Source organism: Sabethes cyaneus, chromosome 1 (assembly GCF_943734655.1).
Source record: "Sabethes cyaneus chromosome 1, idSabCyanKW18_F2, whole genome shotgun sequence".
NCBI lineage: Eukaryota > Metazoa > Arthropoda > Insecta > Diptera > Culicidae > Sabethes > Sabethes cyaneus.
The window spans coordinates 33,146,792-33,290,970 of NC_071353.1; the positions used below are offsets into that span (position 1 = coordinate 33,146,792).

The 144,179-nt window shown below is 40.5% G+C and overlaps 3 protein-coding genes across 7 annotated transcripts; all 3 read left to right on the plus strand.

The window, feature by feature from the left end:
* Nucleotides 1-9,977: 9,977 nt before the first annotated feature.
* Nucleotides 9,978-69,948, plus strand: LOC128745544 (mucin-19-like). Its single transcript, XM_053842619.1, has 6 exons — nt 9,978-10,050; nt 55,077-55,082; nt 62,833-66,480; nt 66,517-68,020; nt 68,180-69,590; nt 69,661-69,948. The coding sequence occupies exons 1-6, from the start codon at nt 9,978-9,980 to the stop codon at nt 69,946-69,948; spliced, it is 6,930 nt and encodes a 2,309-aa protein (XP_053698594.1).
* Nucleotides 69,949-95,510: 25,562 nt separating this feature from the next.
* LOC128733172 (delta-1-pyrroline-5-carboxylate dehydrogenase, mitochondrial) lies at nt 95,511-105,915 on the plus strand. 2 transcript variants are annotated; one of them, XM_053826827.1, is made up of 8 exons: nt 95,511-95,668; nt 96,385-96,707; nt 102,802-103,278; nt 103,334-103,505; nt 103,569-103,756; nt 103,837-104,427; nt 104,487-104,605; nt 104,677-105,915. In XM_053826827.1, the coding sequence occupies exons 2-8, from the start codon at nt 96,658-96,660 to the stop codon at nt 104,790-104,792; spliced, it is 1,713 nt and encodes a 570-aa protein (XP_053682802.1). In that variant the 5' UTR covers nt 95,511-95,668; nt 96,385-96,657; the 3' UTR covers nt 104,793-105,915. The 2 variants fall into 2 exon arrangements, with proteins under 2 accessions (XP_053682802.1, XP_053682801.1); XM_053826826.1 differs by lacking the exon at nt 95,511-95,668 and having other exon boundaries at nt 96,304-96,707.
* A 21,033-nt stretch (nt 105,916-126,948) lies between these two features.
* On the plus strand, nt 126,949-136,708 carry LOC128743983 (protein CREG1). Of its 4 annotated transcripts, none has more exons than XM_053840723.1 (4): nt 126,949-127,048; nt 127,467-127,758; nt 135,914-136,273; nt 136,342-136,708. In XM_053840723.1, exons 2-4 carry the CDS (start codon nt 127,548-127,550, stop codon nt 136,584-136,586), a joined length of 816 nt encoding a protein of 271 aa, XP_053696698.1. In that variant the 5' UTR covers nt 126,949-127,048; nt 127,467-127,547; the 3' UTR covers nt 136,587-136,708. The 4 variants fall into 4 exon arrangements, with proteins under 4 accessions (XP_053696698.1, XP_053696689.1, XP_053696680.1 ...); XM_053840714.1 differs by having other exon boundaries at nt 126,956-127,058; XM_053840705.1 differs by having other exon boundaries at nt 126,956-127,058; nt 127,471-127,758.
* Nucleotides 136,709-144,179: the final 7,471 nt, after the last annotated feature.

A 144,179-nucleotide genomic window follows, 5' to 3' on the forward strand; every position in this document is an offset into this window, starting at 1 on the left:
AAGCATTCTCGACACTTTGATGTGGTTATTCAAATGGGAAAAAGGGAACGGATGAACTCGAAGTTGCCCCTCCCGTTAGTACCGGCCAGCCAGTATGTTGTAGCCGTTTCGTGCTTCTTCTGCTGTCTTTCTGTAGTCAGCCAGCAGCAGCGGCAACATTAAATTCGACATTTGGTATTTTGTATACGTCATCCGAGTACGACACGCGACAGAAAAAAAAGCTGAAACACAACGCGTGGGAAAGCTAATTTGCATTGAATCGAGCTAACCCGGCCGAAAGGAAATGCTAGAAATGCTTGGTACTTCTCCAATGGGAGATTTGAAAAACGGCTAGCATATTTGAGCTTTTGTGCTAAACTTGTAACATAATTTATCTAATAGGTATGGTCTGACGGATCGGTCTGTCAATTTTGATTTTTTGATGATTTTGAGTTTCTTTTTATTGGTCTGAACACAGCCTTTTTAAATTTCCGGTTTTATTTTTACCCCTGGAAATCTTTACTATTACTATCATTCTGCAATTTGAAACTTTTTTTTCGCATTTTTTGTACTTTTAATGACAATAGCTAGTCCCGTTGCGTACACTAAACCTGGCTAAAAGTAAATTTGGACGCACCGAACAATCTATAACTCGGGAATGGAACGTCGCAAAAAAACCATAAATGACTGGATCGCAGTATTTTTATTCTGTTTTAAGTTTCACAGTGTTACATTATTGCATTTCTCTGGTTCTGATAAAATCTCCAACTTTTTTTTCTAATAGAACTAACAGTTGAAGATGCGACTGAATTCAGCACTACTTCGCCAAAGCCGTTGTTTGACAATTGCCCAAAATTTTTAAATGGGTCTAAACTGCAGACAATTTGGAGGGTTCATCTGTTTTGGCACGAAATCGTCATCATTAGCTGCATACCACTCTAGCACCACTTTACAGTAGTGACAGCTATCTAAAACACGCCAGAATATAACTTTACCCTTATGTTTACGAATGAATAGCAAATCCGTTTCTTCAAGCATTATTCTATGTATAAGCGTGAGGATTGTTGTTGTTAAAGAAGTGCTGGAAGGCTTAGTCTTCAGTCCACAATTACATATTCCTTGCCAGATCATAATCTTCTTTGCGAATTTATCAGCAAACACGAACTAATACATACCTGGCACATCGCCACGCCCAGTTGCGACGTATAGTTTTCCATTGGGAAGTTGCTCGAAATCTATTTTCACGTAGGTTTCGTAGTCCATCAAAATACATCCGTTGAATTTCGTCAAACGCTCGATCAAACGCTTAGCACGCTTCTTGGCTACCAAATTCTGCTTCGAGTGCCGATTCGAATGTTTACTGGCACTGTAAAATCTATAGCCTTCTCGAGCGAGGGTATTCCGCGTGGTTTGATAGTTGGCATCGTACCTTCAAGCCATATCCCAGTTGGAAATGCCGAGATTGGACTTAAGGTACCTCAATATCTTCCCTCTCCGCTAGTTTCGGGCCCTAGCTCCGGTTTTGTTAAAAGTTCTTTGCCGCTTTTCTACACCTAGATTCTTCTTATAACCTTGTAGAACATTACAAACTGTTGATTTTTGCATTTTTAGAATTTGCGCCAACTTTGATCCAGACCATTCTGGATTTCCCAAATGTTTGTGTAAGATTTTTTACGTCACTCGAGTTCCATGCTGTACTGCTCCACAATGTGGTGGAATATTTTAACGAATCTTACACCAGTTGTTTTTCATAAAGTTGTAAACAACGTTATGTCAATTGCCTGTACAGAATCCGTATGGATAGAATACAGATTATCGCCCATTACACAGATTAAACAGATTGTTGAGCTTTAACATGTGAGTGAAAGCGACGGAAATAGTAAGCAAAATGACTCTCCGTCTCTTTCACTCTCATTGTTTTGCATTGGACACCCTCTTGCACAGATATTTTTGCACGCTGCAGCGTATAGGGGGGCAGATTGACCCGGCGTTCGGACAAAACTTCATAACTTGTTTCATATGCTTCGTAGAGCTTTATTGTCTTCAGCAACTTTGTTTGTTATAAAATTTTGCATATTTTTGTAAATTTTAAATAGTTGTATTTTTATTCCTAAAATTGGTATTGAAGTCTAGCTTTTTAAATAATGACTTTAGAAATGTTGTGTCTTCAGAAAAGTTGTTTGTCCTGTAAAGTTACATAAAGTTACTGAACATACCAAAATTGTAAGACTTACGGAAATCAAGTTATATATATTTTAAATACTCAAACACATTTTTACCTTTGTTATAGTATATAACAAAGGTTTAGAAATTGGTCGAAAAACACGAAACTGATCCGAGGCCCGGAGGGCCGAATCACATATACCAATCGATAGAGCTCGACGAACTGAGCAATGTCTGTGTGTGTGTATGTGTGTGTGTGTATGTGTGTGTGCAGCTCATTTTCAATCGCCTGTTTCTCGGATATGGCTGAACCGATTTATGCGTTATTAGTCTCATTTGAAAGGTATTATTGCCTAGTATATCACTATTGAATTGCTTCGTGGTTCAATGTTTCGTTTAAAAGTTATAAGCAAAAATGTGAAAACTACGTGACACGGTTTTCTCCGGAACCACACAACCGATTTCAATGATCTTAGTACCAAATGAAAGCTCTTGCTAAATTATAAAAATTTTTAGTAAGTTTTATTGAAAACAAATAAGTAGTTTAAAAGTTATGCTTAAAAACGTGTTTTGACAAGGTAATAATTATCGCCTGTTTCTCAGAGATGGCCAAGCCGAGTTATGCGCTATTAGTCTCATTTGAAAGGTAATATAGCCGGATAGATCACTATTGAATGGTTTTTTGATTGGACTTTTAGTTTGATAGTTAAGAGTAATTGAAATTACACGTTAAAATTTACAATACTTTATAGCGCTTTTAACCAAGATAATTTATCTAGTTTCAATTGTTTTAGTATTAAACGAGAGGTCTTAACACTGCAAATGTATTTACCAAATTTCATAAGGATTGGTTCTACTGGTCAAAAGATATTTAAAAATGATGAAATTTATTCAAGAAAACCTTAATGACCAAACCTTTAATTGGACTAAACATTTAAAACAGAATAATATAGTAAAAATGTGTAATTTTTCAACGGATGTTTCTTTGCAGCAGTTAATTAATTAAATATAGCACATTTTCTTACACTTTTAGGGTGACCGTGAATCCACCTAATAGGGTGACACAAATTTTTGTTTTTTACATGCGTCCAAAAAAATAGCGTCTTCACAAAAATTCTAGAACACTAAAATAAGCAACTTTGCTGCATATAGTAACTATCTGTCTCTTACTGGTTGCGAAATTTAATGATTTGTTTGAAGAAACCACTTTTAAAGCAAGCAAAGCAAAGCCATGGTTGTAAACGTCCTTCAGAACTTGACCCTTCTTTATCGACAGACTTCGCAGCCGGTTATTAGAGTACAGGAAAATTACGGGGCTAGGGCAAAGATCCTATTAACTCTGTAGCGACACCGATCAGTCGAGATTCGAACATACAATGACTGGCTTGTTAGGCTAGCATTGTACCCCGAAGCTAACAGCCACTTTAAAATCAGATCTGCTCAAAAATTCGGTATACGATGTTTTCATTGCTTTCCTATATTCTATAAAGTAATTTATAGCTTAAAATACACTCTGAAAATTGATTATCGCTAGGATGCATATGGATGATAACTAGCACAGCGTTAACAAACAGTTGAATTAAATTCCGAAGACGTGTCGATTTCTTAATGATCATTTCCAGCTCAAAACGCTAAGCGCAAAAAGCCAGTTTTTACTCGACTATTTTTGATTGGAATTGGAATTTGAATGTGAAAATAGTTTCTTTCTAAACCTAATATTTGACGAGCAGCATTCCAAAAGGTCTCTTTGCGACTCGTCTCTTACGGTTATTACGGCGGCATAAATGCACTTGAATGCGTCTATTTTGCATGAAACGGTTACTGGTGTTATTGGAAAGCTTATCCTTTAGAATAATTGGGTTGAAATCTATTTATGCCGCCGTAATAAGCATAAGAGAAGAAACGCAAAGAGAATCTCTCATTTGCACATTGGACCTTTTGACATGTTGGTCGAGATTTCCAGGTTCATCTGTAAGTAAAACATAAAAAGGTTTGACAAAACGGGTCTTTTTTTAAAAAGGAGGTACTACCACTAATCGTACCACTTATGGAGGTATCAATCGGCACCAAATCTAAGATTTTTGCTTTCTGACCTAAAATGAACAATCTGACAAAATTTGGTTCAAATCCGTAAAAGTCGATTACACGGTTGACGGATACTTTGTATGTGTTGACTCTAGTAGATAATTTTGAGATTTCACAACTGAATAACTTGAGAACGGCTGGGCCTAAGAAACAGTTTATATAAGAATTTAGTTCAAAGTGATGCGTATATAATTTGACTCTGTCAGTTTTATGAAAATTACAAATTCAAATACAAATCAAAAATAATATTTTAACTGAAAATGCCTATGTCAAATGACATGTGAGATGGTATAACAAAGGTTCCTTTCACCACTAGGTGGATTAAATCGGGTTTTTCAGTGTGTAGTCGAAATTGGTAGTCGGACGACCTCCTATACAAATTATCACATTCTGTATATCAAGAGTAATTTAGTATTATTATTCTGGTATAGGGTAAATCAACCATTTGTGGACTCTGTTAGCATTTGTTTTGATTTTTAAAGGATAAATTGCGGACATGTTTGCATATTTTATGGTATGCCTCTCGATCATTTATAATACGAAGTTTCCGTAGTACGATCACCGTTATATTTGAATTTTTTTATTTCATTAGTTTGGCCAAATGCGGCAAAAGGATACGAGTGGCGAGATAGGCCGTCATCGGCCTCAGTCAAAGCCTGGCAGAAGGCACAAAAAATAACGACAGAGTAGCAATCTGTTTATCCTGCAAACACGTATCAACATGTTCGTCTCTAAAAAACAAAATGGAGGCCAGTTCAATCGAGCTGAACGTCCAACCGAACATATTCTACTGCCAATTTGACTTGAAGCAGAGCTAATTGGGAAAAAGCTGTTAAGTGATCGCGCTTACAATGTCCTAAGTTTCCCTTATCAACCCCAAAGTATCTCATAACGATCATAAAGTTGTGTCTTACATACACAAGCATGACTATTCAACGTACAGCAGGAATGAACTTCGCACTGGCGCGCGCATTTGCTAATTTGTAGCCTAAAATGCCGAAAACATGCATTCGGAAAACTCGAATATCTCCGAACATCGCAACTAGTAGTAGCTAATTTTTTGCTTATTACTAGTTAACACCTTGCATGTTGATTTTATGCTAGTGTCAGAGCGGAAATCTGTGGAAATCTTTTTCTACACACTATTGAAAATTGACAAAAATAACAAATTTTTTGTTCTAAAACACTTCGTCAGAACAAAGCCTACTAGTAAGAAATCTGTCTTAATATCACCCAAACTATTAATTTATAATCCCTTTAATGTGAATTGTCCTTTAAAAGTTAAGAATTTTAAGCAGCATGCTAGCTAGATACTAAAAGATTAAATGACAATTATTTTTTCATTTTCCAAATTTTTTTTGCACTCTGTTTCACCCAAGGTGAGTTAAAATAGGTGATCTAGTTTTCACAGTTTGTAGAACAGAAGTGCGCGGAGCGATTGGTTATCAACCATCGACGTTGTTTATCACATTCAACAGTTTCCGCTTTGAATATTTCGGTGATCGTCAAGGGTAACCCAGTGCACTATGGGCCAGAAATTGAAATTTCGGGACAAAAATATCTGCGGTTAAACGGCATGTCTCAGCTCAATGTAGTCTTCGGCAACTTTTTGAATGAAAAAATGATGCATCTTTTGAAGGGGTCGTCCAATATTTACGTGTTACTTTAACAACAATTTGAGTAATAACTTTTTGAGTAAATTTTTTTCACCTTTTTGGTTTCAGAATATTAAAGATAAACCAATTTTAAGTATTTTTTCTGAAGATATCAAACTTCTACCTTTTACCCATTTTCAGCAATAGACCTTTGTTTATAAACGACCCCTCCAATCGCATTTCTTCTTGTAACATGTTTATTTCAACAGACAGCTCAATGTGATGTTCTAGACATCATTTTGCACATTAAAGAGGAATATTTTTGCTGGAGGCTGTTTCGTTTTTTCTGCATTAATTAATAAGATATAACTATTTTTACGCCAAAAACCGTTTGATGAAAAATGTGTATTTTTTCAAGGGTGGTGTCTTCGGAGAAGTAAAATAATAAAATAAAGCGCATCTTCCTGCAGTATTAGGGTGACCTTGAATTCACCTATTAGGGTGATACAAACTTTTGTTTTCTTAAATAATTTAAAAAAAAAGTTTTTTTCTCCAAAAGTTGCAGAAAATACTAAAATAAGCAACTTTGCTGAATAAAGTAACTATCTATCTCTTACCGGTTACGAAATATAATGATGTGTTAAAAAAGAGCATTTGAAAATCGATTACACTCAATAACTTTCCACACGATTATTTTATTGCTTACGAATGTTCTACAAAGTTATTTAGTATGTACATATTTTTTGTGAAGATTGTTTGACACTAGGACGCATATTTATTAAGTTATAAAATGTATGAAAAAAAATCCGTACTATTCCCAGGTATTCCCAGCCATGGTATTCCCAGGTATTCTCTGAAATACATATTTGGGCAGATAGTTTTAATAATTCCCTTCAAATTGGTATGCAAACTAATTGCAGATACTTGCAGATGGCTAGGATATTCGAATTTTTCATCAGACGGTTTTTAACCTAAAATCAGTTATATCTTATTAATTAATGCATATAAAGGGCCAAACAGAATGCTGCGTCAACGCGTCCGTCAGCGTTATTCTGACAGTTTTCCCATGGGTTTACTGTCAAATTGACGCTGACGGATGCGTTGACGCAGCATTCTGTTTGGCCCTTAAGGCAAAACAGTCTTCGGCAAAAATATTGCTCTTTTATGTGCAAAATATTTTCTAGGACATCACATTGAGCTGTCTGTTGAAATAAACATGTTACAAGAAGAAATGTGATTTGAGGGGTCGTTTATAAACAAAGGTAGACCTTTGCTGAAAATGGGTAAAAGGTAGAAGTTTGACATCTTCACAAAAATTACTTGAAATTGGTTTATCTTTAATATTTTGAAACCAAAAAGGTAAAAAAAAGTTTACTCAAAAAGCTATTTCTTAAATTGTTGTTCAAGTAACGCTTAAATATTGGACGACCCTTTCAAAATATGCATCAATTTTTTATTCAAAAAGTTGCCGAAGACCACATTGAGCTGAGACATGCTGTTTAACCGCAAATATTTTTGTCCCGAAATTTTAATTTCTGGCCCATAGTGCAGTGGGGGTGATACACAAATTTGAACATCAGAAAACCTCTCTTGACTAACCATGGTTTCACCTACTTTAATGCCTATTGAAAAAACACTTATTGAAGCAATTTATGCATATTTCTTATAGATTATATGTCTACTATACGTTGAATATTAAGTTTGACAGAACATCTCAAATAAAAATTTAGAGGTTTTGTCCGAGCTTTTTCGGGATCTGCCCCATAGTGTGACGTGACGCAACTCCACGCACATATCGCTAAATGCTCAGTCCTATTTCGGGCGAAAAAGGGCTGAGCATATAAATGCACCAAAAAAGTTACGTCACATCCCCAGTCATTTGCACTCTGGCGAAACACTAAAGCTACAAACTACAGATAGATGTCAAATGGGTGAATCGCGTTCATTCGTGACGTCCGCGTGCAAAACCTTATTGAGGGATGGTGGTCTTAAAATTAAAATCGGTTGAGATCATGGCGAAAACGGCGATTTATTGATAAAATCCACTATGGCGGTCAAATCCAAGATGGCCGCCGATTTTTTTTTCACTTCGTTTATAAACCCTATCTCTCTTCTTTACAAAATCGTATCGTTTGTAATTTGTTTCATAGTAAATTTTGGAAATATCACAAAAATTATATGAAATTTGTGAACTTTCCTACAAATAACTGGTTGTTTTATTCAGTTAATGCCATTTCACACCTCATTTTATGAATGTTTCTTATAGCATATTTTCTCAGCTTTCCAATGGTGGTCTTAAAATGAAAATCAGTTGGGGCGCTCCGCTCATGGTGAAAACGGAGATTTTTTGATAAAATCCAATATGGCGACCAAACCTAAGACGGCCGTAATTTTTTTTTAATCCATTTGAAAGCCCTGTTCTTCTTCTTTACAGAACCGGGTCATATGTTAGTTGTTTCATGGCAAACTTATGAAATATCACATGATATGGATCTCAAGGTTTGCTCAAATTTCAACTTTTTTTGAACCTGTTAGGCCCCTTGGAGAATAGTGGAGGGGTCCACTATTTCAAGGTATTAAAAGTGCAATTCTTATTTTTTAACCATTTTCAACTAATTAAGTGCAAAAGTTCCAATTTTTGGAGACCTCGTGTCAGTAGTGGCCCCGTTTCAGCGAGAATTACTCCTCTCTTTTCTCTAAAAATCAAAAGTATAGGTTCCAAAGCTCAGGTTGATACAAAATATTACTGACCCAAAAACCGCCTTCGGCCCTGTAAACTACGAACTACTTCTGTGCAAGCTGAAGAGACTTGGCTGTACTGAGAGGATCTGTAACTGGTTAGAATCATATCTTGTTGATAGGACGCTCTACGTATGGATTGGAAATAGTCAGTCTGTTACATTTACGAATCAGTCAGGTGTACCGCAGGGTAGTAACCGGGGTCCCGTTTAAAAGTTACGACCGTCATCCGTAGAGGTTGTACTGACCCTGTCCGTCGAGATTTGACAGAGTGTCAGAAGGGTGGCCTGAGGCACACATTTTACACTGAAATTATTAGGAAATTTCTAATTGTCAATTTGATCAGTTTAATAGTTATTATAAGTACAGTTGGAAAGAATGACAGGGCCTATTATACTCCGATGGTCGCCACTTTGAAATAAAAATGTACAATTCTGAGAAAATCAACTTTTTAATCATTAGTTTTGCACTGCATATCTATGTTTCACGAAGTTTGACATAAAACTTTACACGAATGAACCCATAATTTGCCGCAAAAATTACTTATTTTGGTTAGTTCTTTCGGTAAATTATCGATTTCTAATGTCTTTATACTTTTGTATGGTGGAAAGAAGAAACACATATTCACATATTCATATTCGCGTATAAATTTGTCCTGCATTGTACAACAACCACAATTTAGAACACAAAACTGTTATGGCTATCGAACTATTCCGTTCACTCTAACAGTGTGTAAAATATTACAATACGTGGAATTTCCCTGCAGCATGCTTTGGCAAAATTCTTCAAATCCTAATAAACCATACCATATCGTACCGTAAGTCAACAAATAGAAATTAAACATAACGCACAAGTTGGCTACCAATCCGAAAACTGATGATCCATCGAAAGATCATCAGCATCATCATTATATCTACGACGGCAGTTACGTTATGGCAGATAAACTTTTCCAATCTTGCCGCAGAATCCAATTACCGACTGCTTTCAAGCGAGAACGAAAAACTTGAACTTTGCTCCAAGCTGTTGTGGGGCGTACTTTCCCGTGCGGAGTATCTATTTCACATTGGTTAATAATTTTCTCGGGCGGATTTCCTCATCTGCACAACCTCGGCCTAACTGTTAAAAATGGCGGTAAAACTAAGAATCATCTCATGCAACTATTTCATCGTTTGCATAATTGTTCCGAAGATCTAACGCAACTTTTCTGCAAGTGGTAAATCAAACTGACATAATTTTCCTCCATATTTCACTCGTTACAGGAAGCAGCACTCTTGTTTTTCGCACGTTGGACAAAGTGTTACCGAATTCGAGGAGCGCCAACCGTCCGTCCATCCATCATACCGCTGTTCTGCGGGATTTTCCCAGTAGCGCAGCAACGTCACGGAAGCCAAGGCAAAAGCAAGCAGCTGAAAAATTATGGCTAACCCACATCTAAAGTGGGCGTTAGTCCTTCTCTGCACATGGGCGTTGCTACCGGCCAATATCGAAGGTAATTAACATGGTGATTTTCCAGCCTCCCAGTCTACCATTACGAAGGGAAAACTTCGTGGCTAATCGAGTGAAGCTCGAGCGGAACCAAAGCGGACACTGAAAGGCTGCCAGTTTTCCGCAAATTGGGCTAAGTGATCTAAAGTTTAACACACTCTTCGAGAGGCCGACCGGGATAATTTAGGACGATGTAAAATTCACATGACAGTCCTAATTGGGATAGACGGAAAATTTTCCGTCGCACGATTGAGCTAGTGGCAGTTTATCACAGGATGGGCTTAAATCATAATTTTCCACTAATTCCATTTTCGACCTTTTTGATACTAATAGGCTAGTTTCATTTGCTGCAAAATATTCTTTCAGTTATTGATGTGTCGATTTGGAACCAAAATTGCGATTTTTGTGTCAACTGATTTTCACTGTGACCCAAACCAGTTACATGCAGTACGGAAAGGACAACAGTCCCTAAGTACCGTAAACTTTTGCCCAAATGCAATTATGAAACTGAGTGAAGATAAAGCGTTTTCATCACAGCAGCCCCGTGCCCAGAACGCAGTCCCTTCACAGCATCCAGGTTCAACCCGGATATCCGCAGTTCAGCGCAAAGATAGATCGTTAGAACTGCGGAGCCACTTAGACTAATGGAATCAGCATAGTTCAAGCCGGGGTGCCAACCGTGCCGAACACCAGTACCGACACCAGCAGGCTCGAAAAGTCCTCTCACTCGCACCGGAAGCTAATTGAAATGAAATTAATTAAATTGTCTTCTCCCAGCGCACGCTACCGGGCAGACTGCGTTTGCTGGGAAGCTGGGATCACAAATAAAAGTGAGAATATTTATATGCGGCTGAGGACAGAAATCACTGAAACGGAGAACCGGACCCGGCTGCAGGAAGATCCTGAACTTATGCCTGTCTGTTTTCCGTATCTGCCTGGAAGACAATTACTCTCAGTTCGTTTCGGGAAAGTTTTTCCCGTCGCTCCTGTTTCGTAAGTTTTACCGGCAGCTGCTATTTCCGGATTTGTAAAAGTGGCGCATAATTCACGCGTGTAAGTACCGAACGTCGTAAAACTTATGACTTCAGCAAGGACTATAAATTCTGCTGGGTTTCGGTGCGACTATCTTCTTGTCTGTTTCCTGTAATTTCCACTCTGGATGGAGATTAAGTGTTTGTAAATATTGTGGTCGGATATTGCTGATTCGCATTGCTTTCCATTATTTAATTGAAAATTTAATTAGCGAAAGCAACGTATCAATATTTTTTTTATTTGCAAAAATATTTGAATTAATCAATTTAGCTTGTTGTTCCGAAAGGGTGTTGTTGCATTTTTAAATCGATTCATATGCACATATTCAATCATGGAAAGCCAATTGAAATCGACCAAATCATAAAAAATTACTAAGCAATCATTAAAACCACTGAAAAGCAATGCCCCTCTGATAGACGACACAAATTATTCATTTATTTTCGAACAATATAAAACACAAATCAGATCGGATGCATTGTTTACACTCCCTGTGATAGCAACCGGTTCCTCCCTACGCAAGTAGTCAGCAAATCTCGGATCACCATCAACTGGCAGCGCGCGGAACAACAACCTAAACTCTAGCCCATGGAGGGTTTCCTTCGCAAGTCAAGTTTACTGTTATAGTTATTGTTATTGCTATTATATTAATCCTTGTTTTTCGCCCTGCGAGGCAAAGTGGGCGCAAAATATCCACCCGCTGCTGCCGCACAGAGAAACGCACGGACCGACGCAAAGCGTCGCCATCCTTTGGCTGCGATAATAACGGAACAAGCTAATTTTATTCGACACGCACTCGGTTACGGTTATCGCCCTTGTCGTACGGGCAGTACACAGCCGCTCGGGTCATCCCCGTCAGGATGGCGTAGCAGCTGGCGAGGCTGAGTGATGCTGGTGCGGCGGAAAACCGTTCTGCAGGCCTGGCGCGCTGCTTCACGGCTCCGGTGCGGGCAACCGACCCGACCATTGTTTCTTTAGCTGAATCCGATCGTATCGCAGTGACAGTGGATCTAACGCTGGATGAACCACCCCGCCAGCTGCGAAACCGTTGGATGCCGTGTATCCTGTAGAGGTTGTAATAAAACCGCTACGAACAGATTGTTACAAGTTCATCAAGCCAAGTGGTGGTTTTAAGTTTATTGTTTGCCGGCGCATAATGACCTTTGTCTGGGGATGGCACTTCAATGACGAACGGTGGAAACTGTCCTGCCGTAGCTGCATCATGCAGCCTAGCTAGTGTTATAGAATAATAAGAGATAATACTGACACTTTGTCAGACAGCCACTGCATACTTTTGGGGGTCAGTCCCGGCGTAGTGGTTAACATCCACGCCTCTCACACCGAGGACTCGGGTTCAAATCTCAACCCCGCAGAAGTCACGAATGACCCAAAGTTGGTTAAAGTAACTATACTACAAAATAACTATGTAACAAAAAAAACTGCATACTCTCGTACACGCATCACTTATTGAATTCTTTTTCTTTAATAACAAATTCAACTAGGCACAAGTTCTAACTTGAAAATTCCGCATACAGCAGTGAATCAAGTAGGTTTAGGTAGAGTTTCTTGGGTTCGAGTGCGGTATTACATAATTGATTCGTATCACACGTCACTTCTATCTGCGGGGTTTCCAACTTGGTAACACAATTGGTCTTTTATAGGGAGTGAGGAATGACAAACTGGATGAACTAGAAAATTGGGTCGTTTAATGGCAGGAGGGGCTCGCACCCACGCTCTTTCGATTAGTACCCGGATGTTTTACTAACTAAACTACTGCCGCACCCTTATATTAGGGTTTATTCTTCCAGTTCTATCACTCCACACACCACACACTCGCCTGGCCGACGAAAATTATTTTTTGTATGATTAACGTATGTATTAAAAAACTTTTTTCAGATTGAGTTTTATAAATTGCCCATAAAAGGTAATTATATTAGCTCAGCTGCAAAAAAAATTCTACGCCCTTGCGAGCGACCTTCCGGCAGTTAACCGAAACATTCGCCATGGCGGACGAAAACATACGTGTAGGAGTTCTTCCTTCGTTTTATTTATCAAAAAAAGCAAAGCCTTGGGCACAAACGTCTTTCTAAGACTTGACCCTTCTTTACCGACAGACTTCGCAGCCGGAGTACAGGACAATTACGGGGCTAGTGCAACAATCCTATTGACTCTACCTAGCAGCACCAGCAGCAGTTCGAAATTCGAACATACGACGACTGGCTTGTTAGATCAGCATCGTACCACGAAACCGACTAAGCGGTAAAAGCGGTTTTATTTATCAATTCCTTCTCAGTTTTCGCGACAAAATTGTTGGAATAGATCTTACGCTTCACGTTTGCCAAGAAATTCTCGATGGGACGCAGCCGGGGGACGTTCGCCGGCTTCGATATTTTACCGCTCCATCTCCTCCAACGCTCGCTTCGAATAGTGGGCCGACTCCAGATCCGGCCAGAACACCACGTCTTCGCCCTTATGGTATTTCTTGATGAACGACGCAGCTTCCGGCAGGCACTTCATACTATAAAATTCCCCGTTCACGGCCAGTCCGGAGCAAAAGAAGAGCGGCTTTAACATCCCTTTCGCGCTGATTGTCAGCAACAGTAGTACCTTCTTGGGGAACTTGGTGTGTGAAATGAACTTCACCTGGAAGCTCACTTCCTTCGTGGGAAAGTAAAATACGAAGTGCCCTGCCAGTCGTTGCCATCCAGGGTGAGAAAGGTCTCGTCGTCCATCACCAACGCCACGTCGCGATTCGCCGGGAAAATCGCCTTGACAATCTTATTCAACCGCTGCCGCCTTGTCATAACCTGCAGCTCCGAGACCGCTTCCTGACATGTATGTTCATGTTTGCCAGGTACTTTTTCACTCTTTGGCCAGTTGCACCGACCTCCCGGCCAAGCGCACGCAGCGATGTAGCCACTTTTCCCTCGGTTTTCCTCTTCAGTATCCTTGGGAGATTATTGTCGCTCAGAGTCGGCGGTCGTTAGAAATCGGGCTTTCTTTCAATGCTCTGATAGTTGTCCAATAGTCCGAGGTCCGTCTTCGATACGGCGGGTTACCGTTCTTTGAACGCGCATACTTCTGAACGGAGTAGCTTCACAGTTTTCGCCTTTCACGGTTCAGAGTTCGACTGATTGAGCTGTACAATTTTTTCTGCTGACTCATGGGTTACTATGATTGATGCTACATGGGTAGTTTCGTTAGTGCGTGTGAAGGTAAACCCATGAAAAATCGGCAATTTTTGTCAATTTCTTTTATGCAAACGTTACTCTTTGTTTCTATCGTCGAAAAGATCTGTTATCTACTCGGTCGGTGCGATAGAAGCAGGTAATCTATTGCCGGACGTTGATACGGCAAGCCTTATGTTATTTATCACACTTCTATCGGTATTGTTGATAAAACTACTCCCAACTTCTACCAACAAATCTTTAAAAAACCCGATTTAATCCACCTAGTGGTGAAAGGAACCTTTGTTATACCATCTTATATGTCATTTGACATAGGCATTTTCAGTTAAAATATTATTTTTGATTTGTATTTGAATTTGTAATTTTCATAAAACTGACAGAGTTAAATTATATACGCATCACTTTGAACTAAATTCTTATATAAACTGTTTCTTAGGCCCAGCCGTTCTCAAGTTATTCAGATGTGAAATCTCAAAATTATTTATTGGAGTCAACACATGCAAAGTATCCGATAACCGTGTAATCGACTTTCACGGATTTGAACCAAATTTTGTCAGATTGTTCATTTTAGGTCAGAAAGCAAAAATCTTAAATTTGGTACCGATTGATACCTCCATTAGTGATACGATTAGTGGAAGTACCTCCTTTTTAAAAAAGACCCGTTTTGTCAAACCTTTTTATTTTTTACTTACAGATAAACCTGGAAATCTCAACCAACATGTCAAAAGGTCCAATGTGCAAATGAGAGATTCTCTTTGCGTTTCTTCTCTTATGCTTATTACGGCGGCATAAATACATTTCAACCCAATTATTCTAAAGGATAAGCTTTCCAATAACACCAGTAACCGTTTCATGCAAAATAGATGCATTCAAGTGCATTTATGCCGCCGTAATAACCGTAAGAGACGAGTCGCAAAGAGAATCTCTCATTTGCACATTGGACCTTTTGGAATGCTGCTCGTCAAATATTAGATTTAGAAAGAAACTATTTTCACATGTTACTGTGAACTTCACAGTACTGTTTGTTAACGCTGTGCTAGTTATCATCCATATGCATCCTAGCGATAAACAATTTTCAGAGTGTATTTTAACCTACTAAATTACTTTACAGAATATAGGAAAACAATGAAAACATCGTGTACAGAATTTTTGAGCAGAACTGATTTTAAAGTGGCTGTTAGCTTCGGGGTACAATGCTAGCCTAACAAGCCAGTCATTGTATGTTCGAATCTCGACTGATCGGTGTCGCTACAGAGTTAATAGGATCTTTTCCCTAGCCCCGTAATTTTCCTGTACTCTAATAACCGGCTGCGAAGTCTGTCGATAAAGAAGGGTCAAGTTCTGAAGGACGTTTACACCCATGGCTTTGCTTTGCTTGATTTTAAAGTGGTTTCTTCAAACAAATCCTTAAATTTCGCAACCAGTAAGAGATAGATAGTTACTATATGCAGCAAAGTTGCTTATTTCAGTGTTCTAGAATTTTTGTGAAGACGCTATTTTTTTGGACACATGTAAAAAACAAAAATTTGTGTCACCCTATTAGGTGGATTAACAGTCACCCTAAAAGTGTAAGAAAATGTGCTATATTTTATTAATTAACTGCTGCAAAGAAACATTCGTTGAAAAATTACACATTTTTACTATATTATTCTGTTTTAAAGGTTTAGTCCAATTAAAGGTTTGGTCATTAAGGTTTTCTTGAATAAATTTCTTCAATCATTTTTAAATATCTTTTGACCAGTAGAACCAATCCTTATGAAATTTGGTAAATACATTTGCAGTATTAAGACCTCTCGTTTAATACTAAAACAATTGAAACTAGATAAATTATCTTGGTTAAAATCGCTATAAAGTAATGTAAATTTTAACGTGTAACTTCAATTGCTCATAACTTTCAAACTAAAAGTCCAATCAAAAAACCATTCAATAGTGATCTATCCGGCTATATTACCTTTCAAATGAGACTAATAGCGCATAAATCGTCTTGGCCATCTCTGAGAAACAGGCGATAATTATTACCTTGTCAAAACACGTTTTTAAGCATAACTTTTAAACTACTTATTTGTTTTCAATAAAACTTCCCGAAAATTTTTATAATTTAGCAAGAGCTTTCATTTGGTACTAAGATTATTGAAATCGGTTGTGTGGTTCCGGACAAAACCGTGTCACGTAGTTTTCACATTTTTGCTTATAACTTTTAAACGAAACATCGAACCACGAAGCAATTCAATAGTAATATACTAGGCATTAATACCTTTCAAATGAGACTAATAACGCATAAATCGGTTCAGCCATATCCGAGAAACAGGCGATAGAAAATGAGCTGCACACACACACATACACACACACACATACACACACACACATACACACACACAGACATTGCTCAGTTCGTCGAGCTCTATCGATTGGTATATGTGATTCGGCCCTCCGGGCCTCGGATCAGTTTCGTGTTTTTCGACCAATTTCTAAACCTTTGTTATATACTATAACAAAGGTAAAAAGTTTGTTCTAATACGATGATTAGTTTCCATAAAAAGACACATTAAGTTTGATAAAAAATGATCGCCAAAACAAAATTTTAATTTGAAATGTTTTGTCCGGCCAAATGTGAGATCGCAGGAAGGGCAGAAGGCACTTCTTGAGGCCCCCCGCTGTAATGTACGGCTGGCTCATCTTACCGCCTCCACAGATGGCCTGCCAATCCAAGAACCTTCTGGAGAATTTTCCCACTTTCTTTTTGCTCACCTTCTCAGCAAACCGGTACAGCTTGCTAACGCGGGTGTTGTTTGTCGTTCCGGTTCGGTACCTTTCAATCATTAAAGACGTGGAGGCCAGCACGCTTCATCACACTTTGGACAAACCAGTTAGGGAAACATTCGCCTTCTTCGCCGCACCTTTCTGGCCTTAAACATGTCGCCTACTTTCAGTTTTCTGCCACTGTCCGACCGCCACTGGGTTCTCTGGGTCTTCTTAAATCACCGCCTGGGACACCATCAAATGATAAGTTCCCAGGTGTTTCCCGATCTATGTATGGGACGCTGTCGAACTTTCAACAACAACCCACATGGTTTAATAGAGGATCTACGTTTAGGACTGAGAACCAACAAAAATTTATCGAAAATTGGCAGAGCTCTCGTCTATCACAATCTTTCCTTCCTTTCGTGATGATGGAATCTTGGAAAGCCGCAGGACTTGGAAAGACGCACCTTGCGGACGGAGCAACAAGTGACACGCCGTATTAAGTCAGCTCGTGAGCGTGTGGTTTGTGCTTTCGCTTCTAGCCGTGTCGCCTCGAAAATATACAGCATGCATATTTCTTTATCCATGCACACGAAACTGCAAGGCGGCCATGGCCACAAATTGCCTATATAGAGGCGTGTTGCTCCGTCGCTTGTCAAGGTGAGGCGACTAGAGTGACTATAACCAGAGCACAGTGGGGCGACTCCATACAAATGCTGGCCAAGCAAAAAAATATCTTTAAATCAAGGATAATATGTGGTTCTTAAGTAATTTGGGGGTGCTGAGCCCGAATTTCAGGTTTATTTTGCATTAGAACGTATATTTTTTGTGTTAGGGAGAATTTTCAACTATTTTTCAAGTATTTTTAAGTTTAATAACGTATAAGAAATGAGGGTCATTTGGAAAACATTATATAAAAGGATAAAACATTATATAAAACAATACAAAGCAAGTATGACCTTTAATAATCAACACAAAATCCATATAAGTTAATATTAATCAAAAATCAAAACTTTTCCCCTTATTAGTTTTCTTAATCTTCTTTATCTCCATCTTCTTTTTCTTCTTCTTATTTTTCTTCTTCTTCTTCTTCTTCTCCTTCTGCAGAATCACTCGTTTCACGTTTCGTCTTCAATAGTAATATAGCGTTCTCGGAAAGATTTTTCCAATTACATTTTTCCGTTTCGAAGAAGCTATAAGCTTTATCCGGAGAAATAAGAAGACGAATAATTCTATCACGATTTGTATTTCCACTCATTTTTGCATGTAAAATATTTTCTTGTATTTTTATCACTATTTTTAGCTTAAAGCAATAACCTTATTTTCGTGCGGGTCAATACCGGTGTAGTGGCTAGCATTCACGCCTCTCACATCAAGGACCGTGATTCAATTCGCAACCCAGCAGAAGTCACTAGTGACACGAGTTGTTAAAGTGACTATAATTAAACAAAAAAAACTTATTTTTGTGCTTCTTCTGTCATTCGTCCTATCAGCAATATAGTTGTCTAGATTCATTTATGACCGCGAATTCAAATTCTTTGCATTGCAGTGGACGTAGTCTACGAGGACTATACCCTGACATAAAGGTTTTTGGTATACAAACATTAAGTTTCGAATTTTTCTGAAATAATGTGTTCAAGAACTTGCTATAATGAAATTTCTCAACCTTTTAATTAATTTTATATCTATACCCGTGATTTCAGAACTAATACCAGGATTGGTATAAGATCTTCAAGCTGTATTTCCTTCATTACTATGGCTGTATCCTCCTGATTTCCTCCAACCTCTAAAATCTAGTAAATATGCAATATGGACCATACATTCGAAGCAGGTTATCCAACCATGTAAAGGAGATATCCCATAATTAAGATACCCTACGTTTACTTTGAGTGTTTGCATTTTGTCTATGTTGTTGAATTCTGATATAGTAGCCTTACAAGCGTAACATCTGTGCTCTGCGCTACTCTGCGCTAAATGAGACTATATCCATTTGAAAGCTCATATTTTACGCTAACTTTTACCGGTAGTGTCAATAGTGGCGAACCTTGGCTTCAAAACTTTTAAGTGTGTTTTACGCGAAAATATGGCACTTTTTTAATGAAAATTAAAATTGTGGCATACTATGATAAAATTACTGCACACTCAATTAATGGGCTTTATTGAGCACTATTTTTTGTACAACTTTTCCTTAGACACCGTTGAAATCCGAGCTACCATTAGACCTCTAGCATGTTTTGAAATATTGGGTTATTTTTCAAAAAAACGCTAAAACATGCTGAGATAGCATACTTTCAAGATTCATAGAAAATTCAAATTTTGTCATATTGATCTAAAATTTTGGATTTGAATACTTCAATAGTATAGAATCACAGGAAAAATACAACGGAGAGTCGAAATGAACTTTCATTTTTTGGCTGCTGGCCAGCGATTCCCCACTGTGCAGAGTGGCGGCCTATTTGCTTACTTTTTTGGTGACAATACACTTATCGAATCAGTACCGAATTTAGGAGTCATTTCCACGTTTTTCGACTCCCGGTAGGTCTCGAGGTACGACGCTGATGAGCTCTAATGAGCTAGTCGTTGCATGTTCAAATCTCAACTGAAAAAGGCTGTAAGAGTCAATAGGATCGTAGCACTAGCCCCACAATTGTCCTGTTCTCTACAGCTGGCTGCGACGTATGTCGAATTAAACCAGAAGGTCAAGTTCCGAAAGCGTCTGTCTTGGACTCCGGGCTCTACTTCAAGGTCATCGACCTCTGTCACTACTCTGTACTCTTCTGAATATTGTTTTCGCTGGTCTCTCATCCGGTACGTAGGCAGTTGAGCATAACCAACGTGATCTGTAAAAGGCGCTATTAGCAGCCGCAATCCGCCTTTTTGTTATTATTTGTTTGTTATTTGTTATTTATTTTGAATTTTATAAAGGTTTTATTGCGGTATTAATCATTTCCTCTGGATTTATTGTGGTATTGCGCAATACCAAGAGGATACGAGTCCAAACACACTTATAGCTAGCTAGAAAACCATAATAAAACTGTTCATCAAGCAAATTTATTGTGGTTGCTTATATTACCACGTTAAAACTTGTTGGCTGCACCACGTCTCCTATAAACTTACTATAAGTGTGGCGTAGCAATACAAAATGGCGCACCATTCAAAATTGATCTTATCGCGGCTACTTGTCAAACCGCAATAAATCTGTTAGTTTTATAGAGCTATTATACAGAAACACCCTGACCAGACAGTTTTTTGCAGCTATTATGAAGAATACCAAAGTTCAACACCAAAATCATTTTTTTATGCGAAGCCATATTGCCATATTCTAGTATTTTGTTTTAGCTCGCAAACAACAATTCATCAAAGCAAAGTGTTTTGCAAAAAGAAAGTTATTATTAATCGGTTTTCCTGTCAAAGGAAGCAACTAAAATGATTTTGCTAGAAATTGATATTGACTAAATTAATATTTTTATATTGTTAAAACAACCAGCTTTCGAAAATTGCAAAATTTCAGTGGCGCGCTGATTTTATCGACCTATTATATCAATATGCACGATGAAATTAAATGCGCACATGCTGTAAACCAACGAAATTGCTTAAAATTTAATAAATATTCTATGAGATATTTTATTCTACTCGCCATAAACCAAATCGTTCAGAAGGATCTGTCAGTAAAATTTAAACTTTTCTGCTCACGGATATATTTTCAAGTTGACAAACCTAGCGAACTTATTTAGCTTTTGCCAGAAAAGCGAAAAGCTTTTTTAAATTATGGCGATGGCTGTCAAGCAGCGAAAGCTATACCGGTTTTATTGCTGCTTTCAGCAGAGCATGATACGACTACTTGAGCTTATAACCTGATTCTTATAGCGGTTATGAAAACATTCTGAGGAGTGGGCCACTTGGTCAGAAAGCAGTTTTATAGCGGTCATCAGAAAGTTCTGGTGAAGCTCATAGCTTTATTAGCGGTTTTATGAGATTGGCCATGAAAACCACTATACGAACGTAATAAAACTTGCAATTGTTACTTGGGATGTCACAAACGTACCATGGTAAACAAATCCATCGATCACTTCAAAAGTATCTCCATCCACTGCAGTTCCAACGTCCGAAGGTTTACCACGCTCCCTACCAGCCATCATATTCTTTGTTTTGGTAGAGTTTATGTTATACCTTATCCTTTCAGTTTTTTCCTTAAGATGTGAGCACGCTGCATCCACAGCCTTACGGTAAACGCCGATGATATCGATGTCGTCAAGGAGAATGAGAGATTTCGTGATGACGGTACTACTTCTCTGCACGCCTGCCCTTCTAATAGCACCTACCAATGCAATGTTGAACAGCTAATTCGATAGTCCGTCACCTTGCTTCAAACCATCTAACGTCACAGACGAGTCCGAGGTCTCACCCGCTATGCTGACACGTGATTTTGAATTATCAAGGGTAGCACATATCAGCCTAATCAGTTTTGTTGGAAAACCTTGTTCAAGCATAATCTGCTACAGCTCATTTCGTTTAACTAAATCGTACGCCGCCTTGAAGTCTGTAAACAAGATTCTTTTGTAAATAGGACATATGAGACCTTCAACCAATTCGAAGGTATCCACCTCAGTCCACACCTTTAGCATAACCGGACGGATTGCACAATACAGCCGTTCACTCCCGAATTTCAAAAGTTCGGCGGGTCTCTATCTCGTTCATCCTCAACGGTACACCGAAAGGTTATCTTCAGCGCCTAGACACCTCCTATCTATTGGTAATTTGGTTCCCTTCCTTATCGTTGCACCTAACATGAGTTAGTACGGTCCGGTTTCTGATTCCGATGATCGTTTAAAACAAGCTTCTCGGTTCGTGTCTCTCGAAACAACTCTCTGCGCCCTCACAAGAATGCGTTCCCACTGCTGGCATTTCCTACGACGGCGAAACTCTTTTGAGCATCTCCTGCATCTCGGTTAGAGTTCTGAATTGAGAGACTGGCCATGTCACTCAATAACTCGCATCATTAAACCAACGAATCTTACTGATTACGTGAAACGTGTGTCGCTGGTTTAATAATGACAAGTTCTCGTGAGCTACTGAGTTGCCATGGCCAATCTCTCAATTTAGAACTCTAAATCGTATCTTCCTTGTTGAACTTGATTTGAATACATTGAACAACCGGGTACGACTCTTGCTTACTACTAGATAGGTGTTAGAGTTTACGTTTGGTTCTGGAAGAACCGAACGTCTGCGACATCCGGAAGGTGCCGGCCATCAAACAGAACGTAGTCGATCTGATAACAGGCCTCTCCATTAGGGTGTTTCCAGGTATTCTACCGAATGTTCCGTCTGGCGCAGCAGTCAGAGTTGATAAACCTCATACTGAGAAACCAGACAAAAAGGTAAAAATTAATATTTAATTGCATTTTATTGAAACTTGAACCTGGATTTATAGTTGTACTCGAGCAAGAATATATTAAATTCATATATGAAACTCAAAACCCTTTTGCTGAAGTACTACCTACGACTCTACAATGAATTGCACTCCGGATGGTGAATAAATAAAAATAAGAATAATGGTTATGAAAAATTAATTTTAAACTTATCAGTAGAAGGGAGCAAAAAACGTTGCAAATGTAATGCGATCGGCTCGACATGTTAAACATAATTTCATTGTCTTCACTATCGATTGCACTCTGGAAACATCGTGTATTCAAACACATTTGCCTGTACTCTGTAGCATGCTAACGGTTCACGAAGGTTTATTTACACAAACGCCATGGTGCCAACACCTGAAAACAGAAAAAATGTAATTAAATATTTGTGCCGCGAATTTGTTGGTTTCCACTGAGGTATTATTTTACCATCATTACCATTTTACCACATGTTGGCCTCAAGGTGCGACACACCAAACTAACAAATCAGTCGTCATAAATTCGAATCTCGACTGGAAGTAACTGTTAGAGTCCAATTGGAGTGAAGCACCAGCCCCGCAAATGTCCTGTACTCTAGCAACCGGATGCGAATCTGTCGAATTAAAATGAGTGGGTCAGGTTCCGAAAACGGAATGTAGTACCTAAGCTTTTGCCTAGCTTTGCTTTTCGTAATCGATGCTTAAGCGTTCTCCGAAATTCGATCAAGTTGACTGATTAATTACAGCTTCTGAGTAAATCAAAAATAGATTATTTGGTTTTACGGGACACACCAATTTCTCTTACTAGGAAGTAATTTTAATTAGAGCTAATTCATAGAACAGAAATTTCAGTATGATTTTTTCGAAATATTGTTTCAGGTAATTTTGCAAGAAATCGACTCAGACTTGCTTCCAACAAATTTTATTGGAAGTACAAATCAATCCAGTCCGTTTACGGCCGATAACTCATTTGCAGTGGTTGGAGAATTCGCGAAAAAGTGATCATTTGAATCGATGAACATCCCTCATGAACACACCCACTATTCGCCTGGCTCGCCGATAATTGTGAACATCAGAATTCGTTCAAAAATTGAACATTGAGCATTGAGTGTTTTCGATTTAGCGGATATAGGATTGTTGGGGACGTCGGAAAGTATTAAAAATAATATTACCATGAAAAGGGAATAGTTTAAAGTAGTGTTAATGGCTTTACAAGCAGCAAAAGGTGTTAATTCGCACTTTTGCGTTGCACACGATATTCGTATATTCAGCGAAGCTATGAACTGTGAATATATGTGACTCCTTCTTATAGGTGAATTGAACCACTGCACTCGCGTCGATGTTTTCTCATGGTAAAACCGTTTGACGATGCTCGGCGTATATATTCATTTTGCGAGTTTTCCAACCTCTGCTGATTTGTTTCCAATTCAAAAAGATGCAATAGATCATTTATTTTATTTTGTTTAACTTCAATATACTGAGTCTTCTTGATGTATATTCATGGGAAAAGCCGATTGAATTGACAACATTGATGTCATTTTCAAATCAGTATAAAAACCCAGTTTTTATTTTATTCAGTTTATAAACGTCAATTACACAGAGCGGTAAAAATTGTTCATTCATTCGACTAAAACATACTGCCCTCAAGTATCTCTCAAGCAATTTTTTAATTCCCAATGGAAAAAATATTTCCTCTTTTGAGGTGAACCAAGTTTCGAGCCAATATTTGAACTCTTAGAAAGAAGTAAATAATTGATCTGCTATCTGTGTGCTGCATCCGTCGGAACAACCAGAAAACACGGCCGGTGTGGTAAAATATCCCGCTTGAGCGTTCTCAAATACTTTTTAACGACATTGACGACATGTGCCCGAGCAGTGTCATGCAGCAAAATAACTTATGCCATATCTTTTCACGAATTTCGGTAGTTTTTCTTGTAATGTACTGTTCAAATGAATCAATCGTAGCCTGTATCGATCACCCGTCATAAAATCGCCAGGTTTTAGTAGCTCATATTACAATACCTGTATCTATGTAATATCTGTACTTATGGCAACGCTGGTAGGAACGTTGGAAACCTTCGAAACGTCGACTTTAAACAAAAAATAAATGTTTTCGTACGAAACCTGTGACCAAAAACCAGTACAATATCTTAAACAGAAACTGAACGTATCATGCAAAGGTTTTGTGCCGCGAGCCGAAAAATGCCGCAAGGGATTTTGTCGGATTAACGTGAGGTGATCGAAAAGCGAAAGTAGCACTACAATGAGCACTTGAATGGCGCAGAGATGAAATCCTAAGACTGCAGAAGAAATGACTACATCACACAGTATAGTCCAAAAGGGTGAAAAGTGGAGCTTTTTTTTAGATTCATTTTAGCAGTATAGTGACTTCGGAACTTTTGTTCGTAAAAATAATCCCCATAATCTGAAGATCTTACCATGATAAAAATAAAAAAATAACTTTTTTATGTTGGGAAACTCAAACATAATTTCTTCAGCAAGGTTGTAGAAAACATAAAGGCAAACAAATTTGCTGAAGATATGATATTTCTATCTCTTTCGGGTGTAAAGATACAGAGCATTTTCTTTAGAAGTTCTGTAAAAATTAGTTTTTCATTCATAGCTTTTGTTGGTTGCATTTCACAAGAATATATTGTTCTAGGCAATTATTGAAGCATTCAAACATTGCAATCTTGCATACGTGCCGCTTGTTCTCAAGCACCCTTAAGAGTGTACGGTAAGCATATGTTTTATGTGTTTTGCGTACGCCATAAGCTACATACACGCACACTGTTAAACCATTTTATAAAACACAAAAAAAAACGAGTAAATTTGTAGCTTCCATAACCTGCTAGAACCTTTTTGAACTTTGAAAACGATAAGAAAACAAAACGTTCATAGAATGCTTGCTAAAGATTGAAGCAATTAAAAAAATCTATTAAAACATATGGTTTCCGTACTCTAATAAGACTGGGTGGGGACAAGGATCACCTATACAAGTTCATTGTACTTGATCTAAGCTTAAAAGGGAAGCACTGATTTCATGTCCCCACTTGCCCCATTCTACCCTATTGGCACGTGAAATTTAGAAAAAATAAAACCTAAATAAGCGATAGCTTTGTAAGGAAAGATTATAGAGATGTGCGACCTTCTGCTAAAACGTGTACTTTAAGTATTTCGATAATTGCCTAGAATAATGTGTTCTTGTAAAATGCAACCAACAAAAGTTAAGTATAAAAAAGTAAGATAATGCTCAATAGCTCTGCACCCGGTAGAGGTAGAAATGTCACTGTTTCAGCAAAGTGTTTTGCCTTTACATTTTCTACAACTTTGCCGATGAAATGATGTCTCTATTTACTAACATAAAAAAGCGGACATGTATTGAGCGAGCCTACGGCGAGTGCAAAACATATGAAAAGTACGCAAGTGGCACCTATGTAAGTTTGAAGTACACTAGAATCTCTTTTTACGTTTATTCATTTTACGTGATTTCGTTTTACGTCCACTTTTTTACGTCCGACATTTGAATTAACGTCCTCTCGTTTTACGTCCAAAATTTGAATTAACGTCCTTTCGTTTTACGCCCAAAATTAACGTCCTCTTTTTTGACGACCGATTTTTTACGTCCTTCCAATAGTGGACGTAAAACGAGATTTGAATGTACTTGACCTAAGCTTCAAAGCAAAGTACTGACTTGCCCCATTTTATCCTATAGGCTTGTAAAGTTAAGAAAAAATAAAGCTTGAATATACGATAACTTAGCAAATAAATGTCCCAGAGATTTGCGGTGTTCTGCAAAAACGTGTGTTTTGAGCAGTTCGATAATTGTCTTGAACAATGTGCACCTGTAAAATGCCACCAACCAAAGTTAAGTTTGAAAAACTAATTTTTAAAAAACTTTCTAAGAAAATGCTCTAATCATCGAATAGAAAGAGAAATGTTATTTCTTCAACAAATTACTGTGCATCAGTACGGCGAATGATAGCAATGTACCGACTCCCACAATAACGGGTGGCAACTAAAACTTTGGAATTTTTTCGCGGCCCTTATGCTCAACAACAAACGAGCTCAGAGAGAAATGAGAGTATGTATGTGTTAGCTTTCTCTCTCTCTCTCTCTCTCTCTCTCTCTCTCTCTCTCTCTCTCTCTCCTCCTTTGTTAATATTTTTTATTTTGTTTATGCTTGGCCAGTTTCGTTAAAAATGGCGTCGAAACAAGAAGCATTTCGGGAGCGCGTTGTACACTTCTACGAACTGCAATAGAAATCTCGGCAAAAAGTATACAGTACAACATTTAGAAAGCAAATATGTTGCGTCTTCGACTGTTTACCATATCCTAAGATGCCCAACAACTATTCGCAAGCAAGGTAGTGGAAGACCAGCCAAAATTATGGACGCAGAAGGACACCGTTCTCTTTCTCGATTCTTCAACAACAAGCCCTCCGTTTTGGCCAGCAATTAAGATGCACCAGACGAATGTAAATATTGATACCGCTTCTACAAAAAACATCATGCAGATGGACAATACGTACAGGGTGCTCCATCTTTTATGTCGGTATGAAAACATTGAATAACTTTAAGAAAAAACAACCGATTTCTATTAGTAATGCATTTTTATTTAGTTTGGTTCCTTAAAATTTTCTTGGTTTAGTTTTCGAAAACAATATCTATTAAGTGACCACCTTTATTAGAAATTACAAATTACAAATTGACTTCTTTTTTCCGCGTTTTCCATTACCTTTTTGAGCATCTCGGGTGTTATAGCGTCGATTTCCGTGCAAATATTTGTCTTGAGCTCGTCAATAGTTTGTGGCTGGTTGACGTAAACCTTGCTTTTCAGATAACCCCACAAAAAGAAGTCCGGGGGGGGGGTCAGGTCAGGGGCTAAATCAGGTGATCTGGGTGGCCAGTCAATGTCGCCCCTTTTTGACACCAGACGTCCCGGAAATTTTCGTTGCAGAAATTGAATTGTCGAACTCGCAGTGTGGCATGGTGCACCGTCCTGTTGAAACCCGTAACGTTCTAGACCTTTTTCGCGCATTCGTGGGCAGGCATAATGAGCCAACATCCACCGATATCGATTTCCATCGACAGTTTCATTTTCTTTGAAAAAATATGGACCAATGTTGGTTTTGGCGCAAATCCCGGCCCACACAGTTATTTTCCGGCCATATAAGGACATTTCGTGAATCTCGTGAGGATTCTCCGTTCTCCAAATGCGGCAATTTTGCTTATTAACACCGCCAGAGAGGTTGAAATTGGCCTCGTCAGTCATGAAAATTGTATTCCAAAAATTAGGCTCAGCGTCAACCATTCGAGCGACTGTTTGGCCGTATTCTAAGCGCGTTCTTTAAGTGTGAAGCGATACATGGCGAAAATTGCACTGAAATGGCGTTTCCAAAACATATCTAATGAAAGAAATCGGTTGGTAAATGTGACAGTTATACAGCGTTTACATACCGACATAAAAGGTGGAGCACCCTGTATTTTGGTCAGATAGAGCATCATCGCATTTCGCCAAAAAAACACAATTGTTCCTGAATACCCATTCGATCGCATTTTTACCCAAAAACCTCGACCCGAAAAATCTCAGTCTCAGTGCGCCCAACCGACGATTTCTTCTGGATTTTGAGTTCTTTGGTGTACAAAAATAACTGGAGAGCCACGAATTGCAAACATTTGATTGGTAGAATCAAGAAATGCATTCGCAAAGTTGACATGACGGCCGTACAACACTCCTGTTTCGACGTCAAACAATAGCTTCGCCGAACAGCCGATTGCGGTCCGTTTTCAAATGTACACTTTTTTTTCAACAATGGATAATGTATCTCTAATTTCGGTAAATGAGATCTTCTTCATGTATATTTATCTTTTTTTGACAGCTTAAGAAAAACAAATTCCAAAATTTTAGTTGCCATCCGTTAGGTGAGGTAATCGAAGCCATCAGGCAGCTCAAAAACAACAAGGCAGCTGATAAAAATGGTGTCGCAGCAAAGCTCATCAAGATGGGCACGAATAGGTTGGCTACCCCGGCTAACAGTCAGAATCTAGGAAATAGAACTGCTACGGAGGAGTGGAAGAAGGGGGTGATATGCCCAATATACCGATAAGCTGGAATGTGAGATCCGCATATAAAGTGCTTTCTTAGACCGGGCCAAATCTTTGTGCTGCACCAGATCCTCCAAAAGCGTCGCAAATACCGAGTTCCTACGTACCACCTATCCATCGATTTCAAAGCCGCCTACGATCGACCGTATAGAACTCTGGATAATTATGAACGAAAACGGTTTTGTCGGGAAGCTGACCAGACTGATTAAGGCTATGATGGATGGTGACAGTGCAGGGCTTGAAACACGCAGGAAACTTCGATTAGGCGATGGTATTTCCTGCCTCCTCCTGCAACATCGCACTAAAAGGTATTATGAAATGTGCGTAAATCTAACCAATTTGCCATTTCGCTGACGACGTGGACATTGTCGGAAGGACGTTCCAGGCGGTTGCCGAGCAGTGAAACAGTGAAAGTTGGATTAATGGTGAATACGTCTAAAATGAAGTACCTGTTAGCAAGAGGAACCGAGCGCGATCAAGTACGCTTAGGTAATAGTGTGATAATCGACAGGGAGTTGGAGGTGGCGCACGAATTTGTACACCTCGGGTCGTTGATGACACCGGAAAACAACTGCAGCAGAGAAATACGCAGACGCATTCTTGCCGGAAGTCGTGCTTACTACGGACTTCACAAGACACTAAGGTCTGGTAAGTTTCACCTGCGTACCAAATGTGTCATGTATAAAACGCTAAAAAGTTTGATCGTCCTCTATGGGCACGAAAAGTGGACAATGCTCAATGGGGACACAAGAGCACTGGCCGTTTTTGAACGTCATATGGTTAGGACCATCTCTGGCTGGGTATGGGAGAACGTTGTGTGGAGAAGGATGAACTATGAGCAGCTCTTCGGTGAACCCAGTATCCAAAAAGTTGCTGGAGTTGAGCATATTGTGAGACTGCTGAACAACAACCCTGCAAAAATGGTGTTCACTTCGAATCCGGTTGGTGCTAGACGCAGACGTGCGCAGTGTGCTAGTTGATTAGATCAAGTGGAGCTAGACCTGCGGAAAGTGTGGGTCATTCGAGAAATTGGAATTAACGCACCTCCTCCACAGCTCTCGGTCCCTAGTCTCGGTTTCCTAGCAAGTTCTTTGCTGCATTTCCATACCTAGATTCTCCTTATAATCCTTCAGAACATTACACACTGTTAATTTTGGCATTTTAAGCCAATTTTGATCTAGATCAGCGTTTCCCAAATGTCGGTTGGGAACCGCTGATCTAGACCCCTCTGGATTTTCCAGTTGAAGGAGGTTCCAGGGAAAAGATTTTTTAACGTCGTGCGGGCTCCATTCTGTATAGCTCCGCGGTACGCTGTAGAATTTTTTAACGAAACACGCACCAGTTGCTCTTCATAAACATGTAAACAAATTTAAGTCAAATGGTTCTAATTCCTACCACAAGAGTCGTGCCGGTGACGTACGAGGGGCGTCCAGATTTACTTCTGGTCAGACTTCACCAACAAATGTGACAGATTCAGTAAGTGACTATTAACTGTCAAGTCAAGTAGGTATACATGCGTGGATGTATTAGTACCTGTACGTCTGCAAAGCAGCAAAGGATAACTCCATTTTCCTGAGCTGTTACCCTCATTAGCCTCTCTGAAATCCACCCAACGGGTGTGAAATGACTCGTTACCATTGGTGAAAAAAATTGACCGCAATCGCTTTGTTCAACTGCACTACCATGGGTCCCTAATGACACCCATAGTGCCGACTGTCGTCGCCCCAAATGCTCTTTCCAGTGAGTGTTATTGCCTGCTTGACCAAACCAAGCTGGAAAGGCACATCGCAATTGGCCAAATCAGTGCTGGTGGTGGCCCCACGCAAACACGCAACCGTGCTGCAAGCAACTGTTGCGTGGCAGAAGTGAGAACCAGCTGACCTTATCCTTATCATTATCGTTATCGCTCCATCATGAAGCAGCGGCGTTGGTGATTTCACGTAGTCCCGCCCGCCCGCCGGTGTGCAATTTTTCACATCGTTTCGAAATCTGTGCGGTGGCGATGGCTCCTGCTGCGGTGTAGACTTCGGACCACAACTCCGAACGACGAGCGCAGACCGTAATTGCTGCCTTCAGCTTTCAATTACGGTTAGTGTAATGTTTATTACTGGTGGTTAACTGCTCTATATTATTTCACTGCTTGTAAACGGATCGGAAGAACCGAGCTGCACGTACTCTGGATTGTTTCATGTAAATACTTAAACGGTGACAAGTGGTTGGTAGCATGGTTGAGTTGTTTTTGTACGGATTGTTCACACGAGAGAATTAAGAATCATTAACAAAAGAATGTGGAAAACGGAAACATCTCGTTTCTGATATGTTTTTCAAAAACAAATAGAAGTTGCTGTTAACAATGTAAGGTCTTTAAAATTTAAATATTAAATTGCTGCTTGCAACCACCATTAAAGCCTATTAAGGATAATTTTTCAACTTTCCGCAATCTTTTCGCTTAATCAATTATTCATATTCCAACATCTAGCGTCGACCGTCCTTAGAATAAGTAAATAAAAAATGATGAAAATAAAAATAAATATTTCGAGACAGACGCTTTTCAGAATGCGACTACATTCGAAAGCAGAGGCCATCTTCGGCATTAGTGTGGTGCCAGAACACTCCGCTCGGTCCGGCCGTAGCGTGACGTGGTTTGCCGGATCCGGTGATGGATTTTCCGCACCAGAACAGCAGCCCGCGATCCTGCAGAAAAAACACACCGTGAAAATGATTGATGATAGCACCAATGTTTGCCTGTGGAAATCAAATAATATATCACGGCACGTCCGCTGGCTATCATACGCGTTTGGGACGCATAAATTGGGAATTATTCAATTTCTTCGAAGCTTGCGGAAAGTTTGTACAAATAATAAATAAAGGGTTCGACAGCGCTTGCAGTGATATATTGATTTACAAGCCTTATTCCGAACATTTAATGACTATTTTTCAATTTTAATACGTAATAATGATATAAATTTACAACGAATCTTTTACCATGCGAGAATCGATAATAAAGTACAGGGAGGATTTCAATTTTCCGTACATTCCGTACGAATTGCGTTTGCTCGTCTGAAAGCGATCAATTCTACGGCATCGAACGTCGATTACCGACCGCCGGAAAGCCCGCTGCTGTTGACCACAATTGATTTTCTGTCGCAGTGTCACATAATAAGAGCTCGGCTCTCAACCGCTCGTTGGCTGACAGCCCTAATTAACCCAGCAAATCCTGCCTGCATGATTGGGTGCCGTGCCATCCAAGAACTAACACCACAGAATCCGAACGGCGTTGGTCTTAACCGCACCGTCAACCGGAGGGATAAGCGAATGACCGCTGAAATTGTACGACGACGCTGCGCTGGCTTGGAATGCAGCACCCGGCGTTAGGAAGGAACCCGTTGCCGTTCGTTCGCAACACTATTAACAATTATTACCAGTCCTACACGTACATCTTGCAGGTACTGAACGACCTCGCTTCGCAGATGAGCAAGATGAAAGTGTTCTATGTTCTATACTTGGAGTTCCCATTCTGCCCTGCCAAGTCGAGCCTTGTGCCATGTACGGAGGTACGTAGGCAGCAGCGCCACCGCTGTGCGGCTTTCGCGAACGGGACACCAATTAAAAGCGAAATTTATAGTGGTTTTATGCAAATGCAATTGCTCATAACATTCTGCGGAGATTCCGATCCGCTCATAGGTCAATGGTCGAGCAGGGATTGGCATTGCTCTAGAAAATACTATTAACGGTACTGCTGTACAGTCCGGTGGATCAATAGTGAAGGAGGGAATCAAGAGGAGGAGAAAGGTCAGCTGAAGCTGTTCAAAGGAATTCAAGTCTATTTCATGATAGTTTCAATAAAAAACAAATGTTCAGGAGTAAAAGTAATGATTTTATTGCAATATTCCAAGTGGGGTTGGAAGAAATCGTGAATCATTCTTGGAATACCTCGCAACAGTTTTTGGATACTTTGTTATCTAACTGTCTTAAACTATGTTAAACTAACTGTCCTGATCTTGCCAGGAAAATATACTTGTGAGTAATTTTCGCTGAAACGGGGCCACTACTGACACGAGGTCTTCAAATATTGGAACTTTTGCGCTTAATTGGTTGAAAATAGTTAAAAAATAAGAATTACATTTTTAATACCTCGAAATAGTGGACTCCTCGATCGCCAAGGGGCCTAAAAGTTTCGAAAAAAGTTGAATTTTGAGCAAACCTTGAGATATTTAATAAATTTGCCATGAAACAACTAACAAATGACTCGGTTTTGTAAAGAAGAACAGGGCTTTCAAAAAGAGTAAAAAAAATTCACGGCCATCTTAATTTTGGTCGCCATATTGGATATTATTTAAAGAAATCGCTGTTTTCACCATGAGCCCCCCAACCAATTTTCATTTTCATTCATTTTCAAATGGAGTACAAAATTTTTTGGCGGCCATCTTGGATTTGGTCGCCATATTGGATTTTATCAAAAAATCGCCGTTTTCACCATGAGCCCCCAAACCGATTTTCATTTTAAGACTACCATTAGAAAACTGAGAAAAAATGCTACAAGATACATTCATAAAATTCGGTATGCAATGGCATTAACTGAATAAAACAACAAGTGATTTGTAGCAAGGTTCACAATTTTCATATAATTATTGTGATATTTCCAGAATTTCCTATGAAACAAACTACAAACGACACGGTTTTGTAAAGAGGCGAGATAGGGCTTATAAGCGAAGCGAAAAAAAATTAGCGGCCATCTTGGATTTGGCCGCCATGTTGGATTTTATCAAAAAATCGCCGTTTTCGGCATGATCCCCCCAACCGATTTTAATTTCAAATTCACCATCGGAAAGCTGAGAAAAAATGATATAAGAAACATTCATGGTCAGAGGTGACCAGAGATCCCAAATATACGAATTAATCAACCATTTGCATTGATCGCCGTCAATAGTCACTGTCCGTGGGAGGCAAATGTTGCTTTCTCTGGAGCCTCTACCTACCATATATTTAATTTTCGTCGCATAGATTTGTAACCCTAGCCTGGTTTTTAGTCTGGCGTACATTGCTCCCGCCATCCCAAGCTGACTACTAATGATGGCGAGGTCATCTGCAATGGTTAGGAGTTGGCTACTCTTGCTGAAGATCGTACCTCTCGTTTCGCTGCCCGCTCGCCTTATCACACCTTCAATAGCGATATTGAATAACATACAGGGCAGTCCATCCCCTTGCCGTAACCCTCTGCGCGACTCTAAAGGACTCGAGACTGTCCGCAAAACGCGCAATTAGCACATCACTCGCTCCAGGGTAGCCTTGATCTGCCGCGTCAGTTTGTCCGAAAAACCGTACTTGTGTATTATCTGCCATAGCTGTTTGCGTTCAACTGTATCTTATGCTGCTCTGAAATCCACGAAAATATGATGCGTGGGCACGTTGTACTACGAACATTTCTGGAGGATTTGTCGGAGAGTAAAATTTGATCCATAGTAGCACGGGCTCCCATAAAGCCCTCCTGATACTGCACTACGAATTCTCTTGCTATTGGGGATAGACGACGCAACAAAATCTAAGAGAGCACCTATAGGCTGCGTTGACCAACGTGATGCCGCGGTAATTACAGTAATCTAACCGATCGCCCTTTTTGTAGATGGGACAGATTAGACCTTCCATCCACTTCTCCGGTAGGAGGGATTCTCGTCCCAAGAGCTACAGCTATGTTTGGCGTTTCTTTCAGGTAACTCTCTCCATTTCATGCCCTTTGAAGGGTAAATAAATACTCGGTCTAGGACCCCTTGTCACCAATTTTCCAAGCGTTTCAGAAATCGGCAGTAGCCTTGATCTCGCACGTTTGGTTTCTGGTTTGTACATTGTGAAATTCGAGCGGTGACGTACGCTTCTCGCGAAGGGCAAAGTATTTACACACAACATTTACAAATTTTCTGTCAGAGAAAACAAATTCTAAATAGGCTTTAGCTGTCTAGCCAATTACCCGTTTTGTACATGAAACAAACAGCTTCTTCCTCCGGTAACTTCTCCTCTTCCTAAATGTTGAAAATAACCCAATATAGAGCCATTGCCAGCATATCTTGGCAGTGCTTGTAAGGCTCTGCTGGTAGGCGACCCTTACCGGTGGCTTCGTAGGTCTTCCCGAACGCGATATCTGATTTAATTTGTTGGAGATCTGGTGCTGAGACATTCCTACCTTCCATGGTTTCTTCTGCAACTACGAAATTCGTATTCGTATTCATCGAAGAACTGCTTTCACCTCTCGACAACCACGCTTTTTTTTTGATCACATTCCGTTCTTCGCTCTTGAACATCTTAGGATTCGGTATGTAGTTCTGTCGAGATTGAATCACCTTCTCGTAGAATTGGTGGGTGTCATTATCGCGGAATAGTTGTTCTAGTTCTTCAGGATCTCTGCCTTTCTTTTGTCACTTTTTACGGATCGTGGTTGTCTGGTTCCATGCTGGCGGGATTTGACCAAGTTATCTCTTGTGGCAATGCTCAGATAACTTCCCCAAACTCTCTTGTTTCCTCCACCACTTGTTGGCATTTCCCATTAAACCAATAATTTCATGTATAACGGAGTGAGGGCAGCAATTGGAATGAATTTTCAATTAATTTCCATCACTTTGTCCCGACCGTCTTCGAGATTTGAAGTATCTAACTGCTCGATAGATGGCAGAGACCATGCAGAGTTTCAGGCTACTCCCAATTTCATTATTCCAGTCATTTTGTTGTCAAAAATCACTTCAAACGCATCAATTTTTATCGGTACAACTCTCTCGTAATGGTTTGACCAGATTGCAGCAGCTTATGAACGATTATAAATTCGTACCTTCATCTCCACCAAATACAGAGTATTACCTTGGTTCTGTGTATATTCGGCTTTGTTGTCGATGTTTCTAATTGGGTGGGTCTCGTATGCGATTTCTTACACTTCCAACTGTCTGTACTGGTGAATGTTTTGGTGAGTTGGGTTATTTATAGACACAAATTGTGTCTCTTCCTCGATCTATTGTAATCGAACTGCCGAATTGAGAAGTTTTAATCTAACTCGTTTTACTCAAGGGACGACGAAACTGTATAGGCACTTGCGACTTACAAGGCACTGCGCACCGCACGTGACGCTGAACTTTGTTCGTCCGTTAGCGTGTTAGCCGCGATTCTCAACGCGGATCTTCTTGGTAACTTGATATCTAGTTCTTCGAAAGATATTGAACCATGTTTTTCGCCTAATCGCCACCTTTTTTATATTGTTTATGTTATGTTTATCTTCACGGTGCCGCATAGGATTCGCAAGGTGCCAACATTCAACTGCACTCGATACACTCAGGTGCCAACATGCTCCTTCCCACTAAAAACTTTCCTGCTCCCCGTTTCCTGAACTCCTCCCGGAACCACCGTTAGCCGTTACCGCTCTATCGACGGCGCCTCATGGTGTCTTCTCCAACGACCGCAAGCATCACCCGCCGAGTGGCCACAAAACGCGGGCAGTGAAGCATCACATGCTCCGTCGTTTCCTCGGCTACCGTACAAACGGGGCAATAGGGCGAGCCTTTCCGCCCACGCATATGTAGATACTTCTTAAGAGTAATTCTCGCTGAAACGGGGCCACTACTGACACGAGGTCTTCAAATATTGGAACTTTTGCGTTTAATTGGTTGAAAATGGTTAAAAAATAAGAATTACACTTTTGACACCTCGAAATAGTGGACCCCTCGTTCGCCAAGGGGCCTAACAGTTTCAAAAAAGTTGAACTTTGAGCAAATCTTGAGATCTATATCATGTGATATTTCATAAATTTGCTATGAAATAACTAACAAATGGCCCGGTTCTGTAAAGAAGAAGAAAAGGGCTTTCAAATGGAGTAAAATTTTTTTGGTGGCCACCTTGGATTTGGTCGCCATATTAGATTTCATCAAAAAATCGCCGTTTTCACCATGAGCCCCCCAACCGATTTTTATTTTAAGACCACTAGGCCACCAGATTTGCTCAAAATTCAACTTTTTTTGAAACTGTTAGGCCCCTTGGCGAACGAGGGGTCCACTATTTCGAGGTATCAAAAGTGTAATTCTTATTTTTCAATCAATTAAGCGCAGAAGTTCCATTATTTGAAGACCTCGTGTCAAAAGTGGCCCGTTTCAACGAAAAGTACTCAAAGCATACATGGCCTGACAAAAACTGGGTAAGGAAACCCCACCATGTCTTCTACCGATCCAGGACGAGATGTTATGAGTCCTTATGGGTCCACCTGCCATGCTCAGCGTGATCCCATTCCGCCTTCCAACGCCTAAAAGAGTCCAGCTTAACTCTGTCCCTGACGTTCCTCTGCCTATGGCACTCGATGCTCTCACCTAGAAGTATACATATGGGAATCATGGCTGCAATGAACCCGATCACATCCAACAATATGGTACGGTAGCCGCACGCTACGCGCAATGCCAACAGCCTGAACACCTTGTTCAGACATGCCTGTTTGCGCTTACTATCCAAAGCCGGGGCCCATGCTGATGCACTATACCTCAACACCGACATGGCAACGCTGGCCATCCGGCGTCTCTTACTGCTGCTAGGTCCATACCCGTTCGGCATAATTTTGGACAACGCAATTCCCTACCCCATACTCGTGAATGTGCATCCTAGGGCTTAAGTCCTCCAATAGGTTTTTTTTTGCTCCTACTTGCGACTTGAAAGCGCAGGAAGGCCATGAATGTCTTTGTTGGTCTTTTCTTTCCTCTGTGGACTCATCACTGCGACCAGTATAGTTGATCTATTGTGATATCGGTGTTTGCTGTATGACCTTCGTTCCTCTGACTTAACTACAGGAGGGACTTTTGCATTGTCAAGAGGCTTCAGTGGGTAAATATAGAATTCAGCATGAAGGAAAGGTAAATGAGGGACCTGAGAATAAACCCATGCTAAATCACTTGACATCGAATGGCCTGATTCTACTAAGATTCGAATCCTTGACCATTCGCTTGTCAAAGCAGACTCGGTAGCCTTACGACTACAGAGCCCCCCTTTGCTGATCTTGGGAATGTTCAATTCAAATGTGAAATCCGTTCTGTCGTAGGCCTGCGAAACGTGGTCCGTATCGGCGCAAACAATACAAAAACTATAGGTTTTTGTCAACCGTTGCCTGCGATACATAATTCGGACTTGATGCCATCGCAGGTGCCTAGTTAGCTTCGAGGTACGATACCGGTCTAACAAGCCAGTCGTCGTATATTCGAATCTCGGCTGAGAGGTGCTGTTATAGAGTCATAGGATCGTTATAGTAGCCCCGTAATTGTCCTGTACTCTACTAGCCGGCTGCGAAGTCTGTCGATAAAGAAGGGTCAAGTTCTCAACAGGACGTTTATACTCATGGCTTTGCTTTTTTGCCGTTACATTTGGATCTCCATTTGCTCAATAAAAACAGAGATTCGGTAGCGTAGGTGAATATGTAACGGACATACTATGAGGAGTGGTGCGAATGCAATCTGCAGGGCGGCACTGGAGAAACACGACTTCATTCGTTTGTTCTGCTAAACCTTGGTACACGGACACATAAGTGAAGTCAAAGTAACTTCCCCACATTGAGTCTCAGAGGACCACAGCGGGACATTAAGCGTCATAAATTATGACTCATAATACATGATTCCATGCCAAGAGATTGCATACGCGCTGCCCGCACTGTGAGGCAGTTGAAAAGAGTGATTCACCATTTAACGAGACTTCTGCCGATCTTAGCAATGACTGACCCCAAAAAATTGGAATCTGATATATGTGGATGCTCGATCGGTACGTTTGCACAAAGCCTATTCGACTCTTATTCCACACTTACATAACAACTTATAGATGTTGATTAGAAGCTAGAAAAAATATTAGATATGACGTTTAAACAACAGGTACTACATCAAATTCGCTTATTCACCACCAAATGCTACCACACCACTCTTATTCCACACCTCTCTCTCTCTCTCTTTCTGTCTCATCCTACGGTGTACTTATTAGAGCACACTTCAGTGGTTTCAGAGGCTCCAGCTCGGTGTGTGTCAGGCCACGGATCCACATCAATGTCTCAACACATCCCCAAAAAAGGTTAGGTCATTCGTGACTTCTGCGGCGTTGGGATTAAAACCCGGGTCCTCGGCGTGAGAGGCGTGCATGCTAACCACTACGTCGGGACTGACCCCTTGTTTCCCAATTACCATTATCGGTAAAAACTCGATACCTAATCATTGTATGGTCGCATACAGGGATTACTCGCTCACGTAAATAATATGCATTCGACAGTCGACTTCTCCCTCCTATGTATGAGGAGATTTTGCTTCCCCTTATTCGGCAACAGTTTCAAATATTCATCGCACTGAAATAATGCAAAGCTTTGTGAACAACTCTAACATATCATAATACGTAGCTCATATCGCTCGTAATTAGGTGATTATCTTCCGCAAAGCTGAAGCGTATCCATAAGCGATGGATCGAAACGATACCAGCAAGGAGCCGGTCGGCGACGGAAATATTATGCCATAGATTATCCGTCCCTATCAAAGACGTTCCATTTTCCTTAGAGTCGAGCAACTCGTAGTCCAACTTCCAGGATGGATTAAAATTAAGCATAGTTTTATGAAATAAGCTCGTAAAGTGCCATCGAAAGAGCTATCGAACCACCATTGAGAAACATGAAAATCATATCAGTGCGGTTGTCTAACAGCCGTATGAGAACCGAGGAAAAAAGTTTCCTCGATTGCATAATCAAGCCTATAATGTTATGGATTTAGTTACAATGTAAGATTATAACATGACCATGGTACGATACAGCAATGGGCGTTCTGTAATGCGATTAATCAAATTACTTGCTGTATTTATGATGGATTGCAACACCCGACGGAGCTGGCAATGTTCGTCGATTCATTCACAATACTTAGTACCTTACCTTGAGAGGCTTTAAATCTGGATTCTCCGAGTCAACTGGAATATTAACAGAAATAATGCTGTTCATACACTAGTTAAGACGGTAACAAAACCCTCCGAATTATGCCAGTTTAAACTGAAGCTTACCTATTTCCAACAACGGAACAATACCGATCCAGCCACAATCGTGCAAAAGTTGAAAAATGCTAATTTTCCAGCTGCTTGCGCAAATACCAGAGACTGCTGGGCTGTGAAAAACTGCACTTGCCTCGCAGTGAGGCAAACCATCAGCAACGCTAATAAATAATATCATACAATTATAAATAATCTGATTTAATAATTTATCCCCAGTCCGGCCAGATCCCCACCGGCAGCAGGGATGGCTATGGAATTACGAACTTAAACTCAGTTTTAGAAGCCCGAGTGATAATTCACGAACGAATGCACTCAATTACACCCCGTTTGTATGACGCCGGCCGACCGGCCTCCAGTGAGTGCCGTGAAGTGGACGGAACGGATAGGACACGCTCGGCATGTCGAGCACATCATCCGGAAGAGAGTGAAACCGGCAAAAAGATGGATGCTTCGCTTTGCGCCAGGGACGATTCGGGTACTGCTCCGGCTATCGCATCGGGAGGAATTAATAACTATAATCTCCATTCGGTTCCCCTTGGGGTCAGCCCGCAGTGTCGATGGAATTGTCTTCGAGGTAGCCGGATAAATAATGGGAAACTGTCGGCTCATTATCCTGTTTTGCGGGGAAGGTTTCGATGAAAAATACGCGCCGAACGGTGAGGAGACGTTTGTGCTTCTAGTCTAGTGTCCAACGCTGCAAAGGGAACGGATTTCGTGATTCAGGTGACTAAAGGTTAAGCGACGAAGCGCAGAGCGGTGCAGCAAAGGGTATTTAAGAAATTATTACACTTCGCAAGTACAACTTTTAAAACGGATCTTATAGCGAATTCATAAATTAACCTGGCTGAGGTCAAATAGCACTGAGTTTTAATCGAACTGCTGTCAAAGGGTTGATAAATTAACAGAGATTTCATGCAACTGTGGAAGGAAGTCTGACTTCATTTCAACCACCCCTTTCAGAAAAGACATAATACGAAAGCTCATTTGATATAGATTACGTAGAGGAGGATTGGTACCACCCACAAAAACTTCAACCAATCGATAACAGATATCAACATCCCAAGAGATATATTAGACTCTGATAACGAATAATATATATTCTCCAGACGAAAATAACAGTGAAGGTCACGCAAGAAACATATCACTTACAGCTGCCACACATCGAAAGGTGTCATTCTCCAACAACAAGTGATTTCTACTTCTCATTGCTCTGTGCACCGCCCGGTTCGGAGTCTGCTCAATCCGTCCATCAAGTAAAATAAATCCGATACTCCCCGTTGCGTTCATGCCTGGTGGTTTCCACTCACTTCGTCCAGCATTGACTTGACCACCCACGACGATGCAATGGCTAGCTGGTCCGGTTTGGAGTGGGCGCAGGCAGTGGCTAGGGTTCAGTTAATCCACCGCAAACGGTAGTCAATTGATTAACCTATCACCGGAGTTTATTTATCCTCTACGGAAAGGCTAATAACTGAAACACGATAAGCCTAATTCGATGTCATTCGTCTTGGCTGGAGCCGATCATTTGTTGCTTTGTATCGATACACCTTCACGGAAGCCCATGACTGGCTTTTCTTTCATGCTCCTATTCGAATAAACCCTCCATCAATTGGATGGACAATATATTAACGCCGTGGAAGGACCAGATGAGGTATTATGTATTGTTGTTACCACCATCGTTAGCAGCGAAACATCAAACGATGAAGACATAAGCACGAGATTAGAGATTGATTAAAACATTTCAATTTGCATAAATTTACACCTTATTATGAACCGGGCACGAGACCCGAACGCGAAGGAGCAACACTTTGGGCTCGGCTGTCGGGTGTGTACGGTACGACGAGTGGTACGAGTAGTAATTAGGGCTGTCGGTATTGGGCGCTTTTGGTGAAAACCGGTATTTCGGTATTGGCGTAGAAAATACCGGTAATACCGGTAAAATACCGGTATTGGCAGATTATTCGAAATCAATAGAAATGTCGATGTTTTTTAGTAAATTTTTTTATTTTCAAACTTTAGCTTCAGAATTGTTGCTTATCAAAGCAGAATTTAAGCAGATATAATACTCTAAGTGATTTATTTTTCTTACTAGAACGAATTTTATTACCATCGCTTCGAACAATTGAAAAAACTTCCGCTTTCATCGATGTCTGACGAACGACTCTAAGCGCATCAGGAATCTTCCTTTCATTTCTCCAAATTTGACGTAGGGAAACCCGTTTTTAATTATTTACAAATATCTTTTATTGTAGTTTACAGCATAATTAATGCCCCGGTCTTCTACAGTCTCTTCACGAATTTTTCCTCCATCCCCAAACCGGAACTCTTGCATAGCGTCATCGTCTTCATAATCCTTCACAGATATCTTCTCTTCTCTGTTATCATACCCACTATTCGAAGATAGTGGGATGCAGATTTCATCTCCTTGTTTAATCAATGTATCACTCGAAAGACTTGAAAAATATTCCAAATTCTTTCCTGGCAGATTCTTTGATGGCAAGAATGCTCAACAAGTGCAAAGATTCCCGTATTCTGATCAGGGCCCGGCATTGTCGAAACAAATAAATTAAGCTGACTTTCTCTCACCTTCGCTTCACACATGAAGCGACTTGTTTCATTTGTTGAACAGAACGTTTCAACAAACTTCTGCTGAAGCTAGTCACTGTGTCAAATGCCAACAATTGTCAGTCAGGCGCGATTTGTCGATGTTGAGTAGGTTAACCCGAATCATCCCAATGATGCCATATGGCATCACTTGACAAATTTTATACTTTTCGCTATAAAATGAAAACAAATCGCTATTTCCATAATTTGGTAACACCATTTTGAAGGCAAATAGATATAGTTCGACAAGAAATATCACATTAAGTATTTTAGCTCTGTACAGCGTTACCAACCGGTTTTTACGAAAATCTGGAAAACGAGAATAAAAGTGTCTGGAAAAGTCTGGCTGCCATTTGCTCCAATGAAAGACAATGTTTGGAAAACGTCTTTTTTTGTCTGATTGGGCATCAAAAAGTCTGGAAAATCCAGACAAATCTGGAAGGTTGGCAACGTTGGCTCTGTACCTTGATACAATAGCATTTCAAAGTTGAAAATTTGCCTGATTATGGGGGTAATTCTGGGCTGATTCGGGTTATTCATAATATGCGTTAAATGGTAGGAAATGTTACTCAAAATCAATTCAAAGTTGCTGGCCTTCTTCGGAATATTTGATAGAGAAATACAAATGAAACTTTAAAACCGGTCGTCATGATGAAGTAAAACTCGTTTCAATGACGCTGATTGAAGCCAATTTTGAAACGAAGCGGCACTGCTTCGGTTGCAACTGAAGCTTCATTACTTCATGGTTGAATAACAATTTACTATTGTAAGTGATGTTTCTGGGCCCGGCCCGGATCTTGTTTCCTTAATTCGTTATTTGAGAGCTTCGAATAATTTTGTGGCTTTTAAATATCAAGTTGTTCCAAAACGAATTGAAAAGCGACGTCTGGCTCATACAATGAAACATTTTTACAGCAAAGATGCTCTCATGTGCCTTAGACGGGTTCAAGAGCTATAATTATTTGACCCACCATTTCACTTTCTTCATTGTTAGTAGTGGAAGAATCTCGTCTGCATTAACACCAAGTTGTTTTTCAAAGAGTTTTATAATCTTTTGTCAAATGTAGTTCAGATTAGAAAATACCGGAAATACCGGTTTTTTGCCTTTCCAAAACCGGTATTCCGGTATCCAAAAATTGTCCGGTATTACCGGTTTCGGTATTACCGGTACTACCGGTTAGACAGCCCTAGTAGTAATCGAAGCTCATTGCCGCCAAATGACAGTCGTTAGATAATGCTGTGACTAGCCCGCGGATGGGATCCCGATCCCCTGCCGTCGCCGTCGCCGATGATGGACAACCTCCGGGATGAGTGCCGCCTTAAGCAGAGAGCTTTGGCTGATATGGCTGAGTGGATTATGTAGGCAGAATTCTATCCACAGACATGATCAGGCTGCGTTGGTAAGCTTTAACGTATGATAGAAGTAAAGCGGAGGTTTCGCGTGCGCGGGGTTACTTGTTTTGCTACTTATTACGGATTGCCTATGCGCCAGCACCCGCCGCCCATGCGATGTGCCTGGACGTTCATCACTACCGGTTTGGCCGGGGCGTTTTTCTTAACACTTGGTTGCAGGTAGGTACAGTGGTACGGTAGCTTGAATGTAATGGGATAAGCACTTTTTAAGAGACAACGGATTATGGCAATCTGTTGTGTATGCCTTTGTGCATACATATAGAGTAGGGCGGGGCATAAGTGCGATGTTTGAAGTTGTCATCAATTTTCGCGAGATATAAAGAAGAACAACAACAAAATATATTTTACAGTGATGCAGCAACTCAATGTCTTTACATTCAACTATAAATCATCTGGAATAATAGTGTTATTGAAAATAAATTCTACATTCTTCTGAACAAGTGCCGATTCGCACTTTTACCCCACTAGCGGGGTAAAAGTTCGATTACCGCGGGGCAAAAGTGCGAAGCTCGAATCCATGAAATTAGCACAGCAGTAGCTAACAAAACCATATTATCGTCAATCTGCAGTATGTTTCGGTAAGGAATATTCTCAATTTACACCTTTCCTATTTTTCGCTGGTGTATTGCAGCCTCCGACAGATCGAAATTTTCCCAAACGTTTGTTTTATGTTTCATCAGCGGAAAAACATTGTTTTCCTTCGACCAACATCTGTAGAACACAGTTTTCTGCAGATCTTCCATTTCTAGTATCTGTAATATAGTGCCAAAAGCTGTATATAAGCTATACATTTTTGCCCTGTCCGTGAATCGCACCTTTACTCCGCTAGGCGCTTGACGGGGTTTGATTAAATTATGGAAAAGCGAAACTGTTATTTTCTTGATTCAAATAGAATTTCGTTTCGAAACAAAAATATTTTTAGGTTGTTATAAAAATTTCGTTTGAAACAAATGAATTTTTTCACTGCGTGATAGAACTAGAACTCCTTTCCCCGAACAACCCCGTTGAGAATCGCGGTTATAACGCTGACGGACGAACAGCGTCGCCCGCAGTACCTTACAAGTCGCAAGGACTTGCATAGTGTCGTCGTCCCGTCAGTAAAATGAGTTAGATTCTCGATCCATGAATCGAACTTTTACCCCGTCAATAAATCGAACTTTTGCCCCGCTAGGCGCTTGACGGGGTTTGATTAAATTATGGAAAAGCAACATATATTTTGTAAATTCTTCTCACCGCAATTTCAAGAGATATATCTGAGTGATGTAAAACGCTGCTACAATTTGTGAATAAGTAATATCCTCCTGTTGATATCGTATTTGCCGTACAACGAAATATTACATCAAAACCGTTCTAAAATAACTTTTACCCATAACTCAGCAACTATGATTCGTAAACAACAAATGTTTATGATGGATTTAAGCTGTCAAAGTACTCACCCATCCATGCCAATGTAGTCAATTTACTCGGAATCCGCACTGATAAATCATTGAATCGCACTTTTACCCGCATCGTACTTTTACCCCTCCTTACTCTAATATTAATAGTTGTGCAATGACTCAGTTTGATCTTTTCAACCAGAAATCAGAAAGAGTACCCGATCAGGAGGGCATAACAAAATTATAACTGACCTGTGCTGACATTGGCAGTGTATTACCCTGTGCTGACATTGGCAGTCTATTATCGTCAATGAAAGATGATCTGCAAGTTCTGTCACACTACTTTGATGCAAATTTACTTTCACTTAACCTGACAAAAACAAAATATATGGTATTCCACTCACCTAGGAAAAAAATAACTAATCACTTAAGCCTCTGTGTCAATGAAACTGATAGAAAAAGTTGATGACTTTAAATATCTGGGAATTTACCTTGACTCAACGTTATCTTGGGATCGGCAAATCAAACATCTACAGCAGAAAATCTCAACTTTATCCGGAGCCATGAGGAAAGTGAGTTACTTCGTTCCAAGAAAAACACTGTTATTGTTTTACTACGGTTGCATTCATTCCCAAATCCAATACCTAGCATTAGCATGGGGTCACGCCAGCAAATCACAACTTAAAAAAATACAAGTCGTGCAAAACAGATGTTTGAAAACCATATTTCAACTGCCGATGCTTTACTCAACTATTCAACTGTACTCGAATGATAACCATACCATCTTACCTGTCCTAGCGTTACGTGATATGCAGACGGTTATTCATATCCACAAGGTCCTTCACCAATCAAACTACCATCATAATATGTCTCTAAATGTTGGCAACAGACTTCAAAATACCCGACGAGCAAACTTTATACAGCGTAATAGAGCAACCACGAATCTTGGCCAGACGTGCATTTCGTTTTTTGGCCCTTCAATTTATAACACTCTACCTGATGAAATCAAACAGATCACCAACATCGATCTTTTCAAATACAAATTAAAGCAATTATTCAAGTTAAACATAAGTAATTATATAATTTAAGCGCATCAACCTAACCCACGTAGAATAGAATTAACATTAAGATTGCCGGATATCAATTTTTGTTTTTTGTTGAACCAGTAGCTTAGTTGTTTTCTGTAATTTAGAGCCCCTTAAAAGGAAATTTAATTCCACTGGGTGCTCATTGATTATTAGAATTAGTTGTAATTAAAATCTACTCCTTTCTCTCACTTATTATTATTTTATACTCTATTATTTTAAATTGAATGTGTCCATTACCAGGGGGCTCTCTGTGTGAGCTTTTTGGTGTGGGGGTGAGCGGAGGGTTAATTAAAAAAAAAAAAAAAAAAAAAAAATAAAACTGTTCCTGTTATTTTTCGACCGATTTTTTACTAACAACGGCTGTTATAATTTAGCTACTGCAAGTGGTTAAAATAACTCAAATTCTAACAAAACTGCTTAGCAGTGATAGCAAAAATATAACAAAGTTTGTTATGTTTCGAACAAAATTATATCAAAATTTGTTACCATATTCCTAACAAATTGTGTTATAATTTTGATAAAATAAAAACTTCTTTACCTCTGTCTGCTATATCGACATTTTCCCGACCTATTGTCAAAAATAGTACAACTATTTATCGGGAACATTTACAAATAGCAACAAAAAAAGATTTTCACACATTCTTTCAATTTCAAAAACCGCACCCTTTCAGTCGGAATTGAACTCACGACATACCGCACACGATGACATCGTCTTAACCACCGTACCAGAAGTACTCTTGAATGTAGGTAGTTTAAATGCTCATATGATTTGACCGATAGCTTATTCTGTCAGTTGTCAGTTTTTGCTGTTCGAGCTGTCTATAAATAGATCTCTATTGGTACGAGACTGTGATCAAAAAAAGAAATCGAATCCGTTTTATCAGTGTTGCACCGTTCTGACCGTGTTGCTCGAAGTGCTTTCAAATGTACCAGAAAATAAATTGAAGTGAACCTGGCCATTCAAACTTTGTTTTTAAATGAATTTTTATATTTCAGGTTTTGATTCTATAAATGTTACTGCTGATTTTGGTAGGAACCAACCACAGTTAAGATTAAAAACAATTATGAACCTAATTATTTTAATGATGCGTGGAAGAAAATATTTCTCAATTATACGAGGTTTTGTTAGTAAAGGATTGGAGAAAACACTTGTTGCTTTTAAATTTTGTAAACAAGACGTATTCCGAGAAAAAAACTAAAACATTTTATTTTATCGTTAATTATTTTTTTCATAATGTGTTTGCTCGATTACGTTTGGTTCCAAGCATCTACCAACAAAATAAAAGTTTGAGAGATTTTCTTTTTAATCCTAATTCGTTGTTCGTTTCAATTCGTTGTTAGAACCTAATAAAGTGCAGAAAATACATAAAAGTTGACTTAACAGGAGCGGCATTTTGCATCGAATATATTTCTAACTGCAATAGTGTATGTTTTCATTTTACACACTTGCTGTTGTCGGATGCTTAAAAAAATTGTTATCCAAACAAACAAAAAAAGTCTAGAATTGACGACAAAATTTTCTTAATGCAAAATTGATAGATATAAGAATTCGCTACATGTAATCGTTATTTCGTTCTGATGCACTGAAACTGAACACTGAAAACTGAACAACTTAATTGGACTTGAAATTAGACACCAAATTTTACTTTGAATTTCATTTGAAATTGCATGTCAAATGGACATGGTATTGGATTTGATATTGGACCAAAATTTAAACTTGAAATTGGACATTAAATTCAAATTAAATTTAGAATTCAAATTGAATTCAAAATAAACATGAAATTTGACTTGAAATAGTACTTGAAATTTTATTTGAAGTTAGGCTGGTATTGCATGTAAAATTTGGCTTGAAATCAGATTTGAAATTAAACATAAAATTTGCGTTAAATTTTATAGAAAAGGTATGGCACGTTCCCTATTGTGTGTCCCGGGCACACCAGTGATGATATGTAACATTTTTAGTAGTGGCCAAAGCCCTAATTCTCCTATATAACTCAATGAGTTATAACTATCAGAATCTGTTACAAACTTGAAACTTTTACTTTCACTTCCTGATCAGTTTATTTCCGATTTGTAACACAATGTGTTATAAATATCAGAATGTGTTATAAATTTGATGTTATCTTGTTATGCCCTCCTGATCGGGTACCTACCTGCTAATGGGGTTTTAAATTTGTGTCGTAGCTAGGAATTCAGTGTATACGTCATAGTCCCGGAGAGGCAAGATGTGAAGACTTTTGTATATGCGTAAGTTGGAGACCTACCAATTGTTTAAGTTCCTGTGAATTCTACATCGAACAATGTTTCTAAAGGCCCGCCCAGAATTGATACTTTGCGGTTGCGTTTGCGTAAATCTGACAGTCCACCCATACAATTTGACAGATAATCTGTCAAATCTACGCAACCGCTATCATAACCCTTTAAGCACGGAGGATTTTAGTTACAATTGCTTTTGGGTTTTTGGATCACCATAATTTTTTATTTATCTCTCGAGATAACAAAACCAATGTGTTCTACACATTGCAATAATTATTTGCTAAATTTAGCAACGTACACAATTGTGTAGGTTCGGCCTTATCCTATACCATTGCACTACGGGCAAAAACGAGCCGAAAAAACGGACGCAATTAGGATATGGCCTACAAGCTGATAAAATGTCACACTTACACTTAATCAGCTCCAGGCCGTGGTTTCCTCTGCTGTACGAAGAAGTCGTTTCCATTCCACTCGGTCCATGGCCGCAATTCGCCAGCCACGTAATCTACGTGGGGTCCGCAGGTCGCCTTCCACTTGATCGATCCATCTTGCTCGCTGCGCGCCCCGCCGTCTCGTTCCAGTCGGATCGTAAGAGCTTTTTTAAGCGGGCTGTCGTCCGACATCCTCACGACATGCCCAGTCCATCGCAGGCGACCAATTTTTGCGGTGTGAGCGATGGGTGGTTCCCTAAGCAGCTGATGCAATTCATGGTTCGTTCGCCTCCTCCACGTTCCGTCTTCCATCTGCACTCCGCCATAGATGGTGCGCAACACCTTCCGTTCGAAAACACTAAGGGCGCGTTGGTCCTCCACGAGCATACTCCATGTCTCATGGCCGTAAAGGACTACCGGTCTAATCAGCGTCTTGTAGATTGTTAACCATGCGGTGACGAATTTTGTTCGATCGCAGCGTCCTACGGAGTCCAAAGTAAGCACGGTTTCCTGCCATAATGCGTCTTTGTATTTCTCTGCTGGTGTCGTTGTCTGCGGTAACCAGTGAGCCCAGGTACACGAACTCTTCTACCACCTCGATTTCATCACCGTCTAAATGAATCCGGGGAGGGAAGTCAGCATTCACTTCTCTAGAACCTCTTCCTTTCATGTATTTTGTTTTCGATACATTAATGACAAGTCCAATCCGTTTGGCTTCAGCTTTCAGTCCGATGTACGTTTCCGCCATCCTTTCAAAGGCACGTGTAATGATGTCAACGTCGTAAGCGAAGCCAAGAAGCTGGACGGACTTCGTGAATATCGTGCCACTCGTATATATCCCCGCTCTTCTTATCACACCCTCCAAAGCGATGTTGAACAGCAAACATGAAAGCCCATCACCTAGCCGTAACCCTCTTCGAGATTCAAAGAGACTCGAGACTGCCCCTGATACTCGAACAACACACACTACTCGATCCATCGTCGCCTTGACCAATCGCGTTAGTTTATCCGGATATCCGTAGTAATGCATAATCTGCCATAGCTGATCTCGATCGATCGTGTCAAACACCGATTTGAAGTCGATGAATAAATGATGCATGGGTACGTTGTATTCGCGACATTTCTGCAACACTTGCCGAAACGCGAGAATCTGACCCATGAATCCCGCTTGATATTGCCCCACGAACTCCTTTGCAAATGGTGATAATCGACGACATAAAAGTTGGGAGAGTACCTTGGAGGCGGCGGTCAACAGTGTGATTGCGCGGTAATTACAACAATCCAACTTGTCACCCTTTTTGTAGATCGGACACACGATGCCTTCCGTCCACTCCTGCGGTAGTAGCTCCTCCTCCTAAATCTTGACAATGACCTAGCGCTCTTGCCAGTGCTGTGCACTGGCAGCCAGTGATAAAATGTAGGTGATCTTATGTAAAATTTTCCCACCGTGGTGTGGTGGTGGTGGTACCCACCGCTTTCCTGTTTGTCATCGGGAAGTGCCCCATTTTGCTCATTCTCCCCTATTTTTAACTTTTTTCCCCTTTTTGGACTATACCAAGCCAGGCTTTGAGAAAACAAAACATAAAAACCTAATTACTTTGTGTAAAGAAGTCCGCAGAATTAAATAGAGTTGACTCCGTTTAGTCCAAAGCGAGATCATCGCTTCGAGGCTCATAGACTTCAGTTTCGGAAGCAGCGGAACGGTCGCTACGTAGCTATGGAAATACACGCAACTTTTTGCAAGTTAAGTTTTTACTAACCCTAATACAACAGATACGGGAATGTCCAGATTGGCACAAAAAACATCCAAATGTTGATCCAAGAATTTGTCTTAGAAAATCCCGTAGTTGAATACACCATTTGCCACACTTCTTTATTATTTTCCAATTTATAAATGACCAGTGTTAGGTTTCAGTAGTAGGATAAGACTGTCCAGAACGCACCGGGGGGGTAGAATGGCCTATGCTATTAATTGCTTAAAAACGCGAAAACTATTTGGTAAAATTATGAATGCGCATTTTATTTTGGTGTAAAACACCTTTTGGTGTAATTCATAATTGTGTAGAATGTAAAAGCATCAAACATAGCCACATCCAATAAAATCAAGCAATTATCCGCGCTCTCATTCCACATGTAAGAAATCACGGTTTTCTCTTAAGTTTTTACCACGAGTCGGTATGCAAATTTCATAATAAATACAGTCTATCTAATTGATATACTGTCATACTCGATGATTCATCACAAAAACGGCATTAACTATGCATATTTTTCACATATATTGCAAAAAACTTCAAAATACAAAACAGGGGTAGAATGCATCACAGCGGGATCGAACAGTTATAAAATATTCTTAATTTGGAGTACATCTTTTGTTTCGGATTATTTATTAATAATGTAGCAATATTATGTATTGTATAGGACTTAGAATTTGCCTTAAACCTAATTGTACATTGTTTAACTTACAATATTTCATCACACATCAGTTGGAGAAAAGTAGATGATTAAATTTTATTGCCAATTATGTTGAGATATGAACCCATTGTATCCCAGCAAACAAGCGTATGTAACAAACGCTACAACGAACGCTTCCGCCATTGCGGCAGCCTAGTTTTAGGAGTTACAACAGCGAAGTTAGGAGTAAACAACACGTGATTGAATGGTAAATTTTTTGGTTGCGTTTAACGCCTAGCTGGGCAAACTTGGTGCGTTTTGTCCACGGGCTTTGGCGTTCTGCCTCACATAATGATTTTGACTCTTGCCAAAAATCGTCAAAAATAACAAAAAATACTTGTTTTTGTTAGGAATTTTTACCAGGAGTAAGTGTAAAAAAGATCCCAAAGTTTTCTAGAGGTTGAAAAACGAGGAACAAACACGCCGTTGCTCTGCAAAATGATGTTTTGCTTAAGCGGTGCATTCTGCACCACCTTACCCTACTATAAACGGAAATTCCGTAGTGTGGAGCATGAACGAGTGCTCTACAGTATAAAGTATTCATTCTTACTGACCCAAAATGAGATGGTAGCAGCAGATTTTGTTTTATTTTATCTGTTACTTAGTGAAAAAAAAACCACTGCGATCTAGAATATCTCCAGTATAATGGATCCCAAATTTGCTAATATATTTTTTCATTGAAGGTCAATCTAAGGCGGTTCTTTGAAGGCAAGTTGTATAAAAATCGTTTAAAAATAGTAAAGATAGAGCCAAAAGTGTAATGGCAAGTACACTAATTTTTGAAGTCCCGGCGGTAACGTAAAGATTAAAGTGGGTATACAATAGGGCCGAACCTTCACAATTGTGTAGGTATGAGAAACAATGTGCATAAGTAAGTTTGTAAAAGTTATTTCCCCCACATTTTTTATTATATCAATTAGAAATACTTATTAGCAATAATTTTTTATCCAAGCAATTTCGAAATACGGATCCAATAAGAAAATACGACAGATAAAACTTTTTGCCGTTTTCACAAGATTTTGAAAACTGGACAATAATTAATTCAAGCACAAAAGAAAACTTCTTTTCAGTTATTTTCTATTTTTTCTACGAGTTACGATGTTTATACAAGAGATTGGTGCCATATATGTAAAAGTACGACGCTTAAAGAGGAAAGGAAAAAAATTTAAAAGTAGTCATGTCTACACCTACCCAATTGTGTGGGCTCGAACTTAAAGGGATAAAGTACCAATTCTGCGCGGGCCTTAAGGCACGTACTTCAATTACTATTTGTATAACACAGAAGATTGGACTGAAAAATGTATTCGGAGAAAAAGATGGGTCCCAAATTTGAGTATGCACTTCAATTTTCACATCTGGCAACATCTGCATAGACTGAAGTTTTTGGAGCGTCTTAGTAGAATACGAAACCTAAAAATAAAAAATAAGAAAACTTATCCAATTTAATTCTACTATGTGTATTTTATTCAATGACAGATACGTATTTCGCCTACGACTTGCAGGCTTCCTCAGCTCGAAAACAGACACTGAGGAAGCCTGCAAGTCGTAGGCGAAATACGTATCTGTCATTGAATAAAATACACATAGTAGAATTAAATTGGATAAGTTTTCTTCTTCTTCTTATTATTATTTTTTTATTTTTTTTATTTTTAACATCTGCATAGTCGTTTTAAGTGAAACAACTAAAGTTGAGAAACTGTTTGTCGCATGAAATCAGGAAAAATGCTTTTCACAGAAAAGAAAATTTCCCGAATTCCATGGTTCCTACTGGCGCTGTTTGCTCCACCTTACCGTAAGCTACAACCGATGTGAAGTTTATTGCTGCGTATTTAAAGCAAAAAGGAAATCTGCTGTTTTCCATCAGTTGATTGAACTTTTTAAGACTTCCTCCAGGAACGCTTCGTGATTATTTTAATTCTCAACGTTTGAAAGACATCCTGCCGCTATTGAAGACGTACAAATTTGGCATACCTACCATCTGATGGATTTTATTCTCGAGGAATGTTGATTGAAAATTGTTTATCTATAAAAAATGCTGCGGCGTCTTTTCCTGTTTTTGTGAAAGGAAAGAGATGTAAATAATTTTCAATGAAAGTTAATTTTTCCGGTTTGTTTTGATGATCCGCAGTGATCCTAGTTACGAGTATATGTGACATAACATCAATCTAGCATTTGCACATGGTTAAAGCTGTTGCTATATACTTAGTCCCTGTAACTACATTTAATACATATCGAGTTTGTCACATATGTTTTAGGTGGAAAGCTAATTTGTGTCAAACTTTCGTTTTAGTTATAAATATGAAGGTTAGCTTATAGTAAAGCTAACAACAATACAAGTGATAAAACTTTTTTTAAGTATCATATAAGATTAATATCACCGAAAACAATCTAACAGGTTTGAAAAAAGCATTGGAAAACAGACACCGATGAAGCCTGCAAGTCGTGGACGAAACAAGTATCTGTCAAGAAAAAAATTAATAGAGGAGATTTAGTCGGATACCATATTTAGCATTTTACAATGGTTTTTTAGTGGAAGAACTAAAAGTTACTAACACTGCATAGTAAGAAGAAATGTCCCATGTCCCGGATTGAAAAGCTGAAAAGTTGTTTTTGTTCGCATGTACCTGCTCCCCGGCCGCGCAGGAGACCACCATGGTCCAATCCGAGGCTACGATTTTTAAAGCGCCAGAGGGCTGCTGCCTTGAGAAGGTACACTAATAGGCGTAATCCTGTGACAAAACGTGCTTTCAACCAGATAAGCAATGAGTATAGGGGTTATAACCGACACCTATATTCATGCTTCGTAAAGCGTACACAGGATGACTTGAGAAGAAACCCAAAACGATTTTGGTCCTTCGTTAATGATAAACGTAAACAAAATGGCCTTCCTTCCGGTATGTTTTTCGGAGACTTAGTGTCTGATAATATTCAAACTACCTGCAACATGTTTGCTAGACACTTGTCTAGTGTATTTAGTTCAACAGCGGCTTCATCTTCACAAATTGACGAAGCGATACGTGTTGTTCCTGAAGATATTTTAGACTTTGGGCTTCCTCATTTCTCGACAGTGGACATTGAAGCGGGACTTCTGAAGTTGAAAACCAGCTTTAGCGTGGGTCCTGATGGAATCCCATCTGTTGTACTCAAAAAATGTGCTGAAGCATTATGTAAGCCATTGCAAAAGCTATGCAACATGTCGCTCGAGCAGCGCAAGTTTCCAGAGCCTTGGAAAAGGTCCTACATCTTTCCTATTTACAAAAAGGGAGATAAGCGTGACGTAACAAACTACCGTGGTATTACTTCGCTTTGTGCCGGTTCGAAGCTTTTGGAGATCCTCGTGGGGAAACTGCTGTTCTGTAAAGTGAAGTCTTACATTTCCATAGAGCAACATGGTTTTTTTCCCAAACGCTCAATTAACACGAATCTACTGCCGTTCTGTTCATTTTGCCTACGTCAGATGGAAGATGCAGCTCAGGTAGACACAGTATATATAGACCTTAAAGCTGCTTTTGACCGCATTGACCACCAAATACTGCTTCGCAAACTAAGACGTTTAGGCGCATCTGAAGGCTTCGTGTGCTGGCTTCAAACGTATCTTACAAATCGTCAGCTTTCAGTGAAATTAGGCTCCGTTGAATCGTACAGTTTCTGCAATCAATCTGGAGTTCCACAGGGAAGTAACTTAGGACCGTTACTATTCCTTATATTTTTTTAACGACGTCTGTTTTGTTATACTGCCTGGCCGCAAGTTATTATACGCTGACGATCTTAAAATATTCATCGCTGTGCGGTCAGTGGAAGTGCAAACAACTGCAAGATCTTATCGACAAGTTTACAGATTGGTGCCGTTTAAACAACCTCATCATCAGTGTTTCTAAATGTGCAATTATCAGCTTCACTCGCAGCAAAACCCCGATTGTGTATACCTACCAAATCGAAGGGGCTAGTCTGGAACGCGTTAGTGTTGTTAAAGACCTAGGAGTTGAACTAGATGCTAAACTGACCTTCCACAACCATTACTCGAACATCATTGCTAAAGCAAATCGCAACTTGGGTTTTATCATGCGTGTGGCCAATGATTTCCGTGACCCATATTGTCTGCGCGCTCTTTACTTCTCGCTTGTACGTTCCATTTTGGACACAGCTTCTGTGGTGTGGAGCCCGTATACAAGTAATTGGTCAGCCAGAATTGAAGCAGTGCAACGAAGGTTCATTAGACATGCGCTGAGATTTTTGCCCTGGAATGATTCTCGTAACCTTCCTCGCTATGAGGACCGCTGTAAGTTGCTGAACATCGAAACCTTAGCCAAAAGAAGAGATGTATCCAGAGCCGTCTTTGTTTTTTTCCTTTGCCTCATTACAGAGCTGTGAGCGGAACAGAAGGCAATAAAGGGAAATATTTTAAAGGTTTTTTCAGGGGGGTTTCAAATTCGTGGCGAGTAATAGATGAAAAAATTTATTGAAAATTTGTAAGGTCTCACAAAATGAGCAATAAAAATTTTTTTAATGCAGGCATTCCAGGAAAATTCGGCCTTTAGTGATTCGGCCATTCGTGATTCGGTCTTTCGTGATTCGGCAATTCTTGATTCGGCCTTTTGCGATTCGGCCTTCTGTGACTGTTTCTGGAATTCGGCCATTTGGACTTCGGCCATTCGTGACTCGGCCTTTTGCGATTCGGCCATTCGGTACCAGCCCCCCATAACCAGTTTGCCATTAAAGGACCAAACAGAATGCTGCGTCAACGCGTCCGTCAGCGTTATTCTGACAGCTTTTCCATGGGTTTATTCTCCAATTGACGCTGATGGATGCGTTGACACAACCTTCTGTTTGATCCTCAAGCTTAATGCATCCCGCTGATAGCTGACAAAAAAAAATTACCGGGCAGTGTCATTCAATAGGCCTCTAAGTTGGCCTCGTGGTACGACACTGAGCTAACAATGGAAATTGTCTTTGTATGCAAATAATGCCATGTTGATTATGATATTTAACCCATTTTTAATCGGTTCGTCGTGCAAACTAGCGGAGAGCAAATTAAAAAATTAAAAACTGATTAAAACCGGCCAGACGACCAGGGGTCCACGGTACCATTCTTAAACCATTTTCCTGCAGTGACTGGAAGTTAGATCTGGCCAAAACATCATGAAGTAACCGTATGTTTTACTTACTTTACTTAAGTAGCTTGCCGTCCTAAGACAAAGCCTGTTGAACAAGGTTTCTCCAGTTAACTAGACTATGACCAGAATAGACACTATGGGTCGGAAATTAAAATACCGGAACAAAAATATTTGCGGTTTAACGGCATGTCTCAGCTCAATGTGGTCTTCGGCAACTTTTTGAATGAAAAAGTGAAGCATCTTTTGAGGGGTCGTCCAATATTTAGATGTTACCTTAATAACAATTTAAGTAATAACTTTTCGAGTAAATTTTTTTTCACCGTTTTGGTTTCAAAATATGAAAGATAAACCAATTTCAAATATTTTTCGTGAATGCATCAAACTTTTACTCTTTACCCATTCTCTGCAATAGACCTTTGTTTATAAACGACCCCTCAAATCATATTTCTTCTTGTAACATGTTTATTTCAACAGATAGCTCAGTGTGATGTTTTAGAAAACATTTTGTACATAAAAGAGGCAGAGTTTTGCTGAAGACTGTTTTGCTTTATCTGTATTAATTAATAAGATATGTAAACTGATTTTAGGTTAAAAACCGTCTGATGGAAAATCCGAATATCTTAGCCATCTGCTAGTATCTGCAATTAGTTTGCATACCAATTTGTAGGGAATTGTTGAAACTTCCTGCCCAATTGTTTATTTCAGAGAATACCTGAATATTCGCCCTCTGTGAAGCCCTAATTCGAATGAACTTGATCCGAACACCGCTCTTTGTACCATCCATCGTAGATTGAATCTGCTTGATGAGCTTTCTGGGGAAGCTGTTCTGGTCCATGATTTTCTATAGCTCTTTCCGGTCGATGATATCATATGCGGCTTTAAAGTCAACGAACAAATGGTGCTTGGGAACTCTGTATTTACGGCCCTTTTGTAGGATCTAAACAGTGTAAATATTTGATCCACTGTAGACCGACCTGCGACGAAGCTGGCTTGATAAGTTCCTACAAATCTGTTCGCAATTGGTGATAGTCGACGGAAAATGATTTGAGACAGCACATTGTAGGCTGCATTGAGAGCGGTGGTCGGTCGATAGTTCTCAGAGTCCAACTGGTCGCCCTTTTTGTTGATCGGGCCGATAATCCCATCCTTCCACTCTAACCACGTGTCTTAGTTAACACGAAAATTTCGCTTTACTGCCCACAGATAATTACTTTAGGACCAGTATTTATCTTGAAACATCCCTTTTCCAGAAAGATCAACGAAAATTATCGTCACGCACATTTTACTTGAACATTAGCACCATATATGCTCGACATTCCCAAATATTAACTTACAACAGGAGTGTCCCTCGAACAAGCAAACATTTTTTATAGGGCCCTGTTTCTGGTGCCAGTGGGGAGAGAACTTAAAGAGAACTGTTTTCGTCGCACTGTCGTCCGACATCCTTACGACGTGTACGGCCCACCGTAGCCTACCGACTTTCGCAAGATGTACGACGGGCAGACAGTCGCTATTTCTTTCTTAGTTTGAAAATTGCTGCATCACACCAAATGAATGAATGTTCCGTAAACCCCTTTTTCATATAAGACATCAGTTTTAAATAAATTCTTGCAGTACGTGGATAAAATCGGGCGGAGGATAGGGTTGGTCGCTTTTATAACTGTTCACTCTCAGGACATCAAATTGACCTAGGTTCATCGCGGTCCTAAGAAATCTTGTAGGGATGAGGTGATATCACTTTTTCTGGCGTACTTTTCCAACCCAGACATCGAATTGGTCTAAGTTTATAGCGGTCCTAAGAAATGTTGTTAGGAGGAGAGGACTTTATCACTCTTTCTTGTGTACTTCCCAAGCACAGATATCAAATTAATATAAAACTGATTGTCGTAAAGAATCTTCGACTTGTTGGGACGAGAAGGCTTTGTCACTTTTTTTCTAAAAAAGCTGTATTCTGTAAGTCACGTCGAGTGTCACTTTGCTCGACAAGTCGACTTTTGGTATTATGTAAGTCACTCGCGAGCCGATTTTGTCGAGTAACTCGACTAAGTCCACTGCCAAAAAGCTAGTGACTAAACGCTTAGCAAGAGACGCCTGAGCTAGCTTTGTTTTGGTCGTGCATTGAGCCGCTATGCTGTCCGTTCTTCTTGCACTCGACACTCGACAGTGACTGAGTCGAACCGAGTTGCTCGACGTGACTTCAGAATAGCGCCCATAGTATTCGAAGTCACAGTAAACAGATGTACAGATGGTATGTTAAACTGGCGTCCCTGACTGTGAACAAAAACATTCCATCATGAAGACTGGCATCTCTTCCTCGCGTCCATCAAATGACATATAACATAAGTAACAGTGCACCTCTTCCGACAAAAGTTAAAGCTGCGTGTACATTTATGGGTGGGAAAAGCTGTATGCGAGCGTGGCAATGCACTGCATACGTGTTTGTGCATACCCATATTCTAATATACTCTCACTATTACGTGTTAGTTCAACTTTAACTCGGTAGCTAGCATTGCTGTTACTGTCCGTCGACTTTTGGCAGAGTTGCCCGTCCTTTTGATGAAGTGTTTTTGTTGTGAACCACGAGGCGATCACAAAGAAAATGTATTGAAATATTTGATCTTGAAACTTTTCGGTCATTTCCACTCATTCGTGATTGAAAAAAATTAAATAGAAACCACAGAATTGCTGCACCTGTTATGAGTCCATTAACCATGAAAATCCATTCATAATTGGCAGAGGTATTAGCGTTCATAATCTTTCATATTTTCGTGACGGTAACTGGAATTTGAATTATGGAATGATACTCTGCGCTAAGACGTAGTCCTACGTCAAAAATATCGCACAGACATAATGCCAATCTACTAATTTTTATTTTAGAAATACTTTTTTGTAACTGCAGAGATGTGTTCCACAAATCTAAATTTACTATCCATGAGAAACATCAAAAATTCTTCACTGTAGGCTTACGTTTAAACACAGACAAACAGACGAGACACTCGCGTTAATTCCATCGTCTAATTAAAAACCTCCCATTTTTCAAAAAAGCATGTTTCGCAATATGGCCACACCGCGGCGCGCAAGTGTTGCTTCGACTTTTCAGTATAAAACCATCCAGCTTTTTACGCGCTATAATGGCGGACGCTATAAATTGTGTTCGTAATATGTGATCAATCTTTTTGACAACTCTGCATACATCAAAACTGGGCACTCTTCTCCTGTACGGCAGTGTTGCTCTTTCTTTTGTTTACGCAAAAGAAGGAAGGCAATAGTTTTGTTTACATTTCGCACAGTTTTGCTTTCCTTCTTTGACATCAACGAAAGAAAGAGCACGGTAGTGTTGCAAGAGAAGAGTGCCAGATTTGCTGTATGCAGAGTTGTCAAAAAGATTGTTCGCATATTGCGAACACAATTTATAGCGGCCATCATTATAGTGCGTAAAAAGCTGGATACAAATTTAAAAACCCTACAGCATAAAACTCTGCAAATGCAAGCTACTCCGCAACATGCATAACAGAGGGTGCTAGTGTGCAAGCCAACCCGAGCAGGAGCGAAGAGCAAAATAATACAAAAACAATATCAAACTGTCTTATAATGGTATATTTTGTTATTGAATAGATATGGAGATACATTGATAACACATTTTGCTATTGAGTAGATATTTAAAACAGAGGTTGTAAGATGAGTATAGTAACTGATTTTGTTATCATATCTTATTTTGGCCTTAAAATGACATTCGATATATTTCATACAATTGATTTTATTGATTAAAGAAATTTTAGATAATAAATATTTTATAAAAGGATTTTTTAATATCTCATATACTACTGCATTTGTTATTCAATACCTTAATAATACTAAAATAGGTTATTCTAAACTCTGAATACAGTCATGATATTGCTTTTATTATTCAAATAACACAAGTAGTTATTCTTTTAGCCTTAAAGGAGTAAAATTTTGATATTATTTTTTGTTATTTTACCGACTATGTCAGCCAAAACAAGACCAAATTTTGATATGAGTTGTTCGATTTCCAATAACACATTTTGATATTATTTTGCTATTCGCTCCTGCTCGTGAAATGTGTAGGACGATGGTTTTTAAAGAATTTTTTCTATGTGTCATGTCAGTTCGTCAGTGGTTGAAAGCTCGTTGTTTCTATTGAGTAATCAAAGACCTTACAAAAGCTTACGCAAGTGCCCGGGTGAATAAGATTACGCAACATGTGTTAGCGTTGTGCTCCATTCCATTCATACTGCACCATTCTATCATTGTGTTGATGTTCATTTGAAGCACACAACAATCTGTCAACGACGCGACGTGACCAGATAGCAAAAGTTAAGGTCGTATGCATATAATAATTGCGGAGATTACAATTTCCCACACAGGTCGTTGATTAATAGAACGAACAGCAACGGCACCAAAACACTGCCTTGCGGAACACTGTACTGATTCTGGAATGGAATAGAGCAAGCCCCGCCAACTTTCAGTGAAGAGCTACATTCCATGAGACAGGATGATTCGCCATTCTACTAACCCTATTCTTCTGTACTTCTCCACCGCTAGAAAGTGTGGAACCTTGTCGAAAATCTTACCTAAATCAATAGGCGTGGTATCGATTTGTTGTCGTTCTTCCATTTTATCTATACATAACTTAAGAAATTCGTAGTGGCCAAGAGTTAGAAGTCAAGAAGCCGTGTAAGTCTGTAGAAACTGTGGTGTTGACAGATTGCCAAAGTTTGTCGTGCACCATACTTTCGAAAACATACAGCAGGTAGCTAAGAATAGATACTCTACGATAATTCGCCACAGTTTTGCCCATGGTTGAAAAGTGCTTCTCATTGATGGAACGGTTAGACAAGATATTTGTGAGCTCGCAAATGCATCGGCAAAGTGTGTCACAAATTCTGGTCCGACGAATTTCCTAAACAAACTTCGACAGGAAGCTGTTTGAAGTTGGCCTCGATGCAGATTTCGTCATCCATAACCACGCAATCGAACTAGGTCTGCAATATTGTATGCGGTCTCCGAGGTCATATTTCGGCCGTCTTGTCTTGTTTATCGTCGCGATTCGGAGTCACTAATTCCGGAAGCAGTTTTGAGGTCAACAAAACAAAATATTCTTGGCAAGAAAGTTACGAACGCAATATACGATACCAATACTATTACCATACGATGACCCGCCATGACACAGAGAAGAAAATCCTTTTTAAAAAACGTCGTACTACACATTTTGCTTCCACACTAACACCCTCCGTTATGAAAGTTTCGGAGTAACTTATATTTGTAGGGTTTTATATTGTAGGGTTTTTACATTTGAACGGTTTTAAACTCAATATACGAAATAACACTTCTACTCAATATTCGAAATAACACTTTTTTGAAAAATGAGTGATTTTTGAATGGACATTGGAAAAAACAAGAGTCTCGTCTATTTGTCTGTGCTATTACTGTATGTCGAACCGTTTTATTTTTATGTTTATTACAAATATTCTTATGACCTTTAAAAGCTTTTACATTAACGATAAAATATACATCATCACACCTATTTTTTGACAGAAAAGCAGGTCGGTATAAACTTTGGATCAAAGTAGAACAAAATGTATTACTCATTCCGTCGTCAACAAATATCAAAAAACAAATAAACAATCGTCAATATAGCTGGAAGTACTACAGGACTCGATACTCAACCGCACAACCAAGCAATAGTTTCTAAAGTCCACACTCGTTACCTAGTACCCGCTGCTATTGAGGAACAAAGCACACCCACTTCAAAGGATCTAAGGTTGCCCCATTTGAACGCATATACGCTGAACTTGTGTGCGACGGAAGCAGGTGTAAAACAGTCGAGCCAGCTCCGTGATAGCCTTCAAATGTAACTTTTCCTATTTCCCACAGCCGTTATTTACGAAACACTTTCGAAACTACCTGCACAGCACAAAGTGGCATAGGTGAAGTCAAAAAAAAACAAGACGGAGAAAAAAATCTAATTAAATCTTATCGTTCGTTGCACAGCCATTGCACTTTAGCTTTCCTGTGGCGAACCATTCCAAACAAACGGGCTGAGAGCGACCCCGATTGTCTTTGCTGCCCATGCCAATATCGGTTCCTAGTTGTTTTTCTTTTTTTCTTAATGGGTGTTTTGGGGCGAACCAGAAACTCATTGCATGCGAAACAATTGCCATCTAACAGGAGCTGACCGTATTATATAAAGCACACTGAAAACACCCGACCAGATTACATCAGCCCTGTACGGTGTACGATGTCCTTGCTAGTGCACGAGACGGTCGTTCTCATTTCTGATGAGAGCATACGACTATGGCTTCTCTTAAGCTACGCTTGAAAACAAACGAGATCCACAGTTCACACCTGGTTCAAGCGAAGGTAAATTATTTTAATTTACTCTCTGAAGCGTATCTCACATTATTTAATTTTATCTCGAAGCTGATGCCCAAATTGCTTCAGTGAAAACCTTAAACAGTATGGTGATATTAGACAACTTCCCCATCCCCAACCACACAGTAAATATGTGTGCAGTTAACACAAGCAATAATCGATTATTCTCACTTTCTTGCTACTTCACAGCCGCTCGATACGAGTGCCAAGAGGAGGGATTTTTCGCTGACCCGGATGACTGCAACGCCTTCCACCGATGCGTACAGGAAGGTGACCGGCTTACATCATACATGTTCCGCTGTGGACCGGGAACAGTTTTCTCCGAGATCGAAAATACCTGCGTCCATCCTAGCAATTCCGAGCGTCCGGAATGCGGAGGCGGAAACAACGAAGTTGACGGAACTGACAGCAACGCGGAGTCCAGTGCACCAGAGGAATCGCAAGCCCCGCAGGAAGGTTCACCGTCAGAGTCTCAGCAATCAGTTGGTCCCGAAGCAGAACAGGAGCAAGGTGAAGATTTGCAACCACCACCACCACCTCCATCAGAGCCAGCTGACAACGAAAATAACGTGAACTCCAACGGTGATGGTAATGGTGCTGACAATGGAGGATACCATTATGAAAAACCAGCTGAAACCGACGATGGACAAAGCTCGTCTGGAAATGAAGACTTGCAACCACCAGAACCGTCTGATAACGAAAATGATCTAAACTCCAATGGTGACGATAACAGCGACGACAACGGAGGATATCATTATGAAAAGCCAGCAGGAACCAGTGACGGGCAAACGTCTCCTGGAGATGACAACAGCTCATCACCTTGTACCGAGGAGGGTTTCGTTGGTGATCCTATCGACTGTCAGATGTTCTATCGGTGCGTATCAAACGGGAACGGTGGCTTCGTAACGTATTCCTTCCGTTGTGGTGACGGCACCGTGTGGGATGATCGGATTGATGCCTGTAATCATGATTATGCTGTAGAACGCTGCACCAAGAGAGCGGAGAATGACTACGTGGTGAATATGGAATCTTTCAGTCAAACAAACGCTTCAGCAGAACAAAATTCGTCTCAAAGCAGTGGATCGATGACAGAAAACGGCGTAACGACAAATACCACTTCTTCGCAATCGAACAGCAACAATTCAATGAGTAACTACCAGAATCAGACCACAACAACTAGCGACGGAAACGGTGGCTCTTCTCAATCTTCCTCAAGCAGTTCCAGTAGCTCAAGCAGTAGTAGTAGTAGTAGTAGTAGTTCCAGTAGCAGCAGTTCAAGCTCCTCTTCGTCTAGCAACAACCAATCGAACAGTAACAACCAGGGTTCCTCTTCATCATCCAACAATAATCAGTCGAACAGCAACAACCAAGGCTCTTCTTCGTCATCCAACAACAATCAGTCTAATGGCAACAATCAAGGTTCTTCTTCGTCATCCAGCAACAATCAGTCTAATAATAACAATCAAGGTTCTTCGTCATCCAGTAATAATCAGTCGAACAATAACAACCAAGGCTCCAGCAGTCAGCAATCGAATAATAACAACCAGTCGAACAATAATAATCAAAGCGGAAGCAGCCAGGGATCGTCAAGCAGCAACAATCAGTCAACCAATAACCAGAACGGATCGTCCAACAATAACCAATGGAACAATCAGAACCAGGGCCAGAGTAGCAGCAGCAGCAGCCAGGAATCAACCCAAAACAACCAAAACCAAGGATCCAACAGCAACAGCCAGAACAGTAACCAGGGATCCAACGGCAGCAATCAGTCGAATAACAACAACCAGTCGAACAACAACAACAACAACAATAATGAGAGCAGCAATAATCAAAATAATCAGAATAACCAAAACAGTCAGAGCAGTCAGAATAATCAGAATAACCAAAACAATCAGAGTAATCAGAACAACCAGAACAATCAGAACAATCAGAATAATCAAAGTAATCAAAGCAATCAGAACAATCAAAGTAATCAAAGCAATCAGAACAATCAGAATAATCAAAATGGTCAAAGTAATCAGAATAATCAAAATAATCAGAACAACCAGAATAATCAAAACAATCAGAATAATCAAAATAATCAGAACAATCAAAATAATCAGGGCAATAATAACAATCAAAATAACCAAAACAATCAAGGAAGTACCAACAATGAGAACAATCAAGCTAACAATAATAATCAAAACAACCAAGGTCAATCCAACCAGCAAGGTCAAAATGGATCCTCCAACAGCCAGGCTGGACAACAAGGACCTTCAACACCGGGAGAAACAACAACCGAATCTTCTACCACTCAGGCACCTGCTGCATCTTCCACGGCTGCCGCGCCATCCGGAACCGAAACGGCTGCAACATCGTCGCCGAGTGAATCGACTTCCACTTCTAGCACAGCGTCCGCAGAATCCACATCAACCACTGCCGCACCACAATCACAATCCACGGAAGACAACACCGATCCGGGAGCCAACGAAGTGCAGAGTACATCCTCTACCGCGGCAGCTAGTTCCACTTCTACGACTACGCCGGCAACCACGTCGACAGCAACTACGACAACCACCGCCAAGCCCAGCTCGACCACCGCGAGCCCTGGAGGCAGCAATTCACCCGCTTGCACTGATGATGGCTTCATGGGAGATCCTAATGACTGTCAGAAATTCTATCGCTGTGTATCGAACGGCCAGGGTGGATTCACCAAATATGATTTCATGTGTAGTGACAATACGGTGTGGGACGATAGCATTTCCAACTGTAATCATGCTTGGGCAGTCGAAAATCCCACCTGTCGGCAGGGTATGCCGCAAGGATCAAGTGGCAATGGTTCTCCTGCAAGCAACAGCAACAACAATCAAGGCCCCACTGGTCCAAACAACAATAATCAAGGTCCCAGCAACAATAACCAAGGTCCAAGTGGTCCAAACAACAACAATCAAGGTCCCAACAACAATAACCAAGGCCCAAGTGGCCCCAACAACAATAATCAAGGACCCAGCGGCCCAAATAACAATAACCAAGGACCGAATGGACCGAATGGAGGTGGACAAGGACCAAGTGGTCCAGATGGTCCAGATGGCTCAAGTGGTCCAAACGGACCAGGTGGTCCAAATGGCCCAGATGGTCCAGGTGGCCCAAGTGGTCCAAATGGTCCCGAAGGTCCAAATGGCCCTAATGGCCCAGGTGGCCCTGATGGCCCAAGTGGTCCAAATAACAACAATCAAGGTCCCAGTAACAATAACCAAGGCCCCAGTGGTCCAAGTAACAATAATCAAGGACCCAATGGTTCAAACAATAATAATCAAGGCCCGAATGGACCGAATGGAGGCGGACAAGGACCAAGTGGTCCAAATGGCCCAGATGGCCCAGGCGGTCCAGATGGTCCAGGTGGCCCTGATGGTCCTGGTGGCCCTGATGGTCCAGATGGTCCTAACGGCCCAGGGGCCCCCGACGGTCCTAATGGTCCAGGTGGCTCTGGCGGTCCTGGAGGTCCAGGAGGTAATGGAGAAAGTGGACCAGAAGGTTCGCAAGCGCCAAGTGGAGGATCTACGGAAACTTCGCCGTCAGGTTCTCAACAGGAAAGCAATTCCACATCAACCCTACCGCCATGTCAACAAACGACTACCACCAGCTCACCAGCAGTACCAGCGGGAAGTAATGGAATTTGCGAGCGAGAAGGTTTTATGGAGCATGAATCCAATTGTCGGAAATTCTATCGTTGTGTTGATAATGGAAACGGTGGTTACACGAGGTATGAGTTCAATTGCGGCGCTGGTACGGTATGGGACAATGATATTATGGCTTGTAATCACCCAGAATCCGTACAAAACTCGAAATGCGGTACGGGCGGACAGAGTCCGTCAGGCGGACAGAGTCCATCAGGCGGCGATGGTCGACCTGAAGGTAGCCCTCAGGGGCCCGGAAATACTTACTTGCCACCAGAACAATCCAGCTCCACTGAACCAATGCCATCCGAATCTACTTCATCCAGTAGCAGTGTAGGTAGTACCACTGAATCGCCAAAAACGACAACACAAGGAGCTACATCAAGCAGTAAACCAACAGAAAGTACGACAACTGCAGGGCAGGAAACAACTTCTGCTTCCGAAGCAGGTGCTGAAAGTACTGAGTCGCCAAAGGAAGAAACCACAGCACCTCCTGGACAGGAGTCAACTACTCAAGGACAACAGAGTACCGCTTCGATGGTCCAAGAAACTACCACACCATCCAATCAAGAGCAATCAACTACAGCTCAACCCAACCAGACTGAACGACCCGCTGGTGAAAGTTCGACCACAGCAGCTGCTGAACAAACCACAGAAGCTCAATCAGCAAGTACTCTTTCACCCGAAGGATGCGAATCAGAAGGATTCATGCCCCATACAGATGACTGTCGAAAGTTCTTCCGCTGCGTTGACAATGGCAAAGGAGGGTATGTCAAACATGAATTTACATGTGGCGAAGGAACTGCTTGGGATCAGAAAATTCAAGCCTGTAATCACGAATATGAAGTCGAAAACTGTGGAGCTGATCGTCCACCTGAACCTGCACCGGAACCAGAATCACAAAGTACACAGTCTCCCCCGGATTCCGAGAACCAAATGACCACCACGGCTGCATCAGAGTCCACAACACAAGATAAAACGGAAAAAACTACGAGCTCTGCTCAGGAATCTACCACTGTCAGTAGTACAGAGCAATCCGAAGGAACAACGCAAGAGCCAAGTTCTCAGGAGACAACTACAAAATCATCTCAGGAAACTACTACCGAACCCCAAGCTACTCAACCCACAAACCAAGAAACAACTGCTGCTTCTTCTGAGACAACTACCCAATCGCAGCCTGAAACAACTCAGCCTTCCTCAACGAACGCCACTGAAGAGACTACAACAGCTTCTTCCAGCTCAGAAACTACAACGACTTCAGCGCAGCAAACAACAACATCCGAAAGTCAATCCACTCAACAACCAACTGATAGCATGACAACAACAACCTCTCCGCAAGATACTACTACTGCCTCTGAATCACAAACATCAGATACGACACCATCCGAAGAAAAGCAAGAAACTACTACGACCAGCCAAGAAACTACCTCCAGCCAACCTTCGCGTGGAGAGTGTACATCGGAGGGTTTCATGGCTGATCCAGACGATTGTAAAAAGTTCTATCGTTGTGTAGACAACGGTAAGGGCGGTTACACAAAATACGACTTCACTTGCGGAGATGGAACCGCTTGGGATCAACAATTGCAGACCTGTAACCACGAAAACGTAGTTGAAATGTGTGGCGGACAGTCAGGTAACAATAATCAATCATCCACTAGCTCTTCTACTACATCATCATCATCATCAGAAGCTAGTACCACTACCACCTCTTCCCCCACATCATCCTCTACCCAGTCTTCCTCCACAAGCATGTCATCCTCTTCCTCAAGCATGACTTCTTCCACCACTACCACGCCATCTACAACCCAAAGCATGTCTACTGCAACCCAAAGCATGACCACTACCACCTCCAGTACGACTAGCACAACCTCAAGTACAACCACTAGCACCTCGAGCACGACCCCACGCATGACCACCACTTCATCTAGCACGGAAGCCTCTCCATCAACAACCGCTTCAACCACAAGCATGCCTAGTTCATCGACCTCCAGCATGTCGTCTTCATCCACATCCATGAGCACGCAATCATCAACATCATCATCAACCCCGGTTAACTGTACCGAGGCAGGCTATTTTCCGAATCCCGACGATTGTACAAAGTTCTATCGATGCGTCGATTGGGACGGCATGGGCGAAAACTTCTCCGTATTCCATTTTGACTGCCCAGAAGGTACAATCTGGGATCCCAGTGTAAATACGTGCAACCACGAGGACAGTGTCTCACCTCCGAGAGACTGCTCCGGCAAGTCAACAACAGCAGAGCAATCTTCATCCACCGAACCGATGACTACTAGCAGCACCGAAGCTAGTGTTGAATCTACCACTTCCTATGTTTCAGGAGAACAAAGCTCAACCAGTAATCCAACCACGGAGGACTCCGGTATGGAAACAACTAGTTCAACAACTAGTCAGGAAACAACAACATCGAGTGCTCAAGAAACCACAACATCAAGTGCTCAGGAAACTACCACATCAAGTGCTCCGGAAACAACAACTTCGGCGGCTCAAGAGACTACAACACAGTCTGCCCAAGAAACTACAGCGGCACAAGAATCAACTACCTCTACTTCCGATCAAGATACAACCAGCCAACCAGAACAAGAAACAACGACACAACCGGCTCAAGAAACAACAACAGAAAGCTCATCTACAACAGCGGCCGCCACCGAAGCTACTACAACTCAAGAACCATCAGATACGACGACGCAGTCCGGATCGGAAGAAACTACCCAGCAAAATACCGAGAGTACGACGCAGGCCGCACAAGAGACAACCGCACAACCAACCGAAGCGGAACCAGAAACTACGGCTCAGTCAACCTCTACTGCCAGCCAAGAAACTACCGCTCAAACGACTGAAGCTGCACAAGAGACGACTAATGAACAAGCACAGGAAACTACGACACAGGCTTCACCCTCTACTACCGAATCACAAACGGAACAGACAGATAGCGGAGAAACTACAACGCAAAGCAGCCAACAGTCGACCACAACGGAACCGGAGAAATGTCCAGAAGGTTGTCAAAGTAAATGTCCTCCGGTTGAAGAAGGCCAGGCTAGTTTTGTCTGCCCAACCGGCTTCCGACGACATCCACAAGACTGCAATATGTTCTACCAGTGTACGCAGAAACAGGACAGTTTAGACTACAGCATTGTGGTATTCAGTTGTCCAAATACAACTGTTTACAATGAGGAAGGAATTCAGTGTAACGAGCCGGCCGACGATGATGATCAGTGCCAATCGTCCAGTATGCGATTCCTGCGCAGTGCTATAGGGCCTCAAAATAAAATGGTACATCATATTAAATACAACTAATATCCAAAATTTACCTGATTTTTTATTTTATTTTTAAATTCCACAGATGCAGCTTCGTTCTATGAAACCGATGTGTCCATCAGAAGGTCACTTCGCCTTAGAGGACCAAAAATGTAGCTCAACCTTCGTTCGATGTTTGAGCGGCACGGGACGTAACAGCCGCCTCACCCCGAGCATGTACCGCTGCCCGAAAGGATACGTATACTGGAACGTTAGCCGCCGGTGTGAACGAGTAGCCAAAATCCCGGAATGTCAAAATACTCCGATGCAAGAGCGATCCGAGCTGCCGGTAGAGTGGATCAACCTTGGTAACCGCCGTCGCAGCCTGTTTTGAGCAGGTGGTCGTCTACTTCTATAGGAAATACTCAAATGCACAGGCAGAAATGGATAGTCAACTCAATTCATGAAACGATCAAGACGCGTGATTAGTCTGATAAGCTGAATAGTTGTAGTTTTAGAATTATCTTAGATACAAACCGATTTTGGGAAGACTGTCAATAGGACTGATTCGTGCCAACATTGGACCAATAGGTTCTCGTTGTTTCCCAATGTTTCAGTACAGAGAAGACAGACAATCATACGACAAGACATCTATCTAGTTCTAGTCAGGAAGATGTCAACCTCTAATACACCGCCACTCAAAAGCCATACCGAATCATAACAAAGGAAAGATAAAAACTGGCAAGTTTATACAGATTAGAAACAGGAAAAAATCAGTCATTTAAAAGTGTAGGTATTTATTTTCAAATGTACATATTTTCCGACCTTCCGCAAGGAGTGAAAATAGCAACGAAGTTAAGTTAGTGTTAGCGAACTTACCTACAGCAGTAATCAGCGAGATAAGGAAAATAATTCGGGTTTCACGTCTGGTTCGCGTCACAGTTGCCGAACCTTGCCGTACGGTGCGTTACCAAGAAGGGTCACAGTGCGGGGCTGTGATCTTTTCCTGAAAACGAGTCCCCCTTGCTCCGGGCCCCGTTGAGCAGAAGAGAGATTCTGATTGTTTTCGGCGAAAAGTAGCCCCCTCGAGAGTACCGTGCGCGAACTATTTGTGAATAAAGTTGTTCGAAAATTTACGAAATAAATTTATAGGCAAAAATATAAGACCAGGACAGTGTAGGTGCTTAGATTAAAAGTGAGAAATAAATGTAATTTATTGTAAAATCTGGTTCACAGTTTTTTTTTGCCTCGGACATATACGAAAACCGCAAAAGTTCGATATAGAGCATTGGATAGTATTTTCGGCAGGTTACTATTCAGTATATTCAGTATTCTCTGCTGTTGTGTTTCGCGAGGCGAGCCTGAAGAACTAATTCATCATCATGAAACAAATGTGTAAGTATAGAAGTATCTATTGGCAAGATATAGTAATAGCCCAACAAATATTTTTGTTGCATAATAGCTTATCAAGCGCTTGTTTACTGGATATTGGCTGTATAATGGTTGAATAAACTGCTTTTCAAATAAAATGTTTGTTGGGAGTTGTCCCCAGAATATGCAGAACACAGAGTAGGTCAAAAAAGAAGTAAACATAAGACAATGGTCTCGTACCATATTTGCTGTCTCCCGCCAATAAAATTCTGCGTGACATTCTTATGCCCTTGGTGAATTGGACGCACCTTGCTATATTCTCACAGGCGTTCGTAAACGAAAATTAGTTGTACACTTCGACAATTTGCGTTATATCTATAGTGCTCGAAACAAAGGCGATATTTAAGAGCACTTGAGGCAAATTAGACTAAAAACACGAAGCCAAGATGACCCAAAAAGATGTCCATTAAATGGTTTATATGGGAGCAAAAAGCTCTGTCATATTTTGGCGACACATAAATGCTGTTATTTGAATCTGTAATCTCATAGTTGATATAACAAAGCTTATCTGTATCTGGAAGTAAAAGAATGAAGCCTTATAGTTATTAAGTTGTTATAGCCATTGTCGTAAGTACCTCTTGTTTCTGGGGGAGGGCTTCGGCATTCCAAAATGAAATGCATGTGATCGTATAAAAGTAATAGTTTACTAACTACAGAGCGTCATTGCACATGAATTGTGTTTTATTTTTATTATTATTGTTTATTGATCCATCGGTCAATTTTTATCTGCATGAATAAAAATTAAAACTAAAACTATTCACGTTACAAGGGCACATTAAAAATTTTCAAAGTTTCTTTTTTAATTTACTGCGCATTAGGAAAAATCAATATTTTAGCAATATTTTAGCCGCAAATAAAGCTCTGGCTGTGTTACCACGACACAGTAAGGTCTCCACTCTGAGTAAACAATAGCGATCCTCGTATGGTGGCAGGCGTCTTTGGGTTAGCTCATGGAAGCAATCTTAAAGCAAATCTCATGAACCGAGATTAGATAGCCTCATTTGTTTTTATTCAGCAGCTTGCGCAAGGACTCCATACTACCGACGGCTCCATACTACTAATTATTAGCTGATTTCAGGAATACCGCTTCCTCGAACAGCTTCACTAGCCGCTGCAATTCCTGACAGTCTTCAGTAGATTTAACGATGATGAAGATCTTCAAATTATCAGCATACACAAGTAAAAAATATTCAGAACAGTAGGGGTCCGGGTTGCTTCCCTGAGGCACTCCGGAATTGTTAGTAACGTTGTAGGATCGAAAGGAACCCAGCTTAATATTTAGTTTGCGATTCACCAGATAGAATTTCCAATATGAACAAGCACCCAAACGATTGATTTTAGGCAATAGAAGTTGGTGATCAACACGGTCGAAGGCAACCTTAAGACCACTGTAACCATTTGGTATCCGTTTTCAATCGCGACATTGCAGTTCTATAACGAAATAAATTCAAAAGATAATACTACACTTTCATTAACAATATTGTAGATAATATTTAACTTTCCAATTCGCCCGCGTCTTTTACACCATTTTTTCGAATTCTGCTTCGCTGAGGCGCTATAGTCAAAAGAGCAAATAAAATAAAAAACAGCAAATGAAGTCTGGGCAAGGTTGGTTGGCCTTTGCTAGATTGAGCTTGATGATTGGCCAGAATGTCTAACGAAAGTCACTAACGGATAATAAGTCACAATTATTATTTGTTATTTTTTTATTTTGATAAATTTTATGGTTAGTATATTTAGTAGATTTATCAATTTTTGATAACCTTTACAGTTCCGTTGCATTTCAATTTCATTACACATACGATGATACATTCTTTGTCACACTTTAATATCCTGCTTACTTCTGAGTGACACGATTGTGTCGCGTAGCAAAACCACATTGAATGCAAGCGCTTCAAAAGACGTCTGACTATAACTGTTGCGAAATTAAGCTTAAAGCTTAACGTATATCTTTCATTTATCTATCGGGGCGAACTGAGGCAAAGTATAAAAGTATCAAGCTTTCCATACAAATATGAGTAATTCTACTACAATGGAATTCGCCGTAAAAATACTTCGTAGGGGACATGTGTATTATCTGCCCCAGCTGAGCAATACACCCTAGTTCGTTTATTCCTAAACTGGCATAAATTAAAATGCAAAACTAACTAGAAACCTTAAAATTCGATGAAACCAGCCTACTGTGTAAGTTTAACAGATGTCACTGGCCGTCAAACCAAAACAAAAATAGGGTAATTTGCCAATGATCGCACAGCTAAGCCTCTGAGTTTTTAGTTTTAGCGATATTTGCTAAACAAATAACTACAAATAGACAGAAACATAAAAATCTGAATCAGATACAAAATATGTTCACATTACATGGCCATTTTCACGAAATAAATAAGCTTTTCGTGGAAAAATATGCGATTTTTTGACAACGCTTGAATGCCCAATCGTTGAACAGTTCTGAAACCGTATTGTCCTATAGTTGGACACTTATTGTCCAATGGTTGGACATGCAATATATTGCACCAACCTCAAAGTTAATTTGATAGCTTACTATTAAGAATGAATACATTTTAAGATATATTCATTAAAAATAATCAGCAATTAGTTAACATGTTACTAATTGTCAAAATATTTCTCAAGGGATGTTATTTTCCCCTTCTAAACTTCGATGCTCTTCTCCTTCATTTCTGTTGCTTTCCTGCAAATTTTTCTCTCTTTACGGTTCCCTCGAAGCATCCTTTTTCCTATTCTTCTATTTCCTGTGGCGTAATGGCAAGAACTGTTTTTGATAAGTTTTTTACTATGTTTGTTTCTCTCCTAGTTACTCGAAACAAATTTGTTAGCAAGATAATAATCTGAAAAACTGCGATCTGTTTCCTTACAGTTGAAAAAATGCACCATTCATCTTCGTTTCATCATCAAACCTTTCTTTATAAAAGAAATAAAATTTACAATTTTTCAAAAGTAATGATAAACAATTTAGCTCTCAAAAAATATGAAAAACTAGCTCACCATTGTTGGTGAAAATTTAGAAAACAAAATCTTTTCAACGTTGTATAAAATATTGTGTCAACTGTCAACCCAATATTATTCTACAATATTCATAGAAGTATCTTTCGTTTGCTGTCGTGTTACTTTTGCATTAAGACCGGAGCGATTTGGTGATTCAAACTTCTTAATTTTCTTTAAGTCTTTAGACTAAAATGATGATTTTTGTGATTACCGTAATTCAGGAGCAGGCACTTTTAGCACCAAATCAAATCACTTCCCCGAGTCAGTTCGAATAGAACACTCGTTGAGTGCGGTCTACTTTTCTATAGGTTCCGCAAACAATCGTATCGCATATCGAGTATCATCTTATTGCCTTTGTTCTCGTATTGACCGTCTGCAAAGACCCGAAAAAGTGCCGGCTTTCGATCACCTCTACCCGGTTTACCGCGGCGGCTCCGAGTGATTTTTGGATATTAGTGGGTGGAGCAAAAGGTAGCACGAAGTTTGGTGGCTTCGTACTGCCGGTTAAAGTGACACTAGTGCAAAATCACGGAAGAAAATTGCGAAAATAACACGTGGTGCAATTGTAGCAGTCAGTGGAGCTTGCTCCGGACCAGCAGTGAGAAGTTATTAAAAATCAGGTGAAAAGTGATAGAAAGAATACACCTCAAGCTAAGTGTGCTATAAAGCTCTTCAGAGTGTAAAACTACTCTAATCGCGCTTGATACAGTGTCAATCCGAAGCAATTTCAACCCAGTGCTAATCAGTCGTGCAAAGTGTTTTCTATCGGGACGACGAGTCCAAGGTAAGCTAGAGAGAAAATAATACTGGCCGTGTAATACTTAGGGGCCAGGTAGCAGCTAGCACCGTTTTTCTGCCCTAAAGGGACGACTACCTCCCAGCCAATATACGTGTCAGCCCCCACCCCAACCCTCCCTGGCCGTCCGGCCACTGGACACTATGTCCACCCCCGACCCCTTCCCCAGAGGGAATGGCCCTGGAGGAACAATCGGTAAAATAGATGGATCTGAGAGGAGAAGAACGCTGCCGGAATGGATGGACCGTGCTGATAACAATGGAGAACTGAGTATTCTCCGACTTCAAGCTAAAGACGGGCAAACCTTCAAGAATCCGTTTGTTATACGATCGTCAGTAGAAATGTGTGTAGGAGGAAAAATCGATGGAGCGTTTCCTGAAAACAGGGGGCTGTATTACTCCCTCAAGGTGAGAAATGGTGAGCAAATAAAAAAGCTGCTGATGTTGAAGAAGCTTAGCGATGGTACAGATGTAGAAGTTACAGCCCACCCCCGCCTCAACACCGTCCGCTGCATTGTCTCATGTTCGGACGTAAAAGACATCCCCGAAGAGGAACTGAAAACCCATCTTAAGGATCAAAAGGTGATTGACATTCGGAAAATCACAAGACGAGTAGGCGCAGCCAAAATAAATACTGCTTCTATGATTCTATCCTTCAACGGTACTACAGTACCCGAATATGTTGAATTCGGATTCATACGTGCTCGCACACGCCCGTACTACCCCGCTCCCATGCAGTGTTACAAATGCTGGGAATTTGGCCATACTCGTATACGCTGCCAAAAGGAGAAACCCGTATGTGGACGATGCGCAAAGATACACGACGTCACAATAGACCAAAATTGCTCTGAGGAAAAGCACTGTAGCCGCTGTAACGACAGCAGCCATGCCATTTCGGAAAAAACCTGCCCACATTACATAAAAGAGAACGAGATACAGCACATTCGAATCGACCAAGGTGTCACCTATCCAAACGCAAAACGGATATACGAGGCGAACCACAGTACTCGCTCATACGCTGGCATAACAAACACCGGGAAAGACGAGCAGATAAACGCGTTGATGAAAAAATTGGACGAAATCACGAGGAAGATGGCAGAAAAGGACCAACGGATTCAAGCACTGGAGCAAAAATTATCAGCTAACAACCGAATGACTGTGGTACAGAAATTCGGCACAATGGAAGATATGGTGGAACGTATGAACAATTTGGAAAAACTTGCCATGCAAAAGGAGCAAGAAGTTACATACCTGAAAAACAAGATACGAAAGCTTTACCCATCACCCACCCAGCTCCAAACAAACCCCCCAAGGACACCACAAGGCACTAAAGCTGGTAACGAAGATTTTCTTAGACCCAGAGCAATCAGTCCAATGGACCCTCGTTCGTCATCAAACATCTTCAACGCATCAGATCTAAGCACCCCGAAACGACCGTTATTCGATAATAAGCATGAAAACCCCAACAGCAAAATCAAGAAACAAAACTCTAGGGAGCAACCAAAAAGCCAAGACCTATTGATGGCAGATGAAATCACCATAGAGTGACAACTAATGCAGCACAAGTTCCCATGGCCTCAAAATCCCAACCAAGCTACTCAAACTCCGAAACTAATCCCAATACAATATAACATTCCCACCAAATAAATCCCATAAACAAGAAAACACGCAAGAGGCCCAACCACCCCCCACAACCCCCTCCCAAACGCCTGCAGAAACATACTCTACCATATTGACAAACCCACGACAAACGACTGCCCACTACCACACGCAACATGATGCAGAAAACAGTGGAAAAGTATGCCCAGCTATGACGGAGAAGATTCCCACAAACCATCCCCTGGCAGCAGAATGCACAGAGACTGATCACCACCAAACTGTAAACTCTACAGCCACCGCCGTAAAAGGAACGGAAGAGGTCGAGGAAGCTTCCGCCCAGAACCTGTCATGTGAGACCTGGCGGACTAGTACTCCCGCACAGTCCCTGGCTAATGAACAGCGGATCTGTGTCAACACAAGTGAGCCCGAAAATGTTGCGTTATCACTCACACAAACACCTACGCTAATAACCACTGCAGGAGCAATGGAGAGCGAAGAACTACCCACCAGGAATTCCCCGTATGAAATCCAGTGGGTCCGTACTCCCCCACAGCCTGTGGCAGAAGACCAGCAGTTCTGTAGTAGCACAAACGAACAAGGAAATACACTGACAACAATGCTCCCAACATCGCTAAACGAAGTTGAAAAACCACCTACTGGAACGTGCTCGTGGCACACTGAAGCATGCAGCAATGCCCGGGAGAGCCGCGGCCCCACCGTACCGGAAGATACAAGAAGAGCGGAATCGGTGGACAAGCCGCGACCTCTCGGGCTCGGGACGCATAAAGGTTCAATGACCTATTCCCCACTGAAGGACAGGAAAGAAACCAGGACGGACAAGGGCACTTTAGCCTATCCCCTGGAGGAAAATATTGGAACGGGGCAACAGGGGCGCCGCAGCCCCACCGTACCGGACGTTACAAGAAGAGCGGAATCGGTGGACAAGCTGCGGCTCTCTGGGCCCTCGACCAGCGGGACGCACAAAGGTGTAATAGCCTGTTCCCCGTGGGAAAGAGAAAGCGGAGAAGGAAAATGCTCGGACAGGACGGACAAGGGTCACATGACTTATCCCCTGGGAGCGGAAACCGTAACAGCAAATCGTCATCAAAATAGTAGCCGGAATAGTACGTCCGAACAGTCAAAGAGCCAACACCACATAGTGTCTGAAATTATACAATGGAACTGCAACGGATTAAAAAGTCAATATGAGGATCTACAACTACTCATCGACGAATATAAACCAAAAATAATAACATTGCAAGAGACAAGAACAAACCAACAAAGAAACATAAACCTCAAAGGATATGAAATTCTTTTCGAAAACCGACCATCAGGGCAAGGCGGCGTGGCAATCGCCATTAAAACCGGCATTAAATTTAAAAAAATTGAAGTGAATTCAACACTAGAAACGATAGCGGTCGAAGTAAATATACCCCGAAAAATGACTATATGCAGCATATATTTATCTCCAAATCAAAACATCAACAAACATGTCATTGACAAACTTATAGATACATTGCCAGAACCGTTTATCTTATCGGGTGACTTTAACGCGCACCATAATCAGTGGGGCTCGAACAAAGAAGACGCAAGAGGTAAAATAATCGAATCCATCATAAACGAAAGAAACCTTATACTGCTAAATGATGGCACCCCCACATATATCCACGCGGCAAGCATACACGGAAATAACAATATTGCATCATGCATCGACCTTACTATATGCTCTGCAGAAATAGCAAACAAAGTCAATTGGGCGGTAGCAAACGACCAACACGGCAGTGACCACTTCCCAATAATAATAGGCTCCGAGCAGCAGATCATAACCCACCGAAATGCCAGGTGGAAAATCGACGACGCGGATTGGAATAAGTTCGAAGAAGAAATCGAAAGGTTGATCCTTCCCAACAACAATTACGCAATAGAAGACATTACAGATGCAATCAAATGTGCGGCCATACAGTCAATACCTAAAACCTCAACGAAAGTACACTCCAAAGCCGTCCCATGGTGGAACAAAACAGTGGCCCTTGCGATCAAGAAAAGAAAGAAAGCATTACGGAAAAAGCAAAAAGCCAACCCAGACGACCCCCTTTACCAATCAATACATGATGAATTCTCACTAGCCAGACGGAACTGCAGAAAAATAATCAAAGAAGAAAAACAAAAGTCATGGGAAAACTTCGCATCTTCAATAAACGAAAACACATCAACAAAAGTGATCTGGAACCGCATACGCTCAATATCCAAAAAGGGGCCAAGCTCATCCCCAAGAACATGGGCCATCGCGTCGGACAATAAAATTATCACCAAACCGCTCGATATAGCAAATCATCTAGCCGAACATTTTCAAAAGACTTCCTCTAATGAAGCCTACAGCTCCAAATTTATGACTAAAAAGAATAGAGAAGAGGGACGGCCAATACACTTCAAAAGCAGTCGGAACTCAAATCTATGCAAACCATACTCCATGAACGAACTCCTTCAACAGTTAGACAAACTATCTGGAACCGCACCAGGTCCCGATGATATTCACAACGCAATGTTGAAACACTTACCATTTTACGCGAAGAAAAAACTGTTAGAAGCGTATAACGAAATATGGAAAAATGAAACTTTTCCAGAAATATGGAGAATGTCAACACTCATACCAATACCTAAGCCAGGAAAGTGTCCCAATACAGCAAATAACTTAAGACCAATATGCCTCACCAGCTGCGTTCTCAAATTATTTGAACGAATGGTCAACAAACGCCTAATGAGCCACCTAGAAGCAAAGGGATCTCTAGGCAAATCGCAATACGGCTTTCGCAAGGGGCACCAAACAACTGACGTCATCTCTGAAATTGACAATTTTGGAAGAAACGCTATTAATAACAAAAAACATGCTGAAATAATCTTCCTAGATCTAGCCAAAGCCTATGATCTAACCTGGCGAAGATTAATTCTTCAGAAGCTGGCAAAGGAAGGAATTTCGGGGAACATGGCTAAATTCTGCAGTCTTTTCCTTGAACGAAGAGACTTCCGAGTCCGATACGAAGGCCAATTATCTGATATAAAAACACAGGAGAACGGAGTCCCTCAAGGATCAGTCCTTGCAGTCACCTTCTTCTTACTCGCAGTTGACAGCATTAAAAACTTCTTACCAAAAGGAACCTTCATCAAATTGTATGCAGACGACATCACGATCGCAGCCGTATCTAAATCAGCAAAATGGACTCGTTCCAAAATACAAAAAATCTTAGACTGCATTCAAAAATGGAGCGATGCAACCGGTTTCCAGATCTCTGCACCAAAATCTGCCATCATGCATGTAGGGAGAAGACGAAAACTCCATAACCAACAGCCCCCAGTACTAAACCAAGAAAACATCCCCCTCGTCACTAAACAAAAGCTCCTCGGCGTGTGGATCGACAGCAGACTCAACTATAACTATCATATAAAAACTACACGGGATGAAACCAAAAAGCGATTAGGCATCATGAACTGCCTCAGCAAAACCAGCTTTGGAGCGGACAGAAAATGGCTACTTCACATCCTGCAAATGGTCATCTTACCTAAACTCACCTACGGAGCACCCATCATAACTTGTGCAGATAGAAAAAACGCTAATAAGCTAAATCCCTTATACCACCAAGGCATACGATACGCGACGGGAGCATTTCACTCCAGCCCCATAGAAAGCATCCTCTCAGAAAGCGGGCTTCCCCCTCTCGACCTAACATTAGCCAGAAAGACCATAAACTATGCTACAAGACAACTCACCAGAGGAATATTGAACACAGATCTGCATATTATAGTCAAATCAAAGAGCCTGATGGACGAACTTGCCATACCACATATTGCCATCGAGAACGAAAATCTCCCAGACACACTGACCTGGGAAGAAAAAGCACTCCATATAAACACCGGAATTCCAGAAAAGCTTCCCCCGAAAGCAAAGCAAACTCTGTTCAGAGAACTTCGTAACACAGACTACCCACATCATAATCATATATACACGGATGGATCAAAAACATCTGATGGCGTCGGCTGCGGTATTTTTTCTCAAGATGCAAATATCGTCATCTGTCTTCCCTCACACTTATCAATATTTAGCGCCGAAGCCTTTGCAATTATCAAAGCCCTAGAGCTATGCACCATAGGTCTGAACGTTATATTCAGTGATTCCAGAAGCGTTCTCGAGGCGGTGGCAAATAACAACTCTAACCACCCCTGGATAATCAACATCAGAAAATTACTCCATGAAAAACAAGGAAACACAGCTCTCTGTTGGGTACCAGCACATGTAAATATCCACGGTAACGAAAAGGCGGACGCTCTAGCAAAAAAAGGAGCATCGCTGAAAACCCCAATCGACATTAAAACACCCTTTGAGGACTTCAAACGGCTAGTAAACGACCAGATCATCACCACCTGGTGCAATATATGGGCCAGTAGCACCAGTAAACTAAGGCGAATCAAAAACACACCCTTCGAATGGACAACATCTTACTCAAACGACAGATTCATTAACCGAGTGATTACCAGGTTAAGAATCGGACACACCAGACTAACACATGGCCACTTTGCGAAGAAAGAAGACCCCGCGATGTGCCCAAGCTGCGGCACCAGAATAACGGTTGAACACATTCTTGTCGACTGCCGACTTTACGACGCAGAAAGACAAAGATGTAAACTAGGCACATCCTTGCAAGGAATACTGGGTGACGATATTAGCATTCTAAAGAAAACGGTTGAATTTTTGAAAGCAGCAAACTTGCAAGCGCATATTTAATGAAAGCATGTTATTACAATATAAATTTTCCTACAGACCTGAATGACCATATATGGTTAAAAGGTCTCAAATATAAACAAACAAACAACCAAATCAAATACACGATGATAAAATTTCTCAGATAAGGTACAAGTACAAATAGTTTAAACAAATCTGGAGTAGCTTTAAATTGAAACAGGACTACTTTTCTCAAAATTGTTGTATTAAAACAAAATAAGTTAAAAGCATCTTTGTATATAAAATAAAAAATTAATACCATTACATAAATTTTCATCGGAAAACTTTTGCGTACACATGAAAACCATTTGTAAACAGTGCCATAAACATAAAAACTGTCAAATACACATGCATAATGAGAAGTAATGCGGTTTTTTCATGCTATTTCAGTTCTTGTACAAGCTTAGGACAATCGTTGCTTTATTGTCCAATGATTAAACTGTCAAACTTTAATACATTAAAAACTATAAGTAATTTTTTATTTTGCTTGAAAATATTGACGAATAGGGCATAGGTGAATATCATTAGCTGTGCACAGCATGATATGGCAATATAATTATTTTAAACGTTAATTAGTGAGACATGTTTGTTATCTGAAATGCTAACAAAATTGAGGGTTATAGCCCATATTGTATATGACAATGTTTAACTTGAATTTTTGTTATTAAATCTTGCCTTATGTAACGCTGTTGTTACAAGAAATGATCCACAACTGATCAAAGTGAGTAATTCGTGCACTTTGATAGGGTTTGGACGTATATGTATTCTAGAATTAGCGTTTTATTGGACACTGTCCAATCATTGGAATCGTTCAATGATAGGCAAAATACCCTAAATATGTTTTCTAACAGAATCTGATGTAATTTTTTGCGTCGTTTCCGTAAGCTTCTTTGTGGTTAAAAGCTGTAAATATCCGGTTGTTGCGATTCGATTGCGTGAAGTGGAGTTCTAATAAATTGTCTCAGGCGAAAAACCGGTGAAAAACGCTTTATCAACTTAACTATTTTATTTTTTTAATTATTTAACATTTTCTCGATATAATGAATCCGGCCAGTATGCCCCACTTGCGATAGTCCAATATGCCCCATTGCATATGCTACTATAAATACGGATGAATAGATATAAGTGACAGTCTATTATCACTATTAGCCCCAGTTAAGACTGTAGAATGAAAGTACTAGGAATAATTTATCTACCATGTCTAAATTCCAGGTTAATTAATTATGCGGGGCAGTATGCCCTAAGTGCAGTATAATATGCCCCAAGCAGCAAAGAAACCCTGTCCAGGAGAACGAAACTAGGTTTATTTTATATGAAAACACAATATTTTGACAATAACTAATAGAGTTCTATTAGAATAGAGTAGGCATATCAATGAATGGGGTATGAAATGGAGAGAGTTACCTGGAAGGAGCGTCAAACATAGCTCTGGCTCTCTCAAGCTCCCACCTGGCGCCTCCACGCAGATCTAAGTCAAATGATGACGGTCGATGGCCTTACCCGGAAATGCTTCACGTACTTACTGAAGCAGCTAAGCTAGGAGGTGCGAACTAGAGCGCCTGTTCTCCAGGTGAGGGGCGGCTCACACAGCGTCTGTCTCGTAACGGGCGGCTGAATATGAAATGCTGTATCCCGCAAGCTATACCTAAGATGGCAGACCCATCAGTGGGATGTAGGTATCGCGACCCCGGTGAGGTAGTATACCGAAAACTCAATTACCACGAACAACGAACAAAGAAATTCAGGACGGAACAATCGGTATAGGACACGGCAAGGGACAAGGAAACGATTAAGGGATAACGATTGGAAACTTGGTACCTGGAATGTCCGAACTCTCCATGAACCGGCACGGGCTGGCTTGCTTGCTCGAGAGCTGCATCAACTCGGAGTGGAGATCGCTGGTATTCAGGAAGTTCGGTGGCCAAATTCCGGAGAAAGGGAGTTCCGTGCAGTAGACCCTATTGCAGGCACTTCTTTTAAGTACCACATCTACTACAGTGGCGGTAAGAAAGCTGAACATGGAGTCGGTTTCGTAGTGTTGGGAAAACAAAAGCAACGAGTTATCCGGTGGAGGCCCGTAGATGACCGTATATGCGTGTTGAGGATTAAGGGCAAATTCTTCAACTATAGCCTAATCAACTTATACGCACCGACAAATGATAAATCCGATGATGCTAAAGACGAGTTTTACGACAAGCTTGAGAGGACCTATGGAGAGTGCCCAAAACACGACGTGAAAATCATCATCGGAGATGCAAACGCGCAGATCGGGAGGGAGGAATTCTTCCGTCCAGTTATTGGAAGACATAGCCTGCATCTGTCGACCAATGATAACGGTCTGAGGCTCATAAATTTTGCCGCGGCCAGAGGGATGGCGATCTGTAGCACCTACTTTCCACGTTTGAATATTCGGAAACAAACCTGGAGGCATCCAAATGGAGACTCTAGCTCTCAGATCGATCATGTCTTGATTGACGGTCGACACTTTTCGGATGTTATCGATGTACGGTCTTTTCGTGGACCAAATATCGACTCTGACCACTATCTCGTAGTGAGTAAGATTCGCGCAAGGCTGTCGAACACGGCGAAAGCTCGCACTGAAAGGACGCTGCGTTTCAACATCCAGCGGTTAACGGCAGACGGCGTTGCAGTGGAGTACGCCAGGAAGCTTCACCAGCGAATCGCAGAACAGCAGGTAGAAGAAGAAGAAGATATAAATGGGCTGTGGAGGAACATCCATGGTGCCATCCAAACAACAGCGAGAGAGGTGGTAGGCACGACGCGTGGAAGACAGCGTAACAGCTGGTTTGATGCCGAATGCCAGAGAGTGACAGACGAAAAGAACCAGGCCAGGAGTCGCATGCTCACTGCGGCAACGCGTCAAAACAGAGAGAGATACAGAGAGACTAGAGCTGCGGAAAAAAGAATCCATCGTCTAAAGGAACGCGAGTACGAGGAGCACGTGCTTGCCGGCGCAGAGGAGCGATACGCCAGCAACGACACACGGAGTTTCTATAAAACGGTGAGAAGCAGGAATTTTGCCATGCCTGTGATGTGCAATGATAGTGCTGGCAACCTGCTTACCGACAAAACGGCGGTAGCAGCCTGGTGGAAGGAGCACTTCCAGACACTATTGAATGGAGAGGTAAATGAGGAGATCAGCAGGGACAGGATAGAAATTGTAAGCGATGGTCAAGCTGTGGAGCCACCAACACAAGAGGAGGTTAAGAAGGCAATCAGTGAGCTGAAAAACGGTAAGGCTGCTGGGAAGGACGGTATCCCGGCTGAACTTCTAAAAGCGGGGAGCGACCGGCTGTACGAAGCAATCCACCGGATCATTGTCAGGATCTGGGAGGAAGAACAAATGCCGGAGGAGTGGTTGGATGGCCTCATTTGCCCAATTTTCAAAAAGGGACATCGAATGGAGTGTAAAAACTATCGAGGAATTACATTGCTCAATTCTGCCTACAAGGTGCTTTCCCGTATCCTGTTCTGCAGACTGAGACCGTTAGCGGAGTCCTTCGTCGGCGAGTACCAAGCTGGTTTTCGTGAGGGTCGCTCCACGACGGATCAGATGTTTACCCTGCGCCAGTTGCTAGACAAGTTCCGGGAGTACAACTTGCAGACACACCATCTGTTTGTGGACTTTAAAGCGGCGTACGATTCAGTTAAACGAAATGAGCTGTGGCAGATAATGCTAGAACATGGTTTTCCGACGAAACTAGTTACGCTGATTCGTGCGACGCTGGATGGATCCAAATCATGCGTTAGAATAGCGGGTGAGACCTCAGCTGCTTTCGTGACGTTGGATGGACTGAAGCAAGGGGACGCACTCTCTAACCTGCTATTCAACATTGCCTTGGAAGGTGCATTACGAAGAGCAAACGTGGAAAGGAATGGAACTATCATCACGAAATCTCACATGCTTCTTGGTTTTGCGGATGACGTCGATATCATCGGAATCAACCGTAGAGCAGTAGAAGAAGCCTTTAGGCCCTTTAAAAGGGAAGCTGCGAGATTGGGACTTACCATTAATACCGCCAAAACGAAGTACATGGTTGCTGGTAGGGAATTTGGGAGCTCAAGTGGTGTTGGTGCCGAGGTGGAGTTAGATGGGGAACGATATGAAGTAGTGGAGGAATTTATATACCTTGGTACACTCGTGACATGTGACAACGATGTAAGCCGCGAAGTGAAACGACGAGTTGCAGCCGCGAATCGGGCTTTCTACGGATTACGTAGCCAGCTGAAGTCCCGTAGTTTGCAAATTCGCACAAAACTGGCGCTCTACAGAACACTAATCCTCCCGGTGGCCCTTTACGGACACGAATCATGGACGCTAAAGGAAGCTGATCGGCGAGTGCTTGGGGTTTTTGAGCGTAAAATTCTGCGATCTATACTTGGTGGCAAAATGGAAAATGGAGTGTGGCGCAGACGCATGAATCACGAGCTGTACCAAGTATACAAATATGCTGATATAGTGACGGTAGTGCAATGTGGCAGGCTGCGGTGGGCTGGACACGTGGCCAGAATGCCCGATGAAAGAGTAGCCAAAACTATTTTCAGCAGAGAACCAGGAAGAGGCCGTAGACTCCGAGGCAGACCCCGCACCCGGTGGGTGTGTGCTGTCGAAGACGATGCACGTTCAGCTGGTGTTCGTGGGGATTGGAGAACGGCAGCCCAGGACCGACGGTACTGGAGGACTATAATTCGTTCGGCGCAGGATCGGTAACGGACCGTTGCCACTAAAGTAAGTAAGTAAGGCATATCAATTGCAAAAATACTCGAAACACAACGTGGAGCGTATTATACGGCAGCTGGGGTATGTTGCCCGCATAAACGTTAGACCCAAATTTTAGACGCCGTTTTTCAATAATTCCTAGCATATTTATTTTACAATATTAAAGGAAGTAAACCGTTTGTAATTAATTTTCAGCTCAAAAACTAATATATATTCGTAATTGCAACGTTAATCATGGGTACCCCGTTTGAGATATGTATATCCATTCATTCTTAAGGGGGGCACATTATACTACATTACCTTACACAAAAATATGCACTAAAAAGTATACTTCAAAACAGTATAATCAATATATATAGAAGGCCAGTATCGCTGCAGTGCGCGTGGTAAACATCACACATGTTCAGATAATGTATTTTCATTATATATGGATATGTGTGTGTGTCTGAGATACATCAAAAGAGGAATAGATCATTTTGCGATGACGTCATTTTGCCGTCAAATGACACCACTTGGTGGTTTGTTTACATGTTTTTTGTCACATCCAGCAGTTTCGATTTGAAATTTCGTGAAGGATTACTGCATCAGTTTCTGTAAAATGCATGTAAGGCACTTTCTCTTAGATAAAAACTATAAATATCTATCATTATCTGCCGGACAAAGATAGAAAACTCAATTCAAAATTTAACACCATGTAAACAAACCACCAAGTGCTGTCAAAAAAGTGTGGTTAGGAGCTCCCGTGAAATGATCTATCTCATTGTCAAACTTTGACAACCAGAAAATTTCAAATAAGGCTGCCAAGTAATGCGATTGGAAACTTCGCTTGCTTCAAATTTCTGAAAAATCGGTGCAAAAGGACGCAGTTGTGGGATTCAATTCCTCCGGACGAAAAGAAAAAGAACGTTTAAAATCATTTTACTGGCATGAAAACACAGCGATAAGCGCACTGATGACAGCATCAACCAGCGCACAGATAAAGAACAGATAAAAAACAATGAGCAACTTTGACAATGAAGTTCCCGATTCACAGACTTAATACAGATTGTTAGCATCATGTTTACCACAATGAGTCCTGTAGAAAAACAGCGACACTGGCATTCTATATATATTGATTCTACTTTCAAAACGCATAACATACTCTACAGAAATAATTCGCAGATACGCGTATTTCGATTGATTCTTACAGCCAGGCTTGCCATTTCCTCACTCATTGTGCAAAAAGTACAACTTTTTTCATTCAACACAATGAGCAGAACTGCTGCCACAAATAAGAAATACATCCACGCAATGAAAAACAGACCAAAAATAAAGAGAAATATAAACAAACTTTAGTTTCTCATTGTGCGCTCGTACTGCAGCAACCAACGGCACGGGAATTACATTGTTGCCATATCTATCATCCACCATCGTCATATGCAACATTTTTTGCACTGTTGCCGCTGCGAGAAGTCTAAGAAGTTTTGTGCCATATCATGGGCATAAATCGCGACTGAGTAAAGTGTGAATTTTTCTCTTCTCTTTTTTTATTCTGAGGAGGAATCATCCCTGGACAGCTTTGGAAGAACTTTTGGGATTGGAATTTTTCTGAGCAATTTTTAGTCAAGAAATCAGTGTGAACAGATGTAAGTTTGTAAGTTTTTTTTCCTGCATTCTTAATTGTAATTTACGTTGTCAATGTTTAAATTATTTTCCTGTTTTGTAGATTATTTTTCCGTTTTGTATGTGAACTGAGGAACTAAGTTCCACTGGGTTCTCACTTCGTTGTTAATCGTATTGTAATTTAAATCTCCGCGTGGGGCTCTCTGGTTTATCTCTGTGAATTGGTAACGGGTGGCAACTAAAATTTTGGAATTTATTCCTCAAGCTGTTAAAAAAAGTTAAGGATACTTGCAGAAAATCTGATCTACTAAAATTAAAAATATATTGTCCATTGTTGAAAAAAAATTAGTGAACATTTGTTCGGCGAAGCTTCCGTTTGATGTCGGAAGGGAACAGGAGCGGTGTACGGCCATCATCTCAACTTTGCGAATGCATCTCTCAATTCTACCAATCAATTGTTTGCAATTCGTGGTTCTCCAGTTATTTCTGTATACCAAGCGGCTCAAACTCTTGAAGAAATCGTCGATTGGGCGACACTGAGGCAGATTTGTCGGGTTGAGGTTTTTGGGTACAAATAGGATTGAATGGGTATTCATGAACGATTGTTTTTTCTTGGCGTAATTCGATGATGCTTTATCCGGCCAAAACACATATTGTCCATCTGCATGATGTTTTTATAGAAACGGGATCCAAATTTTTATCCAACATTCGTTTTGGTATACATTTTGATTGATAGCGAAACCAGAGGGCTTGAACCAAGACTTAGAAATATTTCTGTCAGAAATGGCAATGCACAACATCACTTTCTGTTCAAACTTATGTTCAAACTTGTATTTTTTGTTCGGAGTTGCAGTAAAACTAATCATGGATTAGTACCGATCATTTCCGGGAATGTGCGTCTTTGAAAGAGGGACGTAACTTTCGTCGTCCAAAATAAAGCATTTTCCGGAATAATTTTTTGTCAACCAGCGGCATTAAGATTTCAGCGTCGAAATCTGTCCCTCAGTGTATTCAGGGGCTCTTGTTTTCTTTCGGCACTTTATTCCGACTATTTTCAATGTTTTGCAGTTGTACTGTTGGCAACAGTTAAACTTTTTTGCAGCATCCCGTTGACTCACGGAATCCTTGTTGTTGAAAGCATGGGAAAGACAACGCCCACAGAAAACAGACATCCAAGCGAAATGTCCCCACTTGGATAAAACTTATGTCAAACTAGTGGGGAAACTATAGTGATGATGTCGCTAAAGGCGCATAAAATTCTACACTCAACTCACAGCAGCTAGCTTCTGGCGCTAGCATAACGCTTGTAGTCCATATATACTAGCGCCAGTGGTGCCAAAGGTTGTCAGTGTGCAAATCAATAGAATCATTTAGTTGGGAAACTATAGTGGTGGTGACGCTAGCATATTAGGTGGATTTAATTTGAAATTTGATCCAAGAATTCCCGAAAAATTTGTTCCTGAATGGATGTCTGTTCTCTGTGCAACGCCTTTGCGTCCATAATTTTGCTTGTGAGTAGTTGTGGGTAATCTTAGTAGGATATGGTAAATAGTCGAAGCCGCAACATTTTCGCTTTTAAAATGTTATACTTTTTACCGAGATGTTTGTGCAATTCGTAAAAATGTACAATGCGCTCGCGAAATGCTTCTTGTTTCGACGCCATTTTGGGCAAAACATGGCAAGCATAAACAAAACGACAAATACTGGAAGAAAGAGGAAAGAAAGAGCTAACACGTACACAGTCTCATTTCTTCCTGAGGAGCTCGTTTGTTGCTGTGCTTAGGGGCCTCGAAAAAATTTCAAAATTTTAATTGTCACCCGTTATTTGGTTTGTGTATTCCAAGACAATTCTATAAGTCGTTTCAACCAAGCTTGAGATAAACCCATTCAATTTATTAGTGAAAATATTCAAGAATGCATGATTTTTGCAGTTATTAGCTAAAAATAAAATTTCTTGTTAATATACGACTGAATTTAAAACAGAAAGTAAATATACTCAAGTCGCTTTTTACGCGAAGGATACGTCCTGCGTAAATCAAAATCGCGTAAAAAACCGCGTAAATTCCGAAATTCGCGTAAAAAATAGTCACGTACAAAAACAAGCCGCGTAAAAGGGACTTCAGTGTAAGGGACCCGCGTAAATGCTGAAATTTACGTAAAAAAACCGCATAAATTCATAAATTCGCGTAAAAAAAATAAAAATTCGCGTAAAAAACTTTGTGGATTTCAACACTACACGAAAAAATAGACTAATTGAGCACATTCGCGTAAATTCCGAAAGTCGCGTAAAAAACCGCGTAAATTCCGAAATTCGCGTAAAAAATAGTCACGTACAAAAACAAGCCGCGTAAAAAGGGACTTAGCTTATAATGAGACCCGAATACACACTCAAAAAAAAGTTCCGAGTTCGGTAAAATATCGTAAATTTTACCGAACTCTGAGCAGCAGAACGTTCGGTAAAAAAAATTTATGATACCAAACATTACTAATGATCCGTAAACGTCGATTGGCACCATCGAATTTTACCGAACGTTCGGCTGCTCAGAGTTCGGTAAAAAAATTTAAGTGTGTAAGGATCAATAATAAAAACAAAACAAAATATGTAGCTTATAATATATTAACTCTATTTGATGTCCAGTCAGTCGATTCATTATACAATTTCACTGATTCAGATCAATCATTAGGATTCTTAGTTTTAAGCTATAATTTAAGCTATAAAATTATCTAGATTTTAGTAAATATTGAATGCATTTTATCCCATCTAATCTAGGACAGGACGTGCTCTCCGACTTCTTACTCTTCCTTTCATTATGGCCGCCAGCCCGATTGAAAATTCTTTGTACACCTACACATATTATTATTCTTTGTGGCTGCCTGCACATATTATTTTAAGAATTACTTCGTTTGCCGAACAACTGCTCCGTAGTACACCGCAGTTTATGCAACTAAAGTCTAACTAAAATGTTTTGCGTTTCATTTTAAAAATTAAAAATCGTTTGCAAAAAACCAACATACAACTACAGAATACAAAAGAATTCAAAATTCGGAAATAAAATTACTCATCTTTGTATTCCCAATCGATTCCCACTAATCTGAAAGTTATGTGTACTGCGTTATATTTTCCAGCCAACGCAAGGGTTACATGTCATTTCAGCATGTCAGCCAATCAGAAATTGAGTCAATTTTGGGTCAACGCCGCGGTTGACACTTGGCACGTCCTGCCCTATTAGCATTTAACGAAAACTGTCTGTTATGCAGTCTATAGCTCGGTGTATAGACAAAGCCAACAAAAATCTCACTAATATTCGTGAATTCTCTCTACGTAGTTACAGCATTCGTTGATTAACCTAATTCAATTCCATTAACACGAGTTTCAATTGTACTGCTGTCAAAACGTTCTTATAAATTAACCCAGAGTTCAATCCTGATTTCTGGAATTCCACATCAGTTTTTATGCTCTAAATCAGTGATAGCCAAACCACATGCGGCTCTTCGTGATGATAACTCGTGAATAATAACTGTTTCTGAAATTCAAAAATCCATAACACGGTTATGAACCTTAACGGCAAATTAGCAGTCATTAACTTTTCGCCGGAAAGCTCTATTTCGGAAGCAGTTTGTGGGCATAAAACAGGGGTTTTATATTTAAGAATGTATTCACTGCATTCTTCTTGCCAATCTGAACATTATTGAATTTTTGATTCAAACGAAAAACTGCTTTTGAAATGTATTAAATCAATGGCAACTCATTTCATCTTAACGTTAACCCGAATGCGTTCATTTTGAAAAAGGAATAAAATAAGCCACCTTTTCCACCTTTCGCGTGCTTAATGACGGCTAGTGGGTACAACCTTCGGAAAATATTAGAAGGCCTTTGGTAACTTTATTCAAATCTAGTTGACATTTCCACCCTTGAATGTTGTTGTAGAAGTATCAAACGTAAATCAGCGAAGTTGCCAAAAGCAAATAAACATTTTCGATAAGTGTACCCACTAGCCGCCATTAAGCACGCGAAAAGGTGGATATTTATCGAGCTGTCAACGCGTGCGCGTTGCGTGATGACCTGATGACAAACACAAAAATAATGCTTTTCTCCTCAAACCCTCCTGAGGAATATCAGACGGTGTTTATCCGTTTGACCGACGCGAGCCGCAGCTTTGGTCTGCACTGGCAGTGTCATCGGCCTTTCAATTGAATATTGGATTTAGCGTGGTGGCCTCGGGGCATTGATTGATACAAATGGCTTAATATGCCACCACTCGCGGTCGTGGCCATTCAGATATGGGGGCGTGTAGTTCCAACATCGTACAAAATATTTTGTCGATTGATTCTATTTAATCGGGTTTGTTACAGGATTAAGTGTTATTAATTTTGAACCTTTTGAACTCCGCTTTCGTTTCTATAAACAAAGATGTTTGTTGGGTAACTTACCCAATGTGTTAGTATAAGTCAGTGGCAAAAATTACATTTAGTGATGTCTGGTAATCGCTCGATTAATCGAGTAATCGATTACAGCATGCAATAGTCGAATAATTTCTAATCGAATATCGCCTAACTACATAATCGAACTAATCGATTACACTCGCATCGATTACTGACACGAATACTGCTTTTTGAGGTTTATGCTTGCTGAACTCAAAATGACGTGAAGCCCATATGGTAATTTTAACGAAAAGCCTAAATTAAACTTGTCGCGACTTCAAAGCATACCTTCGTAGTCGCAATTCGCAAATTAAATATTCGTTGCCATTGCCAGCCAGCCTTGCTAGCAGTAAACGATCTCTTTTACTTTTTTTGACGGATTGCTATGCCATGATATCCATGATATCTTTTATGTGCGACAAAAAAATATTTTTGTTTGTGTTTTCACCGTTTTCACGCAAGTTTTGACGGTTTTGACAATTCGGTATAGAGATTCGATGTAAGTGAAGTGCGAACAAAAACTCTCTTTGGCGAGGCAAACAGAGACTAATCGCATTCGCATGCATGGGATTTCGCATGAGAACGAAAAGGTTCAAATATCTCTTTCTACATTTGTCATCGTGAATCATTTTTAAAATGTTAGTTCTGTTGGTTGGTCCCGCTGGTTTCCGCTTTTAGGTTTCTGTGCTGTTATTTGAAATAACTTATTTTTCATTCTCGTAGTCACATGGGTACGCGTACATGTGGATGTGTTTTCGACGCGCTATTCACATTTTTACGCCCAAAAGTGGATTTAGATCGGGATTAATTTCAACCGTTTTACACTTCTGAAGTAAACGCAATCAATACGAAAAGCTTGTGTAAATATGAGCGATAAATCTTCAGTAGGAAAACTTAAAACCAAAGTGAGCGCAGTGTGGAAATATTTTAATAAAATTTCAGAAAACAAAGTACAATGCAAGAAATGATTTTGATTTCGATTTGAGCCAAACCTTTTTTGAAAATTCATTAGTCAAATTTCGACAACTACTGCGTACTAAACTGCTTCTCTATGGTAAATGGTTGAACTGGTTGGTAAATGGTTGAATAATGCGCTCCAGAACCACCATGAGATTCCACAGCCTTTTATTCAGCAACTCCTATCTCTACCTCCTCGTGGTACCATCCGGGATACGTTACTTAGTGGAAATCGGACAACCGGTGGAAACTAGGGTCGTATGCGGACAGAGAAGGGGGCACTCATGCGAAGGCTGAAATGTAAACTCTCCGCCTGCAGGAGGGTTCTCTCGACTCCCAGGAACCAAAGCAGAGGGTCTGAAGCCCCTAAAGGAGATGGTTGTAATAGCTGTTATCCATGGCTATTATGTAAAAACTTGAATGGATAAACCCCTAATCCAAGGTGTGACGCGCCCGTGCCGAGGGATGAATGGTGCAGGGGGTTCTATAAATTCTCTCGCCGCAACGGAGCCTGTGGGGTACCAGGGCGGCCTCCACAGCAAGTTGCCCTTGCTGCATCAAGCCGGAGGAGAGCAGGGGAGGAGCAGGACTTGAACGATGCGCTAGCAGAGGTTCAGTCCTGATCCTCGTCTATCCTCAACACGCCGACTCGTTGTGCTGGAGGGTGGGCTGAAACAAAAGGAGAGTAGGCCAGTAGGATGGCTGTACAATCGCTCAAACAATCTAAAAATATATAACGTCGAGTATCCACCCCTGGGTTACTCAAAAGTTGCCGAGTCTTAATAAGAGGTCTTGCGACAGGACATTATTCGAGCAAATATCATCTTCGGAATCTCGGTTTCGTACAAGATGATATTTAACTTCGGAACACTTGCTCTGCAATCGTGGAGCACAAATAGTAGGCAGACTGCAGTATCTCAAAAAGGGGAGATCTGGTTTGCGTCGCCGATCAGGGTAACTAGGTTCATAAACCTAGTCATGCTTGATTGGCATATGTCTCGCTCCAGCTACCGGCCTGTCACTTCCTCAATAAGTGATAGGTAAGCTTGAAGCGTATAGTAAAATAATAAAACGGGACATACCATAATAGTTCAAAATAATGGACGCAGTGGTAAGAGTTCCCAACAGAGGAGAAGAAGAAACTGCTTCTCAGTTTACAGATACAACTTGTTTTTACACGACAGGTTAGTAATAACTAAAGCGAAGATACCATTTTCAAGCTTCAACGATACTTATAAGCTGTTGGTATCCAATGAAGCAATAGCGCACGTAATACAAGCCGTAAGTAGGTCAGTGAAGTTCTCCCACAACGGATTTTGTTGATTTAGAGTTCCAAATAATACACCCCCGAGTTGGACGCACCAGCTTTGTTGGATGAGTTATCCAACATACAGATAAAAAGTTATTTTCATTAAAAATAATTTTACAAATAAAAACCAGGATTTCAATGAATTTTTATCTAAAACTACTGGAAACCATCTGCCGTCGACAATCCCAGATCTATCAACAGGAATAGAGTTACAATGCAACGGTGTTCGATTTTTACTACGCTTTATCCATCACCTATACTGCCGCTACTTGCATTTCTATGGAGTTTCCTATATAAATGGGACTGTTATGCGAATAGCGGCAGTATACACAACGAGTAATCGAAGTTTGGTCGATTACCCGATTAATCACAGACGATTAATCGTGTCGAATAACAATTGATGAAAAAATATTCGATTACTCGGTAATCGATTAACTGAGAAAATCGGACATCACTAATTACATTAGCTCGGGACTGATCTGAGGCCTCTGCAACGGCTTGTGTTGGTCTGCAAGGGAAACATAAACTGGAGAAGAGGATGCGGGTGTTTAGTTTCGCTTTGATACCGTTGATAATACTGCTGCTGCAAACAGCTTCAGTGATGCCCCTAACGTCCCTAACTATTGTCAAAATTTATCCTGGTGTGTGTGGCATGGTTTTGTCTATGAATAATTTACTGATTTTATCGCTTTTATCGTATCTGCTTGCACGCAAGTTGCTTGCACACAATTTTCACACATTTTGTTTTTGCTGGCAAGTAGGGCGAATGAAAGAAAAAGGACATTCAGAATATTAAAATTTGATATTTTTAATTTAAATTTAATAATGCATTTAATGAATTTTTATACGGTCAATCACAAGGTACGTTGCATCACGGATTTGTTAACTTAAAGTTCTGGTAAATAGTCTGTAACATACGTCCCTGTTTTAAAAGCACCATTAGAAGATATGCAGCAAATGCGATTTTATCGATTTTATCTCAAAACTAAAGATGTACACGCATAAATTTGGATCCCGCAAGTAATCTTGATCATCTTCAGCTCAGAGGATCAATTTTGGCAAAACATACTTCAGTTGTGCAAAACTTTCCATGCTTTCAAACATGATCAACAATTTAGACTGTAAACCATAAATTGGAAATATACCTAAGTCGCTCGAGAATGGTATGATAGTCCCAAACTTATGCATGCTCAAATTTGCGCGTACCTGCTGGCGGCTCGCTAATCCGTATAGTGTGGTAGTGTGAGTTCGCATTTCAGCGAAAGCACGCAATTGAGGAGAAAATTTTCCATTCAACCAAACCCAAACAGAAATAGTAGTGTTGCGACTCCGACTCGAGACATCGAGCCGGTGATGAGATAGTAATCAGCTTAATAAATAATATTAAGAAGTTTTATCAATTGCGTGATGTTGCTGTAGACTAGTCTAAAAGTAATCGTTTGCTGGAGTTTAAGTTAAGGAATAAGGCTGCGTTGTAACTAAAGGTATTGTTTTGTTCTACGAGGCTTAGTGATGTGATAAAATTATTTAATAATGATAATTTGGTTGCTCGCCACTCTAATCAAAAGAAAACAGTCATGATTAGAGCACAGACTATTGTTTGTGTTTGGAGGCTTTGTGTTGTAAAACAAATAAAATCTTGATTGGATAAGTAGATGGCAAATCCTGTGAACAAAAAATCAATCTAGTATGAGGCGTGAAAAATAGATTACAAGGTTGGCAGGAAGTATGTGGATATTGGATAAACTTTACAGCAAGTGAGCTTTCTTTAAAACAAAATTCGTACACGAAACAAAAATATCGACTACCTCGTTTCCTAAATAGCACGTTTTTTAACTGCCAATTGATCGTCTGTAGTTTAGAATTCAATCTCGTGAAATGCAGTTTTGGCTTTTCCATCACACCGTTTTCCAATCTGGCATCCTTGATTTATCTCACTCAGCTATCGTAAACTCAGCTGACGAAGTGTCAAAGGGTCAATATTATATCGTGTTTGTTTCTCTTCAACCACAAGTGCACACTGCATTTTGCAAGTAGAGCGGATAGCATGCAGTGAGAGAGTCTGGCGATACAGAAAAGGAAATTGCATTCACAAAGTTAAAAGTCCGCCGTTCGCTCGACTCTTCGGATGTTCTATTTGGTCAAAAGCTTACGTAATTTTCGCGACAAGAAAAATATTTCATTCATTTTCTCTTGACAGGTCTGGAAAACAATTCAAAAAAGTTTGTTCAAAATCAGTGTTACAAGGAAGAAACTTTGTGAATGAGTGCAGTGGATGAATGATTGGAAAATTCCTTATTCTAGCTTAGAACAAGAAGAAAACAAAGAATAGGCAATTCCTGTCTGTGCGCTGTCACGGTGAAATACAACAGAATCTTCATCGGGATATCGATTTTGGTGCTGCTAAACGGTCACGTAACGCAAGATATTGTGAAAATAGGATACACTCCAACGAAGCGGGACGAATAAAACAATGTACGCAATCTGCAAAAGCGGTGGAACCCTGGTCACCAGCATACAAAGGTTAGTTTATTAAATAATCTAAACACTATTTTTAGCTTGTTTCTTGTTTCGGGCATTTCTGACATAAATAGAATTCTATTCTGCATCAAGGACTAAACTATCATGTAATGTTCAAATTTAGCATCTAATTAACATTGTTTTTTTATTTGCAACAATTACATTCAAAAAAATACAATCTCACTGCGCAAATCTCTCACTGAGCTAAAGGTTCTCACTTTGATGAATGTAAGAGTGAGAGTAATTTCCTTCGTAGAGTGCAATGGTGCAATGTAAGAACGGAGAAATCAAAACAAAAACAAACAAGTACATTTTTAATTTTCGACAACAAAGTTAAGCTTTATTGATAACACCACTGAGTGCTATCAGGAGGAATGTAAATTAAAACAACGAATAGCAGCAGTAGAGGCACGGCTTTGTTGTTTAATCAATTATGGCTTTTAATTTAATATGGGGCGTAACCCCCCACCCAGTGGGCCGGCCTAGAGTATACTTGTTAGAGTGTGCCAAAATAGCACTATGTCAGAAAACCCGGGGGCTCCCTTCTCAAATGATAGCTTAGGGTGTCACAACAAAACTTTTATATGACGTCAGCTTTGGTTGTCGCGATTTAGGAGTCGCACATTTGAGTTTTATGAAAAAATGGCATTTTTCAGGAGTAAATTCAAAAAAATATTTTTAGAAAGTTGGTGAAACAAGGTATTTAACTATATTTTTCACATTGTTATGGCGGCATGTCTGGCGTCATATTTGGTTACAAAAATTTATTAAATTCGGCAAAAATTAAAATTTTTCGAAATTTCATTTAAATAAACGTCAAAACAGGGTATCGAACAGTGTCTCAGTGCAGTACTGTATAGATGGGAAATTTTATGACGAACAACTTTGCCGAAGAAAGTAAGGACGTATCTTCGAATCTCGCTGAGATATTTACCATTTTATGAACACGGAACAAAACACATTTCTATAATTTTCAAATTTTAGTAGTTTCATGTGAAAGAGGTAAAAATGAAAAAACTTGAACTATTTACTCTAAACGTCACTTACCTCTTTGATAAGAGGAAATATGCACCTTCCAAAGAATTTGGTACCATTTAGTCTCAAGAATCACTTTTAAAAAGGGCGTATGTATTTTATTACGTAGGAAGTTTGAGAAATTGTATCTCCTGAAACTAGGTTTGCTCCAAAATGATGCTTAAGCATGAGTTGATGAAAATTGAGTTTTAAACGTGAAAAAAAATTCCACTGTATTCTTAAGTCAGGAAAAAATATAAAATTAAGATATACAGGAAATGGTAACTCCGAGATTTTTTTTTGGAAAAATGGTGGTGATTAGATGCATTTTGAGACTTTTTCTAAAATGGTGCAATATTTATCAAAGGATTTTGTAGAACAACTACTTTTATGAATATATTTTAACCTTAGATTATTATTATATTTCTTCTCGATATACAACTTCTTATGTACTTGACAACACAAGGTTCAAAATAATAATTAGCTTCTAAATGCAGCCGTATTTAAGATATATGAAAAAAAAAGTTTAATATATTTTATTTTTTTATTTTAAACGTGCCCTTTTCATATCCGTGTTATATTACCAAGCTATGAAATTGTTAGCAACTAGAATAAATATTATCTTTCAATTTGTCCGAACACATCTTGCTGATACACTGTTAGTACAAAAAGGGTTAAAAAAATATTAATCAAATCAATATTTAGTTTTCTACGTTTAAAAATCAATTTTCTACAACCCACGCTTAGGCATCATTTTGGAGCAACCCTAGTTTCGAGAGATACGATTTTTCAAACATAGTACCTATTAAAATAAATACATCCTTTTTAAAAGTGGTTCTTGAGTCTAAATGGTGCTAAATTTTATGGAAGGTGCATATTTCCTCCTATCAAACACGTAGGTAACTTCAGAAACGTGACGTGACGTGAATTCAGAAACGTGAATGCCTCAGCGAGATTTGAACATACGTCCATACTTTCTTTATCAAAGTTGTTCGTCATAAAATTTCCTATCTAGACAGTATACGCACGTTACTCTGAGATACTGTTCGAAATCCTGTTTTGACGTTTATTTAAATGAAATTTCGAAAATTTTAAATTTCTGCCGAATTCAATAAATTTTTGTAACCAAATATGACTCCAGACACGCCACCAATACTTTTTTATGAATGTATCAGATCTCAATGATTGTGAAAAAATAGTACAGTAGACTCTCGGAAAAGTTAATCGATTGGGGAATCGGTCGATTAACTTTTCCGAACTATTAACTTTTCTGAGTAGTCCTTCAAAGTCATTGAAAATGATAAATACAAAAGCTAAAAGTGCATTCCAGGATATAGGATACATATTTTTATGTACCTGGAAGTTGTAATAGAAAGAAATATGTAGCAATATCTTTATGAAATAATACTTAGTTCCATAGTTTTTTATAAAATAATACCTTTCACTAAGTTTAAAACAGTCGGTTACACTAGTTTACTTTTGTTTTTTCGTAGTCTACGTTTTGATTAAAAATAAGCGTTCGCGCTAATTTTTAGTTCCTTGCTGTTCCTTCTTTTGCATTTAAAATTCAACGGGAACTCAGCCGCTTTTCCAGTATATTTTCAAAAATCCTGAAGTAACTATATGCCCGTATTGAACTACTGTTGCAACTGTTCGATACAAGAGTTTAATTTAATCCCAGTTATGATGCGACTCTGTCTGAAACTGTGGAAAGGTGACAATAAGCCGAAAAATGAGAAATAAAGATAGAAGGTAAACACACGTGTGTGAAGAAACGCTTGGACAACCAATAAATTCAAACTCTCAGAAAAGTTAAGGCAAAAATTAACTTTTTAGAGCGTTGCGTGAGAGCTGATATACGCTTAACTTTTCTGAACAATTAACTTTTCAGAGAGTTAACTTTTCTGAGAGTCTACTGTACCTTGTTTCACCTACTTTAACATTTCTAACAATAAATATTTTTTTGAATTTACTCCTGAAAAATGCAATTTTTTTCATAAAACTCAAAACCCCTAAATCGCGTCAACCAATGTTGTCGTCATATAAAAGTTTTGTTGTGACACCCTAAGCTATCATTTGTGGGGTGAGCCCCCGGGTTTTCTGACATAGCGCTATTTTGGGACACTCTAATACTTATGCTTGATTTTCTGGACGAGATTGCTCAACAAAGTTCTTAGCCGTCTCGAAGACAACACAATCAAAAATGGATTGCGCAATCCAAACGTTCTAATCCAAAGGGTTAGAAGATGGAGAATGCGAATCCAACAAGAATTTCCTCATGATCTAGGTACTTGATCTAACAGACATAAATTTTAAGGTTCGTTTTGCTTAGATTTTCCGTTACGATAGCGATAAATTTTGCAATCTTGAAAACTGTTTAAAAATAATCGCATTTTTGTGCATATTTTGAATTTTTCTGATATTTTCCAACGGAATAATTTGAAGTGCTGTTTTAAAATCCAATACACATTTACCGAAGAATTGTTACTGTTACTAAACAATGTTACTGATAATCCATGTTTGCATGGCAGTGCGAATTAACGCTGTGTAGAAAACAAGCTTGGTTTGTGGTGAAAATCGACTCCTAGCGGCTGTCATTCGGTCGAGCAAACCTAAAGTACCGTCTTCCGGAGATACTTGCCACACCGAGGTACCTTGCGACACTTCTGCGCATTGCACTTTTGACAGCTCCGAACGCATTTGTTTGTTAACATAACCATTTTTGTAGCCAGTGGCGTTTCAAAGAAGGGACGTTTACCTATTGTTTAGTTAAGTTTAATCCATTATATCATTGTTTTGCTTGTTTTTATACGATTGGAAAGTAATTTCATTTTCAGAGTAGGAAAAATAGATGTGCAAAGTTGCGTTAGTGCATTGACATGAAATTAATTTTTATCGTTTGGTTCCTGTACACAATTAGTGCATCATAATAAGCTAACAAATAGCAACTTTGAGCTTTGTTTATATTTTGAGCTTGGAGAAGTAACGATGAATTCGTGTCGTTACTTCCAATATGGACAACAACTGCAACACTTGTAAAATAGATCGCAATCGACAGTATGTACAAAGTAAGTTTGCATCTATATGATGTTATTTTGTCTACTGCCATCTCCAGAAAAATTACAATTGTGAAAAATTCCACGTGCTTTAAAACGGCAATTTGAAGTTCGCCAATATGCTGTATTTTCACCGAGTATTTAAAAAAAAAGCGATAGACAAGATTTGAAAACAAAACATGCTTCCAGTATCTCTTGTTTTACAAGAAATACACTAAAAATATCTAAAAATAGTTAATCGCGGTTTGAAATCCAATTTAAGAAACGCAAAATCAGAAAAGTGTTGCAAGTAACCCCGTTTACTGGGTAACTTGCAACACCCTTATTTTCGGTTCATTCTACAAATTCATTCAGTTGATATTGTTTCTCATAATCATGAATCAAAAGTACTGACCACTATACAAGTTTTGGCTACTTACACTTGGATCTAAACGGTACACTTCAAAAGTTATACCAAGTCAAAGTTCAAAAGTGTTGCAATGCAAGTATCCCCGGATGACGGTATCAACTTCACGCTGGTGCTAAAGTTGTATATTTGCGCTAATGAGCAACTCGGGTGATTATCAGCACTATTTACTATTTAATTAGACCGTTCAGCTGTCAACTACCATATTACAATACAGGGTCCGGCACATGAAGTGCGTCCTATTTAAAAGGTCATGCATTTGTTTTGGAAATAATTTTTTCTAGGTACAGAGAATGTGTAGAAATAATCAAAAATTCAGAATCAATTCACTTTGACTCTATATGACCACCTTATGGCTTGACTAGGACTTTAAGACGAAACGAGCCGCAAACTTACCGAATGTGACTTGTCGGTATTTCGGTCCATTCACGGACGATGGCTTGGCTTTCTTCATATTTTTTTAGCCCGGACCTTGCTCAGCAGCATGGTCCAAAGAGAATTCACTGCATTTTCCTCTGGTGAATTAAAGATCCTTTTAATTGACCTCCCAGCACGTCGCCATTTTTCTGTGGCAGAATCTAAAAAGGTCAAAAACACTGGGCGGGAAACCAGGGAAACCATTTCATTGAAAACCTATGGGACGGCTATTGTAGTTTGAGGTTTAATACGTTTAATATCGAAGGGTTCATCTTAACGAGGGTGCCGTCGAACTCTGTAGACCAAGATAGAGATGTTGAGGAGGTGCTTTTAATAGTCGAAATGAAGTTCGAAACGTTGTTTTCACCCATTTTCTTTATTCTATATTAGAGAGGTTTTCAGCCTGTGGCTGGTTCGCCTCTACCCATTTTTTGTTCACTCACGCTTTGTGAGACGGTGCCGAATATTGTTGAAGCATACAGGGTGTGCGAGTAAAATGTTTGTCAGCCCATGGCCCAAAGCAGCTTCTAGAAAACTTTCTCGATAACACGTCGTATTTTTTATAATGGCTCAATAAAAATATTAGAGAGCGCCCATCCGCGATTACAGTGGCTCAAACCCTTTTTTTGTGCTGCTTCCGGATGACCAACCGATGACTAAAATTATCGTATTGACATTCGGTAAAGTAAACCCTATCGTTCTGACAGTTTAGGACAAGTTGGCCAGTTGGAAAAAATTTCTCGTTAGAAAATACGATGTTTGGAAAATGACGCGTCGGGATTTTGAGTTCTTTAGCCTGTTGTATGGAACTTCGTCGTGCTTTTCGCTAAAGTTGTAGTTGTAATTTTTCGCTTATAACTCTATCACGTTCACTTTTGGCAAAATGCTTTTGTACGTTTATAAACAATATATTCAGAACTGTAATTGAGCAAATTTCTAAACAGTTAGTGTCCGTGTGACAGTTCCGTCAACGATCTGAAGGTCGCCCTGTATAGTTTAAAATGTTGTTATCACGGTTATTATTCCATTCGGGAAAACAACCATCATTGAACTTCTCAAATTTCGGATATTAGGGTATTTGAAATGTACACACAATAGATTACCGTCGTTGACAAGACCTAATACCATGTAAACCGTTATCGGTAGACTTCCGTTTACACTTGAAGGTCAAAAATAAAATAATATCCTATTCCTTTCGTCACAGGTATGGCGTGCGCTGTATCGGCTCAATCATCCAGGATAATAAGCTGCCCGAGTTTCCCCTGGCCAACGAACCAGTGCTCGAATACAGAAAAGGTTCGAAAGAGCGCAAAGAGTTAGAAGCTGCATTGAAGAAAACTGCCAGCAAAGTTGAAGATGTGCCCATCATCATCGGCAGTGAAGAAATTCGTACGAACAATGTGCGCCATCAGGTTATGCCTCACAACCACAGCCAAAAGATTGCCCAGTTTTACTGGGCAGATAAGAAGCAGGTAGAGAAGGCCATCAAAACCGCAACGGAAACGCAAGTCAAGTGGGACAGGACTCCCCTCGATGAGCGAATTAAGATCTGGCAAAAAGCGGCCGATCTTATGGCAGGCCCATATCGGCAAGAGCTGAATGCCGCCACAATGCTCGGGCAGGCTAAGACTGTGATCCAGGCGGAGATCGATTCCGCTGCAGAACTAATAGATTTTATCAGGTATTCTTTCCTTTAAATAATAATCAAACATACGCATTCAATGGTGAGTTTTCAGGATGAATACATTCTATCTAAAGGAAGCAAGCAAATATCAACCCATCAGTGAAAACGCTAAGGTAACGAAAAACTCGATGAGATTCCGTGGTATTGATGGATTCATTGCGGCTATCAGTCCGTTCAACTTTACCGCAATCGGTGGAAATCTAGCATACACACCAGCATTAATGGTTTGTTGTGGTCATAGATAGGTATTTTTAATTGCATGCTCTCAATATTTCGTAACATTTCAGGGCAACGGAGTGTTGTGGAAGCCCTCAGATACAGCTCTCCTGTCCAACTATATAATCTTCAAGATCATGCGCGAAGCTGGCGTTCCTCCAGGCGTCGTCAGCTTCATCCCGACTGATGGTCCAGTATTCGGTGACACCATCACCGCTTCGCCGCACCTGGCCGGAATTAACTTTACCGGTTCTGTTCCGTAAGTGTTTCAATGGACGATTACGTTCGATTTTTTTACTGCGATACGTTCCAAAACAAAAGCAAACTTCAATTTCACAGCACCTTCAATCGGTTATGGCGCCAGGTCGGGGATAACATTAACATCTATAACAATTTCCCACGTTTGATAGGGGAGTGTGGTGGTAAAAACTACCACTTTATTCACCCCTCGGCTGACGTGCAATCGGTTGTGAATGGAACGATTCGATCATCGTTCGAGTTTTGCGGTCAAAAGTGCTCGGCCTGCTCTCGTATGTACGTTCCCGAGTCTCTGTGGCCGAAGGTAAAGGAGGGCCTAGTGAAAACTCGCGAAACCTTGAAGATCGGTGATGTGACCGATTTCAGCTGCTTCACTTCGGCCGTTATCGACGATAAGGCATTTAGCCGGATCAAATCGTACATCGATCATGCAAAGAATTCGAAAAATTTACAAATTATCGCTGGAGGCAAGTGTGACGATAGCAAAGGCTACTTTATCGAACCGACAATCGTGCAGTCAACCGACCCGCAAGATAAAATCATGGTAGAGGAAATTTTCGGCCCAGTGCTGAGCGTTTACGTGTACAAGGATAAGGATCTCGATCAAACCATGAAGCTAGTCGGTAATTCTACGCGTTTTGCTCTAACCGGGGCAGTGTTTTCAAAAGACGAGTAAGATATTACGATGGTAGTTATATCAAGGGATTTACCTATTTCAATGCCAATTTCAGAGCGTTCCTTAAACGAGCATTAGAGGAGTTCAAACTGACTGCCGGAAATTTCTATATCAATGATAAATCTACTGGCTCCGTGGTAGGACAGCAACCATTCGGCGGTGGACGAATGTCGGGTATGTAATTGTGCACTTGTAACTGATGAAAAAGTAAAACCGTCTGTTATAAACTGTGCTTTCTTTTTTAGGAACAAATGACAAAGCCGGAGGTCCCCATTACGTACTGCGATGGTCGACACCTCAATCAATCAAGGAAACCTTCGTTCCGCTGTCAGATGTCGGCTATCAGTACATGCGCGAATAAGTTAAATCTGCTTTTTAATTAAGTTGGAGCTGAGAGATGTTTTTTCTTGCTACGCAATTATCAACTATAATTTTTACTGCTTGATCTGGCTTTACTATTACACACGACGCGAGAGTAGCCTCGACTCACTGTGATCTTAGCAGTTTGGCAGTCTACTGGTAACACAAACTACATGTTCCCGGTATCGCTGATGAAAAGCTTTATAATTTCTCGAAAGTCTTTATTCGTACTTTTTATCGATCACCCAGTTATTTTAAAACCAGTTTAAGATTAGAACACTAGTGTATTGTGCAACATTTGTATATGCACCATCATTTGGCAGTGCCCTTCATTTTTAGCTTTTTTCTGATTCTACGACGTTACTTTAAGCCTAAAGTAACTTTCCTTGTAAACGAATTGTTACCGTGATTGTTTCCTTTAGTTGTTGATAAATAAATTTTGGTTTCATGTTTTTACCACTGATTGTTCAATTAGTTTTTAGCAATAAAGCACACATAATGGTAATTCTTTAGAGGCAAAAATATCAATTGACACTAACAATTTAAACATTGACAATATAAAGATGATCAGAAGAAAAATGTTGATAACAAATCCTTCATGTCATACACTGAACAGGCACTATCTAACAATTTAGTAAAAACATGCTAGCCATTATTACGAAGCTATAACCACACGCGGGCGTCCGAAGCAAGGCGCCACAAAGGGGACTGCTTGGGAGTATCATTTCTCAAGTCCAACTGAAGGCATGTGAACTATAACCGCAGTTAAGTTTTATTTGCCATGTAGCCAATATGCATTGTCCTCGAAAACCCTACGAAAAATCTGATGAGAACAGTCGAACATTTTTGGAGCTGCTACCAAAACCAACGTGATTTACGAAGTCTTTTAGTTAGATACTATGTAGTGGGCATACATACAAGCATCGTTGTTTAACCATGCGGAACGTTTCCTTTTTGCGAGCTCATTACTGATATTCGGAAGCAGTCTGAGATATGTCCGCCACTCGATCGAAACTCTTGTGTATGTGTAGAGCATATGAAATTATCCTAGATACGGTTGTACCGAGATAATTATTAGCAATTAAGAAGATTTGGAAGTCGAGTTAATAAATGTTTAAACTGTCTTCGTGTTTTTTCATTTCTTCTAAAGGAAATACCTTTGCTGGTGAATACCAAGCGGGTTTTCGAGGGAGTGGTTCAACCACAGATCAAATGTTCACTCTGCGATAGATCGTGATTCCGAGAGTATAACCTACAAATTCTTCTCTTTGTGGATTTGAAATTTGTCGAACATTCTTGCGGTTTTGTAATATATTATACATCTGTAAAATAAATGAAAATACGACAGCAGTTTATGCACTTTTGGTGAAAGTGAAATGAAAATAGATGTTCGTTACGCTGAATTCCTAGCGAGCCGCCTCGCTGCTTGTGCCTTGTTCTGTCCACGGTAGCCGTCAAGCCTTAGCCACGTTTTAAATACTGGGTACGCCATAGAGCTGCGAGAGTTGATAGTTTATCATTCAGTCCCATGCCCTATACGTCACCGACGATCGTTCTTATACTTGCTTAGGTGGCTTGCCGTCCTAAGACAAAGCCTGTTGAACAAAATTTCTCCATGTAACTCGGTTGAGGGCTACCGCTCTCCAATTCCTCGGACACCGAGTACTCTCCGCCAGATCTCGCTCCACCTGGTCTAACCATCTTGCTCGCTGCGCTCCTGGTCGTCTTGTTCCTACCGGATTTGAGGTGAACACCATCTTTGCAAGGTAGTTGTCCGGCATTCTTGCAACATGCCCTGCCCATCGTATCCGTCCAGCTTTAGCTACCTTCTGGATACTGGGTTCATCATAGAGCTGTGCGAGTTCATGGTTCATCCTCCGCCTCCATACTCCGTTCTCCTGTACGCCGCCGAAGATCGTTCTTAGCACTCGTCGTTCGAAGACTCTGAGCACTCGCAGGTCCTCCTCGAGCATTGTCCATGTTTCATGCCCGTAGAGAACAACCGGTCTAATAAGCGTCTTGTACAGGGTGCACTTTGTACGGGGACTTAGTCTACTCGACCGCAATTGCTTGTGGAGCCCATAGTAAGCACGACTTCCGCTGATAATACGCCTCCGAATCTCACGGCTGGTATCATTGTCCGTCGTTACCAGTGGGCCAAGGTAGACAAATTCATCGACTAACTCAAACTCATCGCCGTCGATCAATATACTACTGCCCAAGCGGTGTCGTTCGGCCTCGGTTCCGCTGGCCAGCATGTACTTTGTTTTAGACGTATTTACCTTTAATCCAATCTTTTCTGCTTCACGCTTTAGTCTGGTGTACTGTTCAGCCACCGCCATAGATGTTCTGCCGATAATATCCATGTCATCGGCAAAGCAGACGAATTGACTATATTTGTTGAGTATCGTGCCCAGCGTATTGATATCCGCTCGGTTCATAACACTTTGTAGCGCTATGTTGAACAGCAGGCATGAAAGACCATCACCTTGACGAAGCCCTCTGTGTGATTCGAATGAACTTGACAATCCACCCGAAATCCGAACACAGCACTGTGTACCATCCATCGTAGATTTAATCGGTTTGATGAGCTTCCTGGGGATGCTGTTCTCGTCCATGATTTTCCATAGCTCTTTCCGGTCGATGGTATCATACGCGGTTTTGAAGTCAACGAATAAATGATGCATGGGAACTCTGTATTTACGGCCCTTTTGGAGGATTTGCCGCAGTGTAAATATTTGATCCGTTGTAGACCGACCTTCGACGAAGCCGGCTTGATAAGTTCCCATAAATCTATTCGCAATTGGTGATAGACGGCGGAAAATGATTTGGGACAGCACTTTATAAGCGGCATTGAGAACGGTGATCGCTCGATAGTTCTCACAGTCCAACTTGTCGCCCTTTTTGTAGAACGGGCAGATAACCCCATCTTTCCACTCCTCCGGTAGCTGTTCCGTATCCCAAATTCTAACAATTAGTTGGTGCAGACAAACGGCCAGCTTTTCTGGGTCCATTTTAATAAGCTCCGCTCCGATGCCATCTTTTCCAGCTGACTTGTTCTTTAGCTGCATGATGGCCTCCTTATCCTCGCCTATCGTTGGGGCTGGCACCTCTTCCCCGTTTGCTGCACCGTCGAAATCGCTTTCCCCGCCGCCATGGTTTTCCGCCTGGGCGCCATTCAGGTGTTCGTCGAAGTGCTGCTTCCACCTATCCGTCACCTCACGATCGTCCGTCAGAATACTGCCAGTCTTATCCCGACACATTTCGGCTCGCGGCACAAAGCCTTTGCGGGATCCGTTCAGTTTCTGGTAGAACTTGCGCGTTTCCTGAGAACGATGCAGCCGCTCCAACTCTGCATATTCCTGCTCTTCTAGGTTGCGCTTTTTCTCCCGAAAGATTTGGTTTCGCTGTATCTTCTTCTGTTTGTCTTTCCACGTTCTGACGTGTGGCGCATCTTGGCCGCCCGCGCAGCGTTCTCCTCATCCATCACTCTCCTACATTCATCGTCAAACCAATCGTTCCGCTGATTCCGAGCCACATGCCCGATGGAGCTCTCCGCTACACTGCTGATGGCTGTTTTGATAGTGTTCCAACAGTCCTCGAGAGGGGCTTCGTCCAGCTCGTCCTCTTCCGGCAGTGCAGCTTCGAATGAATGCGCGTAGTTTGCGGCGACGTCTGGCTGCTTCAGCCGCGCGAGATCTAACCGAGGCTGGCGTCGGTACCGAATGTTGTTCACAACGGAGAGTCTTGGGCGCAGGTAGTGGTCCGAGTCAACGTTAGCGCTTCGATAGGATCTGACGTCGGTCGTTCTTATACGTCGTCTTTTGAACACTCGCAGATCCTTCTCAAGAATTGTTCACGTTTCTTGCGCGTAGAAAACAATTTTGTATAGGGTACGGTACACATTGTACGGATGCCACAATTGCCTGTAAAGTCCTTAGTAAGCACGACTTCCCATGATAAAAAAAACCTCCAAATCCCGCTGGTGATGTCATTTTCTCTTTTTGCTCAATAGTCCTCTTTTTGCTACTAATGAGGTAGCAGCCTTATAAAACCGTAGTTATTGAAGATAGAGCAATATTTACTTCAGCAATAGTGTAGATTATAACCATTATAACTGACTCTATGAGTGACCTGCACAGTACTCTTTGGAATTCTGCTTAGCTGAGACGTTACAATCAAAAGAGCAAAATCCAATCGCATTGGTCAAGAGTGAGGCTGGTAAACGGCTGGGAAATGCGTACCATCGGTGTCTTGTGCACTGGGCATAAAATAGACCCCACAGTTGTCCACAACCTCTTACCCAGCAACTCCTACCCCTACCTCCTCGTGGTACCAGCCGGGATACGAGCAACCTCGGTGGAGATCGGGTAATCAACCCCGGTGGAAACCAAGGTCGTATGCCGACAGGGGGGGAGGGCTCCTTCGAGCTACGTTGGCCCTCCGGCGATACTGTGGGGTTGGTTGCGGGCTTTGCAAGCCTGAACCACTAAAAAAACCAAAGCAATGGACTCCGTAAGTAATAATAATAACTCTAATCGGAACAATCGGCAAAGACCCAGGCGACGAAAACGGACTAACGATTGGAAATTAGGAACATGGAACTGTCGGTCTCTAAGTTTCCTCGGAAGCACCCACGTGCTTTCTAAAGAAGTCAAGAGCCGCAAGTTCGTAGCATCGTAGCACTGCAGGAGGTATGCTGGAAAGGAAATACGACCGCTGCCCAAGACATGATGTCACAATTATCACCGGGGACTGTAATGCTCAGGTAGGTCAGGAGGAGGAATTCAAACCGGTGATTGGACGGTTCAGCGCTCACCCACAAACGAACGAAAATGGTCTAAGACTTGTCGACTTTGCCGCCTCCAAGCACATGGCCATACATAGTACAGTGGACCCCCGTTCGTTTGAACGATTCCTCATGCAAACTAACGGGGTTAGTTTTTAATTTGAACAACTGGATATGCTGGAACGTGTGAGAACTGGCTCTTTGTTATTGTTTTGGTGGTTTGATTCAGTTGGCAGTTGCAAGTAGCGAAAATTTCATTCTTCGATCGGAACCATAATCCATAATCGTTGGGAAACCGCAATGTGAAACAGATTAAACACGCTAGATCAGTACAAACAAATAGTGTTTATGTGCAAACAAATATTGTTGTCTGCATAATCAAATGATGTCATATTTGTCGTGCTCCGAGACGGATTTGCTGCTGTCCTTCAGCTAGCCTTTCTTTGCCAGCGCCGCCGTCCATCCCTTCTGCTGTTCGGGGGTGAACAGCAGAGTACCGCGCCGCCGGTGTGGTTCCACCACCTTCGGCTGTGGCAGTGTCTTTCTGCCTGAAAGAGCCACTGCCTTCGCTGCCTGCTGCTGCTCCATGGTCCAGTCCAGTCCAGTTAGATGCTGCTCCTCCAAAGTTAGTCACAAGAATGAGGATTCACATAAATGACGTCCGTTTATATAGCATCGCTCGGCAGCTGACGCGCCGTTGCCATATTGGACTATAATACGTTGCATTGACAGTGTTGTCAGAGCAGACCGATGTGAATCGCTTTATTATTTTTTTTTATTTGCTCATGATCAGCGATGCCAGATCAGCGGTTTTCCCGCTAGATTTAGCGGGATTTCAAGCCGGATAGCGGGACTTAATAACCAAACGGCGGCTAGCGGGAATCTAGCGGTTTTCTTAAATAACTCAGCGGGATTTTAGCGGGATCTCGATTTAGCGATATTTGGTAGGCAAGAAGAGTGCTGACAGAGAGGTTGACAGCAAAAAACTTCGTTTATTGACAGTCTAATGTCTGCTCATGCATTGGCAGATGGTTCAGTATATCCTGCTGATTAGAAAACTCCGTGGTTTTTGCCTAGAATGGGATCAGTTCTGACAAATACTCATTAGAACTTACTAAACAAGAAGACCACCAAACCAATCCGTTTCGCGTATTCCTAATTTTTCCACAAACTAATTCGTTGCCAATGGCAAAATCCAGCTGATTCATGAATTGCAAACAAAACAACACAAACAACTTATGTATCTATATACATCATAATTTGCTATATACCGCAGCATTTGTATGATAACAAAACCAAAAAACATCGGCTGCCGATGATGAGCCGATAAACCCTAAGTCTAAAAGACAAATCGGTACATTTTTGCTAAAACAAAATATCAGCGAGAACAAAGAGCCGATGCGCATTTCAGTTATTTTTGAATTTGGGCTGCTTATAAAGATTGAAACATATCTTCTTTTGTCACCAAAAACCATAACCATTTGCCAGCTTTATCATAGCTAGACACAGAAAGAGAATTTGTGCTAAAGCTTTTTTCGAAATTTTCGCATGTGTTCTTAGACTCCTTAATTATAAGATTAAGGAAAGATAAGATTATTCTTGCGAAATGTCGTAGTAAATTGTCATTATATGAGGGATAACAAGATACAGCAAAGTTTCGTTAATTGGTGGTTCGTTAATTGGGCGGTTCGTTAATTGGGTGTTCGCTAATTGGGCTATCTGACAACTTGAATGTCAAAATTGTATGGAATTTTCGAGTTTAGAAATTTCTAACAACTGTCAGTCGGCCCAATTAGCGAATCAGCTGGAGTGCAATCGTGGCCCAATTAACGAATTCTGGCTGTACTTCTTTTTCTGTTTCCTGAAGCTTCGTCAACATGAATGCAGCAAATTTGCATAATGTTCATTTAATTGCAACCTCTCAATTTCAGCAGATCATCTTGATTTCAAATGCAAGCCTTACTGAAATGAATATTCTGCACCAGAAACGAAGGAATAATATGACTTTTGGTTCAGCGGGATTTCTAGCGGGAAATAGTCTCTAGACAGCGGGATTACAGCGGGAAATCAACCTCTGGGCAGCGGGAAAATGGGCAATCGACCTGGTAACACTGCTCATGATGTTTATTCATCATTAATTATTATTATTATTCTTATCTCCCACATTCTCCTACTTCACTACTCTTAACGAAAATTGTACCCAATGGATCAATGTGGAAAAGCGTTATTTTTCTAATGCTCTTTTACACCTTCAATATTAGATTTAAAATCGGTTTCGCAACAAAAGAAGAGCAATAGTCAATATTGGTTGGCTGGAAATCGGCAACTAACCTTCAATTTATAAACTGCTGTTTCACTGCACAGAACGAAAAAATGAATCTCATATTCGACGTAAACAAAAATCAGATAAATTTTTCCATCAAATAAAACGTAAATAGCCTAATCCGTTTTTAAAGATGTATTTTTACATCAATCCAAATGTAATAAATCAGCCTTTAGGTGAAATAACATGTAATTTTATATGATTTGCAATGCTCCATTTATGTGCATGTCAAAAGACGTAAATTTACATATTTTTTCGAAGTGTGTGTTTCTTACTAGTTTGTCAATTCCTCTCACGGTTTATTATTAATTTTGTCTGATATTAGATCTTTCTGGACTTCTTGCTCATTTCTGAAATATAAGTGTCTTCTACTATTAGCAAAATTTCGGTGCTACATTGCGTATTTGGAGCTTGGCTCTCTGTCCCTAGTCGACAGGCTTCGCAACCAGCCACTAGTGTTATAAAAACCAGATACCTGACACCGTTTGCGTTAAAAACAACGCCGCACATGGGCTCACGGACATGATCTCCACTGACAGCCGAAAAGCTAACTTGTGTGAAGCATTGATAGCTCTATTATGCAAACGCTAACATTGAAAACATGGTTCCTATCAGCTACTTGCTAAGAGCGCATGACTTCCTAATCACTTTGAAGACAATTTTACTGACCACTCTTTAGCCGGGTAGTTAATATCTCACCTATTCTCACATTCCATTAGGTGACGCGAATCTAAACTTGTAGATTAGACTGTCCTTCGTCAGTTAACAGTTTTGACTATTAATACCATCATTACAAAATTTTTCCACCATTAACCTATAGCAATGCATTAACCGCATTGGTACTCTCAAGAAAATGTACTAACCGCCCTCAAGAAAATGTACTACTCTCAAGAAAATGTACTAACCGCCCTTCCGTCGGATTGCGAAAATATTCATACTCTTAGAAAACTTAACTAACCGCCCTTCCGTCGGATAGTTATCAAGATGAATTTCACCATTACACCGCCCTTCCGTCGGGTAAGGTATTATTTACAATGTTACTAACCGCCCGAAAAGAATTTCTTTTGCAGTCGTGGTTTTACTGATCCACCCTTCCGTCTGTCTTATTATTTCCACCATTACACCGCCCTTTCGACGGTGCACGAGTTAAAAAAAAATCACAAAACATCTTGGCTGTCAAAATTTCCTTCCGTCGGTTGAATAAAAATATTTTCGCTGTCAAACCGCCCTTCTGTCGGTTGATGCTAAATTATCAAAAAGAGTTACAACCGCCCTTCCGTCGGATAGTGAGAAATCGTTCTTTTGACTAACCGCTCTTCCGTCGGCTATGCATGCAAACATTTTCGCTGTCAAACCGCCCTTCCGTCGGTTGATGCTAAATTAACAAGAAAATTTACTAACCGCCCTTCCGTCGGATAGTAAGAAATTATTCTTTTAACCATTAACCAACCGTTCTTCCGTCGGGTAAGATAAATCTTAGTGTTGCTAACCGCCCTTCCGTCGGCTAGTAAAATAAATTAAAGCATTATACCGCCCTTCCGTCGGTTATGCATTCAAACATTTTCGCTGTCAAACCGCCCTTCCGTCGGTTGATGCTAAATTAACAAGAAAATTTACTAACCGCCCTTCCGTCGGATAGTAAGAAATTATTCTTTTAACTAACCGCCCTTCCGTCGGATAGTTACCACCATTACCTGCCCTTCCGTCGGGTAAGGTTAAACTTAGTGTTGCTAACCGCCCTTCCGTCGGCTAGCAAAATAAATTATTGCACTATACCGCCCTTCCGTCGGTTATGCATCAAAACATTTCGCTGTCAAACCGCCCTTCCGTCGGTTGATGCTAAATTAACAAGAAAATTTACTAACCGCCCTTCCGTCGGATAGTAAGAAATTATTCTTTTAACTAACCGCCCTTCCGTCGGATAGTTAGCACCATTACCCGCCCTTCCGTCGGGTAAGGTTAAACTTAGTGTTGCTAACCGCCCTTCCGTCGGCTAGCAAAATAAATTAATGCACTATACCGCCCTTCCGTCGGTTAGCGCTCTACTCATAGTTACCACTTTTGACTTACGAGGGAGCTGCTGTGCCATTGTCGTGCTCCGAGACGGATTTGCTGCTGTCCTTCAGCTAGCCTTTCTTTGCCAGCGCCGCCGTCCATCCCTTCTGCTGTTCGGGGGTGAACAGCAGAGTACCGCGCCGCCGGTGTGGTTCCACCACCTTCGGCTGTGGCAGTGTCTTTCTGCCTGAAAGAGCCACTGCCTTCGCTGCCTGCTGCTGCTCCATGGTCCAGTCCAGTCCAGTTAGATGCTGCTCCTCCAAAGTTAGTCACAAGAATGAGGATTCACATAAATGACGTCCGTTTATATAGCATCGCTCGGCAGCTGACGCGCCGTTGCCATATTGGACTATAATACGTTGCATTGACAGTGTTGTCAGAGCAGACCGATGTGAATCGCTTTATTATTTTTTTTATTTGCTCATGATGTTTATTCATCATTAATTATTATTATTATTCTTATCTCCCACAATATTGAGAATGACATTTGAACCATTTTTAATTTACACGTCATACAAACCAACGGGGTTCAAATTAAAAAGTGTTCAGGTGGCAGTTGGTGTTCGACGCAGCACTTCTAGCTTTCGGCCACCCCTCCATTGTACATCAATTACACCCGACACATTTCGGCTCACGGAACAAAACCTTGGCGGAATGTGTTTCTGATAGAACTGGAACAAGTTGGCGTTTTCTGGGAATGACGCAGTTGCTTGGCATGTTCCTCCTCCTCCTCCTCCTCCTCCTCCTCCTCCTCCTCCTCCTCCTCCTCCTCCTCCTCCTCCTCCTCCTCCTCCTCCTCCTCCTCCTCCTCCTCCTCCTCCTCCTCCTCCTCCTCCTCCTCCTCCTCCTCCTCCTCCTCCTCCTCCTCCTCCTCCTCCTCCTCCTCCTCCTCCTCCTCCTCCTCCTCCTCCTCCTCCTCCTCCTCCTCCTCCTCTAGGCAGCACATTTTCTGCAGGAAGATTTAGGTTCGCCAGAACAAGAACAAGAGCATCTAGGGCTGAAAACTAGAGCCGAAAATGCCGAGAACGCACTCATCGGGGTTAAAAAGAATGCCACGCCGACGGAAGTACAGATGACGCCGAGAAGATCTCGAGATCGCTCGAAAAAACGACAAAGAGAAACACCTGCCGAAGAAGAGATGCGGAAGAAGCTCAAAAATGATGAGAGAAGTACCAGGAGCAAGCAGATGAGGGATGATGCACCATCGAAAGCTTGAGCGAAAAAAAGGAAATGCAACAAGCGGAGAGGAACGAGGCGAGGAAACAGCAGAAACCTAAGCCTCGTAGAGAAGTAAGGGTGAAGCCCTTATCGCCGATCTGAAAACGGGAACGACACAGCAGCACTGCTCCGTTAAGTGAGGGACATTGGCGGAACTAGGGAGGGGCTAAGCCCCCCCTAGTCGAGATTTAGCCCCCCTAGAAAAATGGAGCTGACTGATCAAATAAAACGATCGAAAAAATGCCGGGGGAGGTTGGGGTGTTGTCCCAAGAATCTCTCGTCGAGTGTAAGGATCTTGATTAAATCACCATAGTTAAGGAACTGGAAAATGTACTGAAGGAACAATGCAACCTAGGAGAAGTGCCAATGATTATTCAGATGAGAAAAGCTTACGACGGTGCACAGATAGCTTCAAACCGACTATCGACGATAGCTGCCAACAAGCTGCTGGAGATAGGGCGAATTAAAGTTGGGTGGTCGGTGCGCTCTTTGAAGATTGCATTTTGATTTGTCAAGGAAATGGAACGATGCTTTAGATTCAAGGGCTTTGGTCACCAGGCAAGAACATGTAAAGGACCTGACAGATCAAATCTGTGCAACAAATGCAAAGAGAACAGTTACGTCGTAAAAGGGAAGACGCAAACGATCACATGACAGGGGGCTTTTTATGCCCAGTGTATAAAAAGAAGAAAAATAATGGAGGTTACCCGAATTAACCATAATGCACAGCAACTGTTGTGGCAATCTACAACAGAAACAAGGTGCGATGTTGCAATCATTGCAAAGCCATATCGAGTTGCTTCCGATAACGATAATTGGGTAACAGACACAGCAGGTATGGCGGCAACACATCTAATGAGTAGATACCCTACACAGGAGTTCATGTCAGATACATATGATAGTTTCGTGATCGCCAAATTCAACGATAACTTTATATGCAGCTATGCGCCTCTCAGATGAACCATTGCATTGAGCAATTCGAACGTGCGACGACCCTAGTGCCGCGCTAATTGGACGTAGGCCGATCATCATTGGCGCGGACTTCAATACTTGGTCAGTTGAATGGGGGAGCCGAAACATTTTATTTAGAATTTAGTAGAAGCTCTAGCTAAGCTTGAAGTTGAATTATTTAACGAAGGTTCCGTTAGCACCTTCCGTAAAGACGGATGTGAGTTTGCGAAAGCTATACTCATAGTGACCATCAGATAATCCGGTAATGCGACGAACGCCATCATGGTAACAGACATGGAAGACAAAAATTTTCAATGGGGATCTCTTCGTAGAAGCACTATGAACGGTCAGTCGCTCTTTGAAACTAAACGCGGACGAGTTGACAGAAATCTTAGCCAAAGCATGTGATATAATCATGCCAAGAAAAGTCAAGTAAAAAAACGGTCGATGCCCAGCCTATTGGCGGAACGAAGCGATTAGCGCACTTCGTGCGTTATTCTGACAGTTTTCCCATGGGTTTACTGTCAATTTGACGCTGACGGATGCGTTGACGCTGCATTCTGTTTGGGCCTTTAGAGCCAGGAACTTTGTTCAAAAAGCTAGAACAGACGTAGAGAGACAAGATCGTAAAGAAGCGTTCCGAGCTACTAGAGCTGCGCTGATGCGGGAGATTAAAGTTAGCATGCAGATCGGTCTTGTCTGAAGTTTTGTCTAGTTGCAATGGCGAAACTCAAAGAATAGATCACTGAGCTGTGCCTGGACAAGCTAAAGGCATTGTTGAAGGACTTTTCACGAAGCATCCACCAACGACCTGGTCACCCACACCATACGATGAGGAGGCGGATAATACACTTGTCTGCAATGATGATCTTATAGCAGTTACGAAAGCGCTGACGGGCAAAAAGGCGCCCGGACCGGATAGAATTCCTAACACAGCCTTGAAAGCGGTGATTCAGGCAAACCCGGATATATTTAAAATGGTAATCCAAAAATAATTGAATCAACCTGTGTTCTCCGATAAGAGGAAGATACAAAAGCTTGTGTTATTCTCGAAACCAAGTAATCCCCAGGGTGATCCAGCATCGTACAGGCCCATTTGCTTGTTGGATGCAATCGGGAAACTTCTGGGAAGAATAATCCCGAATAGACTGACGAAATACACCGAAGGTAACCGAGGTCTATTGAACATGCAATTCGGTTTTCGGAGAGGGAGATCAGCGGTGGATGCGATTAGGACAGTGCTAGAGAGAGCCGAAAAATCGTCTAACCAGAAACAGAGAGGAAATCGATACTGCGCGATGATAACGATTGACGTTAAGAACGCTTCCAGCAGTGCCAACCGGGAAGCCATCGCAAAATCGCCACACCGGACGATTGTTTCTGATAATCTGTGCAAAATATTGAGAAGTTATTTAAAAACTCGAGGACTGATATACGAGACAAGTATAGGACGAAGATCAATGACGGTTACGACTGAAGCTCCACAAGGTTCAATTCTCGGACCAACGCTCTGAAACGCAACGAAGCTTGAAATATTTGGGCATGATAGCCGATGACCGTAGAGACGTGATAGTCGATGAGCGCCTAAATTTTAAAAGCCATGATTATCCCTGCGGAAAGGCGTCGAAAGCGATTAACGCGATCCAAGATCATGCTCAACAGCTACGACCCAAGCAGCAGTAAGAGGCGCCTTTTGGCTAGTGTATCTTTCTCTATACTTAGATACGGAGGCCCTGCCTGGGCGGAAGCACTAAAAACGCAGAGGAATACAGCAATGTACGAGTAGAAAGCGCGTACATAACAGTCTCGTCCGACGCATACAGCGTTATCGCCGGAACGAACCCAATTTGTATCATCCTGGCAGAGAACAGTGGGTGTTATAAGCGGAAGGAAAGCCGTGGAATTCGGAAAGCAGCGAAAACTGAGTGGTTGGTCAAGTGGTAGCAAGAGTGGAATACGACGGAGAGAGGACGCTGGAACTACCGAATTATCCCAGATCTCTCGATTTGGATAAGCATCGGAAATCATGGAGAGGTGGGCCTTTACCTGACGCAATTTCTGTTCGGACACAGTATTTGCATTGGTTTGGGTTACACCGAGAAACACCGGAACGCGCGACGCACGCTGGTTGAAGAATTAATCCTCCAAGGGTTAGTGTAGAGATATGAAAGTATTAGAGTGGGTACATAGGAGAAACCCTGCGAGGGTGACCTTGAAAGCGTGGAAGTTATGTTGGTCTCCATATCTGGATCGGTTTACGTCTCGATAGGTAACGATTAAATACAAAGGCACATTCTCCTCCTTAAATAATACTTGCCGGTATTCCCGGGATAGCGGAAAATGAATGGAGAAAGTAGAGTTTTTTAATGATTAGACAGTACAAACTTTGAATTCCGCATAGCACCAGCACATAACAGGCCAGCGCACAGTGGTCCGGTTTTGAAAAAGTGCGACCATTAGCAATTGGGTAAAAAATGCGTAATTCAAGAGTGGTGACTTCGGAGAAGTTTGATAATAAAATATAGCGCATTTTTCTGCACTATTAGGGTGACCATGAATTCACCTATTAGGGTGATACGAACTTTTGTTTTTTTTTTATTTTTTTTTCTCCGCAAAGTTGCAGAACATACTAAAATAAATAACTTTGTCGAACAAAGTAACGATCTATCTCTTACCGGTTGCGAAATATAATTTGTTAAAAAAGAGCACTTAAAAATCAATTATGCTCAATAACTTTGCACACGACTTTTTATTGCTATCTAGTATTCTACAAAGTTATTCAAAACTGCTAACTGCTTACTGTAAAACTGCTTTTAAAATCCCAGAAATCAATAACGCGTGTTTGCACCCTAACCAAATTTCGGAATTATTCGTAAGACTTTGTCCATTTCTAATGAAGAAAAAAACCAATTTCTACTGCAATTAATTTTAATTATGCATGCGTTTATTCACCTGCTTGATGCAGCCTCGCACAAAGCAGTACCAAGTGAATTCAACCGTTCACCGCGTGACCATAACTTTAGTATCAGAAATAAATGAACTCAGTTTAAATGAACCTGTAGCTGATGGTTTTATCAGAAGAATCAGAAGCAAATACAACAGGAGAAGGCAGTTAACTACTTCATTGCTGAACACATGGTCATTAAATGACCAAATTTTGTTCCCTTCAAATATACAGCCGCTCCGGTATGCGCATGCCCGGAAATTAATGTGTCTTCACCGGTTCAAGCGTCTAACAACATAAAACTACGTCGTAGAGCTCTAACTTTCTCCTTCGTAAAATGATGGGAGAAAACTTCCCCATTTACGTACTGCATCTGTAGGACAGAAATAGACAGCACTGTTTGGGATGAAACGACTACATTTCTGGCGGGCATAAATGGTACATGACTCTCTTTTGAATTATTTTTTTGTGATAACGAGTAACGGCTCTCAAAGAGAGCTAACGAAATAAAACGAGAGTTTCGTCGGGATTGCTCACACGAAAGCAAAACTACGGATTTCATAAAACCAGCTCCAGCCGATAACCAGCGGCTTCTGATTTCAACTTGCCACTATAACAGAACAGGCTGGTGCGCTATCGAAGGAAAAAAAGGCTACGAAAAACAGGACATGCTTCGAGGAATGAACCGATGAATGCATGGCTGTCCAAATCCTAACCACGCAAAAATATGTAGGTATAGCATAGCATATAGCTACTGCATACAAGTTGCCGCAATCATGTTCAAAACATATGCAAAAAAGCAACCACCGCAGGAATGCTTATGCTTGGGTCGAAACGGAGAATAATGCAATAGGTGACAGATTCTTTGCTTCATTGTGCGATTGTAGCGCATATCCGTATCCCGTATGTTTAGAAGTGTTTCGTTTCTTAACCAAACTACAGATTCATAAAATGCGGAATAATTCCAGATACGACGCAATAGGTGTGGAAGCAAATAAGAATTTAAAAAATGCGGACTCATCGTGTTGCAGAGATATATTGTCGCTGCAAGCAGATGGGATGCCGGGAACATTGCGACGGTTTAGTGAAGACTATTCTGCTGAAAGCATATGCTATCAGATTGTACCCCCTTCCAATAGAATAGAATGAGTAAACGTAGTACATATCTCATCTACAGCAGCCGAAACGACCAACTAAAATGGTTGAGGAACCGATGAAGGACACGAGAAAATCGCTGATCTATGACTAATTGTAGGAGGAATGAGCTCATAGATTGCCCGTGTTGGTATGCACGTGGACTATTCGGGAACTCCTTAGGAATGTGATTGTCCATGATTTGCTCCATAAACCTGAGAAGCGATGGTGTCTACCAATAAGTTAGAAAGATAAGTTAGTTAGAAACCAATAAGGTCTGAAAGCTTAAGGCATGGTTTTGTCTTTTTTTCTGGCTTTGATACGTTTCGATTGGCTTTGATTTTTTTTATCTAGCTTTGAACGCCACCTTGATTCTCCTGGGAATAACTCAAAGTAAGGTTGGCTGGAAAAAGGCGGTTGAATTCGGACAGTATGATTCCGTCAGTTTTTTTTGTAAAAAGAAGGGTCGAATAAAAATACTGTTCGAACCTAGACACTTCATTTGTTCAAACATTTAAAGTGTCCAGTTGAACGAAGCCTTCGTAAACAGTCAGCGTGTAAGCAAAATTAAGCCGTTGACGTTTTAACGAGTGATTATCGCCTTGCCAAAGCATAATACAGCAGTCCCCCTAATAAGGCTGTGGGTGGCGGTATTAGTATCTGGTATAATCTAGTCAATTGCCAAAAATGGACTTGATTGGTTAGTGGACAGCTGAGATATCACGTTGGGTGTACAGCACCACCCATCGCCTGATAGGGGAGAATTCCTGTACTTAAATTTAGTGGTGTAATAGAAAGGAGTACAACTTATATGTTCACCAATGTTGAACATCCCGAAGAAAGCAGTCAAAGAGCTGAAATATACCCGCCGAGCTGAAACCGCTAGAGGAAACCGTTGTTTGCAAATATAAGCCCGGATTTGGATACAATGGATCAAATGTGATTGATCCCGACAAATTTGAGGAATAAACTTCCAGATGCAGGTATTTGTAGATTTCACGGCAGCGTATTATTTAGTCAAGCGAGTGAGTGGTGTATGCTAATGATTGCATATGATTTCCCAACTAAAATTTAGGCTGGTGTGTCATGACACACCTTTGATGAATATCGGAATCATTCGTGACTTTAAATGGTTCAAAATAATGTGATGATGGGCTGCCAAACCTAATATCTAACATCGTATTTAAAGGTACTATACGAAAGTAAATATAATGATTATGAAATGTAACACAATGCTAAATTTTCGGACGATAGCGGTAAACGGCTCTGACACCGGAGAGCTGCCAGACTCAACGACGCATTGATGCTAGAAGTCGAGTCTACTTTTCCCAAGAAGCTTCGATCAAGGAGCATATGCCGCCGCACAATATTGGCAATGTAAAAAAACGCAAATCTGACCGGTACCCCTCTACGGACTTGAGATAGTAACTTTGCTTACAGAAAACAGTGGCCGTATTTGAACGAAAGGTGTTGCGGAGTCTATTTTTGACGGAATACAAATGGATAGCGAAAGGTGGCATAGGCGTATGAACCACGAGTTGCAGGAACTACTTGGAGAGATTACCACCGTACATCTGGCGAAAGACTGTGCACGGACGACTGTGCGGTCAAATCCGTTCTCTTCAAGAACCCCATCGGCACCAGAAATAGAGAGGCCCAACGTGCTAGACGCCTCGACCAGCTTGAAGCCAACTTGCGTGTGTCGAGATGCTCAACGAAATGGCGACGAACAGCCCAGGACAGAATACAGTGGAGAGGAATTCATGATACGGCAAGAGCCACCACGGCTCTCTGCTGGTAGAAGAAAGTAAGTACCGGAGAGATGTGAAAGAGGCCCTTAGACCTTTCAAGATGAATGTCACAAGATTTGGTTCACCATAAACTGTGCCGAAATCAGGAACATGGTGGTTGGTAGAGAGCGTGATAATAAGATGTTAGTATTGCAATGGCGACAACGAGAACACCGGTCACGAGCAGTGCCTCCCAAGAAACATTTATACGCTGAATAAACATTTTAGCAGCCATAATTATTCAGCCATAGCTGGATATGCATCGAATAAAATTTATGTAAACAACTGTACAATACTTATTCAGCGGAAATTGGAGAACTTATACAACCTATTTTGTTCGAGGCGGAAGAACACTTGTTAAGCCGTTCTATCGCCTCTGTGCGCCTTGTTTTCAGCTTTGCGCAAATTGGTTATTTAAAAACGCGCAAAAGCCTCTATTAAGCTACATTACAGCTTCAAAGCATTTTTAGAAAGAGAAATAGTTTTGCAATGCTTTTTCAGTCGCTTAACCAACGTTTCATCAACCTTTATGCAGCCAAAAATAATCTATTTTTAAATTTAAAAAAGAATAAAACGCGTCATATTTATTTTGTTTTGGCGTCATAAGCTATATTTTTAATTTCGAATAACTTGAATTCGTATATGCAAGCTAATTAAAAATGCAATTAACCATTTTTAGAATACAGAAGCCTTTGCTTAAATTTATTCAGCGTCTACCACCTTGTGAGATACATGTATGTGAGCTGCGTGCAGGACTCTATATATAGTCACTCTACTTCCCCCTTAACGACGAAAGTGTTGGCAACGCTGTCATGTGAAGCTGTCACAGTGCGCGATTATCATTGGCAACATTGCTCGCGTATCGGCCTCTTTTCCAGCAGACCCTTGGACAGGTAAGACGTACTTTGTTCACACAGCGCTTCTCCACGTCGAGTGATTTCTACAGTGCGATTTATAATGGCGTCTGGCATGAAACCTGTTATGCCATTGAGTATTCACACACCTGTATTCAGAGTTAAATCAGCTGTGACCAAATCAGTAGCATTTTAATTCAGCTTCGGTGTTTGTTGGGCTGTTCTTGATTGTATTTAGATAATTTTTAGAATCAAATAAGTTCATTAGTATTTGATCTAAATTATTCAAGTACGCTTATTATCGACTCGTTCTTGATTATTTATAATTCGCCTATCAACTTTGTTTTTCCATCTGTTATCGTTCAGTTTTCGTCGTTTAGTTTTTATGCTGTGTCTTGATGGTTGGCCTTTATTGTTATATGTACTCTGTCGTCTTTTACGATCTACTTCTTGTAGTTTTTTGTTGTTTTTGTATCAATCGTTAGTAGTTTTAATTCTTTTTTACAACTGGCATAGTCTTTTTGTCGCTTTTCAGCCATTTGTAGTTAAAAGACGATAATTTTGAGGCGGTGCTCGTTGTTTTTAATGGCGTCCTTTTGTCTGCATTTGTAGCCTTTTGGTTTTTTGTAACTATTCTACCGTCCTTTTACCGTCTCTTGGATTTTCCAGTGACGTTCATCGTCCTTTCGCCTATTTCTTATTACATACTACGTTATCTGTCCCTCTCTTAGCCTTTTTCTGTCCTTTCGTCGTACTTTTGTAGTCTTTTCGCTATTTTATTTGTGTCATTTTGACACCGTTTCACCGTCTTTTTATGATCTTTTTGCTGTAGCTTTGTTCTGTTTTCATGGTCTCAATCTTTTCATCGTATATGTCGTCTGTTCATCGTGTCGTTCGTATTTTAGTGTCTGTATTTCTCTGTATTTCGCCTATTTTTTAGTCGCCTCATCACTGTTTTTGCCATTTATTTGTCGTCGTATTGTCAAGATACCAAAAATGTAGTCTTTTTACTGTCTTTCCGTTATTCTTTAGTCGTTTTTCTGTCGGATATTAGATAGTAAAAGTTTACCAGCCGAGAGCCTGGGTGGCTCTTGCCGTATCAAGAATTCCTCTCCATTGTCCTCGGTCCTGGGGTACTTGTCGCTAATTCGTTGCGCGTCTCGAGTATGTAGCACGTTGTGCCTCTCTATTCCTGGTGCCGGTGGGGTTCTTGGCGGGTTTCACTGCACAGTCGTCCGGCATCCTTTCGACGTGACGGCCCACTGTAGTCTCTCAACATTTGCCAGATGTACGATGGGAGTCTCTCCAAGCAGTGCCTGCAGCTCGTGATTCATACGCCTCCGTCACTCTCCGCTTTCCGTTTGTACTCCGTCAAAAATAGTCAAAGATACCTTTCGTTCAAATACGGCAAGTTCACGTTTGTCTTCCGTAAGCAAGGTTACTGTCTCAAGTCCGTAGGAGACTATCGGTCTGATTAGCACCCAATATATTAGATACCCGTATATTAAATATCTTTTCGTATTATTCATCATAAATAAATTTTTCTTAGCATATTCCGTCCGCATTTTTGACACCTCTTAAACGTCTTTTTGTTTTTCTTTGCTGTGTTTTTGTTCTTTTTGTCGCTGTTTTGACGTTTTCTCGTCGTATTTTCAAGTTATTGTTGTCGTCTTTCCGTCCCCTACGAACAATTTTTGTTTATTAAACGTTCAACCGGCAGCTTTTATTCAGCAAATGCTGTATAGTTGCTTTGAAGTACATCTAAACAATTCTGCTCAATGCTTTTACAGTTCGTTATTGCGAATTTAAACAGCACAGTGTTGGATATGTTAAACTTCTGCTGATGACAGCCGCATAGATAAAAAATCACCGAAAAAGCTTTTAAGGGGAGCCCTAGTCTAGAAGACCGATAAATAGTAGATTTTCGTAAATTTTTTTAGATACTAGAATTATAGTTTAGTGTTGGGGTATTTTGGTTATTGTTTAAGGTATATTTGAAGATATATTTTGTATTTTTTGGATACCAGAATAGTGATTATTATGCTGGTGGCAGGTTGACGCGTGAATGCCCTCTAGAAAATAGTTCCTCGCTGGCAGTACGTGCCGGGATCCAACGGAGTATCGTAGAACGAATTTCAAGGATGATTTTGAAGTTTTAGGTCAATACCTAAATTGTTACGTAGCGGTTTATGAAAATTCGAATAATTACCAAAATACCCAGGTAACCAATAAGCATTTCCAATGCAATTTAAAAGCAAGCCAATAAGCATTTAAGTTGCCTTAAATGCTACTTAAAGGCTATTTTGGCAAAATATGCGGCTATTTTACTGCTAGCCCTCTTATAGTGCTGACAATGCTTACTTGCAGCTAATTACCAACAAGAAGAATTTAAATAGAATTGTGGATGCCAATTTACAACAGTTATGCAGTCAAAAAGCTGATAAATAACAACCTGCAGTATAAAACGCCAGGGATGCTAATAAACGACTGATTTACTGCTTATTTTAATGCTTATTGGTTATCTGGGTAGTGGCAATTTTTTCCAAAATAAAGATGTTTTTTCATTAAAAATTGCCAATTAAGAGCTCATAAAAAATTGAAAAATTGAGATATCAAAAACGGCTTCGTACAGAAATGGACTTCCCATGAGGTGACTCCACAATATTTGCCGTAAGTTTGCAACGAGATCAGATATCAAAAAATCCTTTTGGCATGACATTTCTGAAGGTATAACTGTCTTGAAAATGCAAAAAAATAAACTTCGATTTTTCCAACTTTCCGGAGTAGGGTCCCCCCTTAATATCCAAAAGTCGTCGAAAAAAAAAATCAAAAGTAATGCAGCGATTATCAGCCTTTTAAATGAGGGCAACATTGAAAAAACAAAACTTTTGAGTGCTTATCCAGATGGGTTGTTGTGGGAAATGATCACATAGAACCGTAGCTAGTTCATTATATTACATCAGTTCATTAAAAATTTGGCGATTCCGTCTTTGTTCATATCGATGAAAGCGAATCGAAGGCAACCTCTCATTAGATGGGTAGAAACGAGGACAAACAAATTCTACGTTTCATGGCATTTCAGTTTCTGGTTGTGGCAGTTCTCAATTTTCTGTGGGGTGCGGACTGCTGTCTGATAGGGAAAAAGTAAAGCATCGCAAAGTGCCAGTAGATTTTTTTTATGACCGATGACCATTTCACTTCTCCGTTCTTACTGCAACATTTAGTAGCATAACGCTCAGTGACTTAGTGCAATTTATTAATATAGGAAGTATTTGGTAGGCATGGAAGTTCCACCCCAAGAAAGATTTTTATTGTATTGCAGCTTAAAAGGGCTTGTTCCATTGGTTTCAGCTATACAATAGTTGGAAAAGCTATTCTTGAACAAAAATGTTTGTTGGGACATTTTCTGCTCTTCCCTTGTTTTCAAGGCGTTAAATTGAGCTGGGTTGTGGTCTTGTGTGGTTCCACCTGATTTCAGAGTTGTTTTGTCGCCCAATTCTTGAAATGCAAAGTTGATGCCTTTGAACCTCTAGCGTGTGTTTTTCGCTAGAAAGCTAAAGCTAGAATCAGATATAACTTAACTAACGATACAGATATAACTTAATTTCAGGTGATTATTTGTGAATTACAATGAAATTATTTACTAAATAGTATACACTACTAGAACAAGGTGAGTTAAGTTTATACTTCGTAATAATTGACGTGCGACATTCGCGTTTATTCTTGTTCTGCGTGTCGCAACATCGTCGCACGTGGTGCGCTGTGTTCGCACAATGATGCGCTATCCAGCGCCCCACCTGCGACGTAGTTGCGACACACAGAACACGAATAATACCGAATGTCGCACGTCGATTATTACGGTTTTCAACTGTAACAGCAATAATGGAAAAAATGCTAAAGCGTAAATACTTACATCAATGTCTCACGACTCAGGTCTCACTAAACCAACTGCATGCAGCCGCAGCATAACTTGATGTGATCTGATAAGAGTTTATTCGCTCTCCTGCTCGCGGCTTCGTTCTCGACGCATTTTATTGCTGCGCCGTTTCAGCAAGTACCTAGTAGTTGTAGGTACAAATCAGCTGGTTTTATTTTTCCGCAGTCAGTCTGTAATTTCTACTTACAACAGAACGACTGTTGAGTGTTGATCGTGTCAGTTCTCTTTTCAACCGGGTTCACTCAGCGTACAAAGAGAAAAGGTGAATACAAGTAAGTCATGCGCAGAAACAAAGCTAAGTGCGAATTTAAGTCAACATTAGTTGCGTTGTTTATTATGCGTTGATAGCTGAAAGATAAGGAGAAGGCTTAGCAATCAGATTTTTGCGACCTTCAGTGCAAAAATATCAGTTTGCAAATTTGTCATATTATCAGCTGAAAAGTTAATGTGCACAGCGCTGTGTGTTTTAAAGTATAATAAATGACATAAAATAAACATCATCACGATGAGTTCGACACATGTTCAAGATCGTTCGCATTTCAAGTGTCTAATACTGTGAGGAGATTAAGCACTAATTACTATCATAGAGTGTGGCTTACATCGATAGCCACTTTAAGCTAATCTTCTACGTTGATTCGATAGCGAATTCACTCGTTGCTAACTTCCCGAATCTATTTCAGCTAGTGAGCAATCCAATACCAGTCGAGAAGGTTGTCTACCATCAATTAGATCAGCCACCAGAGATAGTTCATTTACTCAAGATGTTGCGCGTTTGCGGTATCCTGATGGGTTGTCTTCTAGTGTTAGTTGTGTTGGGCGGAATAGAATCGCGCAGTTCGCCAGACACGTTTACTGCAGCAGTTTTACCGGCCATCGATCGCAACGAGCTGGAAAGCAACGATGTACCCGGCAATGGACCTCCACCGCATACGGAATACGCCAAAATGGCGCGTTATCTGGTTCACAAGGCGGGTAAGTAAGTTCCACAATATGAGTCACAATAGCGTATTTTTCAAAATTATCATCCAAAATGGGCCGAAAAGTCTCAGAATTTCATGATATTTTGCATTCGAGCATATTTTCTTACAAAATTTGAACTATTTTTTTAAAAAAACTCCGAGAGAAATTTTACGATTTTTCGGACATCGACATTTCAAAAGTTCGTAATTCTTGAATCTCGTGTCGTAGAACAAACTTTTTTAAACGAAGATGTATCATTATAGAATTTTATCAGTAATCTAAAAAAACATCATTTGGAAAAAGTTTCTGTAAAATTTTCCACAATGGTAGAAAATTCTAAGGAAAAATCATGTTCAATTCTTAGAAAATTTTTAAAATATTTTTTTATTTGTCAATTCCTGTCACTGAACTTACTTACCCGCTTTCAGTGACAATTCAAACACAATTTTTTTTGTTATTCTAGAGAATGGACGGAAAACTCGATTCTCCTAAACATTTATTTACTTTAAATATTCATATCGGTAACCAAGTAACGAACAGTAAATATACTTTAATATACTTTTACGAAAACGGAGTAAATTTTCTTAGTTTTCCAGTATAAATATCTAGAAAATGTGGGTTGCAGAATGTGCATCCAAAACAGCCCGGAACAATCTTGTTGCTTCAGGAAAGATGTCGAACGTTTTTCTAGATACTCATTCACGTAATTTTATTTTTTGGTTTATAGTTCGGGTTACAATGAAAACGTCGCTTTCCAAGTCACAGGTACAGACAACCCGCCAAACCAGATATTTCTCAGCAAATTTCGATAGTTTCATATGCTTGACAATGTCTGCCGCCTTTTTCCTTTCAACTGCCGTCTAAGACTCCTGTCCGGGAAGCTGTTTGAAGTCTGCCTTGATGTAGGTTTCGTTGTCCATCACTTCATCATCAAATGATCGTCAAATAATGTAGACTATATTCTTACACTATAGCCTAATTGGTACCTTTATTTAATCTTTGGTTGGCAATCTGTATATGACATTACTTTTAAATCGGGTAATTCTGGCACATGCCTTTTAAAACACGTTTCGTGACATACCCAAGGAACAATTTTTGCTTATTAAACGTTTAACCGACAGCTGTATAGCTGCTTTTCAAGTATGTCTAAACACCTCTGTTCAATGCTTATACAGTTGGTTCTGGAGAATTTAAGCAGCACAGTGCTGAATATGGGCGTGGAAGATGCGTTTGTATGACTGTTAAGCAACGTATAGTAAAATGTTTATTCAGTACGTATAGATATGTTTATTAAACTTCTGCTGATGACACTGAAGCTACGTTTATTCCACAGCAGTTCAACTTTTAGACAAGCAAAAAGAAAAAAATATGCAGGAAGTATTTTTTTTTATTTTGTGGGTTTCGCTATTTTCATGGCCATTTTTGTATGCATATATTATAATTTAATAAGAGACTTTAGTAGAAAATCATTGGTTGACTCTAAATTGATCAAGCCTGCCATATACTTTTTTTATTCACCCGGGTTCGAACTTACATCCTATCGGTCGGAAGCCGTCAACGAACACATCTGAGATAATCTGACATATGACAGGCGCCGAGTTTTCAGCCGATGTAGATTTACCAGCTTAAGTTTGTCAAGTGTGGAACAAAAATTGGCTAAAATACATTTAAGCGCTGAAGAGTAGTTTCTTAAATCATGTTTGGCATCTGCTGTACAAGATTACTTTAGAAGTATTTATTCCGCACATTCAATAAACTATTTGTACTAACATAAAGCATTTCGCTTGTACCACCAGCAACATAACACAGTCGCAACGCAGAGGACTTTTTTCTTTTGAATATTGACGACGGTGAGCGGTGCTACTGAATAAAATTAAATGGAAACCAGAAATCCAGAGTGTTCGGTTAGCGATTGTTCATTTAGTTAGCAGTGATGTGACTAGCAGCAGCAGTGATTAGTTAGCAGCAGGAGTGATTCGTGTTAGTACCGCAGAGGAGGAGTACTTTTGTCACCCCGTCATTAGTTTACGCAGATAGTCCTGAGCTTCCAGAAAACAAAAAAGAGCAGCGGATGGCACGAGAAGCAGTGGTGTTTTCGCGCACCGGCAGCGGGTGCAGTGGTGGTATCGCCACTATGCCACCCGATCATAACAATTCTGGCGGCTTTAGCCCGACGGAATTCATCTCGCTGAGTAAATCCATTGTGAGTAACTCGCAAAGCGTCAAGCAGCCGGCTGCTTTTGGATATAAGTTTGTTAAAGTTAAATTTCGGTACGACGAGGGACAACAACACACCGAGGGAAAAGATACACACCGTACAGGCAACACTTAAAAGGATTTCCACGACCAGCAAAGATTTGCGGCGGCTAAAAGTGGTTATGCAAATGTTTTCTATTCTTAATGTACCAAAAAAAAAAAATAAAGTGTACCTAACATAAATTTAAAGCATAAATTATAAAGTGTAAAGTATAAAGTGTAATTCAAGTTATTGGTGTTATTGGCTGCCATCAAGCACCTTTTATTCCACACCTGCTCTTGGTGGTGCTACTGATACGTTTGTACGACGATTAATCGATACATATTCCACAATTCCTCTTAGCAATGCAGCTGATGCATTTGGGCAACTTTCATTCCACTCTTATTCCACACTCGCTCTCAGCAATGCTGCTGATAAGTTTGCGCAACGCTCTTTCCACACTTATTCCACTTTTATTCCACACCTTCTCGCAGTAATGCTGCGCAACATTTATTCCACTGTTATTCCACACTTGCTTTCAGCAATGCTGCAAATTCGTTTGTACAACATTTATTCCACTGTTATTCCACTTTTATTTTGCACTTGCTCTCAGCAATGCTGCTGATACATTTGCGCAACGCTCATTCCACACTTATTCCACTATTATTCCACATTTGATCTCCGTAATGCTGCTGTTACGTTTGCGCAATGCTCATTCCACTCTTAATCCACTTTTACTCCACAATTGGCCTTGACTGACACGTTTGCACAACGTCTGTTCGACATGCATTTTCATGGTAGCTTTTAAGCGACCATTATTCCACATCTGCTCTTAGCCGTACTGCCGATACGTTTGCATAACGTTTATTCGACTCTTATTCCGCATTTATATAACAACGTATAGATGTTGATTAGAAGCTAGAAAAAATATAGGTTATGACGTTTAAACAACAGACAATTCAGTAAATTCGCTTATTCAGCACCGAATGCTATCAAACAACTCTTATTCCACACCTGCTTGTTTAGGTGCTGCCGTTTTGTTCCTTGGGTAGTTACGCCTATGGTTTCATAATGTCAATACTCATTATTCTATTAAAGATTGTACTCGAAAAAAAATGCAACATATTTTGTGTACAACTTTTTATTACATGGGTAAAAATTGATGAAATATTGAACAAAACTGGTTTAGAGTGTAATGTTTACATATGAAAAATTTCGTCACAATCTGTCAAGTGGTTTTCAAGATGGCTTCCAAGCAAGAAGTGCTTCGAAAAAAATTGAAGGCGCAGTCCTTAAAGATCCAGACCAGCTCCAAAGGTGGATCGCAAAACAGTTGGGAAACGACCATTCGATCGTGTCCCGTGTGATAAAATCGTGCAAGGAACCCCAAACGACCTAGCGGCGAGCTAAAAGCGCAAGAAAAGCAAAGATTACGGACTCCGTGAAGGCAAGGAAAGTGAGGGATTATTGTTCTGAACCTCACGATCCAGGACATGCCCAAGTAGGTCCATTCTTCCGCCTGGTTAGTCCAGCAGACAATGAAGTTGACTGGACTTCAAGTCTGCAACGTAAAGAAGGCGTTGGCGCAGCCGACGTGCGTCGTAACGGACGACGAAATGTACATTAAAGCGAATGCCAAGCAGATCCTCGGCCTGATAATTCCCTACGCAACCTTTTGTTATCGGTGATAGCCGGTGTAACAGGACCCGGGAGAGTTTCTTTGTAGGCGGTGTTTACCAGCGTTATGCCGCGATAGTTGCAGTAGTCGAGCCGATTACCTTTTTTGAGGTAGGACAAACCACTCCTTTCATCCATTCCTCCGGTAGCTTCTTCACCTCCCAAGTCTTGGAAATTATCCAGTGTAGAGCCGTTGCCAGCATTTCTCGGCAATGTTTATAAAGCTCTGCTGCATTACCAGCGGGTTTGTTAGTCTTCAGCAACCCGATTTCTTGTTCAACTTCTTGGAAATCAGGTACTGAAACATTACTATCTCCCTTGGGCACTCCAATGTAAACTTCCGTTTCGTCTTCATCTGCAAGTTCGCCATGAGGTATTCATCGAAGAACTGTTTCCATCTGTCGAGCACCTCACACTCGTTTGTGATTAGATTCCCTCCCTCGACCCTACACATGCTAGGTTTCGGTATGTACGGTCGGTTACGAGTTACGTGTTTGGTTCAGCTTCTCGTAAAATTTGTGCGTGTCATTGCCTCGAAATAGTTCTTCTATTCTATAAAATTCTTCATGATCTCTGTCCTACTTTTGGTGCTTTTTACTCCTCATGGTTGTGGTCAACTGGGTTCTTGCTCGTCGGTATTTGGTCTAGTTCTCCCTAGTGGCAATGCTCTGATAGTTTTCCAAGTAATTTTCTTTCTCTCCAACGCTTGAGGGCATTCTCCATCAATCCAAAAACATTCTATATTCTCCAGGGTTCTACACCTAGTGCCTCACCGATGGTCGAGCGTATTCTGCCCCGATCGTCTTCACGGTTTGAAGCACCTAACTCCTCGGAAGAAGGCAACGCCTCATCTAGTATTCACGCGCAGATTTCGGGTTATTTAGCTGCCTATTGTTCAGCCGAGGGGGACGGCTTTGGCGTATCTGGTATGCGGTTGACAGTTTTGAGCGCACATATACTGCTACTAGGTGATGGTCAGAGTCAATATCGGCACCCTGTAGAGAACGTACGTTAAAGAAGAACCGGCCATCTATAAGAATGTGGTCAATCTGGTTCATTGTACGTTGGTCAGGTGATCTCCAGGTGGTTTTGTGGGTATCTCTGTGTAGGAAAAACGGGCTCGGAGCATAAAATAGGCCATTTAAACTGCATATGCCAGTTGGTTTGTATTTTCATCCTACACCTCTGAGCCAATTTTTAAAAAAATTCGATTGACGAATTTTTGAGTTGCGCCCTTTTGAAGTTTTAAATAGCAGATTACTTATATAAAGTAAATAAGAATCTTCAATGATACTTCCAAAATGAACGTAAATCGTAGCCGGTATTGATTTTTTATACAACATATGCCCGTTGGCGACCATTTTAAGAGTTTTACGCTGTATTGGGACTAACCGGAAATGTTATCGCTGTAGGAAATGGCCAGAATCGAACATGAACAATAACTTATCATGCGAAACCTCAAATTACGCCACAGTTTAAAAACTAAATCAATTAAAGTCAAAGTTGCTATCTAGGGTCAGGTTTGGTCATATCTGGACATGTTTAGAGGACTCCGGAAACACCAAGGAAATGACCGAACGTGAACAAAAACTCATCATACGACACCTTAAATCACACAAAAAATTTTAAAATAGACCCATGTTAGCCAAATTGAGTACCTAGAACCACAATGGCCAATTCCAAACATGACTTTATTAACAAAAAAGTACCACATTGTGTTACTGACTTTCCTAAGGGTTCCCGGAGTCCCCCAAACATGTCCAGATATGACCAAACGTGACCCTAGATAGCAACTTTGGCTTCCATTGATCTAGTTATTAAATTCTAGTGTGATTTAAGGTGTCGCATGATAAGTTTTTGTTCATTGACGAAACAGGACACTTGTCTGGGTGTTGCCGGAAGTCCCCGGAACTTGTTCAGATATAACCAACGGGGCGCTAGGTAGTTGATATGACTTAGTTTTTTAATTGATTTAGTTTTTAAATTCTGGCGTAATTTGAGGTGTCGCATGATAAGTCATTGTTCATGTTCGATACTGGCCATTTCCCACAGCGATAACTTAATCTGGAACATTTCCGGTTAGTCCCAAAACAACGTAAAACTCTTAAAATGGTCGCCAATGGGCATATGTTGCATAAAAAATCAATACCGACTGTGATTTACGTTCATTTTGGAAGTGTCGTTGAAGATTTTTATTTACTTTATATGAGCAATCTGCGATTTAAAACTTCAAAAGGTCATAACTCAAAAATTCGTGAATCGATTTTATTTAAATTAGCTCAGAGGTGTAGAATGACAATACAAACCAACTGGCATTTGCCGTTTAAATAGCCTATTTTATTTTTTAATAACGGTATTTTGAACACCGTGATGGGGCTATGGCTATGGGCAATAGGGTTCTATCATCTGGCAATACATTTCTTCCCTACCGTCCTGGGTGTTCATATCCTCGATAACGATCTTGATGGTTCGTGGCGAACAGCTGTCGTACGTTGCCTCCAGCCTCGCTTCCTTCTCATCGTCGAGCCTACCTTCGTGCGGGCAGTGCACGTTAATGAATGAGGTGGGACCATCATCACATCGATCTTTTGCTGGAATACTTGAAGGTCTAGATAAGTTGCAATTTCCATGTATATTTTTACGTCATCGGCACAAATCAATAGTTTGAGACGATTCAATACAAGAATAACATCATCAACAAACAAAATGAAAAAAAGTAAAGGACCAAAATAAGAGCTCTGTGGAACCACGGATGTTATCTTAACTGGGTCAGTGAAAAGTGTGATTTGAATCGGACAATCTGCAGTCTGTTTGTCAAATAAGATTCTGTGGTGGGTAGTTGATCTACCCTTTGCAGAACCCGTGTTGATTGCAAATTTTGTAATTTTTCACCTCATCAAATATTTTCTGATTTAGGGTAACCAACGTATTTTGTTCCCCATCAGAAGCTGTACATAATTTGGACACTTACAGCAAAATCAAATGGAAGTGTCCAAATTACGTACAGCTGCTGATGGGGTCCAAAACATGTTGGTTACCCGATAATTAAGTTTAGGTTTCGTAAATACGCGATGGAAAGAAATGCACCATTTTCAACGGTAACACTCGTTAACTTGGACCCTGAGAATCAAAACAAAATTGTAAAAAAATCTAATCGATCTGTTTTTTTTTAAATTCAGGACAAAATTACAGCTGTGAAAATACATTTGCGTTCACTAGAATAGAGAAAAAAATGTGTTGCGCTTTCTCAATGCTAGTACGAAACGGGTTATTAAACGTTTTGTGTGAAGAGCACTGCCGGTACTTAATCGTCGCGTCAACAAAATGACCGGACTTCAGATATCATCTTCTTTTTGTTGAAAAATGCTCACGAAACAGATAACGTAATAGAAGCGTACGTGCCAAACAGACTTTTGCTCATTTATCAGTAGAGTTTTATTTTTATTCGATAGCAGATTAAAAGGGGCTTTAATTTCTTTGGTGTAAGTCTTCTTTTTTTTTAGTAAAGTGGAGGAGCGGTTGATGTATTTTTTTGGGTTGAAATTGTTTTAAACAAAACACAAATACTGGTAAAGCCTGCAAGTTTGCAGCAAAATGCGTATCTCTTGGAATAACGGATAAATAGTAGAAAAATGCAAGCTTAATTTTTCTCAATTTACTTAACTTAATTTCTTTAACTTGTAGAGTATTAGGAATTTTTTTAATTCAAATATGCACTGATGAAGTCTGCAAATCAGAACTATGTAGTGTCTTCTTTCTCAACTGGTTTTTCTGAACCGACGGGTTTCACATCATATCAGATGTGCTCTATGCTATTTTCATTTCGTATTTTGTGGCTCAGATGCCTTCGTCGCATTTTTGTGTTGATGTACATTATTACCATTGAGTTTTTCCTGAATGCGATAGTTATTAGAGTTGCGACGATGCGAGGCATACTAAAACTACTCATTATATCCGGAGGCAAAACCAAGTGTCGACATTTGCTCAGTCCCAGGAGAAAGTTTTCTATCGCAAAAAATTATCATGGAAACCACGCATGCTGCAGAAAACAACTTCCATATGTATCATTTGCAGAGTATGCAATCATAATTCTCGCCACATTCACTCCATAACATCAAAACACGCGATTGCAGAAGTTCCTGGCGCGCGCTTTGTCTGTTGAAACTGTTGCAAACAGTTCTACCGTTGCCTACCTATGTGCATTCGATTCAGTTCATCATTTTACTTGTACCCTTTCTTCTCTTCCTGCTGCAGAGTGGGTATCTATGGGATCAATCTCCACGGTCGACGCCATCAAAGGTTATCCAATGGTGAACATCATAGCCGCAGCTGATAGTGCACGTGGCGAGAAATCCACCGGAACTCTGTTCTTCTACCTCACGATGCTGGACTACACCGCACAGGATCTGAGCAAGGACAACCGGCTAACGATTCTGCTGTCGATGGATCAGGATCTCGAGTGCAGCAAGCAAGGCGTTGACCCAATGGAGCCTACCTGTGCTCGGATTATGATCTCCGGGCGGGCTGTCAGGGTCGAGGAAGGCAGCGACGAGTTCAAGTTTGGTACCAATGCCATGTTCAGCCGACATCCGGCCGCGAAACATTGGTTGGATAGTGAGTGATTAACGATGAAATTGGTTTTAAAATAAGTTGAACTGAATTGGCTTTCTTTTTCCTTTCAGCGCATAACTTTTTCCTATGCAAGCTGGATATTGTTCAGATAGCTGTGCTTGACTACTACGGTGGGCCGCACTACGTAACAGTCGAGGAGTATATGAAGGCTGATCCCGACTCTACTTCATTAGCACCAAGCCCACTTAAAGATCCATTTGCACCGATAGTTCAACAGCATTCGGATGACGGAAGGACTATTACGGTCAAAATCCAAAAAGACTCTCCGGTTAGACACATTAATCTGGAAGTATAAGTTATCTAAAACAATACGCTCGCTTCGTCATTTGTGCCAAATAAGATACCTTTTCTGGGTGTGAAAACTCCAACTACTTAACGCTAACGAACTGATTAGGGGTAAATAAAAAAAAATATTGACAGCAGAACATAAACGTTTTATTGACTGATTTAAATAAACTAATTTAAAACGTTCGTACATAACTCGCTTATTCCCTGCAGGCAGACCCCCCGGGGCGAACGTAGCAATATAAAATTGATTGAAAATCACCCGGAGCTCCGATCGGTAGCAGTTGAAGGAAAATGGACACAACAATAATCGCTGTTTGGCGGCAAGGCAATCGAGAGCTTGCACGCGTTATCGTCGTGCAGCGTTGAGCTAGATGCTAGATGATTGCATTAGCTAGGATGCGATTGCAGTCCTGTCCGGGTAGTTCCGGTGAAAACCATGATGACAACAGCACAGCAATCCATGTCGGCCGTTGGTGCTGGCGAAGGTTGCGCTCAGAATTGAATTTAATTTTCCAATTTTCCAAAGTGGATTCCTTTTTTCCTTTATTTTTTTTTAGTTGGTATAATACTGCATTTTGCACAACAGTGCGTTGCATAGCAGCACAGCGATATTGAATGCATGCAATGGTGGAGAAGAAAGAAGCAATTCTCCACTACCTGCTAGCATTTGCCACGGATTGGCATTCCGCCGCAGCATTTTGTCTTGACAAAGAAATGAGCGAAACGACTACATCGATTTTGCGGAATTTCGTATCGCATTATAGCACTTGAACGAATGCAGCTGCACGATTTAATTTATGTTGTATTTTGCTCAGCACGAATTCGGTGATTCTGTGCGCTTGCGGATGAATAGACACTGTATCAATAACTTTCCGCACGTAATTGATACACTTGTTTGGATGGTAGGTTAAAGTTTCCGGTGAACAGTTCAATTTGGCGAATGCAGGGTTATAATTTATCATGGTTTGGTTTCTATTTTCAGCGGAATCGCTAATTGCTTAGAATGTTGCGAAATTATTGCCATTGCTCAGCTCACAAAACATACCGGTCATATAGAGTAAGGAGGGGTAAAAGTGCGATGCGGGTAAAAGTGCGATTCAATGATTTATCGGTGCAGATTCCGAGTAAATTTTCTACATTGGCATGGATGGGTGACTACTTTGACAGCTTGAATCTAACGCAAACTTTGGTTGCTTACAAAGCATAGTTGCTGAGTTATGTGCAAATGTTATTTTAGGACGTTTTTGATGTAATTTTTCGTTATACGGCAAATACGATATCAATAGGAGGATATTAGTTGTTGAAAATTTGTAGCAGCGTTTCTGTTTCTCACATATCTGTTTTGAAAATACGGCGAAAATAATTTACAAAATATAATTTTGCTTTTCCGTAATTTAATTTAACCCCGTCAAGCGCCTAGCGGGGTAAAAGTTCGATTCACGGACGGGGCAAAAGTGCGATACATGAACGAGGCAAAAATGTATAACTAATTATATACAGCTTTAGGCACTATATTACAGATACTAGAAATGCAAGATCTGCAGAAAACTGTGTGCTCTACAGATGTTGGCCGAAGAAAAACAATGTGTTTCCGCTGATGAAACAAAAAACAAACCTTTGGAAAAGTTTCGATCTAACGGAGGCTGCAACACATCAGCGCAAAATAGAAAAGGTGCAAATTAAGAATACTACTTACCGAAACATAACGCAGATTGAAGATAATATGGTTTTGTTAGCTACTGCTGGGCTAATTTCATGGATTCTAGCTTCGAACTTTTGCCCCGCGGCATTCGCACTTTTGCCCCGCTAGTGGGGTAAAAGTGCGAATCTGCACTTGATCAGAAGAAAGAAGAATTTATTTTGCATAACACTATTGCCGCAGGTGATTTATAGTTGAATGTGAAGACATTGAGTTCCTGCATCACTATAAAATATATTATGTTTTTGTCCTTCTTTATATCTCACGAAAACTGATGACAACTTCAAATATCGCACTTATGCCCCGCCCTACTCTAGAGATAATTGATCGGATTTGAAATGATTGAAACCTTCAAAAGTTGATGATTTTACTATATACTGTAACTCCCACATTTGTTATCATTCGAATTATAGGTTTGAATTCCAAGGAATCAAGTGGAACCAAAAATGATATCTAATGTCATTAAACTGCTTAAAATCAACGAAAAAGAAAAGGCTTGGATCTTCCATACCAAACGCTTCCTTTATGAAATACCTGTTTACAGTCGTTGAGACAATCTTTCCTAAAAAAGGTTACGTGATTCTCGGGAATGAACTTATGGTATTTCGTCCAAAAATACCAAAAATGCAGCCTGATTTATTAATAACCACATTATTACGCTCTCTGAAAATTGATAAAGATATTGTCGTAATTGAAGAAAAGTCGGTTACTGTCCAGTAAGATTTATTTATTTACTAGTTGACCCGACAAACTTCGTATTGCCACAAATTAAACTGTGTTGTACATAAATCGTGAATCTCGGATGACCTTTATCACAATCTCGAGTTTTGCAAGTTTCTGAGGAGTTCATGGGTGTTTTAATATACAAATTTTCCTCACAGTAAAGCAGAAACTCCCCCCATTGCAGTCTGGTAATATAAGGCGGATAGCATTAAAATATTCGCCATCATTACAAATCATTTCGCCGAATACCATTTTGCGGAACACTAATTCTCGGTTGACCATAACGCGGAATATAGAGTTTCGCAGAATACCATTTCGCGAAAAACCTTACGCGGGATGTACCATTTCACGGAAAATCTTTTCGTAGAAAATACAATTTCGCAGGGGTGACCCAACTGAAGGAAAGTAGTAGAGACCTGTAGATCTAGGAAAATAAATAAACCTAGATAGAGGTGATCTCTACGGGGGGCTGCCTCCCGCAGTGGTCGGCGCTTCCGACGGCAGGTCGCCGGCAACACTCGCGGCCTGTGGCCGTCGCGCGCTGAATTATCTAATGTTACTATTGATAGTTTTTGGTGGTCTTGTTATTTATTAATGTTTTATGAAAGATTCTAAAATTTCTCGAGTTCGATTCGTTTTTGAGTTACCGTCATCCGGGGATACTTGCAACACCGGGGTTACTTGCAACACTTTGGCGCATCGCGCTTTTGACAGCTCTAACGCATTTGTTTGTTAACACAACCATTTGTACCCAATGCCATTTTAAAGAAGGGACGTTTACCTATTGTTTAGTTAAGTTTAATTCATTATATCATTGTTTTGTTTGTTTTTATACGATTGGAAAGTAATACCACTTTCAGAGTAGGAAAAATGGATGCGCAAAGTTGCGTCAGTTCATTGACATGGAATTATTTTTTATTGTTTGGTTCCTGTTCACAATAAGTGCATCATATAAGCTAACAAATAGCAACTTTGAGCTTTGTTTATATTTTGAACTTGGAGAAGAAACGATGAATTCGTGTTGTTACTTGCAATATGGCGCGGCTTGCAGCACTTGAAAAAATGAAAATTATCGTAATAGACAGTATGTACAAAGTAAATTTGCATCTGTACGATGTTATTTTGTTTACCACCATCTCCAGAAAAATTAAAATTGTGAAAAATTCCACGTGCCTTGAAACGGCAATTTGGAGTTCGCCGACATGCTGCGTTTTCACCGAATATCTTTAAAAAAGCGATAAACGAAATTGGGAAACAAAAAACGCCTCCAGTATTTCTTGTTTTACTACAAATACATTCAAAATATCTTAAAATAGTCATTCGCGGTTTGAAATCAGATATAAAATCATAAGAAACGCAAAATCAGAAAAGTGTTGCAAGTAACCCCGTTTACTGGGTAACTTGCAACACCCCTATTTTCGGTTCATTATACAGATTCAGTTAGTTTATATTTTTTCTCATAATCATAAATCAAAAGTACTCACCACTATACAAGTTTTGGCTACTTACACTTGGACCTAAACGGTATACTTCGAAAGTTATACTAAGTCAAAGTTCAAAAGTGTTGCAAGTATCCCCGGATGACGGTACGCAAAAATTTCTGTTTTATTTGTATGAGAGTCCTTATCCCCCTAATACCACTGCACTATGGTCCAGAAAGCCAAATTAAGTGGAAAAAATTGTTTACTCAGTAGTCGTTGATTTTAGACTATTTACGTCTAAGCAACAAAATCTTGATTTAGGATGCCGCTTTTTTTGGCATGAGCTATTTTAGGGTGACCCTTAAATTAACCAAGATCCAAAAATTATCTTCAAAACGAAACAAGATAGAGCGATATTTACTTCAACAATTTTATAGCTTGAAGTATTTTGAGTAATATTGCAGAAGACGAAATCCTTCTATCTCGAACCGTTTTCATATTAGAGCGATTTTCCTGAGTCAAGTTAGGGTGACCCTGCTATTTTGCGATTTTTCTCCATAACTTTTTTATTTTGCAATTCTCGCAAAACACTTCCTCAGATGACTTTTGAGGCTCAATAAGACGCAACTTTTGGTGAAAAAAGAAATTTGCTATCTACTTTACTTCTACACTTATATTAATTTTTATGATAAAAATAGGCCGTTTTCAAATGTTAGTATCTCAGAAAGGTGCAAACAGAATTAAAATCGGTTGATTGCGTTTGAAAGATCGTGATTTTTTGTGCATAATATCAAAAAATTGGAGAGTGGATTTTTGTCTATCTCAAATAAATCAACTTTGAATATGTGTGGTTTTAACATATTTAAGTATATAAAAGTAAACGAGTTGCGCCATAACTACGGAACGCCTTGACTGTTCTTGATTAAACTTAGCGTACATGTTTCTTGACATAAGTACATCAACACAGGGGGTTGACAAAAGCGGGGTGGTCGCTAAAAAGGGGAGGGGGAGGTACAAATAAGTAAAAGTGGCTGTAATTATCTTGCATTTAAACCGTTCTAAGTTGTGTGAGTGGTTCAAATCTAAAAGAGAATGTATAAACTTAACCTCATGTTTGTTGACTTAAACTTCATAATGAGGTTAGACATCAAAAACGGTAGACTATCCAATAAACAGAGGGAATGGTAGACAAAGTAATGAAATCATATGTGTTTCATAGTATCATGGAGTGGAACTACCGAATGAGAAGTTTAAATAATTTTCTACCCGCGACGGGGATTTCCGTGATTCGCACCTCCCCTTTCATCTGAGGCCACCATTTTTTTGTCTTTCAGCCACTTGTACATCTGTTTTCGATAAGATGGAAAATCTCAGGCGAGCGAGTGTGAAAAGCATAGCATCCAAAGCTTACTCCACTGACGCAAGCCTACGCCAAACAACTGCTGGCACTGTGTGCATACATTCTGCTACCTACACACTCGCGAGTGTACAGATTCATATCAACTTTCTACACATCCCGCCCGCGAATCCAAAGCTCACGAGCTGTCCATAGGTCGTTAGCACGAGCGGCACACTTGGATGTATGGATACGGATTTTACTTTTCTTCTTCATTCTACACCCTCGCTTACACACGCGGGTAAGTGTGCGGGCCAATGCGAGCGATGATAGGTATCAACTGCTGGGTTACAATGACGAGCGTAAGCAACGAACGTGGCTGATAACTAAACAGCAAAACATTGCAAAGCCTAGGTGCTTCATTCCGTTATCGAAACTTGACCTTCAGTTTTTTTTTATACGACAGAGTTTGCAGCCAGCTGTTAGAGTGCAGGACAATTGCAGGGCCAGTTGCTACGATCCTATTGACTCTAACAGCCTCTCCCAGCCGGGATTCGAACATATGATGACTGGCTTATTAGACCAGCATCATACCTCGAGGTCAACTGGGAGGTGATAACTACCCAGATAACCAATAAGCATTAAAATAAGCAGTAAATCAGTCGTTTATTAGCATCCCTGGCGTTTTATACTGCAGGTTGTTTTTTATCAGCTTTTTGACTGCATAACTGTTGTAAATTGGCATCCACAATTCTATTTAAATTCTTCTTGTTGGTAATTAGCTGCAAATAAGCATTGTCAGCACTATAAGAGGGCTAGCAGTAAAATAGCCGCATATTTTGCCAAAATAGCCTTTAAGTAGCATTTAAGGCAACTTAAATGCTTATTGGCTTGCTTTTAAATTGCATTGGAAATGCTTATTGGTTACCTGGGTAAATACACTATGGCAAAAACTTGTCGCAGTGTATGAGAATATCAGAAAAGAAATCCAAAAGAAATGCTCATGCATATGTGTTCGTTAGAAGAAAACCGTGAGACAAAATTGGACCACACGAATGCGGGCTTCACAACACTACGTTTCAGTTTGCAAATTCTCATAATACAAAAAACAAAGACCTCATTTAGACATATCTACTCCTCCCCTTGATTAGCTCTCCTCGGTCAGCGGCCCTTTTGTCTACAGCAACTTGTACGTCTCTCCAAAGATAATGAAAGAGACACAAAGCCTTCCTTATATTATTCTACTTCCGTAGTTGTGACCCTCCCATCTTTTCACACGCTCTTCATCTTATCTACCAGCCACTTGTACAACTTCTAACAGACCAAATGCAAGATACAGTGGTAACCCGATTTTGTCACTCCCCGATTTTGTCACTCCCCGATTTTGTCACCCCCGATTTTGTCACGTTTTTGACCCGATTTTGTCACCCCCGATTTTGTCACGTTTTTACCCGATTTTGTCACGCTTTTGATTTATCAAAAGCTTAGTATGTCAAATGTGTTAAAACACTGTGAAAAGTACTGTGTTCAACAAGTTGATTATCGTGGAGTTTCCACAAAAGTTGTTTCTTATCTCCACAACTATAATAACTAGAAGGTTACTTTCTTTGGCAAAGTTCTTTATAATAATCTTCTCAAAAGTTTTGTTGAACATTGTTTTGCTCTATCTGTTACTGCCTGAAAAATAAATTTTCTATCTTACTTTTAGGGGGGTTAATCAAAGAATCGTTCATACCATAAGAAAGAGCTTCTTACGCTGTGAAATTTCTCTGAACATAGTTAACCAGTATAATCAACCATTTCGGCGCAATTAAAAAACGCGTGTTTTCATACCTTTGGGAGTGCTGTGAAAAGGTGACAAATGTCCACAGAGAGGTAGAAGAAAGTGCGACATGTCCAAAAAGTGATCAGAATGAAGTATATGTAGTTCATTCTAAGTTATCTGCAAAAAAATAAAAATTGAAAAAATACCCGATTTTGTCACTGCCCCGTTTTTGTCACCCCTAAATTCATCATGGGGTGACAAAATCGGGTCATTACTGTATTATTATTATTATTATTATTATTCTATATATGACAGGTTTTCAGCCTGTGGCTGGTTCGCCCCTTAATACAAGATGATCGCAGCCACTTTTACTTATTTGGACCTCCCCCCCCCCCCCCCCTTTTTTAGCGACCACCCCCTTTTTGTCAACCTCCTGCGCTGATTCACTTGTATCAAGAAACATGTACGCTAAGTTTGCTGAAGAACAGTCAAGGCGTTCCGTAGTTATGGCGCAACTCGTTTACTTTTATATACTTAAATATATTAATACCACACATATTCAAAGTTGATTTATTTGAGATAGACAAAAATCCACTCCAATTTTTTGATATTATACACAAAAAATCACGATCTTTCAAACGCAATTAACCGATTTT

Bases quoted from the DNA above. Each gene is read 5' to 3' on its own strand.
- LOC128733172 (XM_053826827.1), top strand. From the start codon at position 96,658: ATGTACGCAATCTGCAAAAGCGGTGGAACCCTGGTCACCAGCATACAA. The intron at 103,279-103,333 runs GTATTCTTTCCT...GTGAGTTTTCAG, and splicing joins GAACTAATAGATTTTATCAG to GATGAATACATTCTATCTAA. The intron at 103,757-103,836 runs GTAAGTGTTTCA...TCAATTTCACAG, and splicing joins AACTTTACCGGTTCTGTTCC to CACCTTCAATCGGTTATGGC.
- LOC128745544 (XM_053842619.1), top strand. From the start codon at position 9,978: ATGGCTAACCCACATCTAAAGTGGGCGTTAGTCCTTCTCTGCACATGG. The intron at 68,021-68,179 runs ATCCTCTACCCA...CTCAAGTACAAC, and splicing joins ACCACCTCTTCCCCCACATC to CACTAGCACCTCGAGCACGA. The intron at 69,591-69,660 runs GTACATCATATT...TAAATTCCACAG, and splicing joins TAGGGCCTCAAAATAAAATG to ATGCAGCTTCGTTCTATGAA.
- LOC128743983 (XM_053840705.1), top strand. The intron at 127,759-135,913 runs GTAAGTAAGTTC...TTCCTGCTGCAG, and splicing joins TTATCTGGTTCACAAGGCGG to AGTGGGTATCTATGGGATCA. The intron at 136,274-136,341 runs GTGAGTGATTAA...TTTTCCTTTCAG, and splicing joins CGCGAAACATTGGTTGGATA to CGCATAACTTTTTCCTATGC.